The sequence below is a fragment of the Dermacentor silvarum genome, chromosome 1 (assembly GCF_013339745.2).
Source record: "Dermacentor silvarum isolate Dsil-2018 chromosome 1, BIME_Dsil_1.4, whole genome shotgun sequence".
Classification (NCBI taxonomy): Eukaryota; Metazoa; Arthropoda; class Arachnida; order Ixodida; family Ixodidae; genus Dermacentor; species Dermacentor silvarum.
In genome coordinates, this window is record NC_051154.1 from 184,539,172 (window position 1) to 184,683,350 (window position 144,179).

The 144,179-nt window shown below is 47.3% G+C and overlaps 1 protein-coding gene across 1 annotated transcript; it reads left to right on the forward strand.

The window, feature by feature from the left end:
- Positions 1-50,214: 50,214 nt before the first annotated feature.
- LOC119435986 (uncharacterized) lies at positions 50,215-118,612 on the forward strand. Its single transcript, XM_049658340.1, is given in 19 exon segments — positions 50,215-50,683; positions 86,685-86,878; positions 97,044-97,136; positions 98,445-98,579; positions 100,404-100,517; positions 100,609-100,691; positions 100,787-100,886; positions 101,020-101,077; positions 101,201-101,295; positions 102,503-102,655; positions 105,227-105,374; positions 107,801-108,476; positions 110,959-111,254; positions 111,374-111,493; positions 111,710-112,965; positions 112,968-113,259; positions 113,881-113,942; positions 116,277-116,753; positions 116,756-118,612. Coding segments are annotated over 18 exon segments (5,328 nt in total). The 5' UTR covers positions 50,215-50,683; positions 86,685-86,731; the 3' UTR covers positions 117,779-118,612.
- The last annotated feature ends 25,567 nt before the right edge of the window (positions 118,613-144,179 follow it).

Sequence of the window (144,179 nt, forward strand, 5' to 3'; positions counted from 1 at the left end):
CATAATGCCCAGTGGCTCTGAGGAATTACTGGTACGCGTAAACCCTGTCATGCAAAGTCAGAGTACTAAAAAATTGTGTGCGTAAGAGGCGCCACGCATGAAGGGCGCAGGACGACAACTGACGTGAGTCCTTTTCCGCCCTAGGAACATATATATATCTGGGCAGGGCCAAGTTAGGCAAAATAATAATAATAATAATAATAATAATAATAATAATAATAATAATAATAATAATAATAATAATAATAAACTTACTATCCTGTGTACAGGATCAAGCACGAAATGGTATATGTCTGCATCACCGTCTGCCATACGTATTATTTATAATCGTATACCGGGGGGGGGGGGGGGGGGTGTTAGGGAAAACAATAAGGGATTGCTAAACACAGCGGTGCTCAGAGAGTTTCAGGCAACTCGTATTTTGGTGGCGGCAGACGTCAGGATCCATATGTTTACTGCGAATGAATACATTAATTAAATAAAATTGGCTATTCCACTCTTTAAACAACTTTCTGGGACATGTTGTAATTCCAAAACGAGCCAGCCAATGCACAAACAGTAATTACTTACAATAGAAATCATGCGAAGCATTTAGTTGCGATGAATACCGTATACACAAGATATGCGGCGAAGTACATTGGTGTTCCGGTTAACATTTTTCTCAACTCTTTGTCCACCACGGAGATTTTGCATTAATCACTTCTGGCTACACCTCCCACGAACGGACGCACTTCTTTGCGGAAACCGTTAAAACTGTTGCGGCACGTTTGCACGTCTGAGACTATGACTGCCTGACTGAAAAACTTTATTGGACGAAGTATTGATAAGGAGCGATCCTTAAATTAAGGGACGTTCCTTATAAACACTAGGTGGGCTCCTCATTGCAGGAGCCCATTGGCTATAGCCGCGGCTCGGGCACGCACGACCAAGGCCTTCTGGCTCGCCAGGTCGGAGCAGCCGAGCAGGGCCGCCTCCCAGTCCTCCCGGGTATAGGGTTGGGTATAGGGGGAAGGTGCGGGGTGGATTGGCATGCCCACACCATGTGGAAAATGTCCAAAGAGTTTTCCTCACAGTGGGGACACTTCCCTGTGCACGCAGGGTCAATTTTTTTTATTATTGATATGATATGAGGATATGTTGACGCACAAGTAAGACGCCGGCTACTCCTTACCTCTTGAATGGGTCTAACCTACAACATACAGGGTTTAAAATAGCCTTCTCATATAAGCAACGTTTGCACAGCAACACGGTGAGAAAAAAAAAAAAAAACGTGGTACATACAATGTAGAAGTTCAATCACTCCACTGCACTGCAGAAGAAAATCTCAAGAATATAAACAATAATGGCACCTTACAATGCAGTCTCTAATCAGCGGGTGGTGCACACATCGTGTACATGCATTTTCACATATAGTCAGAACAGAATATAAACATAACATAATCCACAAACACATACACAGCTACATTGAAATAAAGGAAACATTATAAGCGTTAATAACGGCCAACAATGCTGCTCTCTTCGAGAAATGGTGTTAACGCTTTTAGAGCGCTCTTTTGCAAGGCCGTTGTTGACCAAGGGCCCAAAAGTTTCCTTAAACTGAAAAGTCTGCGGTCAAATGCCAATAAAGTTGATTTAAGTCGGCGTCTTGGTGTGTCGTGATGTGGACAATCTAAAGGAGGTGATATACATCTTCATCTACAAATCCACAATCACATTCGGGGGTTTCCGCACGGCCAATTCTATGTAAGAAATGTTTTGTGTAGGCAGTGCCTAGTCGTAATCGATGAATAAGGGCTTCCATATTTCTGTCTAATGACAACGGAAATTTGAATTCGATAAGCGGATCAATATGGTATAAATCAGAGCTCTTCGAATTCTGGTCAAACCACGTATTTCTACACATTTTAAAAGATGTTGCCCTTATGATGCAGCGTAATTCATTTTTTGATATTGGGAGCGATATCGCATCATCTTTGAGGTGTGCTTGTCGTGCTGCTTCATCGGCTGCTGTGTTGCCAGGAATGTTACAATGTCCAGGTATCCACTAGAATCTTATTTCATGCTTCTCTTGGCTTGCCTTTGTGAGGTCTCTAAGTGTTTCATATATTATACTATCACTGATTGTTTTTGATTTTGTGCTGCAGGGTCAAAATGTTTTAGGACTGCCGGGCACAGCAGCGTTTTAGTATAGAGGCGAAGTAGTAAACGCCCCTCCGCCTTCGTGAGGCCCTTACAGGGCTTATGAAAGATTGCGTTGCGAATTGGTAATGTTGGGTGATTTCCTTAAAGGTAAAAGCCGGATTGGGGTCGGAGTCCGCATCGAGGGGAGGCAAGGGCCCGGAGAGTAAGCGCGCGGGCAGCGGCGTCAGCTGCTTCGTTGCCCTGGAGACCCGTGTGCGCGGGAGTCCATACTATCGTGCGGGACGCGGGGGCCCCGAGATAATCGCTGTTTGGAAGTATGCGGTACTCAAAATAGGGAACAAAGCCCTTTTCGATTTTCCTGCAGGCCCCTCGCGAGTCGGTGAAGATGACCCGCGAGTCCTGATCTGCGGCGGCGAGCGCGATGGCCACCTCTTCCGCATGTGTTATTTCTTGTGCTTTGAACGTAAGGCCGTTCACCGCGGTATTTTGGTGGACGACTGCGGCCATGTACCAACCCCCATGGTGTGGGCCGGAGGCGTCCACGTAGAATACTCCGTGTTTGTTCCCATAGTGGCGTGCCAAGCTATGGTCGTCTCGTGTCATGTTGGCCGGAAGAGGGCGCACGTGCAGGGCGTATCTCTGGAGAGGAAGAGGAAACGGCTGAACACCTCATACTTTGCTGTAAAGGGCTTAACCCTACAGTGCAAAACAACGGGGCCGATTTTTTGAAAGCATTGAGGTTTAGGGACAGTGGAGGCAAAGTAGACTTTAAGCGGGTAGAAATAACTAAACGGAGGTTATCTGATTGGTGGCAAAAATCAAGGCAGGGGTGAAATTTCACTCTCTACAAAGTACAAAATATGTTAATAGTCAAGGCTAGGCGGCGTGTGCCACCGCCCGATTTACAGGGTTCAGCCTCATCCATCCATCCATCCATCCATCCATCCATCCATCCATCCATCCATCCATCCATCCATCCATCCATCCATCCATCCATCCATCCATCCGTCCATCCACCTCCAGATTTCGGGGATGCGCACGCGCTCTTCCGTTAGTGTTGGATGTGTAATCGAGCAAGAAGGCGGCGACCCGGCGGCGTCTGTGAGAGTGTTGTGTAGCGGTTCATCAAGTGTACTTCTCGGAGCTCCGCGAAGGTGTTGTCCATCCCCAGGCTCAGGAGGCGCTGGTTGGACGTGTTGACCGAGAGGTCGAGAGCACGCTTGTAAATTTTACGGAGAACCACCTCGAGGGCGTTCACGTCAAACCTGCGAAGGTGGAGGTAAGGAGTTGAGTACAAGACTCGACTGGTTACGAATGCGTGCGCCAGCCGCAAGGCGTCTTTGCACCGTAACCCCCCGCGTTTATTGGAGACCCGGCGGACCATGCGGCCCACCTGGTCCCCCACCCTGCGTAGTTTGGCCAGTGTTGTATCGAATAGGCGGTGTTTATGAATAATGAGACCCAGTACACTGATCCCGTCGTGTTCTGGGATAGGTCCGTTTGCTAGGGACAGTTCAATTTTGGTAGTGCACTTTGGCGAGGGGTGAATGTGCACAAATTCCGATTTGGCAAGGGAGCATTGAAGGCCACAGCGGCGGGCGTCGGCGTAAACGATCTCCGCCGCTTGCTGCAGGTTGGCCTCAATATCTTCTATCGATCCGTGTTTAGTATAGATGGTAACGTTGTCGGCTTACAGCGCGTGCTGTATGCCTTCTATACTCTCCAGTTGAGCCGGGAGTTTCATCATTGCCAAATTGAATAGTAGAGGTGAGAGGACCGCGCCCTGCGGGGTACTTCTCGTGCCTAATTGGTAGGGGCTGTGTTCTTCATCTTGTATCCGGCTATACGATTGCCGGTCGGAGAGAAATTGCTTAACGTACTGAAACGTGTTGTGTCCACAGTTGGTTTGGGAGAGGTGCGTCAGAATTATGTCGTGTGTGACATTGTCAGGGGAGGCGGAAAACGCCGCGTCGCTTCTGCGCCGCCAAGCAAGAAACGATAGCGGTGTAATAAGTCGCGATCTTGGGCCAGTCATGCTGTCTCGCGTCGCCAAGAGGGCAACGTTTTGGGGGGTTTTCCCGAGTCGAGGCCTTTGGGCCATTGTGCAAGCTGCCGGATGCTATGTTGTGCGTGAGAGCGCAAAGTAAACAACGGGACATGCTGTGGTCCTCCTCGCTATAACTAATTGCTTTATTCAATGTATCGCTTTACTGGAAGTTTGTCATGGTTCCAACTGTAGCGAATGCGTTTTAGATCGATTATTCGAAGTGAAGTGGCCTCCAACCACGTTTAGTACGATGCGGGAAATTCACATGGATTCGGCGCAGCATAGACGGTAACCCTATGCTTCTCTTTGTATCAACCTGGAAAGTCAAAGAGCGCTGCGAAGATCGTTCCGCCACGTGGCTATGCTTGTACCACGTGATGATAACCGACAAATGAGGCAGCTGCTCACGGGCGCCAGCAGAATTTGGGATGTACTCGATTGCTGGCGAAGATGAGGAGGACATGGACGAAGGACCTCGAAATAGCCTCGACGTCGGAGGCGCGGACCATTCTATGTTTGCTTCGAAGTAAGGTTGAGCCAGAGGGCACTATGACGCGCGTAAGGACTTTATAATACGGACTGCTGGCGCTTGGAAGAAACGCATGTGTAGTGAGTGGTACGAGCGTATTCCTCACTCTAAAAACAGTTGTACCCTTTGGGGCGTATTTTTGCCAAAGAACAATAATCGTCTTCTGACTTGCGTGGCTTTCCTTTCTTTAAGGCTGTGCGCCCGGCACTTCTCGGTCACGAACGCCAAGAGCGTTATCAGCGTGACACAGCGTTCTCGACAGGAAAGTAGCAAGTGCAGAGTTTTCAAGATAAGAAACGCAAGCAAGACAGATGACGATTATTGTTGTGTGGCAAAAATGCACCCCAAAGGGTGCAACTGTTTTTAGAGTGCTTAGCTCCAATAGTAAATGTTGCCATATTGCCTTCTTTCAATATATATTCAAAAGCTTCCGCATTGTTGGTGTGAACTTCCCCATTACTACGACTGCTTTAAGTCACCTTTGATTTTAAAAATGAAAACTCGGCTTCCTGTCACAATGACTTCGTTAAACGAGGGTTTACTGCATCTCGAAACAAGAACCCCGAAAGCAGAGAGCGCGGCATCCAGCATAACTAAGTCCCCCCTACCCCTCGTATCCCGTTGAGTGGTATGCGTGACAGCGACCCTTTGATCATTAAGCAGGGCAAACACTTTTAAAACATTTAAAATTAAATTATGGGGTTTTACGTGCCAAAACCACCATCTGATTATGAGGCACGCCGTAGTGGAATAATTTGGACCACCTTAACGTGCACCTAAATTTAAGTACACGGGTGTTCTTGCATTTCGCCCCCCACGAGGTCGCGGGATCGAATCCCCGCAGTGGCCGGGATTCGATCCCACGACCTCGTGCTTAGCAGCCCAACACCATAGCCACTAAACAAAGACGGCGAGTGGCAAACACATTTGTATCAGAAGAGTGCAGTAGTGGTTTCCCTCTCAACTCGTGGCTCAATTATTTCTTCAATGTTTCCTTCCTCTTTACTGTTTTGTGTTCTGCGGGCTGCATTGCGAAGTCAAGAAATAAAAAATGAAAAAGTTTAGTTTTTTTTTTTTTCAGTTGCTTTCAAAAGCGTACGTCTTTCACAAACGTCCACCGAGGTTACCGGTGCGCAGCCGGCTCGTGCTCGGCGCACGTAAAGCCCCTTCTAGGAGTGTCGCCGAACGACCATCACTGAATTCTCGTGCACGCAGACAACAATAGAGCTGAAGAAACAGAGAGGGAGGCGCGTGTTTCTCGAGAACACGCGTCAGCTCACGGCCTGTCGGCGAAAAGAGAATGGCGCCATTCAGGGCACTCAGGAGAACCCGACCGCCGCCGCCACCGAGTGATTCTAAACATGGCTCCGCATGTGTGTAACCCGGAATCACGTCTCGGGGGGTAGGGAGGGGGGGGGGGGGAGGCAGCTATTGTGCCGCGGTGAGAAGGGATAGGTGCCTGGTCCCACCCTGGAGGCAGGATATGATGTTCTGCTCTCCCTTGAGCCACGAGCGAGTGCCCGTACGGATGGCGACTCTGGTGCTCCGGTAATAACAGTCATGATCTTGTCGCTGGCATCCACGCGCTCCCGCGCTTGGCATTCGAATCCGGCGAACGAATCGGGCTGCGCGAAACGAGAAGAAAGTGGTACATGCATATCAGCAGCGTAACAGGTATAACAGACGTGAAATGCGGAAGGTTTGAGGGGCCCTTACTGCTCAAGGTTGCACGTGAGACAGGTTTTGGTTGAATACTTCTCTGGCGTGTGTATTTCCGGGAGGTGAGCTCCCCGCCACTCGTTCGTAAGCGATGCTCGTGGCCTTCACGATTAACTGTTTTTAAAGAACAGTTAAAAAAAATTTCACCGACGATTACGATATTTCCTAATGCAAAATTTGAGCGCAGCTTTATACGCGTTTTCATTCCGCGCGGGCAGTCTATGTCGTGCGGCACGCTGCAAACGGAGCGAAGTGTGGCGCGACTGCCTCGCTAATCGGGAGATCGCGAGAGGCAGCGCGTCGGTGACGCGTGGCCGCGATTCACAGCACCCGCCGCAGACGGACCTCCGCTCATGCAGCGCTTTGTTTCGATATATGGTATCGGTGGACGCGCTAGCCGCATGCCTTATCGATAGCGTCTTCGGTGAACAGACGACGCGCGCTACTCTGGCGCCATCTCGTAGCGATCGTCGCCGCAGAACACGTCATGCGTAGCACTGCGCTTTTCCTCTCACGCTTTCGCCATACCCACCTCCTCCGCTTTCCTCCTCTCGCTGTCTTTGCTCTCGCCCTCTTGCATCCCCCTTCTCCGCTTTCCGCCTTGTATGTGGTTCCGCTGCACCCTCCTCTTGAATGGTATTCATCCTCAACGGAAAACACACCTTTCAATGCGAAGCATTCTTGTCAAGTGTAGCATGCTTTTTCTTGCTATCTGTCTGACCATTTTCGCGAAGCAGCTAGAGTTACCTCTTGCAAATGGCGTCGAATGACCTCTCCTTGCCAAATGAGTCGAGGATTCCTGCACGGTTAGTAGAATTCGCCTATATATAGATTATCAGTGAGCGCCAGACCGCGGAGAGGAGGGAACCGACCTGGAACGCAGCACGCCTGACACGAAATAAATACAATGCTAATTATTTGAATGAGTGACGTAGATAAGCGCTATCTGTGAGCTTATAATCGCAGTTCAGAAGTGTGATAGAATGCTGTAGGCTTAGGTCGATGTGTCTCCATTCATCTTTACGATCAGACCCTTCCTTTGAGTTGCTGACAGAGTCCCTTCACTGAGAAGTGTGTTCGTTATCATTAAAGGCTTCCCTCAACAAGTTTGCAGAACTTGACACAGAACTCAACCGTCAAGTCTTTTGATCCAGGACTGCGATGAAATGTGTCAGAAAAAAAGGTCTTCGGCGGCAATAAATGGATCATAAATTTCAACAGGCTCAAAAGGTCTTACGGAGAGAAAAACGGCTGAGGTTGGAGGTGACGCGGCGGACAATTTCTGATAGAACTCGCGCGTCAGATCCAGAACATCGTCCACTGCATTGTGCCTGAAGCTCTTTCGTGTCAAGGGTCGCCCGATGTGGAGATCGTGACTGGTGTCGGTGCGTCGCACAAACAAACCATCCTGTCCAGCTGAATTGTCCTCCACTGGTGAAGCTTCCCTGTCACCACGTGCCGCGAACAAAGCTGTACCAAGGTAGCGTCGCAGCAGGTAGTCCTTTACGCGATGGCGAGCGAATGTCAGCGCCGCACACGTAGCAGCCCCGGCAATGGATAGCCCTACGAGCAACGTTCGTCGCTGGTCGCTTTCTCTGAAAAAAAAAAAAAAAAAATCGGCAGGAACCACCTCAGGATGACTGTCGCCATAAGCGGAAAGTTTCCATTTTACCAGCTTTCCAAAACATAGCCATGTATATATATAGTGGTGGAGCTGGCTAACTCTCCCAGGCTTAGTTCTAGTTGTAAAAATATAAATACCCCAGAAAGTGGATGGTAGAACAGCTCCGCGGTAACACAATGGTAAGAGCATCGCATGCGTAATGCGAAGACGTGGGATCGTACCCCACCTGCGGACAGTTGTTTTTTCATTAATTTTCATTCCCATTTATTTATCATTTATTTAATTCAATTAGTAAGTACAAGTAATTTCTCCTATGTTGTCCTTGGTGTCATTGTTTGTTGGCTTCTTACGATATGATTATATATATATATATATATATATATATATATATATATATATATATATATATATACACCCTTTGCTAACAATTTTCTATGTCTCGCTTTATGGCGAAAGCAATTATATCGACACTTCAGGCAAATTTTCGCTGTTGTCGCCGTGATGTTCCGTATTAAATCCAATAGCCATATACATGAGCGACCCATACTATGTGGGTGCGGGAAAACGCACGTAAAAGTGAGCCGAAAAGGATGGCGGCTTGATGGGCATTATCTTCCCACGCGCTCAATATTCTGGTTAGATGTAGGTCACGTAATCAAACTCGAATGGGAAGGAGAGCACGCGTCTTCTCGTCTAGCCCTGCCATATCCGTGAATGACTGTGCGCGACTGACGCTTATGCGGCCCGCGTGCCATATCTAATTGTTGGTAATCATTGGTGGCTGCAATGATAAAAGGCTAGCAGGGACGGCAGCTAACTTCATGCGCACTGTCTTCCTTGCCGAGCTATCTTTCCGCGCCCCTAGTGTTGCAGAGTTAAGAGAGCGAGGTCATTGCAGATCACTGACAGAGGCCATAAGTAGTGGACATAGATAGGTAGATAGATAATGATAATGAATTTAATTTTCGGAGTTGCGGTGAATCGCAAGGCTGTACGAACCGTTCGCCTCCGTTGCCGGCGTTCTTCATAATGCTTCCGTTGTGAAAGCGAGTGCTCGAAGCCATCCAGTGAGGTATTTACAGGTTTACATGATCCGCGCATTACACTATGCTTACTATTTTAATTTTAGGTGAATGTTTACTAGAATTTATGTGGCCATTATAACTAACGTATACCTCGTGTAAGGGCCGCACTTTTCTGTCGCGATTTTGAGGGTTTTGTTTGAAATTTCGTTTTGTGGAAATTCCGCCGCAAAACAAAAATCACCAGTAGGCATTGCGTACGTGCCGCCGCTGCCCTCGTCGTCTGCTCGTTGTCTGCTGCGCGTCGCCGTCTGCCGCCCAGCAGAGGGCGGCTAGTATATGGGGGTATCATTTTTAAGATTTATCGAATTTAAAAAAAAATCGCCTGTAGCAGATATAATTCTAGTCCTTGAGCTGGATTGTTCAGAGGCGGACAATACTTTCACGAGAAATCGAAACGCATACTACAGAACTAACTACCAACAACTGCTAATTAACTTCCTAATTAATTACTTTACGGCGCATATTGCAATTTAAGACTGTAGACACCGAGTTTGAAAGACGCATCCACGTGAAATTAATTTCCAGGATGGCACCAATTTTGAGATATTATTTCCTAAAGTGTGGGACGAAATAGGTGGGCGGTTACTTTTGTGCTTCAATGCATAGATTAGCATTTTGTTAAATAAATCACAGTTTCGCCCAACACAAAGCTTTGGCCACACCTTAAGAGGACATGCAAAATCGCTTTCGAATCTCATTAAGCTTTTTCCAAATGGCGGGAGCAGCGTATATGGTGCTTGTTCTAAAAATAAGGCTAAAAATGTATTCCAAGCTATCCAAGCTTTCCGCTTTGGAATTGAATCAGGAGAAGTGTGCTGAGCCCCCCCCCCCCCGGGATAACTCCTAATACCATTAAAGGGGCAGCACGTCCCGGCCAGGCTAGTGGCGAAGTGGGTGGTAATTGTTAAGAGGAAGGAATTTGGAAGAGGACAGTATATATGCCGCGGGCATTTAACTGCCTCATCTGTAGGTACACACCTGAGCTGTACCGGTCAAGCAAATGAGAAAGAGGAGAAAAATGGACGCTATGAGGATTTTGCTTGATTAAAAACGTCTTTATTAAGTATTTCAACGAACACTCCCGATCCGGACTATTCGTCCTCTGCCGGAAAGGAATGGGAAATGGGATTTCAGGGTGGGGTACCTAAAAAGTAGGATGGTGACGCAGGATGGTAATATATATATATATATATATATATGTGTGTGTGTGTGTGTCTGTAAGAAAGGAAACCAAGGGGCCTGATTTTTATCAGATATACCATAAGAAGCCAACAATGACACCTATAGGACAGCATAGGGACATTATTTGCAGTTCTTAATTGAATTAAATAAATGACATATATATATATATATATATATATATATATATATATATATATATATCATAAGAAGCCAACAAACATTGACACCAAGGACAACATAGGGGAAATTACTTGTACTTACTAATTGAATTAAAGAAATGATAAATTAATGGAAAATGAAAATGGATGAAAAAACAACTGTCCGCAGGTGGGGAACGAACCCACGTCTTCGCATTACGCGTGCGATGCTCTCACCATTGAGCTACCGCGGAACCGTTTTCCTATCCACTTTCTGGGGTATTTTTTTTACAACTACAACTAACCCTGGGAGTGTTAGCCAGCGCCACCACTCACAAACCTTGGGCGGATGTGGAACATCCTTTCTGCCGCAGGCGTCACGAGCCATATATATATATATATATATATATATATATATATATATATATATATATATATATATATATATATATATATATATATATATATATATGGTTTGGGCATGCCTGGTGCAGTAATAGCAGCGTGCAGCGTCAGTTGCTTCAGAGCCAGGGACGGATGACTGATCTTCTTTATAATTCCGGGATATAATAGCTATAGGTTCACTTGAGAATGTCGTAGGCACCGCAGGGAAGATTAAAATTTCGCCGCAGGAGTATACGTTGTTGGTATACACACTTGATGAGCGCCAATCCCTCCTGAAAAGGCCACTTGAGGCCTTTCTGCGGGCAGAGAAGCTAAAGTGAAGGTTGGTGATCCTTGACAGATGTGGAATGTGCACTCTGAGAGTGTCGACAGATACGTGCGTCTTGATCATATTGTCTCTCGCGAAGGCAATTGTTCCTGGTGTTGAAGTGCATTAAGGTAGCCCTAAATACGTGCATATGGGTTGATCTTGTATACTCTCCAGAGCGCGAATGGTGGTATTGCATTTGTTTGACAAGACTGGTAGACTGTAACGTATACGAGTCCCAGGAACAGCCCCCTGTACAGCTGCAGCATAGAGTGCACTAGTGTAGCCCTAGTTTTCCAGCAGAGGAATTTGAATATACCTGAGCGCAATGGCATGCAGATACCTTCTTGCCATATGGAAGGGTATTCGAGCGATTCACGATGCGTACAGATGTACCATACACTGCTACAAACGATCGTGGCGGATACCGCTTATACAGCTCAATTCTTCTTGAACCGTCGGCCCTTGCATAGTTTGCTGTCGCAACGAATGCCTGACGAATGCAGATACGCGTTTACAATCCGTTCTGTTATAAACACAGGAACGCACCAACGCCTTCTCACTCAGGCGTCAGTAAGGGCTAGACAGCATCCGCGAACGATATGCTGTCCTGGAGAGGCCATTAATCCAGCAAGCGCACAACCGACGCACTCAACAAGGGCACACGTACACATTATCACCAAGCGAAAGCCCCGGCACCCTTCCAAAATGTTTCCAGTGCTGTGCGGCAATGGGAAGCACAGCAAAATGAAAAGGACGGGTTACACTGGCGAAAAGTCCACTCAGAGATGACGAAAGACGGGCGTATAGACCCGAAGTTCCCGCCGTTCAGCCCGCCGTGACGTTTGATAGCGGCTATGAAACTCTAACCTGGCTCCTCTAGATTTAAAAGTCTCAGTTAAATGCTCTTTTCAAACATGTAGAAGACAGTAGTGAGCGGAAAGTACTATAAATGTATCTTTCGCTTTGTTTAGCTGAATTTAACTTTAGCCAGCGTGTGTGCCACCTCGTATACTTATATGAAAGACTTCGCCGTATAGCTTCGGCCCCGTTTCAACCAAAATGGGTGCGGTGACGCTCAGCCAACGAAAAACAATCGCGTATCTGGCTTCCAACGGCGTTCTTAGCGGTCTGCGCTGTTTTCACACCGCTATTAGCGCATCTCGGTTCGCGCATCGACACGGCGCCTGCAGATGCGGCGTGTTAGAGCAGCTGCGAGTCGGTGACCTTCTCGAACGTGGCGCGTGAGTTTTTACTCACGAGTCCCACTCATCTCTTTGCCCCGCCATGTACTTCATGAGCACGCACAGAAGAGGAAGAATACATATTAAAAAAAAAAACAATAAGACGGGGAAAGAAAACAAGGCGAAGACACGTTCGTCCCGCTGGTAGAAACACGCGGCAGGTGCGTGCATAATACGCCGTCCTCGGCCCCTGCGCGTCTCCTCCACTCTCTCGCGCGAACTCAGAGGCGCACCGACGAGAGTGAAAGAGAAAAGGACGGGCTCCGCGGCAGCCCGGGGTGGCGACCCCGCGGCCGTCAGCCAGCGCGCCCATCAGCGCTGACCCGTGGAGACTCGCCGCGGCGTCGGGCGCCGTCGACGACGCAGACGCTGTCGCTTGGAGCTAGAGCAGAGCAATGACTGTCTCGTGCCTCGGCCGGGTCAGCTTTAGGAGACTCGCCAGAGAGCAAACGCTGCCACTACGGCGTGCACCTGTGCGTGCGCGGGTCGCCGCGCTTACAAACGCACATCGTCTTGTTCCCAGTCAGCCCTTCAGTGGCGGTATCCCAACGTCGGTGACCGCCGACGACGACGCTTTCCTTCGCAGAGGCTGCCGGTTGTGCGTCCCGCTTGTCCAGAGTGCACAGCTCGCGCGTCACTGCCACTTGCGAGATCTCAATGAGTGTGCCATCGCTGACTCCATGGCGGGCTCGGTTATCAACGGCAGTGCGCGGGGCCGGTCAACCGAATGTGACGATGACGCGGTAATTTCAGAGATGCCGGTGCTTTCCAGTGCTTTATGTGATGTATTGTAATCAAGGTCCATCGTCTCAAACGTTATTGCTTGCACTTGTCCCAAGTCAGCCTATAGAGGCAATTTTTTTAATCAACTTTCATAAAACCGATCGACATCCCTACCCGAGCATGCTTAGGAACCACAGCATAAAAAAAATAACGAATATTAAAGAGTATGCGAAACGACGCAATGGGTAAGTCATACGTTTTCACATTGCATAGTAATTTGGCCTCTAACTCGTGCCCGACCGAGAGAGCGCGCTTCCAATATAACTGCGGCGGGCGAGTCACTAGAATGCTGGGAAAAGCGATTCCTGGAAACAAAACCCGTAGATAGCCCCGAGCGTAATTTCCCTTTAATAATTGCCCCCACTTATGCCTCCGGCGAGCACGCCATGCACGCCGCCCCCACGCGACCGCGGCCGAGTCAGCCGTGCAGAAGAGGGAGAGTGTGAGCCCCCGTGGTCTCTGTCCAGCTCTAGGGAGGGGGGGGAGGCTTTCCTCTGATGCTCAGAGTTCACGGCCGAGCCTGGAGAAAACAAAAGCGTCGGTCGTCGAGGCTATTGTTGCCTCCGAAGGTCCACGGCCGCGGTTTAAATGGCTGCGCGCGGTGGCGCTGCCGAACTGCGCCAGTCCACGTGCGTGCGTTTGCGGCCGACGAGCGCCCACGTCGGCGACCGAAGAAACTGCGCGCGTTCTCCGCGCCCCCCTCACCACGCCGTCGCCGCCGCTTTACTTCTCCGTCAGCCATTCCCGTTTGCCATCCATAATTTAAGTACCGTCTTCTTTAACAGCGCCTATGTAAAAGTCAGGAATCTCCTGGATTAAAGGGACACCACATAGGAATAACAAGCTAGACTGTTACTAAAGTAAAATATGTTTCTATGGAGTACCGAAAAGACCACTCTTACTCTCAGTGCAGGCTTAATGCGGGAAACTTACGAAAGACAGGTGGCGATGTCTCCTTGGCTTTCTCACTTCCCGCTACGTCATGGATATTCACAGCGTCTCAAGAAAGACTACACTGCATTCTAATGAAACCTAAGACTCAACTTAACGCACCGTGGTGGCGTAGTAGCTTTGACGTTGCGCTGCTAAACCCGAGGGCGCGGGATCGAATCCCGGCTTAGGTGGCCGCATTTCGATGCACGAACACCCGTGTATTGTGCATTGGGTTCATGTTGAAGAAACCCAGGTGGTAAAAATTAATCCGGAGTCCCCTACCCCAACGTGCCTCATAATCATATCGTGGTATTAGCACGTAAAACCCCATAATTCATTTAAAATTTAAGTGAACTTAGTACGTTTTTCTTCGCTAAAGCAGCTAAATGCAAGAAACTTTGGAATTCGTGACGTCTAAGTGAAGTGCAGTTTTCGTGGAAAGGAGGAATAAACTTTATTTAGAGAAATGAGCAGACGCTAAAATCTTCCGAGGTGGGCGGCGTCCCTAGTCCAGGATGCCGTGGGCCTGAGCCGATAGCTTGGCCCTGCTCACCAGGCGATGCTGGTCTTCAGGGCTCGGGCTTGTCAGCTGGGCCTCCCACTGCTCGACGGTTGGTCCGGTGATGGGTGGTGTCGATGGGTTTTGGTGACATTCCCATACCATGTGGTAGAGGGTATTGGGCGCAGAGCGGAAGGCGCATTTGTGAGTATAGCTCGTAGGATACATGGCGTGTAGCAGGGTGCCGTGCGGGAATGTGCCGGTCTGTAGTTTGCGGAAGATCACTGCCTCTTCTCTTGTTAGCTTGGGATGCGGGGGTGGGTAGATCCTCCTGCCCAGTCTGTAATGACTCAGGATATCGGCGTATCTTTTCGGGACGCTATCATGTTGGTCTGCCAGTGCTCGTGAACCCGGTGGGATATCGCGGAGAATGTGATCTCGGGCAGCGGCGTTAGCCGCTATATTACCCGCCAGGGACTCGTGTCCCGGGGCCCAGACAATGTACAGTTCGTGAAAATTGTCTAGTTTTTCGAGGATGCTCAGGGCTTGTTTGGAAATGCGGCCCTTTTGGTAATTTCTGCATGCTGTTTGTGAGTCCGTGATGACTGTGATGTAATCTTCCTCTCGCTTGCCCGTTGTGGCTGCCCTTATCACCGTTTCTTCCGCGCAGTCGATGTCTGGAGTGCTTACCGAGGCCGCTGCTACCTCTTGTCCTTGGCCGTTGATCACGCTGATAGCGTGGGCCGCTCTGTTCTTGTACTTTGCCGAGTCGGTGTATCTGACTTCTCCTTGTTTTGGTCCTTCGTAGGCCTTACGTAGAGCTTGCTCTCTCGCTCGCCTCCTTTCTCTGTTGTATTCAGGGTGCATGTTTCTCGGTATGCTGGCCACCGTGATCTTCTCCCTCAGGGGTAGAGGAACCCGCTGTTTTCTGGGCTCATATTCGACTGAGTAGCCCAGTCTTATTAGGGTGTCCCTGCCCGTGCTGGTGAGCTTGAGTCGCTCTATCTGGCTCATCTTGTGGGCCTCTGCTAGTTCCTCCCAAGTATTGTGGATGCCCAGGCTGAGTAGCTTCTCCGTCGACGTCGTCGGTGGAAGCCTCAGTGCCAGCTTGTAGGTCTTTCGTATTAGGGTGTTCACTTTGTCTCTCTCGCTGTTCTTGAAACCCAGGTACGGGGTGCCGTAAGTGACTCTGCTGATTATCAGGGCTTGTATTAATCTGATTGTGTCCTGCTCTTTCAGGCCGTGCTTTTTGTTAGTCACTCTTCGCACCAAGTGCGCGACTTGGGTAACTGTCGCTTGCAGCTTTTTAATGGCGGCGAGACCGGCACCGTCCTTCTGGAAAACAAGGCCCAGAATACGGAGTACGTCCACCTTGGGTATGTTGACTCCATGTAGGGTCAACGTTGGGTCCGGTGTCTCCTGCGAAGGCCGCCATCTTGTCCTCCTTTTGAGGATCAGGAGCTACGTGGAAAGATCTACTTTTTTAGAAATTAAATTCACTGACTTGTTAAGCTTTTAATCTTTGATTCACGCATGTAGTTACTGATTTGCCAGTCCTTCTGAGAAGCGCGGAATTTTATTTATATTCCGCCAGAATGTTATAGATAGCTTCACTGTCACCTGGCGAAGACGTCCAGAGCCTTGCTCAGCAGTAACGGATCACCACGTTAGTTCGGCCTGGCTGCCGGGTCTTTCCTTGCAAAGCGGCACACGAAATTTAGCTTCAGTTCAACTACCTTCAGATCAGCTACCGCGTATCACAAGTCTTGCTTTTAAAGCGGAGCTTTCCTTGCCTACCTTCCCGGGTTTAGCGTGGCTTCTGCATGCTGCTGGTGGGTCGGTGGTTCCCTATCTCAGCGGCTATATTTGTGGACATATCTACCGGGAGCTTACTGAGAGCTTACCACTTGCGCTGAAAAGAAAAGTGTACAATCATTGCATTCTACCGGTGCTAACATCATCATCATCATCATTATCATCTTCATCTTCATAATCAGCCTATATTTATGTCCACTGCAGGACGAAGGCCTCTCCCTGTGATCTCCAATTACCGCTGTCTTGCGCTAGCTGATTCCAACTTGCGCCTGCAAATTTCCTAACTTCATCACCCCACCTAGTTTTCTGCCGTCCTCGACTGCGCTTCCCTTCTCTTGGTATCCATTCTGTAACTCTAATGGTCCACCGCTTATCCATCCTACGCATTACATATAGCCTGGCCAGCTGAATTTTTTTCTTCTTAATGTCAACTAGAATATCGGCAATCCCCGTGTTCTCTCTGATCCACACCCGCTCTCTTCCTGTCTCTTAACGTTAGGCCTAACATGTTTCGTTCCATCGCTCTTTGTGTGGTCCTTACCTTTTTCTCGAGATTCTTTGTTAACCTACAAGTTTCTGCCCCATATGTTAGCACCGGTAGACTGCACCGGTGCTAACATATGGGGCAGTAACTTGGACGTTATAACAAAGAAGCTCGAAAACAAGTTAAGGACAGCGCAAAAAGTTATGAGACGAAAAATGTTATGTGTAACGTTCAAAGACAGGAAGAGAGTGGTGCGGATCAGAGAGCAAACGGGGACAGCTGATATTCGAATTGACATTAAGGAAAAAAACTTCACCGACGATTACGATTTTCCCTAATGCGAAATTTGAGCGTAGCTCGATACGTGTTTTCATTTCGTGATATATTGGCTGGCGTGGACAACCTGGTTGGGGCGGCACGTTGCAAACGCAGCGAAGTGTGGCACGACTGCCTCGCTAATCGGGAGATCGCGACAGGAAGTGAGTGGGGTACTAGTGGGCGCGATTCACAGCAGCCGTCGTAGACAGACCTCCGCTCAAGCAGCGCTTTGTTTTCATATATGGTATCGGTGGGTGGTGGCGTGGAGCAGAGGTAGAACACCCTGCTTCTAATCTGAAGGTCGTAAGTTCGAATCCTCCCTCAGTGCACCAAATTTTCAGGCATGGAGTGGCGCCTGACACCGGAAAAAAAAATATTGCCGAGAGCTAGTGGGGCTATACTAGCCCAGGTGCAACGAAATTAGGAAGGCCCACTAAGCTTCAACAAAGTCACTCCCTCCCCAGAACAGGAATTGGCCTCCCTGGTGCAGTATTTTGCCACTACCTACCTAATGACTCCTGCAATTAACCCAGGGCCTTCAGTCCCCAGCGGCTGCGGAGCACCTGACCAAGGCGGCAGTCAGACCTGCGAGACGGCAGAGGGTGCTAAGAATCTCTGGGTCCGGACAGGTCGCCACTGGAAACTGGACCCTGACAACGTTCAACACGCGCACCCTCTCGAGTGAGGCTAGCTTAGCAGGGCTATTTGAGGAATTATCAGGCATTGCCTGGGATATTATTGGCCTTAGTGAGATTAGAGAGCTGGTGAGGCTTATACAGTGCTCACTAATGGCCACGTCCTCTGCTACAGAGGTCTTCCAGATAAGAGAGAATTCAGGGTAGGATTTCAAATGCATAAGGACATAGCGGGCAACATTGGTGAATTCTACAGCGTTAATGCGAGGGTAGCAGTCGTCGTAATAAAGCTAAATAGGAGGTATAGAATGAAGGTAGTACAAGCCTACACCCCAACCTCCAGTCACGATGATGAATAAATTAGTCAAGAAGAAACAGGTCAACCTAGACGCAGTAAGGGTAAAAGCAGACCAGTTCAGGCTGGTGCTCGCAAACAAATACGTAGCTTTAGAACATGAATATAACATAGAGGTAATGAATGAAACCGTAACTAGGCTGATCTCAGAGGCAGCGATTGAAGTGGGAGGTAAGGCACCAAGGCAACCAGTAGGTACGTCCTCTTAAGTAACAAAGGGCCTAATAAAGAAAGGACAAAACATGAAAGTGTCAAACTCGAGAGATCAGAAAGAATTCGCTGAACTGTCAAAACTGATCAACAAAAAGAAAGTAAGGGATATTCGAAATTATAACGTGGAAAAGATTGAGGAAGCAGTAGAATATGGACGCAGCATGAAATCAATGAGAAGAAAACTTGGCATAGGACAGGGCAAGATGTATGCACTGAAAGATAAGCAGACTAATATCATCAGCAGTTTCGATGACATAGTAAAAGCAGCGGAAGAATTCTGTACTGGCCTGTACAGTGACCAGCCAAGCTACTTTCATTCGAAGCAGTGATGAACAGGATGCACAGGCTCCTTCTATAAATAGCGATGAAGTTAGAAGGGTCTGGCAAGACATGACTAGGGGAAAAGCTGCTGGAGAAGATGGAATAACAGTCGGTTTAATCAAAGATGGAGGAGATATCATGCTTGAAAAGTTTACGGCCCTTTATACGCAATGCCTCAAGACTTCAAGTGTACCAGAGAGCTGGAAGAACGCCAACATTATACTAATCCATAAAGGAGACGTGAAAGAACTGAAGAATTATAGATGATGATGAAATAAACTTTAATTTTGAGACGGTGTTCCCGAGCGTTTGAGCTGTGGATCACTCTAGGTGGGAGGGTCCCTCATTCCAGGAATCCTCTGGCCGCGATAGCATCCCGGGCTCTGGCGACAAGACGTCGTTGTTCGTCCAGGGCCGGGGTGGAGATCTTGGCCTCCCACGTCTCGGCGAGGAGGTTCACGTCTTCGGACGTTGTATGTTTGGTAACGGCATCTTCGGGGCGCCACGGGCACTCGAGTAGCAAATGAGCCAGAGTGTCTGGCACTGCGCAGATCGGGCAGTTGTAGGTGTGTAGTGTCGGGTGGATGCGATGCATGAGGATCCCATGGGTGTACGTATTGCTCTGCAGTCTTCGGAATGCGGTACTTTCCTCTTTCGTCAGTTTTGGATGAGGTAGCGGGTAAACCCTGCGTCCCAGTCGGTAGTGTTGGAGGATGGCGTTATACGTGGGGGGTATTGTCTCCGCTTCCGCTGCGCCACCAGGTGGTCGAGGGTCTCGCGAGGCGGCGAGAGAGGCCCGGTTGACGTGATCGCGGGCCGCGGCGTGTGCCGCTTCGTTTCCCTCGAGCACCTCATGCCCTGGTACCCACGTGACGCAGGTGTAAGGGAGCGGAGTGCTTCTTTTCTGCAGAATTTTGACTGCTTCCACCGATATTCGGCCTCTCGTGTAATTGCGTACTGCGGATTGGGAGTCCGTGAAGACTGCGACCGCGTTCGTGCTCGTGGTGGTGGCGAGGGCGATCGCCGCTTCTTCCGCTGTCTCCGATTTCCGCACCCTGACTGTGGCGGATGCCAGTTCTTTGCCTCTCGAGTCAACCACACTCAGGGCGTAAGCGGTTCTTCCGGGTTTTGGACGCATCTACGTAGCGAGCATCTGGATCGTGTTTGTGGCGTCTTCGGATGGCGTCGACTCGAGCGAGCCGGCGTCCCCGATGATGCTCGGGATGCATGTTGCGCGGTAGTTTGTCGATGCTCAAGGATTCTCTTAAAGGGACTGACAACCGATATTTATGGACCCAGTTTTTTATGGCGCAACGAAAAGCTCACCCTCGGTAGTGTTTACACCTGCAGCGGTTACTTCCAAAAGTGCGTAGATATTTTGTAAGCAGAATTTTTCGATCTGAGCAGCCTTAAAAAAAATAAGAGTCCCTCCTCCAGCAACGCTGAGAAGTGATAGCGATGCCGATAGCCCGCCTCGCAAATTGTGAAAGCCGCCCATCGTCCTGCTTTCACTGGAGGACGTGCAACTGTGGTTAACCACCTATATTGTCACCTTTCCAGCCACTTTTAAAGGTAAATAGACTTGCACAATAAGTTTGCGTTGCTGTACAGACCTTTCTTACAGCTGCACCACGTTCTTTTCCCAAGTACACGCCTACGTCATGGCTGGCTGGCCCCCGTCGGTGTTATTCAGTCGATAGACGAGCCAAGCCAAGTAATCGAAAACGAAGGCGAAGGCAGCGCCACTTTTCTACTCACTACAAACGAAGGCTTATCTGCACATTGTAAGTTCGAAAAAACTTATAATAGAAAGAATGTTACTGCATTTCAATACAATAAAAAGACCAGGAAGAGCATACACTGGTAGAAGGTCACGTGGTAGACCTCTTAAATAGGTTCATGTTTTTGCCGCATGGGGCGCCAAAGGTCATTTTTCACGACTTTTAGTGAAGAATTAAAAATATAAATCCACGTTTAATGAGAAAAACGGGGCCCGTTCTATCCAATACGATGGACCATCTTTCCATCCGCGGAGTTATCTCAATTCATGTTCTGAGCGGTTGTCTGTCCCTTTAAGCATGGCGGTATCTTGACCTTGCGGTCCGCGTCGGAGATGTAGCGTTCTCCGTAGCCGAGGCACGCAAGGACTGATCTGCCCGTCGGCGTGAGCTTCAGCCTCTCGAGTTGGTTGATTTTCTGGGCTTCCACCAGCTCTTGCCAGGTGTTATGAGCACCCATTTTGAGAAGTCGGGTGGTAGATGCCACGGGTGGTAGACCCATGGCGAGCTTCGTAGCTTTGCGGATGATGACATTGAGCTTGTCGACTTCGCAATTCTTGAGAGCCAGGTACGGGGTTGCGTACGTTATTCTGCTGGTCAGTAGAGCTTGAACGACTCTCAGGGTGTCTTGCTCCTTGAGGCCACTGCGTCGATTGGCTACTCTCCTTACGAGGTGTGTGAGTTGGGAGATTGTGCGTTGGAGCCGTGGGAGCGTGGAGACTCCCGATCCATCTCTGTGCAGGTGCAAGCCTAGTACTCGAAGCGAGGCGACCTTCGGTATTTGGATCCCGTTGAGCGTGACGCATGGGTCTGGAGCTTCGCAGGTGGGAGGTCTACCCCTCGTGCGTGCCTTGAGTACGAGTAGCTCCGATTTCTCAGGTGCGCAGTGGAGGCCGCAGCTATCAAGGTAGTGCTCGATAACATCAACCGCTTCTTGAAGGCAACGTTCTTGCTCTCCGGTGCTCGTTCCTCGCGTCCAGAGCGTGATGTCGTCCGCGTAGAAGGCGTGACGCAGGCCTGGGATGTTTTCGAGAAGTCGGGGGAGCTTGAGGAGTGCCACGTTAAATAGGAGGGGCGACACGACGGTGCCTTGCGGCGTTCCCCTGTTCGGCAGCTTGAATTCCTTACTGCGTAAGTTGGATATCCCCACCGCGGCCGTCCGGCCGGTGAGGAAGTTACGGACATAGCCGTAGGTCTTTGAACCGCAGGCGGTCTCCTCGAGGTTTTGTAGTATCGCTTTGTGGCTGACATTGTCAAATGCGCCCTTCACGTCGATGGCAAGGACGCACGACTTGGTATTCTTGCTGAGGTGGTCAATGAGGTCATCCTTTAGGAGAAGAAAGACGTCTTGCGTAGAAAGAAGCTGGCGGAAGCCGAACATGGTGTCTGGATAGTGCCCATTGTCTTCGAGGTGCGATGAAGCCGGTCGTGGACCATATGCTCAAACAGCTTACCGACGCACGAAGTGAGAGAGATTGGTCTCAGGTTCTCGAGAGCTGTGGGCTTGTTGGGCTTTGGTATCATGAGCACTTCCGAGCGCTTCCACGCGGCCGGCAGCTCTCCTTTGTCCCAGCACTCGTTGTAATACCGGAGGAGAGCCGTCAAGGCCTGTTGGGGCAGCTGTCGTAGGTGCTTGTTCACTATCCTGTCCTTGCCTGGGCTCGTGTTTCTCGTGAGCTTGGAGATGGCTGCTTGGAGCTCTGCTGGTGTGAAGGGCCGGTCCAAGTCAGCGTTGGGTCTGCCTTCATATTCTTTGAGTGGCGGGGTTGTCGCTCGTTCGGAGGGACCGCGGAGCTTGTTGCATAGTTCGCGGAGTAGGTCTTCCTCCGAGCCGTCGTAGTTGTGTGCTAATCGACGGATGTGTTGCCGTTGCTGCGTCTTGGTGGGGCCTTCGTCGAGGAGAGCGCGCAGCAGGTGCCACGTTTTCTTGGTACTGAGCGTGCCCTGAAGCTTATCGCAGAAGGCGCGCCAGTTGTTTCTGGCTAACTGTTCAGCATATTCCTACGACTGTTCTGTCAATAGGGCGATTCTTTTCCTGAGTTGTGTGTTGAGTTTCTGCCTCTTCCATCTCTTGAGTAGGGCCCTTCTGGCCTCCCAGAGGTGGAGTAGGTGGGTGTCTATGGCGGGGTGATCGTCATCAAGTTGGATGATTTTTGTGAACCGTTCGGCGGTATCCAGGATCTGTTTGATCCAGGCGTCGATGTCCGATATGGTAGTTTGATCGTCGAGCTCGGTTCTGAAGGCATTCCATTCCGTTATTCTTGCCCTGCCAGTCCTGGCCGGTCGACGTGCATGCTCGATGTCGAGTTGAACGATGTGGTGGTCACTACCAAGAGTGTCTGGGAGACAGGTCCAGATCGCGTTCTTCACGTCCGGCGTAAAGGTAAGGTCGGGGTTGGTGTCTCTTGAGACGCTGTTTCCGACTCTCGTAGGCTGGAGCGAATCGTTCCACAACGTGAGGCCGTGTTGCTGAGCGGCGTCGTGGACTCTCGCGCCTTTCTTCGTGGTGGTGGCATAGCCCCAGGCCGTGTGCGGGGCGTTAAAGTCCCCTACGACTACGAGCCGGTGGCCTCTTGTGCGTTTTCGGAGTTCGCGGATGAAGTGATCGTAGTCCGCGAGCTGGTCTCGCGGTGGGCTGTATACGTTAGCCACGTAGAGGCTTTGGTGCGACTTGCGGTCGGGTATGATTTCCACTATAGTGTTCTCAATCGTGGTGTCTTCTATCCTGTGTTCTTGGGCCGTAATTGTCTTCTTGAGAAGTATGGCGGTTCTTGTGGTTATGGTGAGGGTGTTGTATCCTGGAAGCCTAACTTTTTTGGTGTTGGTCTCTTGGAGGGCGATGATGTCTGGTTGATTTGTCTTTAGATATTCTTGTAGATTTGCTAAGCGGGGTCTGTAGGATCTACAGTTCCAGTGCCAGATGCGGAAAGTCGATTGCGAAATGGGAGTTTTGCAGTTAGAGTTTGCCATCCACAGGAGTCGCAGGTGCGTTAACGTGCTCCCGTTCAAGAGAGTTCGAGCGGGAAGGCGTCTTGCTGTGTGGCCGTCGTTTCTTCCTTCCGTGCCCTTCCTCAAGTTCCGCGTGGCTCATGTAGTTGTCATGTAATTATAGACCAGTAAAATTTCAGTATTGTATAAAATATTCACCAGGATAATTTCCAATAGAATCAAGACAACACTTGACTCAGTCAACCAAGAGAACAGGCTGGCTTCAGGAAGGGATATTTTACGATGGATCATATTCATGCCACCAATCAGGTAATCGAGAAATCTGCGGAGTACAATCAATCTCTCTATATGGCTTTCATAGATTATAAAAAGGCATTTGATTCAGTAGAGATACCAGCAGTCATAGAGGCATTGCGTAATCAAGGAGTACAGGAGGCATACATGAATATCTTGGCAAATATCTACAAGGATTCCACAGATACCTTGGTTCTACACAAGAAAAGTAGAAAGTTACCTATCGAGAAAGGGGCCAGGCAAGGAGACGCAATCTCTCCAATGCTATTCACTGCATGCTTAGAAGAAGTATTCAAGCTCTTAGACTGGGAAGGCTTAGGAGTCAGGATCAACGGCGAATATCTCAGCAACCTTTGGTTTGCAGATGACATTGTCTTATTCAGCAACAATGGGGACGAATTACAACACGTGATTGAGGACCTTAAGCGAGAAAGTGTAAGAGTGGGAATGAAGATTAATATGCAGAAGACAAAGATAATGTTCAATAGCCTGGCAAGGGAACGAGAATTCAGGATCACCAGTCAGCCTCCGGAGTCTGTAATCTAGGTCAATTACTCACAGGGGACCCTGATCATGAGAAGGAAACTTATAGAAGAATAAAATTGGGCTGGAGTACATACGGCAGGCATTACCAAATGATGACTGGGAGCTTACCACTGTCGTTGAAAAGAAAAACGTAGAATCATTTCATTCTACCGGTGCTAACATATGTGGCAGAAACTTGGAGGTTAGCAAAGAATCTCGAGAACAAGTGAAGGACCGCATAAAGAGCGATGAAACGATAAATATTCGGCCTAACGTTAAGAGACAGGAAGGGAGTGGTGTGGATCAGAGAGAAGACGGGGATAGCCGATATTCTAGTTGACATTAAGAGAAAAAAATGGAGCTGGGCAGGCCATCTAATGCGTATGATAGAAAACCGGTGGACCATTAGAGTTACAGAATGGATACCAAAGGAAGGGAAGCGCCGTCGAGGACGGTAGAAAACTAGGTGGGGCAATGAAGTTAGGAAATTTGCAGGCGCAGTTAGAATCAGCAGGGGTAATTGGAGATCGCAGGGAGAGGCCTTCTTCCTGCAGTGGACATAAATATAGGCTGATAATGATGATGGTATCGGTGGACGCGGTCGCCGCATGCCTTATCGATGGTGTCATTATTCAACAGACGACACGTGCTACTCTGGCGCTATCTCGTAGCGATCGTCGCCGCAGAACATGTCTTGCGCGGCAGTACGCTTTTCTTCTCACGCTTTCGCCATACCCTCCTTCTCCGCTTTTCGTCTTGTAATCGCTCTGCACCCTCCTCCTCCGCTTTCCTCCTCGCGTTATATTCGCTATCGCTGTCTTTCATCCCTCACTGCGCTCCGCGTTGCCTCTTTCATCCTTCGCTGTGATCGTTCGTTCGGTTACGCCGAGAGACGCCGATGGGACGCCGGCGCTCAACACAAGAACGGGTGCCTAAGAGCTGCGCTCTAAGTAATGGAGCTTGGTAGGACATGTAATGCATAAGGCAGATATGTGGTGGACCATTAGAGTTACAGAATGGGTACCAAGGGTAGGGAAGCGCAGTCGAGGATGGCAGAACATTAGGTGGGATGATGATATTAGGAAAGTTGCAGGCGCAAATTGGAATCAGCTAACGCAACACAGGGGTAATTGGAGATCGCTTGGAAAGGCTTTCGTCCCGCAGAGGACATAAAAAATTGGAGGACGCCTAAGCTTCGCCTTTAAGATTGGAACGCGATAGCGTTATCGGGCCCCGTTCGCATCGCATTTTTCTTTGAATAGGGCTTCAATGCAACACAGAACGTGGGAAAGCCAGCTTACAAAGACCAAGCTTACACCGATCCCCTTAAAGTCGGCTTCACTTTTAAACATAAGTGCATTGCTGGGAAGACGTTTTTGCAGGGGCAATATAAGTCGTCTTATATTCAAATGTGAAGGCCCTAGCACCTTTTTTCATTATTTTATTAATTGTTTGCTGTTGTCCCGACGCGCGCTCGTGTCCAAAACGCATTAGGCAAGGCAAGTCCCAATTTGACCTGCCGTAGGGTGCCTCGATGCCCAGCGCCGCTATCAGGGTGGGGACACCCACGCTTTTAGGCGCCATCTTGGTTCTTTCCAATACGGAGGCGCTGGGCGTGTGGCGGCTGCAGATTAACCATTGGGCAGAAAGAATGGGCAAAGAAGGGCAAATAGCGGGCGTGCTAAGGGCGATGCCGACGCGATTTAAATGCAGATTTTCTGTTTTACAATCTGATAAACAGTTTGCTTGCATAGAGTGCTCGTTTCAAAAGAGGTTGTCCGACATTTCTCACGTGTATCGCAACCTGAAGGTAGCACGATTTGTTTGCGAGGTTACCCCCTTTCTTATTTACTAATTTCACTGGTAGCGACCCACAAATGTTACTGGAATTGCACACTTGATGAAATGTTAAGTTTGAAGCTCTTTTAATAGTAATCTTGCTTCTTAGGGTTTTCCCGTCATATTTATGAAACTGGGAGAAAAATTAGGAGACGTCGCGTGAGTAGGCCTGCAGCAGTTCAGGTGCCTGCTGAAGAAAAATGCATTGAGAACAGTTTTCAACACTCAAACACAATTTATTTACAAAAGTAAGCACTATGTAATCCACTTTATAAGCTCTCAGCGAGGTTATCTGGTTAAAATGTGGTTGCCCTACTGCACGCTCGTACCTGGTACAGTCTTGCTAGCATAACACTCAGTTGCCTTTTCAGGCGTGTTAAGCCATCGCAGATAGATGCGGAGATGTGTGGACATAAATCGCTCAAGAAGTTTTCCATTCACATCTTTGTGATGATAACATGGGTTTTCTGGCAAGGTTACGTTCTTTCCAATATTTTCCTTCAGTGCTTTCAATGGTGTTTCTCAGACAGCTCAGATCTTGAGCTTCAGCAAAAGACTTGAGAACACCTTCACATTAAAAACCAAAGTCCAGAATTTGTCTGCTTGCATGAATTAAAATTTGCCGCCTTGGACATATTCATTTAGTTGATCAAGGTGGTGTTCCTGTCCAGGTTCTTCAGCCGCTAGCATGCACACAGAGCAGTGTTCCCCAGTGCGGATAATCGATTTCAACAAAAAGCCTGCCAAGTGGGCGAGCACACCTTCCCCAAGAGAAGAAACTTCCTCTAAGTCGAGAATGAAGTCGCTTCTCTCATCACTCTCTTCCGACTGAGTGATGCTTTGTGCTTGTTTAATTTTTGCTGAAAAAAAAATCGACCAGGTAGGTACTATCATCGATCGCGTATCCAGGATAAACGAGTTTACAAGTGCCCCAATACTTCTAGCTAACAAAAAAAGCTCCATTCACAAACGTCTAGAATAAACCTACGCCGTTGCAACAAGTCAAACACGGCGGTCACACCATACTGCAGCCTTATAATCACTAGAAAAGGCACGCCAACATATACAAGCAACTTCTCTGTGAAAATGAAAAGGATTACAAAGGGCCATTATCCTTAACAAAATCACGATCCTCACTCGCATATCTTCGTTGTGTCCGTCGGTACCCAGCTGTGACGTTTTACTTGCGAGCACCATCTGGATAAGATTTTCGCAAGTAGCCTACCCGAGCACGCCGCTGTTGGTATGGCATAAATGCTGACAAAACGGGTTTGTGTTTGAGTTTCCTCGTAACATAATTATATTTTCTCGTACATTCAAATAAAAGTCCAACGCCACCATGTGCGTCGGTTGTGGTTAAGTCGTACTTTGCCATTTTGCTGACGCATTTCACTGTGAGAAATTCAATTTTTGTTCACTGACACCTTGCGCCATGCGGAGGGCCTGCGCGGTCGGGTTGGTTCGGGATGATTTTCTCCGCTACGGACGCCGACATCCATGCCGACACCGGATTTTCTGCGACATGGGGCCCTTAACGCTATCGCGTTAAAATTGTCTGCTGCTGATGATGATAATATACCGGGGTATCTAAAATTTAAAATAAATTGTGGGGTTTTACGTACCAAAACCACGATTTGACTATGAGGCACACCGTAATGCGGGACTCCGGAATAATTTGGACCACCTGGGGTTCTATAGCGTGCACCTAAATCTAAGTAGACGGGTGTTTTCGTATTTCGCCCCCATCGGGATTTGATCGCACGACCTCGTGCTTAGCAGCCCGACATCATAGCCACCAATTAAGCAACCATGACGGGTCCCGAGGTAGCTATTTTAATGGTAACATTTAAATATGATTTCACCGATGCGATTATGCTTTCTTCACCATTAGTTCTTTCAGCACGGCGGACACTAGATGGTCGAGCAGCCGTTGCAATCCGATCGCTAATTAACCAAGACTGGTTAATTAAAATTTTAATTACTGGATTTAGCGCCAAAGTTGCAGTGGTAGTACTGGAGGTGGACGCCACATCAAGCAAATGCAATTTACGCAATTTTAAGAACACAATCGGCTGGGAATATACTCGTCGACGACAATTAACCTTTTACCGCTTCAATACCGAAACTGGGCGCACGAAGAGTGCCGGGAACAATGCCTACGTAATGCTTCGGGCCTCGTTTTGTTTCTTCACGCCAACGGGTTGACCACCCTGCGCGCGCCTCTTATCAATTTATTTCCCGAAGATCATTTCTCGGCGACCTACCGGCTATACCGTCGCCTGCGGTACAAACACGCGACGAGAAAGTCGACACCTCAGCAGGCCATCGCAGCAAGGTGCTCTGCGTCATGACAGCGTCGACACTAACGCGGGCAGGGCTTCCCGCGCTGTTTGCGCGCCCATTGAAACACTGGCGTTAAAACCAGTAATTAAAAATAATTAACAAATCTATGTTGGTTAGCAAACGGAGTGCGACGCCTAATCGCCTACCTAATGTCCGCCGTTCGTAAAGAACGAATAACGAAGAAATCATCATCACATTGGTTAAATCTATTTTTTTAAATCTGTTTTTTTATTAAAGCAGACCACTCGGTATATGAAGGCCGTGTGTGCACCGCACGCTCGCTCCAGCTAACTGGCTTAAATTAGCCCTGCATGCTGACCGATAAAGCAGTGCCAATGAGCTCATCTTTTCTCTGCGCAATAAAAAAAAAAAAACCTGCATAAAACCTGCATCTATAATGTTGGCTTATAAGAGTAGGTATTTCGTACCGACCGACCTCTCGATAGAATAGCGTGTTATATACCGAGTGTCCCAGTTAACTTGGACCAATATTTAAAAAAGACCAAGAGCTCTAGTATATTCAACGACTTCTTCGAAACATATATTTAGATGTGTGTCGTAGTTCTCTGGGCATACAGCTGTCATCACCATTCTTCCCTCGACAAGCGTCGCACAACGCCTTCGTCCTCGGAACAGCGCTGTGTAGACGTCTCACACATATATATTGCATCCGCCTGACTTCGAGTTTGCATTTCGGCAAAGCTTGTGAACGACGCAGTGCGTAAACATAAAAATTGCATGACAACAAAGTTGCGACCTTTGCGGGGATAAACTATAGATTTCATGAGATTACATTTTGCATCGGATGAAAGAAAACACCATTGTACACATCGCCATTTTGTTGTATAGCCATTTCACTAAACCTTCGTTTCACATAGATTCCAGTATATCGCTAAATACTGGTACATACGGTAAAATCGGCGATCGGCAAATAACGAAGAGCTATCACGAACGAAAATATTTGTGAATTGGGCACCTGGTTCCAATTCCCGCTTTAATAAGGAAGTGTGTGTGTGTGTGTGTGTGTGTGTGTGTGTGTGTGTGTGTGTGTGTGTGTGTGTGTGTGTGTGTGTGTGTGGTGTGTGTGTGTGTGTGTGTGTGTGTGTGTGTGTGCGTGTGTGTGTGCGTGCGTGCGTGTGTGCGTGCGTGCGTGCGTGCGTGCGTGTGCGTGCGTGCGTGCGTGCGTGCGTGCGTGCGTGCGGTGGCGTGCGGCGTGCGTGGTTGGAAAGCCACTTACCATGCATTTCTTCCGTGTTCGGGTCACATTGCACCGTTACATTGTGTGTGTGTTGGAAAGCCACTTACCATGCATTTCTTCCGTGTTCGGGTCACATTGCACCGTTACATTGTGCGTGTGTTGGAAAGCCACTTACCATGCATTTCTTCCGTGTTCGGGTCACATTGCACCGTTACATTAAAATTGTTCTATTGCAGTGTCCCAACTCAAATCGCGTCACGTGCATCGAGTGCCGTCTCTAAAGTGGGTAATCCCGCCTGCACAATGCTCTCGACTTCACCAAGAACGACATTATTTTGTGCATAATGTGTTCAAATATAAGAAGCACACTTTATCGTGCAGCCTCTGCGTTTGAGTGAGTCATTTTTTGTGCATTTTATGCAGAACTGACTTTGTTGCACATTGAATTAGAGCGGCTATTGATGGGGGGCATTCTACGAAAACCCCCATATCATGAATGTATTGAGGACTGCTGTTCTGTTCCGTTATTCAACCGCTAAAATTAACCGGGAATTTAAACTGTTTAGGCCGTAAATCTCCTGATATCTTTGTTTCCAATCCCTCCACCCCACCCCACCCCTCTGTACAGGGTAGCAAACCGGGAATTTTCATCTGGTTAATCTCCCTGCGTTTCCTCTCTATCTCGTTTTGTAATCATGGTCAAGACCAGCGCGACACCATCATCATCATCATCATCATCATCAGCAGCAGCAGCAGCAGCAGCAGCAGCAGCAGCAGCAGCAGCAGCAGCCAATATTTATGTCCGCTGCAGGACAAAGCCCTCTCCCTGCGATCTCCTATTACCCCTGTCTTGCTCTATAGGTGATTACAATTTCCACCTGCAAATTTCCTAATTTCTTCACCCCACCTAGTTTTCTGCCGTCCTCGACTGCCCTTCATTTCTCTTGGCACCCATTCTGTAACTCTAATGGTCCACCGTGTCACATCCATGTCATCAATCGGGTAATCGAGAAATCTGCGGAGTACAATCAACTTCTCTAACTGGTTTTCATAGATTATGAAAAGGCATTTGATTCAGTACCAGCAGTCATAGAGGCATTGCATAATCAAGGAGTATGGGAGGCATACGTGAATATCTTGGCGAATATCTACAAAGATTCCACAGCTACCTTGGTTCTCCACAAGAAAAGTAGAAAGTTATCTATCAAGAAAGGGGTCAGGCAAGGAGACACACTCTCTCCAATGTTATTCACTGCATGCTTAGAAGTATTCAACCCATTAAACTGGGAAGGCTTAGGGGTCAGGATCAACGGCTAATATCTCAGCAACCTTCGGTTTGCAGATGACATTGTCCTATTCAGCAACAATGGGGACGAATTACAACAAATGATTGAGGACATTAAACGACAAAGTGGGGATTAAGATTATTATGCAGAAGACAAAGATACTGTTCAACAGCCTGGCAAGAGAACAAGAATTCAGGATCGTCAGTCAGCCTCTATAGAGCCTGTATACAGAAGAGAGAAAGTATATGTACTTTGGAGAGTCTGTACAGGAGTACGTTTATCTAGGTCGATTACTCACAGGGGACCCTGATCATGGGAAAGAAATTAATAAAAGAATAAAGTTGGGCTGAAGTGCATACGGCAGGCATTACCAAATCCTGACTGGGAGATTACCACTGTCGTTGAAAAGAAAAGTGTATAATCATTGCATTCTACCGGTGCTAACATTTGGGGCAGAAACGTGGAGGCTAACAAAGAAGCTCGAGAACAAGTTAGGGACCGTACAAAGAGCGATGGGACGAAAAATGTTAGGCCTAACGTTAAGAGACAGGAAGAGAGCGGTGTGGATCAGAGAGCAAGCGAACATAGCGGATATTCTAGTTGACACCAAGAGAAAGAAATGGAGCTGGGCAGGCCATGTAATGCGTAGGGTAGATAACCGGTGCGACACCATGTCATCATTTATGTCATATAAAGGTACGGCGCAGCTTACGAAACTGTGCGATCCACTACAGTCAAAGCTTGGGTTCATGTCTAAATGCTATGGAACTGCGTGGCCTTGTGTCCTAATCGGTGGCGTACGATTGATGGATGTCTCCCACAGGAGAAGCCTAAAGCAGGAGATGCCGCTCCGTCCTGTTTCCTGAGGTTGCGAACGAGACAGAACTGCGGAGGCGCTCGTCAGCGCTGTGCGACCAAGGAAGTCTCCCCGCCGTGATCTCCGCTGTAGATGTATGTCGACCGTCACGTGACCGATCCACTTCCTGCTTGAGCTAGGGGGGGGGGGGGGGGGGGGTGAAGCAGAACTCATTTGCGAGAGCTTCAAAGGAGGCTTCGCGGGTGCGCCTGCATTGAACGTCAGACCATCACGCGACTTTTCCTCTGCGCCGACCGACCACGCTTTCACGTGTTTTGGTATCCGTTGGTCGCGCCTTTGCTCTTTGATCAAGCTCGTCCGCAGACGTCAGTGGATCAGATCATGATGGTTTCCCAACTGCATCGTCTCGTTGCACGACGCCTTTGCTCGCGAGAAACCCATCACGGGCACCGATAGCTGCCCACCCGGTGACAACTACAGAGCGCGATGCGCGTGGGAGCCGGGAAGCGAGGCAGAGCAAAATGCTTAGATCCCATTTTGTACAGACTGGTGATTGAAAAAGATCGTCACGCTACATGCTGCAAGATATTTACCGTTTACCGGTGGCGAGTACGTACCGGCCATGAAGGGTAATTACTGGAGGTTGTATTTTCTTTCTTTCTTTCTTTCTTTCTTTCTTTCTTTCTTTCTTTCTTTCTTTCTTTCTTTCTTTCTTTCTTTCTTTCTTTCTTTCTTTCCATCGAGCGTGGCTGACAGACCGCATTACTTGTTTGCTAGTTCTTGAGACTGCTCTCAATTGTGAATGTTCCCATGTCGGTTTTAATGCGAAAACCCATCACGCCCCATGCCCCATGAAGCAGAAGATCCGGCGAGCGCCCGGCGTTAACACCCGATGGTACAAAAACCCACGTGACCAACTGATGATGTCACGTTCCCGGCGCTGGACCTGCTGCGGGCCGAGCTGCGAAATCCCACAGTGAACAGCCACAGCGTCGAACGGACGCCATGGCCCACACTCAAAAAATTGACTGCCCAATAAAAATTGAGTTGACCCACGTTCAAACCCGACCTTGCCCACTCCCAAAATTGACTTGGCCCACCCCCAAAGTTTGGGTGGCCCCCACCCAATAAACTGACTTGGACCAATTCATGCACATGACCAAGTGAAAATTATCGCGCGGAAGAGTCAGAATGTTTTCGCATTCAATGCACGTAAGGACACGTAAGTGTCTCTGTAACTTTCTAGCGACAAGATTTGTTCTTGAAAAAGAAAGAAGACAAAAATATTCGACTCTGCTCCGCCATATGCTCAAGAACTACTACTTTGCGATTCGCTCAACACCCTAAGTATACATATGAGCCTATATATGAGCCTATATATATATGAGCCTCTTATACGTACGTAACGCCATGTGCTCCCTGACAGCTTTCTTGTTTTTTATTGCGATAGCAATTATATGGACACTTCAACCGGATTTCTGCCGTCGGCGTCGCCGTCGCCGTGAGGTTCCCTATAGATAAAATCTTCGCCGCGCGCCGTATGCCCGAGCGGAAGCGTGCGGGGACGCGCGCTATCACGGAGAGCGAACGCACTCATCTCCCACGCGCAAGCAAGGAAGCAGGAAGCCAGCGCCGGAGGGAGCGGGGGGGGGGGGGGGGGGGGCGCACTTCTACTCTGCCAACAACCGCGCTCGTCGCTCGTCCGCACCGTCTCTTATCTCCACACGGCTCTGACCTTTAAGCACAAACCGCATTCACGCGATTTTGTGCGCGACGGCGACGAGCGACGGCTTCGAGCGACGAAACGGGCCGTCGCGCGAACAGATCGCTCGGTCTTTTCGCTCAATCGCTCGGTTCTAGAAATCTAGAATTCGTCGCTCGTCGCCCGGAAGTGCTATGAGCGACTAGCCAATAGCGCGAAGCCGGAACTGGATACACATCAGTCAAGCACTACCGATTGTCGCACGGAACGAGCAAACGACTAGATTTTGATACGTGCAAGGATAATAACGTAGTGCAAGACCTTTAGAAATATTTATGCTGCTCTTTACACTAACACACATCAACTTAAATTAATAAAGCAAGCGTCACGCCAGTTTCGGCGAGTATTTGCTGCCCTCATACCAGCAACACCGGGGAGACGTCGCTCAAAGTTGTCGCTCGCATGCGGTTCGACTTGTAGGCGACGAGCGACCGCGACAGCCATCTCCATCTCCATCGCGTCGCTTGTCGCTGTCGCGCGCAAGATCGCGTGCATGCGGTTTATACTTTATGCGCCGTGCATTCGCCGCTCAGTTTCCGTTGAAGCGATAGACCGCACGTACCTTCGCCCGCTGCGGCGTATGCTTGCTGCCAGCGTTTTGACAGTCGTTGTCTGCAGTCATTCAGTGTGATCTATTCGTGTTTGTGCGCGCTCACACCACGCTTGTTCATTCAGTTAGTAATAGTCGGGCCACATTTTCCAACGCACGCTACACATGCAATGCTGCCCGGATCGGCAGTGCAGCGCTACAGGTGTGTCCCTTCGCACGCGCTGCCCACGGGAAGCGCTTCTCATGAACACCACCGTTTCACACGCGCCTTCTCGTGGTCATCGAGTCTCTCTTCATGTTGGTCTACTTACGCTGCAGCACACCTGCTTACTTAATCAGCTCATGTTTACTATAATTCATATTGCTACCAAAGCCGCTCACCTTACTTCGTATGACATTGCTGTGTTGCTATCGCATTCATTGCTTCGCCCCTATAGGGAGAAACTGTGACATTTTTTTTCTTCCTCCCCACACCTCAGATATTCTCATATTTAAAGAGACACTAAAAAGAAAGAAAGGCTGAGCTGTATTAGTAAATTCGTATTAGTATATAATAGCATCCGACTAAATATTCGTTCCTGATCACTGTACTAGTATTCAATCAACTGATAGTTCTCCTATCCAAGAAATTGTTCATTGGCCCCAGACTTATCAATATAGTCTTTCCGACGCCACGCTCGGCAGAAATCATTGGCTCCTTTATACAGGATCCAATGATTTCTACAGGTCACTAACATTGTTGTCTGCTCCAGCGGACAAAGAGCTTGACGGGATATCCGCCACTGTAGCACCGGCTTACTCCGTTTTCAGAAACAATTAGTGGCTGTCCACAAAATCGTTTGAGCCTGCACCTGGAAGTCGCTGGTACATTAACAATCAACACGAAAGGAGGACGCATCCATGAGGACTCGCCCCTTCGACATCGCCGTAAATGGCGCCTCCACGAAGCGCCCTCGTGAACGCGTCAGTCTAGTCGCCCTCGCAAACACCATGGATGCGAACGTCTTTCCCACGGCCAGGGCCGCTCTGCTCTTGAAGACGAGACACCACGCAGAAGGAATGCGCAAGGAACTGTGCATCGCCAATTGTTTGGCTGTTCTGCGCTGGCACGCTGAGCTGCCGACTCGTGTTGCAGCAGAACCACCGCCGCCGACTCTCCCGCCCTCACACGTGAGCATCCGCTGTCGTACGCTCGTTTTCCAGACCGCCGATCCTGTTTACGCCAGCTCTGACAATATATATGCAGCAGCGAGAACATAAACAACCGGAAGGCTCGTTGTCCTGACGATGCGTTGGGCTTAAACATCGCCCGCTATAGACTATCGCCTGCTGTGTCCTCGGAAATACATGCACAGACACGCCACTGTCCAAGTATGCGTGGCGCACAAAACCACACTGCCAAGCTTCGAAGCTGCGCGATAGTACATTACACGTGGTTAGCTCGTCCTGCTACCAACTGCTCATTGGCGCCCGGGCTCGTGTTCGATCCCCAGTGGCGGTGTTGGGCGAAGTATCGTATTTCTTGGGGACTGACGACGGCAACACGATGACGATGACAGCAAGACGACGACGGTGTAACAGAAAGGGCAGACGGACGCAGTACACCCAAGCTTCGTGCATTAAAGCTAGGCGCGCGGCTTTTTAGCCTATAACAGAGGACAATTTAGCAACCCAGTAACTAAGACAAGGTGATGCGCGAAATTACAACTGCTTTATTTTTCGTCAGAGCATTTGCCTTAAGTATACAGAATTCGAAGAAAAAGATGAAAATTTCAGAGACGGTAACACGCGCGCATATTAAAACGTAAGTGATGCGAATAACTTCAACAGTTGTCCGTGGCGTGCCAACTATTTCTCGAGTGGGAGGGCAAACGGCAAGCGATCTGATCTCACCTCTCTCTCTCTCTCTATACATATATATATATATATATATATATATATATATATATATATATATATATATAGGTGCAAGAGATAAATGCAAATATTTCGGGACTCCATGATTCACCATGTGTGATTCATAAATAGGCCTATGTCGGTTAAATAGAAAAATAGAAAAATCACTGACAGCCGTATTTCCAGGCTCGTTCACCTATTGTTAAAAGTAATTTGTAATATATATATATATATATATATATATATATATATATATATATATATATGATTTTTCTATTTAACCGACATAGGCCTATTTATGAATCACACATGGTGAATCATGCAGTCCCGAAATATTATTTGCATTTATCTCTTGCACCTATATAAAATCTCAAGATGATACAGAGACAAAAGGCAATGAGTGCCTCACAGATATAAACCTGCTGTAATCTACAGCTATGTCGGGACACTGGGAAGCATATAGCTGATAGCTGCCATTTCACACGCTCTAACACTTGAATAAGAACGTTTTTAGAAGGCTCTGTTTGATCCAATCGCATTTAGCTTCGCACAGAGAGTTTCCATAGCACCAATTTTCGCTAAATTTGGTCTTGCTGACTTTTATAGTTCTGCCATGACAGCGGGCTCAATTACTCTCCGCTGGTTAGACACGCTCATAACACTCTAGAGTACGTATGCGTAATTTACTGCGAAAGTCCCAATTACCCATCTATTTCGAACTTCACCTACATATCACCCATTAACTTGTCCTTACAGCCACAAAACATATAAAGAAGCTTCGCAACGCATTCCGCTTAAAAATCTCCCTATTTTCACGGAGTTTCAACAGTAACTCGTGCTGTTGTTTTAGGAGTTTGGGAAACATTTCGATTAGCGGCAGTATGACACCGTTGAAGGCTTCCATGAGTAGTTTATACAAAGGCTGTAATGAACCTACACAGAATAAACATTTCTCTCGTCACTCAGAACATTGCTTCGTACTTCGAATAAATAGAAACAACGTGCCCCGCATAGCGTGTACCGAGGATACCGGTGGAAATCGAGTAAATGCCGTGTATAACGCATAAAAATAGGAGAGAAAGTGCAGTAACTGTGTTCATAGCAAAAAAGAAACCTACACAGAGCAAATTTTCGGAATACGTCACCAAAAAGTGGCCATCACTTTCGCAAAATATGAAATATCTGCTGTTCTTGCTCCTGCATGGTAGCAAGTAATAGTGTAGCTCTTATTTAGAAAACAGCCTGAAAATGAAATCGACAAGGTCAGGAGTAGCACATGCAATGGCATAGTCCCCCCCCCCTGGTAAATACGCTGATGACCCTTGGGTGGGCACCCCTCGTCCACATGTGTGCTAATGACGTTTTTATTTTTCCCGCTTTTTTTTAACATTCAAGAGCTATGGATAGCTATGAATGGATGGCTTGCTTCCGTATCTATCCGTATGGTGCATTTCGAACGCCTCATTTTGATATATCTTTCCATCTGATACCGCGCGGAAGAATACCGTGCTGAACAGCAGGCTCTTGCAGGTCAGGTACAAGAAGGTGTGTTCGTTGAATGCAGCACTAGAATGTCGTTTACAGCATCGCCCTGTCATGTGGTGGCAAGTACATGCGCCAATTAGGAAGATGCATTAGCGAGAAGCTCAGGGGAGCAAACTTACGCATGAAAACAGATCACACGCAGCAAACAGCTCATTATATGCTTACGTCACTAACGTGATGCATGACACTGTAACCTGCTTCGTCTCTTTACTTAAAGATTCAAACGGTCAACTTGAGCCATACATTAGTATGTAACCAATGTAACCGTCTGCATACATGCATCTACAGAATAGATGCATAGATAGTCGTATAAGGATCCTTTTTTTCTGTACTGTTATCACTGTTTTGATCACAGAAATTGTGAGGACTGTCAGAGTTTTGACCATTTGCAAGCTGCCCATTTGCAAATAACTTGCAAATAACACTGGAGGTCATGAACGGGATTTATCTACCGTTTTTCCAGCCACCATCTTTGTTATCTTTAATAAGTTCTCGGGAAATTTTTTCGCATTCGATTCGACGTTTCCTGGTCGCATGCGAATCAATTCGAAAAGTGAAAAACTTCGAATAGTGCTATCTTGTAGCTATATATATTTCATGCAGGTCGCTCCCTGTAATGCACAACGTATCATTTATGCTGTACGCTCAGTATGATAACTCAAAATTGTGATTTAAGCGCAGGAAACTTAACTCATAGCCTAAGCCTATCGTTGCATTTTTGATACGCTGGACCAAATTTTCAGTTAAGGATAGCATAGAAAATCAATGACTCGTTAATTAACTGCTGTGCAAATTAAAGTTTTCCTCAAATAAATTTTATTGTTGATTTTTGTGCAAATGTACTGGTACTTCATGACCAGAAATAAAGCTGAACAAATTATTTTAACTTTCCTTGACGTATTCAGGGAGATCATGCTTTCTTTAGAGTGTGGTTCCTGGCGGAGGATATGAAGAGCTTCCCTGAATACCGTACAACAACGCTCTCAGCTTGAACGGCTCACCCTTACTGAAACGGGACGCTTTATTCTATCTACGCTTGGCTTTACTTACCATCAGCAGCAGGGCCCCAAACAATCGATCCCGACTGACATCCGTAGCTGGATCCACGCAGACCCCATTCCTAGAAATATGCACCCTGAATATAACAGGGCCCGGCGCCAAGCTCGGGCCGCAGCAATCATAAAAGCCTTTGCTCGTGTACCTGGCGTTACATTTGTTGATGCAGCCCAATATTCCCATGGCACACGATTTGTGGCCAGCGCCACACGCGATGGAGTCCTACACCACGCCTCCAGCGTCACTACCCCCCCTGCCGAAACGGCTGAAGAAGTGGCCATCGCCCTGGCCACTCTAGATCCCACCTGTCACACCATCGTGTGTGACTCTCGCTCAGCCGTCACTAACTTCAGCAAAGGCCGTATTTCTCCTCAAGCTCTTCGTATCCTCCGCCAGGTACCACACTCTAAAGAAAGCATGATCTCCCTGACATGGATCCCGGCCCACGCGGGCACTGTCCACCCACACCTCCCCAACCTCAACGAGGTCACCCACTCCATTGCGCGAGGACTTGTCAACCGCGCCGGAGACACTGGAGACGAGTTGGACACCAGGGACAGTCTGACTACTTACAACGATCTCGTTAAGGCATTTTACCTTAGTCGCCGAACCTTCCCCCCACCTCACCCCAATTTCAGCCGGGCACAGGCTACCACCCTGCGTCTGCTACAAACAAATACGTACCCTTCACCCGCCCACCTCCACCTTATATTCCCTGAAGTTTACAATACCCCCAACTGCCGGTGCTGTGGCACTCACCCGGCTACGCTTCCGCGTATGCTGTGGGAGTGCCCAGCACAGTAAACACACATTAACACCACGACCCTCTCGTAGAGGTTGCGTGAGGCTCTGCGGAGCTCCGCCCTCGACGACCAAACCTGGGCGACCCAGCACGCCCGTGAGGCGGCGGCGAGGCAAACCCTCGACGTCCCCTCATGGGAGGCTTAGGCCCGGCCATCTTAAAGTGCTGGTTCCGCAATAAATGTTTATTCCTCCTCCTCCTTGACGTGGAACTATGCTTGGCTATTACAGGGTCAAGGAATTTATGCAACATTGTAGAAATAAAAATCGCATATTCAAGGCGCATGCTTCACCTGGTTTGAACGGAAAGTTCGCCCACATTTCAGATCACGCAACGGCATGCCGCGCTCTGCTAACCATGCAGCGTGTATACGCGCGTAAGAGAAATGTTTCTTTATAGGGGCTCAAACCCGTGATTTGATGTGTATAGAACCGTGAAAAATACGCCGGTCAATGAGATTGCGGAAGACGACCGCCCGCGACCAACAAGAACCTTTATGAAAGCTGGCTTCACACTGGCTGCTACGCTCATATACGTCTCGACAAAGTAACTGCTTCAGAACCTTCGGAGAGACAGTAAATCTATAGTTTTCAGACCATCCAGGCTTTTCTTCAGGAGCACGTGCTTGAACGCGCCAGGTTTTTAAGTCGACCCGCTCGTCATGCATTTCGCCTCTTTCCAGTCTTCTCATCGCCACCTGTCGTGCTCCTGTTTATTTCCCTCTCCTGCAGCTTCGGGAATGCAGCCCAAGCCAGCCTCTTTGCACTTTACTTGATGCGATAAGCAGTTATGCGCTAGCTATCGAGGTATCCCTGTGACATCACTCTCGGTGCCTCAGAAACGGAAATAAAGTAAGAAAATATTCATGACTTCACGCGGCTCCGAACCAAGAACCCTCACGTCTCTGAAGCGAGTGCTCTACCGCTACTCCCCAATCGAATTGCATGTGCGAAGAAGAAAAGCTGCGTTATGGGCTTACCCTCCAAGTTAACAAAACGAGTTTAACGGGTCACATTATATATAGCGCGCCGAAAAAAAAAAAAAAAAGATGCATCATTCCCTCTTTCGCGTTTGAAATTAAGCCCTAAATGTATATAAATGCCCAACTGAGCAAGCAACGCCCCTCCTCGTCGTCGATTCCAGTTTCGATTTTTAAAAAAAGAAAGAAAAAAAAAACATTGCTTTACAGCCTTACTGCGCTCTACAAAATGCTTTCTGTACGTGTCACATTTAAGGTAGCATAAAAATACAAACTTTTTTTATTTCTTTTTTATGTTATATGCCTAAAAGTACGGCATATCGGGTAGATTACGCAATGAACAGCGCGCCTCGTTGTCTTCTCCTATCCAGTCAACGCTGGCCCAAGATCGCGAAACTGCCAGGTCAGTGAAGTATAGATTAAGAAAGGCGCAGAACCCACGAAATTGGATCCTTCTCAAAATTGCTGATTGTACTCTAAATTAATTTTATGCCTCCAAATTTATCTAAGCAATGCTCAAAATAGTTCTTCGGTTCTTTCTTCACTTTAGTTCACCAGGAAATAAACAGCCGCGATACTCCACCACCGCATTGGATTGCCCGCCAAAAAAGAGAAGATTTTCGTTTAAATTTCACTTGTTCTCACCCGAAATTGGGATTAAAATTAAACGTGAAAAGTACTGTCAAGTGAGCAAATGTGTTAGGCCATCAAGCGGATCGAGAGTGAAGAAATGTATTGGCCGACTCCATGACAGATTTACAACATCGCAGTGTTGGCTGCCTCAATGCTCACCTCCGAGCTCCAGCGTATCTGAACGGTACAAACACCGGCTGCGTTCAAACAAAAGTCCCCGCACAAAAATTATCGGCCGTCACAATTTCTCCGGTATGCTCCGTTATTGAGGTGTCCATCTTTGGAGGAGTTGTTCCTGACCATTTGACAGACCGGAGAACTAAAAACCTCATGATGTAACCAATATAAACTGAATCGCCACTTAGGAGGAATCACGATCGCTTGCAGGGGCGCCAAGTCACAACAGTTATTGAGCTTTTTAAAGGATGCCGCGTTCAGGTGAAGACCAATCTTGAGCAGTGCTTATGAAAAACACTCGCTCGGTTGTATGATTGGTGTTACTAGATCAAGCGAACGGGGTGCATTGTAGTAGAGCTGGTTAGCGCAGTTATTTACTCGGGGCTGCTAAATATGACTTTTTTTTTTTTTTAGCAATAAATTTTCTTTCTTTTTCTGTCATTCCTTGTTCACGTTCCGTCGCTGTAAATGAGCGACGAAAGTTAGAAGCCCACAGAAGAGTGGAACGTGGCCAAACTGGTGAATGAGTAACACTTCCAGCCGGAAGAATTTCGGCTTAAAAGATTGTGCGTGCCGCTCCCGTTGAACTGCGCCCAGTGTCCACGACTGGTCAACAGCGTAATATTTCGACGGTGTGTACCCTTGCTTGCTTGCTTGCCTTCGAGAGTGGCTCATACCCACTATGAAGGAGTGGCCAAGAATCGGGTGATTTAGGAAAAAAAATTATCCGAGTCTAAAAAGAATCACTATTGAGAAATTTTGAATGGCTAAAGGAATGAAGTCAGATAAAATATAAGAATTTAGCGAGGAAATCGTCTCAGCGAATCCTTTCAACTTCGTCGCCGGCTTCTAAATTTTGTCCTAGTTTTAGCGGTCCGCATGTGGTACTTGCGCTCGCACTAATGAGATGTGATAACACCTGCTCTATTCCTCCCCCCCCCCCCCCCCCGCCTTTTCCGCCCTCGCCACACACATACACTTCAATGCCGCGGCAGTTTTGTTTCTCCACACCAGTGCGCCAAGATTGCATGGAGCCACTTGCAAAACAATAGAAGCGGACCGCAGATCTGCGGGAAGCTTCTTGCGTTTTGCTTGGCTGCTCGCTTGGCTGCTCGTACTCCTAGCCAGAACGAGGCTCGATCGGAGCGATGGACGCAAACAGTGACCACCAAGCACGCGCTTTTTTCTTTCTGGGGTTGTACGTGCCAGCTGCGGTGTCGCGCCGCCTGTCGCAAAAAAGTCTCATAATAGTCCCAAGTGCGCGGTACGTACGCTTGTTTGTATAGTAGTGTATACTGCACTACACAGACGCTGCGCGCCGACTACTGCAGGCCGTAAACGCACGCGAAGTGCCTCAGGACTAGACCCTGTGTCCCAGCTAACGTTCGTCAAGATCCGTTCAATAAAAAAATAAAAAAGAACGAAAGAAAGAGATATAAAAATTACGGTGCAAAATACAATTATATAAGACCTGTTTAGTCGTCCGAGGTGTGAGGACCTAACACCGTATACGTCTTAAACCTTTAACTGGCAAGATAAGAAAGACTTAACCTAGAATGGTTTTATTGCTTTAAGTTCAACTTTACTTCGCTCAACTACATACCAATTGCAATATTAATCGGTTTCTCTAAAAACTGTACAGTAGGTCAAAATTAGTCAGGTCAGTAGGTCAGTAGGTCAAAAATAGAGTAGGTCAAAATTATTATTATTTTTTTGCCAGGTGGTGAAAGGTAAATGTATGGTCCAAAACCGGTCTCTGGCACTTTCTTTGGCAAAGCCAATGTTTGTTCTTGAGATGTACATTTATGGAGTTAAGAAATAAGAGCTTGCTTAAAAAAAGGAAGAAAAAAACGTTCGCATTATCCCCATGGGCACTAAGGAGATAATGACGAAGCCTTTAGGTTTTGTGGCCAATACATCTGCTGCTGCTGCTCACGCTCGACATTTTAGTGAATACCACTGTTGAGCAGGTACACAAATAAAGGTAAATTGAAACGCACACAACAATTTTTGGATTTGCCTAGTTTTTCAATGCTTTTGTTAGGTCAACAATATTGTTGAGCTACCAGTTAAAGCGTTTAGATAGTAACTTGCACCGTGTTTCTTAAATCATTATTTTCTTTGAATGGCTCGACTAACGTTAGCTGGGACACCCTGTATATAGCTGACGCCAGAAGGCGCGCGTCCCCAGGTAGACGGGAATTTCGGATCACACACTCACCAAACGAGGGTTCTAAAGCTGTGCTAGCTCATTTGCGTTCAACGTGGCGAACAGTGCGCCCGACGAGACACGCATCTGTCCGCGTCTGTCCTGTTCGTTCGCTTGTACCTTCGCCTGCGTTGTATATGCTATATGTTGATACCCACCGAGGTTTTTACGCACCCTTACCTCCGGTATAATGCAAATACATCACCAGTAAATGTTGTTATTTAATATGTTTAGTTCTGAGCAATTTAAAAAGAACAAAAAAAATTTTTTTTTCGACGCAGGAATTCCGCATTGTTGAGCGAGGGCTGCAGCCATGCAGCGTCGACTCATACCAGCGGGCAAACAATCAGCTACAGGACTTCTGCCTACCACTCCGCCACAAGGCTACGCGTTCACTTCAGAAGGAAAGATGGTGCTCGAGGTGGCGAAGAGCTCGCGATTAAAATCTGTCCGGTGCTGTCTGCGCGTGCAAGTGGCGCGGCGCCCCATCGGAGGTCTCCGGGCGCCAGGCTGGGATGGAGGCCGCGTGCCAGACGTGCCTCTCCGACGACGCCGTGGCTGCTGTCACGGGGAACACAAAGCATCCGCATTTCGGTTGGCCTGCCAAAAAAAAAAAAAAAAGGGGGGGGGGGGAGTGTGATTGGCATCGTCCCATCCGTGACCGTGCTTGTTTACTGACCTCCTCCCAAACACTAAAAGGCATCGTATAGTCACGTGGTGGGTCATGTCCGCCAGCAACATTGGTCGACAGGGGGTATCTTCCAAAGCGCTTGCGAAGTGTGCGGCGGGTTGCGTGTGATGTTCGCAATGTGCTGCACGTTAGGACATGATGAAGGGATGCTTAGAAACGTACTGCATGCATGGTTTGTCGATTTGTGTTTCGAAATTAGGCTGGGTTTCAAAACTGGGTTTCCCAATTTATCGAGGAAAGCGAACATCCTCGCTGTTCATAGCTGGTGGAGTCTTGCAGAGTTTCCAGGCGGGGTTTTTGACTTTAGAAACACTCGTGAATCATGACAATTTAAGAATTTGGTAATGTATAGAACTAAACTGATCAACTTTCACAAAGAATTCGCAGCGTCGACGAAAAAGCTCAAAGTTATGTTTGAAGTGTGCGGTATATCTTCTGTAGATTCGCGGCACGGCTCTGAAAAATAATCAGAGTGGACACGCCAACAATGCCAAAGAAATTCAGTTTGGAGTTCTTGTACTTATGCAGTGCTGCATAACATACACAGGACACTGTTTCGGAGAGCTCGGGATGGGAGGGGGGCGGTGAGGGCGTTCGCAGTTTTCTTGTGGCCTGCTTTTGTATGTTTCGTCTGCGTGTTTTTCCGCTTCTCTGTGATTGCTGTGACGCCATAGGTTTAAAATTGTTTTCTCGTATTTTGATCGTATTGGCCGAGAAAAACCTATAGAAACTTGCTAGGTGCGGTATTTGGTTCCGGTTACGATAAACGCATATCTGGGCCTTAGCAGACGCGCTCAAAATCCATGATATCACGGCAAAGCTGGTGCAGTAACTTTGGGAGGGCGTCGCCACTTGCCTTTTGTCGTTGAGTCTTTTCCGGCTTCCCACATAAGAGTGACCGTTTTGCAGTTGCAGAAGCGTCATTTACAGTTCAGTTTAACCTGATATTTCTCTCTTGCGTTCCTTTAAATGTCTTCATCGGCGTCCACGTCTCACATTCCAGGCCACGGCCGGACCGGAGCCACGGCCACAGACCATATAGCACAAAACTGTGCTGCTTACTCGGACGACGAGAAAGGCTGTGCCGGGATAACGCAGGCCAAAAAAGATTTAGCACCATGCTGCAGAGGCCGGTGTAGCCGCATCATATTGAAATAGTGCTAATAACCCTGGACGAATTATGCGTGCCATCCACGCATGACTGGAACTCGTTTATATGGCTATTAAGGCTCTAGTCGAAGGCCGGTCACGAAATATGTCTAAGGGCAAATTATATATATATATATATATATATATATATATATATATATATACACCTATTCTGTGGTATGAAGTGCCCGTTGTCGAGAGCATGCATTGCGAGGCCAAAGAGGGCTTCAGTATGTTTTGGTCTCCTCCACTGGGTCAACCAAGCGCTGCGAAATCCGGGCTGACTTAAAATGCCTCATTGTACTCCCTATCAGATGCGCGGCTTGACGAACTCTTTTCAGTTCTGCAACCTCGCGTCCAATGCGAAGGTTCCAAAAAGGGCTAGCATCACTTTTGTTTCATCCCTAAGAATATGCATACAGGCACACGCGCAATATTATAAATAGAGAGTTTTATCCCGGCTGCGTTTACTTATCAGCCGTTTGATAAAACAAGTATAATCTGCCTTGTACTGCGTGCTTTACATTCTTCCAGACGGAATGAACGGTACGGCGAGGCGCGTTTCTGTGCGGATAATATCTATACACGGCGTGGCTAAAACGCTCTAATACCTGCCGAACCTTTGCATTCCGGTTGTCTGCTGTATACCACCATTAAGTCAGACTCTGTAGCGCAGAAATGAATTCATCCTGCAGTCTCAAAGTCGTTTTGACTGCCTAAATGCGCTACTACGTATTGATGGTGAGATTATTGGCAAAGAGAATAAACTCGATCGAGTCCCGGCCGAGAGCAAAAGCAAGAGCCCTCCACCTCTATAATTTCTAATTCAATTATCCTCCTGAAGATGGAAGCTGTGTTAACTTGCTTGGAGCATACGCAGCTGAAAACAACAGCGAGCCACAACGCGGCATGTCATTCCACTTCTTCGAGTGAAGATATCTCATTTCTGTGCGTAGATGTATGTGTGCCAGCGGGGCCGCAAAAGCATTAAATTGTCTGGAAGAAGAAAAGAATGCTTACAATTGAAAGTAAGGATTTAGGAGGATGTATTCTCCTTAAAAGTCTAGAGTAGTTTTGCACTTAAATGTCCGCGCAACATTCGCGCCCAAGTTAAATCTGATAAAACTCTGCAGTCGAGCTAGAGATGTTATCTTTTTCGGTAGTCTTAGAAACTGTTTAATTAACTAACATTTATTTCAGTTTTAAATAATTTTGTTTGACATGTTGCAACGAAGCGCACATGCCTTGGGCATTACACACCCGCTTCCATTCCGCAAGTGCAGCATGTACCCTAAGGGAAAACATTTTTTTGAACGCCGGTTAATTGCAGAGTAAATGATCGCGCAGTTTATTATGTTCGCCGGCGCCCGAATAACGCATCGCCAGAGTAACACATCACGTCCTCATCTGTACTAGTACGGTTTTATATAGACTGCTTCTTCTTTCTGGTGTTTTGCGTGCCAAAACCAGTTCTGATTATGAGGCACGCCGTAGTGGAGGGCTCCGGGTTAATTTTGACCACCTGGGGTTCTTTAACGTGCACTACAACGCAAGCACACGGGCGTTTTTGCATTTCGCCTGCATCGAAATGCGGCCGCCGCGGCCGGGATTTGATCCCGAGATCTCGTGCTCAGCAGCGCAACGCCTTAGCTGACTGAGCCACCCCGGCGGGTTTATATAGACGTCGCCGAAGCGGTTTGTTGCAAATGCATGAACATGGCGGTGGAAACAGAAAGCCGGTTTGAAACTGTGGCCTTCCTCTTGGCTCACTACCGTTGATGGGTGTGGCCCTTAACCCACTGATATATGTCTATAAGTTGCAACACGACGACGCCCCGAGGAGAAAGCTTGTGCGGAAATCGCGAATTCAGTATAACTCATTTGTATTTACCCTTTTTGCCGTCAAGGTTGCTAAGACTGTGCACAATGTGCACAAAGGTACCAGCAATACTTCCGAGTTGCAAAGCCCCGAGAATAAATTATGCTGCGATGCCTGCTGCGTACAAGTTACTGGCACATTGCACTTGGGAACAAAAAAGAAAAAAAAAAAAAAAAGAAAAGAAGGGAAGGGAAGGGAAGGCAAGGCACTCGACTGTGTTGTTAGAATGTTGTGGGAACCAGGCCCATTCAGGTTCAATTAAATTACTGATTCGTTAGCGCCATGTGTCTCTTCGTTAGCGCGATGAGTCTCCGATTGCGTCTCGGAAAAAAATGGATTCCTCTATTATTATTACGCAGGAGAGAGGTGCACTTAATTGCTGGCGGTCAGCATATACAGCAATTTATAAGTCCGTTCGCTGGTACTAGCATACCGTAAAACCTGAATATATGATGTCGGCTCATGGGTATCACTTAAGGGTGTGCAAATATTAGAAACTAACGAATAACGAATCGAATGGTCACTATTAGTAAGTACGAATATTTTTCGAATACGTTTCGAATATTTCAAAACGTCAACTGTGACCAACTAAACATAAAATTGGAACAAAAGTACAGTAAATTCTCACCCCCGCGAGCATAGTATAGACATAAAACATGCGAACTTGCGTAGGGGAGCAGACTAAGTCGCTTACGTAGCCATACTTTGCAGGCTATACAGCGATCATTCGCGCTCTCTGAGGAGTTCTGTGCATGCGAAGAAACTGGGGCCAGATTCACAAAGCTTGTCTTTCGTAAGTTCGCTTTGCCATTGGCTGGCCGCCTTGGCTAATGATATAACTGCATTGGCTAAAATTCTTTCTTACGAAAAATTCTAACGTAAGAAGTTTTTGTGAATTCGGGCCCTGTTTTTCTCCTAATTCTCCATTTGTGCTTTTAATAAACAACGCTTCATAGCGTACTATGTAATGACAGAAACTCCGTATACCTTTGAGACTACTAGGATGTGTGCATCGTTCTATGTTAATTGTGTTAACGCCTGTTCGTTATTCGAAAGCTATTCGATTCGATTCTGGCACTACTATTTCGTATTCGATTCGGTCTCGATAATCACTATTCGCACGCCCCCTAGTATCTCTGAAGCACACCAACATTTAATGGGATAGCGCATCGTATTTAACGTGTTCTCTGGTTTGCTTGATTTTCTTTCATTTAGCCATTCGGCATGTGCCATTAGGTGTGCGTCCATTCGTGGCCCATTCTTAGCAGAGGCCTTCAGAATGTGTTTGTGCCACTGCGACACAATAGTTGCAGAACACTTACGGTACATACGGCTAGATACGTGTGGTACTTCTCTGCGCATATATACCTAGCTGTCACCGCCATACTTCTCTCAACAGTGAGTGTGATACACCTCCTTCATTCTCGTGCCATCGCTGCGTAGACATCTCACGCCTGATTCGATGTTCGCATTTCGGCATAGCTTGTCAACGGTGTAGTTCATAAACGGGAAGAGTGCATGAAACTATACACGTGTATGCAAGTCCACGCAATTGTACGGATCGCCGCTAGTTGTGTAGCAGTAATTTAATCAACCGTTTTACTGAAGCTTCACTTCACGTAGGTTCCAACATGTGCGTGAGATATGCTTATTTATTATTATTATTATTATTATTATTATTATTATTATTATTATTATTATTATTATTATTATTATTATTATTATTATTATTTTGCTTAAGTACTGTTTTCTCTCAGGTTCCCTCACCGGCCACCTTCAAAAAATTGCTTTTTTTTTTTTGTCAGTTCTTGGCTAGTGTTTGTTGAAACGCGTGATCTTCATACACTCACTTGCAAAAGTTTAGAAACCACGGCATGAGGTCTTTCCAGCACAGCTGTGCAACGTGGAATTGTCTCAATGCATTTTACTGGCCGAAAAAGCCCCACGTAGGAGTGCCACTTGATTTCAGCCTGCATGCCAAGGTTGCAAAAAAAAAATAATAATAATAACAAACAAATTGCGGCCATCTGTGGTCTTTCTTTTTTTTTTCTTTTTTTTTTTTTCTGAGCGTGTGTGCATCGCGACTTGTGGTGCAGCATGGTCTTTGCTGCGTGTGATCGGCAGAGTCACAGGCTTGGCCAAGCTCAGAACAAGCTTGCACTATAGTTGTCGTCTCTAGTGCAAATCAGGAAGGCTGACTTTATCATCGCTGTGCTTGCGTGTCGGGAAAGCGGGTAAACGGCGGTGAGAAGGCAATTGCATTAGTTCTCGTGTTTACTGCCTCATTTGTGCGCTGTCCAACACTGGCACTGTGACATGTTTTATTAAGTTTCTGTTGGTGACACTCCCTTCTCCACCACTGTATTGCGTTCTCTGTGCGTGTCCAAAGGTCAGAACTTTTCTCGGCTTTTTAGAGGCTGTTTTGTTTCCGTTTGCATTCTCCCCTTTCTTTCCGCTTCCATTTCCCCAAGCCCCCGTCCCGTGTTATTCTTTGTGCTTCCAAGAAAGAAACCCCCATGCTCCCAGAAACTTCCTACTCCCCTCCTTCCCGTGCACAGCAGGCTTTCTCCGAGATGCACGGCTGCATCTACAGTCGCCGTCTAGGAGGAGCCAGCGAACAACACAGCGCGCGCGCGAACGTAAAAGCAACTCCAAAACAGCCACGGGCCCAGGGGAGACCAGATCTCTCCTCCTTGGGGGTCAGCCTTCTTCCCTGCGCGCAAAACAACCTGAAACCGGTTTTTCAGGAGCCCGCGGGGGTACCGCGCTGCAAAGACTCGGACAGGTAAGCAGTCCACCCGGGGAGGAGGGAAATAAAAATAACACCTGCGCGGAGGGTCTCGCTCATGGCTTGTCGTGCGCCGCCGAGATTCGAAGGGCGCCGCGCTGTTTTCTACTTCCAAAGCGTCACGCGGCGGGGCGCTGCTTGTCGCTCCCGCCATTTTGACGTCACAAACCACGTGCGAGAAAGAAGGCGAAGCGCTACGACCGAATCCGCGGGCCGGCACGCCGGGGAGAGAGGCACCCCTTGGAAATTTTGAGGAAAGGGAAACAGCGGAGAGGGCGAAAAACGCGGCAACGTGACATCGCGTACGAGCCTTGTACGAGCCACGAGCGCACGGCCGGCACGGCTTCCTCGCGAGTGGTCCCGCTTGTGTCTCGTGCTCCCGTCCGACGGCGCTGCGCCCCTGTACCGCGCTCACGGAACGTTTGTGTGTGCTACGCGTTCTATCGAAGAAGAGCGCGAGGCTGATTCTTCGAACAAGTGCCCGAATTCTGACCGGTGCGCCGGTCGGTTTTATTTCGTCGTGCTGTTTCTAAGAGGATTGTCCGTGTCGTAGTGCCACCTCCCAGGCTACCTGATCGGAACTGCTGCACCTGCTCGGCTGAGCGTCTGCGGAAACTGCTCTTGACGGGACTAGGACGCTCTGCTTGTCAGTTGTGCCGTTGACTCGTTCTGTACTGAAATTACCGCGATGGACCTCCGTGCCTCTGGATACGTGTCTCCTTGGGACACGCCGCACCGCTTTCACTCAGCGACAGCCTCAGGTAAGCTGATCGTGTTGCACGAAATAACTGGCGCAAGGTTGACGATGCCAGCGAGAACTATGGCATAGCAATTTGCTGGCATAGCAATTTGCTAGGCAGACTTGTTTTGTTTTCCGAGTAAAAAACACAAAAGGTGACAACTCTCCCTAATCGTCGTCCCAGCAGGATCTATATTGCACCTCGAAGCAGTAATGCATGAGCACGAGTTCATCCACTTCACTGTAATTGCGCCATCTGGAATCCGCGGGATATCATTTCTGTTATCGCAAACGTGGAGGAACCTTTAACTCGAGACGGAAAAGCCTCATTTCGTCTTGCGGTTGACTTCTTCCGCGTTTTGCGCCTCTGCACCTGCGTACCGCTCATCGTTTTCCGAGTGCGGTCGTTCGTATTGTTTTCGGCGGACAACGATCGAAGTTTCACTGTTCCAATAAGAATGTTGCTTATGCGGAGAGCCAACTCTTGTTTTGGTTAAATGGGTATGGAACGGAGCTTATTTCTCCGTCGGCGCGATTCACTTGCTTGCCACATGGCCGTTCCCATCCTCCTTAATTGTACCTGACATGCGTGGCGCCGCAGTGTTCATATAAATCTTCGTTGTGTTTCGTCTGCAGTTGTACAGCCGACGCCAAACTTTTACAGTGGCAGGTGATAAGTTGATAACCGCATTGCCGTCCGGGGCTAGATGCTTCTCTGAACCCGCGGGCGGCTTCTTGCCGCCGTGATGCCTACCTGTCCGGAAACCGGTTTTTGGCCCCGTGGTGGGGGAAGCCGCGCTCCATCTCAGGTGGCATTTGACGGGCGGCCCGCGCTGTTTTTCGGCGCTTTCTATTTTATTTTCTTTAGCTGTATGTTTGGTCGTTTTCTATGATGCCTTGCCGTCAGGGTGCCAAAGCTGTTTTAAAGGCTAGCCTCTCGGCGTTCATAATTAGCGCGCCGTGGTAACGGCAGTCAGTACCATCCAGTCTCCAGGTACTGAATCCGCAATCATTGTCGAGATGCATGGCACCTCACGTTTGGTGTTCATTGTTTGGTTACCGGAAAATGAAATAAATACAACGCTTGAGCACAAAGAAATGAAAGATTGACCAAAATGCTTGCCATTTCTGCGTTGATTGCACTGTGCATCTATTCGGTTTAATTTACTGATAGCAGTTATCACCTTGCTGGGGCAGCTTTGTCCGAGACCGGCGCTGCCGCAGCGTGTGGTTTTAGCAGCAGCCAGGAAGCAATGTGTCACACAGAGACAACTATCTCTCTACAGATCCAACACTTTATAAATTATAACGTGTCGGTATTACACCCTTTCCGACCTACTCTCATGTGCACGCGCTTCTTTGGCCGTTCTATGACAAATGCTTTCCCGTCAGCAGAGCTTTGATGCACATAGCAGGGAAACAACCGGTGTTTCACGTCACCGAGGAAAGAAAATTAATTGCACTGTAAAAATGGTAGTTGTAAGACTGGGACAGAAAATGCGCATGAAGAGGTGTAAAACTTTCCGGTGTACTCCTTTGCAGGGCACTTCGTTTGGGCATTCCCGAGAATCTCTGCTCGCTACTGCCCTGACGTTCTGTCTCAGACATAGTCCGATGAAGTCGTCCTTTAGGTGAAACGTCTTTATTGAGTTTATATATTTTCGCGCTTAGTCACAAGAATGACAATACGCGAGCGAAATGGTCTGTGAAAATCGTCTGCGAAAGATAGCGCTGTTCCGCCTTTTCAGATGAATTTCTGTCAGACGGGAATTGCCCACCTGAGAAATCGCAGTGTCGGGGTAGCTAATTAGAAAAGGTTCACTAATCAACTTTATTATGCACTGTATACTACACATGTTGAAATTGAAGCCACGCAGTATATAGTGAAGTGGTCTGCTTGTATTCTGAGACTAGCAACAGTTAATTTTCGAGATATGCGTCCTTAAAATGTGCTACAAAGTACATCGGCGTTCCAGTTATTATCGACCCGTACTGCTGTTAGGAAGATGTGCTTCGTAGCACACTTCGAGGTCGGGCATCTCAACCTTAATGCTAGTCTTTCGATTTTTGCTAAGCAGACATGACTTCACCACTGCTCAGTTGCGCAACTCCAACATGTGTCCAACAGTGAATGTTTTACTCTGGACATTGCCATTCCTCGAGCCAGCCCGTAATTTACACCTATTCCAGAAATCCGCCTGTTTAGCAGTGGTGAAGTCATGTCTTGTTACCAGAATGGCGAACCAGCGCTATTCCTTAAAGGCGATTAAACAAACAACGAAAAGAAAAGAAAGTCTATTCGAAAAAAAAAAAAACAGTAAAAGCAGATAATCTGTCTCGTTACTCGTCGTTTGGTCCCGTGTATATTCTGGCGCTGTCTATTACTTGCAGATAATACAGTCAAACCCGGATCTAAAGGGGATCGCAAAACAGTTCGATATATAGGTGATTCGATGTATAAAATAAAACAAAAATCATACAAACATTTCCAAGGGGATTTCACTGCTGTTCGTTGTACACAATAATTCGTTATATGTGAGATCGATATATCCGGGGTCGACTGTATTCGTGGAGCGATAGCCATGTTGCCTTGTATCAGGGAGCGAGAACCCCGGCCTTGTTGCCAACGCTTCTGAGCAGGCGCGTGAAGCCATATATCTGCAGCGCACGCATCGCAGCAGTATTTGTAGTGAGTGACGTCGACGGAGGGATCTGATCTCTCGCCGGTGTCCCCGTCCGGAGCAGCAGGTGGCCGCGCTGCCAGCAGCTGCGTCGCCTGCTGCATTGTGTTTCATTGGCGTCATGGACGAGTAGTCCGCCGGTGACTCACGACCTGCACACACGAGAGCTGCGCGCCCGTATCGTCGATAGCAACGCGCAGATGCTGCCATGGAAACGCGTTGCGGCGCGACGGCGCAACCTTGGCGATGATTTCATTCCCGATTTATTCGGGGCGTTAGGTCACTCTAGCGGCGCAAATTGTTTTTGACGGCCGGCTTCGTCATTTGCAGGAAGCCTCTTCGCGCAAATTACCGCACCTCAATTGTACCGGCCCCGCGTCGGCCTTTTAAGCGGTGTCTATTCTTTCCATTCTTCGCTCGCGCGCTCCTTCCATTCAAGTGTGACGCGCACGGAGAGCTCGGGGGCCTTATTTCTGAAGCTCATATACATTTCATTTTCCTTATCGCCCATGGAGCCGAGGGCTGAAAGCATAGAGACATTCAATTAATCGTTCCGGCCCCAGACTCCGCGACATGTGCCACAAACGATTGCGGGATGAGTTCTCACTACAAATGTGAGTTTCCGCTCTGTTTACTATATGTCCCGTAAACTTTGGTGGCCGACTGTGCCGCCTGTTCAAGGCACGCGCGCCTCGGCGGAAGCAGCATTGGTAGAGAGCATTCCGCTCGTGTGCGTATCGTTTTGTGACCGTCTCAAAGAAAGTTATCGCGCTCTGCGCCGCATTCTTCACTTACAGCCGAATTCTTTCCCTTCAGGCTTTGCGGGGCTCGTTGTTCACGCATCTGCGCTTGCCTGTTAGTTTTATATACCACGGCGAGATTCTCTCAGCTCGCAGAACAACGCCTGTCGCCGGTTGTTTTCTATGCGTCCGGGCATTTCTCTCGGCGCGTTTATCGGAAGCCCGGCCACTCGACGCTGCCCGTGGCACCTGTCTTGTTTGTGTAACCCAGCCTGCAGCGGATGGATATCCAACGTGGGTCGGAACAATGGGCCGATGCTTGCGCTGCTATCTGAGACGTGCCAACGAAGTCGACGCATTCGCAGACGCAACAGTGACGTCGCAGCTATACGCGACGGCTGTCACGTCTCTGACTGTGGCGCGCATCTGCCTTGTGGACTACACCGTGTGCTATTGAACTTTTATCGGTCGCTGTTTGCCTCCCGGCCGTGGTTATACGGGAGTCTGGCGGAGCGCGCGCCAACAATCTCCTATCACGTGATCTCGACTGGTGGAGGACTGGTATATTGCTTCATCTCTGTGGGACGGCGACACGCGCTGCCGAGATCGCGAGGAATCGTTTCACGCTGCCGTTTTTTTTCTTTTTTTTTTAAATGTTATTATTACTTCTTTTTGTCCAATATGACGCCGCGGCTTTTGTTTTCTGGTGCATTGTGGTGGGACTTGGCGTTTCTCAATTCAGAAGCCAAAGTTGTCGCTAATTTGCCACGAAGCTTATCCGTCGTACAGGGAAATGAAAAGACTAAGGCCGTGTTTAGTGCGCCGACGAATGAGAGCCGGAGTTATCGTTGGCTGTATTAGTCACATCCCGTCATATTAGACGGCAATGCATTTATTAGTTACACTGCATTAGCAGAAGGAACCCACGCCGCGTGGTTACTACGGCGCTCGCGGCGTTGCAACATTTCTACTCACCTTAGGACGTTTTTGCAGGACAAAACATAATATACGTGCACGCCATCCCACGAACGCGATTGTAGTAGACAGCAAGTTAAAAAAAATGTTTTCTTATTTTATTTCCCCGCGCACAAAGGAGTTCACAGTATTTTGTGTCTCCTTTATTGCGAGCACAGACTTTTTCCAACCCACTGACACCAATTGTTGGAGCTACACTTTTTGTTATTCGTCGTACTTTTTTTTTTTTTTTTCTCGTCCGTGAAGAGCCGCGAGAGAACGAAAGGCGTTGTCAGAAGCGCGTCTAAATGGAGCCAGGCCGGCAAGAAAGGAATTCCAGTGACTCGTCACTGCTGCACGCTCTGGTAGCACGTCGTCCACGTGTATGCAGTCGTCAACCGGCTAAAAGTCGTGAACTGAGCATGAGAAACGAGAACGGAGGGCTGTGGCCCGCTGACGGCTTTGCTGACGTCTACCCTACTAAACTTGTCGGGACGTCGAGCGGGGACGACTCTTGAAGCCCTCGAATCGCGCGCGGTCAGTGCGGCGGGAGGCCTCGCTTCGCACGACCACGCCTGCATGCTCACGCTCCTTCCTTGGCATATTCAGACAACGCTCACGACATTGTGAAAGCCGACGAATCTAACGGGGAGGAAACGGGTGTGACAGGGCACAAAGTAAAACGCTGTAGCTGCTGACGCGGATTGGTAAATGTGCTAATTGATCGAAAGGTCTCCCGAAGAATACGCATTCGCGTTTTCTGAACGCTCCGTGGCCGTCACTGCATGCGCTCGCGTGCTAACTAGTGTCCCGCCTGCATATCCGCGCACACACAGGGACACTAGCCCGTCGTTTGGAAAGAGGAAATGGGTCATATAATCATTATACATGCATACTGCATGCAGCTGCCTTATTTTATTGCTACTACCTCAATAAAAGAAATTAATAATAATCAGAATAAATGATGGGCGTAATATTTCCGGCACAATAATTGCGCTGCACTGCATATTAGGTGCACATTCCACTCACCCGGACCACGTTGTGAATCGTTAAACTCGAGCGACAGATACTCTCGGTAGGTAAAGCAGGCCTCCGAAGAGGGAAAGCAAGGCGTTGATATCTCAGCGTGAGATTAACATGGAGCAGCAGGCCGGATTTGCTTGTGAGTTTCGCTTATCGACCTACAGGGTAGCGCGTTTCAGCAATAATCACTTGCAGCCCCGAGTGCGCGCGCTTGAACATAGCCTTCACTATTGCATTTTGGGAGCTCTTTTAGTGGAAATACAACTAGTCATTGCTTCTCACGCTATCGTGATAAATCTTCCTCCTCTATAGTGACATGGGCACATCACTGGAAGCTGCTCGCGTCTGACCGTGATAGCAGGCTTCCGTTGTCGCTTCGGATGTCACTCGAGAGGGATCCGCGTTAGTTTGTCACTTCTAAAGGGGCGTTTGCCATGCAAAGCGTATACGTCGGCCCCTCATCCCTTCCCACACTTCTGGTAAATTTGTGAATGTTCGTGATATATTTGTTCCGAGAAGCGAACGCCTCTCAGCCCAGCAAGGACATCGAAAATCTCGAACCTGCGCCGCTTTTCTAGTGTTCCCCCATCTTCCGCGAGGGCATAGACAAGACACGCGCTGTAGTTCGCCCGAAAGCGCTAATTTATGGAAGCGCCTGCGGAGCCGCAAAAAATCAGAAGACGGCGACCACTTCGTGACTTCCCCGGGGCCGCGCTCGTCACCCGTGGGGCCACGAAGGGGGCCACGCCGTCGAGCGATTTCGGAGCATTACGTCCCGCCGCGGGCTGGAATTCGGCCGTAGCAGCGCTCTGGCGGCGGGATAAAGGGAGGGGGGGGGGGGGGGGGCGACACTCACCGTTCCGTTCCATGCACTACGCGCGGCGGAGCATCCTGCGGGCTCAGCAGCGTCCTCCGTAATTCTGATGGACGCGTGTCAAGTTGTAGAGGCTCGCAGCTTACTATATTGAAGGCTCGTGATGGAAGATCAACAGGTGCCGGAGTCACCCGCCTGTGATGAAGCGGCGCCCGAAGCTTGCAGCGGTCACAAGCCGCTCAGGGGCCTCGATATGCGAATGTGGGCTCCATGCGATCGTTTCTGCTTTACTATACGTTCGTCTATAATGCCTATCGTTTCTGCTTTACTATACGTTCGTCTATAATGCCTACCCGCCGTGGTTGTTTAGGCGCTATGGCGTTGGGCTGCTAAGCACGAGGTCGCGGGATCAAATCCCGGCCACGGCGGTCGCATTTCGGTGGGGGTGAAATGCGAAAACACCGGTGTAACTAGATTTAGGTGCACGTTAAAGAACCCCAGGTGGTCTAAATTATTCCGGAGTCCCCCACTACGACGTGTCTCATAATAAGATCGTGATTTTGGCACGTACGTAAAACCCCGTAATTGTTTTTCTATAATTTATTATTATTATAATACCTCAGGCGCATTGGTCCTTATGTAATATGGACACGTCGGGCATTCCAATTCGACATGTGCGACGTTCTTTGTGTCGCATCGTCCTGTATCTATGCGGTTGAGGAGCTCCAGTGGATGGATGTGCAGCTGCGCACGGAGAGCTCTTTGTGTAGAGCCGCCTCTGAAGACGAATTTGACGCCGTCATATACATTATCGCGTAGGACCTCGCTTCGACCCCACGCGCAGAGGTAAGTGTATCTGCACCGGTGTTTCGCGTGTCTTTCCGTAGAAGGCAAGACATTTCTTCGTTCACATGCAAGATTTCTCCTCCGGCAGTTGCTTTATCAGGCCGCCATTGAAAGATTACTCGGGGTTGGAGTGCTCCTTTCGGTCAGCGATTCCGCTACCGGATCACTCCCAAACATCATGCAGAAAGGCCGGATGTTGCATGCGGACTGTCTGATGGTACATTTTGCAAGAAGCTATAGATCAGTCAACATTTATCTCCACGTCAAGGGCGTAGATGTTGATTACCTGTGTGTAAAAAAGACCAACCAACAACCTATACGGCCTGACATAAAAGCAAGCAACAAAAATGGCGATCAGTAAGGTGTGCTAAAAAGAAAGAAAGAAAGAAAGAAAGAAAGAAAGAAAGAAAGAAAGAAAGAAAGAAAAGGCGTCATGAACAGTACGCTATGAGGAGCACAACAAAATATGCAAGCGTGTTGTAAGTTTTCAAAATTGCAAGTACATAAGCATTTGGTTCAAATTGCAGGGAAGAAATAAAAAGTGAGAACCGTATTGTTTCGATCCATTATACTGAATTTGTCTGCGTGTATTATGTCTTGAGTGAGCGAAATGACCCGCGCTGAGAGCTTCGCTCCAATACGGTCTCCGCCGTCGGTGCGTACCTCCATGAGGAAGGAACGGGAAGCAGAGTTAGCGGCCAATGACGCTGCCGTGCATCGGCGACGACGACCTCCTTGTAGGCGGCTCACGGCTCTGTCGGTCGGGACGAGTGCGGGTCACGCGGCAGTCGAGGCTCCATGGCAGAGAGGTGCGCGTGTTCTCTTCTCGGGCTTGTGCCTATTTTTGTCGACATTGTACGACTCACGGGGCTCCCGCCTTGTCGCGTTTCTTTTATTTCTAATGGTTACCACCTTGCTTCCTGCGGTTATCATCGCGCATGAGAAAATTCCCGAGCCACTGCGTTGCCTTTCTTCAAGAGGTACTATATTCTTACTTTTCCACTGATTGCGCTCGGCAGCATTGCCCGATATTTCCTCGGTATTAAACTAAGCTTCGGACCGGCCATATTCTATTTGCCAAAAGAGGAAAAAGAAAAAGAAAAAGCAAGGGAGGACGAAATTTTGAGTCTACGAACAGGAATTTAATGCGCGAGCCAAGTTTATTTCTTCTTTTTTTTTTTTGGAGGGGGGGGGGGGGGGGGATCAGAATGTGCAAGAAACTTAGTACGCAATCCGATGTTGAGTCATCGAAGTCATAGTCGCGGCACGGCCCCGATGCACGACACGCACAAAGGGTCTGAACTCGTGAAGGCGCTCTCTCGCATCAGCGCGCTTTTCAAGGAAGACCCCTCGATTCTTCGGGAAAATAAGGGCGCGTGACAAAAGCGGCGGCATTGTCACCGCCGGGCCTTTCGACCTCTGTCCCGCGTTCCTTTTATAAGTTCGGCTGCTCCGACAGTGGAAGGTACATTCCGTGGCATGCGAAGGGCGCATGAGGATTTTCATATGCTTTTCTTTCGGCTTTTCTTTTTAGTTTTTTTTTTATTATTATTTCTGTCGGAATCAGCCGCAACTCACCCGAAATGTCGCGACGCACCCGTTGTGTCGCGCATGCCACCGACGCATGAACCGCCATGATGAAGCGTCGGGTCTCGATGGTGCGAACTGCGCGAACCAAGGCTGCGCATTCCTTTGGCCGCAAAAGTTGCTATGAGGGGGGGTCCTATAGGAATGCGCACTTCTAATGCGCCCAGGGGCGCCCGCCATGTGCGTGCGCCCGGTCGCGCGACGGCGTGCGGCGGGGCGTTTCCGTCGTCGCGAAAAGGCCTGTTGCGGCATCCGCGCGGCGGCGTGGACGCGCTACGGGACGAATCTTCCTCGTTTTACGGGCAGCGAGAGGAACAAACGACGCGGCGAGGAGAAACGATCGACGAGGCTGGCGATTTCCGCGAAGGGAACCAGTTCCGGAGAACCGTTGCGAAATGACGCGGGCGCCCGGGCGGCCGCACCGAATCGCTCGGGAGGAGGAGGCCAGTCTGGCCACGAGCACCGTCTCCGGCCCGTGCCACCGGTGGGGTCGCCACGGCGACCTCACGCGGCCCCAGAGGGCCTTCCTTCGCGACGCGTCTGCGAAGTCGTGGCGCCCTGGCGATTGCGACCGTTCGGGAAAAATGCTGGACGCACTCGGCTGGACGATGGCCATTTTTTAATCACGTACTGCGTGCGTGGCGTTGAAACGGAGTGCGATAAGGTTATCGTAGCGTTGGGCAAATCAGAATGGTTGAGCAAGGCCAACATCGTCGACGTGCCATCACAGAAACTTCTTTCTCTTCGAATATACAAAAAACGTTATGACTATATGACCTGGCCACAGAAGCGACAGTGCTGTGGCTGCAGTATAGTATAAATAGTAGTAGTAGTAGTATTTTGTGGTCAGTGGAGAAGGGGGGTGAGGGGCAGGACGCACGCCCTCTCCCAGCGATCTCTAATTATGCCTATCTTGCACCAGCTAATCTCCATCACGTGCCTCCAACTTCCCTAATCCTTCCCAACTTCCGTAATCTACCCACCCATTTCTCTGCAGTCCTCGACTGCGCTTCCCTTCCCTTGGTAACCCATTCCGTTACCTATACTATAAATAGACCTCCGCGGTTATCTGTTTGACGCATAACTTGCGCAACTCCACTTCTGCCTTTGGAATATCAGCTACCCCCGTTTGCTCTTCAATATACACCACTATATTCCTGTCCCTTGACGTTACACCATCTACCTTCCTTTCCATCGTTCGGTGTGCATTCCGTATAGTTCCTTCACAAGCTTCTCTATTTTCCTTTAAGTTTCAGCCTCGTAATTAGTACTAGTAGAATGCAATGTTTGTATACTTTTCTCCTAAAGGCTAATGGTAAAATCCCGTTTCTGACTGTCAGTACATGCCATATGCGCTCTAACCCTTTTATTTGTCTGGGCATTTCCTCTTCATGATCGATTTCATCAAGAGATAAACGTACACCATATCATGAAGAAGTAAAGGCCAGCTACCAGCTACCCAATGCCGACAACGGTCGACTGGCCTTTACTTTTTATGCGAAAGGTTGTACTTCTGAAGACCTTGAGGCTGAATACCAATCACGAACTATTGTTCTCTTCTCCAGCGTTGCTGAACAGGACAGTGTAATCTGCATACCGCTGGTTGCTGATACGTTACCTTAACTGAGGCGGAAAAACTTTGAACCGTATTCGTAAAAACGTTCTTACGCTATAACTGTTCGTAAGCAGGGACGGCTCTAAATGCGGGAGGCAGACACCCCAATACTTCCTCCCACCCCCTTGTCGCCCCACTCTAGGAACCCACCATATGGAGTTCCAAGTGAGAGAGTCCCCTCCTGCACCCCCACATCAGAAAAATCCTTGCGCGCCGGCCCTGTCTGCGGTTGGACATTTTAGCGAAGGCGGGCGGCCCATGGCAAAGAGAACTTACGAACAAAACTATTTGTGAATTCGGCCCTGTATCTCTTTTGGCGTATTCAATGTCATCCGAGCTACTTTCTGTGTAAGCGCGACCTCGTGATTGTGTGTGAAATGTGGCTGTGTACCTTGTCTATAACAGCCACGTTGGAATGGAATTTCACAGTCAGGCTGTGTGCGTGTGCTAAGAAGCAGAAAATGTACTCGACGCGATCTCATCTTAAGCAGAGCGCGTTCATTTGAGCACGACACGCACTTGCACGCATTTAGAAGGGACCTCGAGTTCACGGATGTCGATAGCACAGGTAGCGCTTTGATGAGCCACGCTGGTTTCATTGGTCGAATGAAATGGCGCAGACTGCGCGTGGTCTCTCCCCAAGCACTAAGGATACACAGGGGCATTGGATAGTGACCAAGTGCCTTCCCTGTCCGAATGTGTGGTACCCGAGGACGAACGCCTCCTGTAACGCCGGTGCTTTCTCAAGCAGCACATGCACCGCTTTGTAACGGTTTCACAGCGATGTGAAGGCGGAAGACGCGCATAATTGGTGGCCGCCTGCTGCGCTGTCGTACTTCCTTCCGCAGTCATAATTAATGCTTGCGCAGAAAAGTTCACAGCCGTTCTCGTCTTTCACCGATCTCGGCTGACCCCATATCGGCAATTACTGCCGTCTCGAAGATAAACCCGCAATGATAATCTGTCTCTCGGGGGTTTTGCGAAACGAGGCCGGGCGCAGCCACGGGCGGTCGACAATGACGGAAGCATCGGGCGGCGAAAGTAAAGTGGCCGCTCAGGAGGAGGCACCTGTGACCCAGCGAGCCGCACAATGGTTTCTTTCCCCATGGGCGCGAAGTGGAACAGCTAACGGCGGCTTCCCGCCGGCGGCAATACGACACGCTTTGTTTGGGACGTACTTGGACTAATAATGGCAGACAAGACCCAGGTCTCGCGCCCGAGACCAAGGAATGCAAGCTTGCGATTGAAATCCGCGGCTGTAGCGAACAAGACCTCGCGGATGCTCGACAAAACGCAGAGCACTTGGGAAACACGAAAACAAACTGCCAAGCGTTAACAATCGTTGCATATTGCGGGTGTCAGGACGCGCGACTTTCACATTTTGGACGTGGAAAGCTTCTCTGGTTTATACCAGACGCGCCGATGAGCCGCCGCGGACTTGTAAATACCGCGGCTGTCCACCGTCTCGGCGAACAGAGAGGTCTGACGGTGGCGCGTTTGTCAACACGCATGCAACTCCCCTTGGCTCTGTAGAAACAGTACGTATATTGCGCACGCTTCAGGGTCCGCGGGGTCAGCGATTGTTGAGTGCGCGTTGCTCACTGTGCAACACGATCGAGGACGCGCGGCTCTGGCTGCGCGAGCGGACGAATGAATGTGCGCCTTCCCTGGTCACGAGGTGGTCTTGTTCCTGGTGGTCTCCCGCAGAGCGACGCGAGCTCACGCAGCCTTACCATTGCGCGCTCTGAAGAAGAAAGCACAAGACACCCCCCCCCCCCCCCCAAAAAAAAAAAAAAAAGAAAGAACAAGACCATACATAAAGAGACCACGAAGTATAAGGTTTCTCTGTGTCACCCTGTCGCCACTATGGTAATGCTCTAAGTGTTGCGCATAGGAAAATGGGAGTTAACCGGTTCAAAGAACGCATTGTTATAAGGATAAGCCACTAAAACAAGGGAGCTCAAATGGCAAAGATTTCCTCGCTTCTGGTCGCGACGACATCCTAGTAAACCATTTCCTGGACCACTCAGCCCGTAACCAGAGAGCTGACATCGGGCCCTACAGTGGACCTCTTCTTGTCTTCACCGTGCACAGTTGTGGAGCATCAGCAGTGGCAGACGAGCTCCACAGCACAGTCCAGCATCAGCTTTACGCGCGCGGTGGCCATGGAGTGTTTTGAGGAAAGGCTGTACGCTAGGTGGTCTGTGGCCATATTTTGTAACGTTCCATCTTCCATTGTTCTTTTTTTTTTTTTTCATGTGTCGCATTGAGTGGTCGATCCTGCAGCGATAACGGCGGCGCGGCGGCGTTCGAGCCAATGACGGAAGGGCAAAGAAGGATGACCGTTAACTAGCAAATACGACCACTGGAAAGCAAGGCGGACTTGGTTTCTTCAAGTGAAGCCGACCGAGTTTGAGCGTTGCGCTTGCATACAAAGCAGTTGTGCTGTACAACAGTCGTACGCATCACAGCTTCGGTTGTTGAGGTTGTGGAGTTCCTCTCACTTGTCTTTACGTGCGCTTTCATTCGGCGCCTCTCGGGAGACACCGAAAAAAAAAAAGACATCTTGTCACGGGCCTTTTTAAAAGCGTTGCTCGCCGGCGTTCCTCCGAGGGGCGGTTCGCATATGACGCCCTTGGCGTCGAAGGCGCCGTCGCGCCTTGGCGGAAACACCCGAATCCATTATCCAGCCCTGTCGTACGTAAACGCCTGGAACAATGCTAGGCTCTGTGCGGCCGCTGTCGCGAGACGGCGAAAGCGCAGCGTGTGCCGTTTGTCGACTTAATTCGTGCCTTGTCGCGCGCCTCCGTCTCGCGTGTGCGTTGTTGCGTCCACGCTTGTCTCGACGAGGATGACTCAGCCGCAGGGCGTGTGCGCGCTTCTCGTAGAACAGGTCCTTGGAACAAGCGCGCGTGTTTCGAGTCGCGTGCTGGCCGTTTCCTTTCCGCTGCTCGTGCGGCCTCCGCGCAGCCAAACGAACCTATCTCTTCGTGCCGCCTGCGAATGCCCCTGTGGCAAACCGAGCGCGCAGAGGAGGAGCTAGGGAGGCAGTCCTGCGCGTGTTCATCGTCACGGGCTCGAACGTGCGGTTCCGCCGGTCGCGCGGGCTACCGGTTGGCCCCGAAGGACGTCCTGAAACCTGGAAGGGTTCCTTTGCGCGCGAGCTGTCAGACCTGGTGGAAACTCCATAGACACGCCCCAGCACCGGTTCTCTACGAATAGTCGTTTTTTTTTTTTCTTTGTTTGTTTTAGAAGTGCAGCTTTTTCTGCTACCTTGTCCTTGTGATATAGCGCTCGCATTCTGTGTACTGCAGGCTTCTCTCGAGCGATTTCTCTTAGTGAATAATAATAATAATAATAATAATAATAATAATAATAATAATAATAATAATAATAATAACTAAGGGCAGATTTTGTGTTCTTACTTTGTATTCCGACTCATATATCGTCAGAGACGGTTATTCAAAACAGTATTTTTTTTTTTTTTTTAGCAATGACGCGGAGCTCCTGGGGTGGCTGTGAAAACGCCCCATTTTTCCCAGACCATCTAAGAGGCATTCAAGCCAACAATAAATTAAAAAAAGAAAGACGTTTTCATTATCATTATTTATTCGAAGACATTATGGATCATTTACAGGACCAAGGTATGACATAATAGCTAGGCATGATACGAAGAATGTCAGCAAATTACGTATAAGGTATCTAGAAAGAAACAGTCACGACAGGTAGTGTTCTGTATCGGAACGAACACACAGAAGGAAATAAATGAAATTTTCCAGTATACTCACGATAAAAACTCAAGCCGTAAGCGCTGCCTCGTGCTGTTATCGAAAGCTCGTAGGAGAGGAAGGTCGAGGACTGCGTTTGGCTAACTGCGTTTGGCACATGTGTTCGGCAGTTGGTTCCATTTTCGCGCAGTCTGAAGAAAGTGAGTGCTTTAAGCATTCCTTATTATTTTAATCACATGTATTCCATGGTTATTGGCCATTATCTGCAAACGGTGTACCCATATGTAATGATGTCTGTCAAAAAGGACCACGTTACTGATGGCTCGGTTTTCTTTTGGCCCTCTCCTTGAAATTGGTGCAGTGTTATAAGTTGACATTGTAAAAGATTAAAGTTGAATCTCGCCTCATATAGTAATTAAAACGAGCATAACTTAATTGTAATGTTCGACGCTAATTGCATAGTCCAGTGGCATGCGACTCATCCGGGTCCACCGTTCCACAACTGGGAACGCAGCGAAGCGACTGTGCGGAAGCAGCGAAACAGCGCAAGTGAGACTTTGGCATATATCTCGACAAAGCCCGGGCACTCGTTGTTCCCGCTCACTTGCGTCTGCGTGATCAAGGACACCGGCAATTCGTGTGCCGATCACGCAATATCCAGTGTCCCTTTCGCCGAGCATTCGCGCCCACTGACATATATCTTCGACCTCGGAGAGCACGCTGGCGCTGCTCGAAAACAATGGAATGGGACGATTTAATTTGCGCTTCTTTATTCATTTACCCGCACCGTTGCGGGGAGAGGGAACTCGCACGCTTGACGAGCATTTCTAGCCGTGACATGCGCAAGTCGAAAGGGCGCAACCCCTGGACGCTGTACCCCGCTGCAAGGCTTGGTCCGCAAGCGACGCGATGCGCCGGCCGAGCGAGCCGAACCCGGCAGAACACGCATTCTGATCACGACTGAGCTCCGGCCACGGGCTCTCGTGTCCAGCGCGGCAATTAGAGTAAGTGAGAGAGGCAGGCGCCGCCGCTGTGGCCCACCATGCTTAAGTGAAGTCGCCGGTTCGGCCACTGCGTCCGCCCGAGGGGAGCTGCGGTGTTTACCTACGGTGGCACGCTCTTGCGGATTCGCTCAGCGTCGTTCTTTTGTTGCATGGATCGAGTTATAGTTACTGCCGGTTGCCTTTTGGGCTGCGAATGTTGCCGGTCGAATGACGCTGGAAGGCTGCCGTCGGTTGGCGGTTTTCTCTCGGTCTGGCGTTCCCCGTGTCGACAGGCTTGATGCGCGCCGTCTTTAAAGGAGGCTCCGGGTGAACCCTCGGCGCCCCACGTTTTCGCGCTGCCTATTGATTGCGCTTCCGTTCCTCGCTGCGGTTACGGCTGGGAGCTTCCATGAAACGCTGCTCTTCTTCAGAGGGCGGAAGAGAGAGAGAGAAACGAAACAGCAGAAATTGACCAGCGCCTTCTGCACGTATATCGCCGCATCTCGAACCCTGCACGGGTTATACTTCTCGGTGCACATAGTCGTAGCCCATTCATTCATGGTGTCTCTCTTGTTCGTTCCGCGCCTCGACTTACGGTCTGCGGCAGCTCGCGCGCCGTCCACAAAAGAGAGGCAGCTCAATGGCCGAGAGTGCGCACGGCGGGAACAAAGCCGCCGGCGCCACCTGCGGCGCGTCATGCCCCACTGACTTTCACCAAGTGCGCCCGGCGGCGAAGAGTTGCGCTGCCGAAACAAAGCGCCCGCCGCCGCATGCGAATCAGGGGCCACCTCCTCACCCTCCGGCGTCGACCTGGCGTCTTCTGTCCACAATAGCGGCGGCCCCTCCGCGGAAAGGGGTCAGGTGGGAAGCAGGGTTCGCGCAGCATGCCGCCTTCTCTCCCCCTGCGGACGCTAGACCCTCCGATAATGCGCTACGGTGTCAGTGGCGAACATAAAGCGGGGAGGACACGAACAGCAGGAGTTGGCGTTAAGAAACTACAGCCGGCGGATGCAGTTCACTGGCACCGAGATTACGTATTCTTTACTGAATATTTGTCCCCAAGGCAAACCGCATATAAGCGTAAGACCTAGGCCTACTTTAACTGTGTTATGCAATTAAACTAACAGGCTACTAACCCCCCCCCCCCCCCCATTTTTTTTTTGTAAACATTAGTAAACACAGAAATGTCCAACACGTCGGTACTTGCGCTGCGAATTGGTTATGAGCCAGTTGAATTCGCCTCGACGCGAAAGTAGGAGTGCTTACGCCACGAAACAATGCATTTGGCAAGATGGACGCACGGTATCCGTTCTGGCGGAGCACCTGTTGTCCATTATCTGTAATGCTGGACAATATGCGATTCCTGAATTGAGGCGTCCGGGTCGTTCCATCCGCATTCTTCCTAACAGCGAAAAGGAGCGAAGCAACTTGCTCAATGCGAAGACTACAGAGCAGGTTTCGCACGATTGCGCTCGTTGGAAGAGGTTGCAGGAAGCGGTGTGTTTCGTGGCCGCCGCCGCCGCTGCAGAGATTACGCGGCTCGCCTCTATTGACCAGCGGATGTGTTCTGACCGTGAGAGAACGAGTTTGCGGTGTTCTTGGCGGACCCTACAGTCCTGGAGGGTAGCGCTGCCGCGGCAATGTCGTCACCGCTTATTCTTCTTGCACACACGTTAAATGGAAGCCCTGCTGGCCGCGTCGCGAGCACACCTGCCTGCCTGTCTTTGGCTTTCGCGAGCTTATAGCGTTGTGTGTGTACATACACACACAAACGAGGTGGCAATAAGACCATCTTGCTGCAGACTCACGGTTAAAAAGGAAACTTATCCTGGTGTTTCGGTCAAGCACAATGCGCACCCTTTGTGAAGGTGTGCGTGCCGCACACATACACCACTTGTGATCGAGCCTTCCGCCATGCAGTGTAGATTTACTAATACCGCATGCCCAGCGTTCTCAAGTTCTGTAATGTGACAGAGCTCTCTCTCTGGACAGACCTATGAGGTGCTAGTAGTTGTCCGGAGAGCCACTGCAGCTCCGGCGCGTGGCAGTGTAATAGCTGTGCTGGCCACGCGCGCAGTGAATAAGCGGGGAAGGGCCGAACCGCGTCGCCTATATAGTCAGCTAAGCTGGCTGACCTGACTGCCATGCAGAAAGCAGGGAGATGAAGTGAGGAGGAGGGAATCACGGAGTCCCTCGCGCGGGCTGCCTGCCCTACGGCCAAGCCGCGGACATGATGGATGGCCCGGCGGCCCATTACAAGCGTCGCGCTCTCCTTGTGTGCGCGGCGCCCTGAGATGTGCCTGCATGTTGCCATCTTCCAGGCCGTATATTGCCCAAGTGATTTTTCGCGCTATGAGGTATCCCTTGCTTTTCCTCCGTCGCATTCGCGGAAGAGTAAGCCGTCTGGCGAGCTAAATGAAGGACCAGTGCCGTCACAGAAGGTGTTCAACTGTTACTGCGCGAGGAGCAATAGCTGAAGCGATTTGTAGCCATCTCCGCGAACTTGTAGCGGTGCCTTCCGCACGATTCTATACTCTTATCGTCCGTCGTTCACGGTCGACTGATCCCCTTGATAACGCGGGCGAAGCGTCGCTGTGACCGGTGACGAACCGCGAAAAGGAATAGCACCGGAAATGGCATCGCTACAATATCGAGATCCCTGCGCAACATCGGCTGAAGTAATGAAAGCGCTGTGTTATATAGGAGGTCTTTCGAAAGCAAGCCAAGTGCGCCGAAGATGAAGGATACCCGGTTTGGCCGAGGCGTTTTCGAGAGCGGCGCTCACATGGTGTCCATGTATTAGTAAGCAGCTTTGTGCGCCGTCGGAAAACGACCCGAGTGAAGCTCACTCTCCTGATTGGCTGGGTAGCCGGCTTCCACCGGTTGGACGGGCACCGCGCAGAACGGGATCCGCGCCGCCCTGTCGTCCTTCGTGGGAGCCGCTGCACGCTGAAGAAACCGAGGGACCACGCGGCCAATGCGAGCAGCAGAGTACATACTGTCCTTCGCGGCGCTGCCGGAGGCACAATCCTCACGGCCATCTCATTCAAAACGGTCGTCGCAAAGTGAAAGGAGGGCCCTGAAGTACCGTCACCTCGAACCGCGTTTTCTGGCGCCGCTCCGGAACGCCGGAGTGTTTTGGTTGGTGCACTTCGTAGCTGGCTCTCACCAATGTCCCCTGGGAACGTATTGCGGCGCAGACGAGCGAATACGGTGTATGCTCGTTTGTAAGGATGGTTTGCCCTGGGCCGTTGCCGGTTTTCCATTCTTGTGGCAAACATCGCGAAAAACAACGCTACAGATAGACAAGGCGGGCGGAGATGCTGCCATGCTCTGCTGCTATGCTCCACATCAATTAATGTTAGAGGCTCTCGGACCAAACTTTTGCATGTCCATGTGCGGCCCTCGCAACTGGCTATTCGATTACGGCATTACGCGCAACGCAGTGCACTGTCGGGGAAAGCGTTTTCCTGGCATCATGTCGCCACGGCAGCAATACGGAACCTCAAGCTATATGTCAAGACCGATTCGTTCATATATTATAGTTGATGCAGATACTGGCTAACGACGCCGCACGGCCAACCATGAGGCTTAACGTGCTATGTTATTTCTCTCTTCGATGCGCGCGCCATAAAACTAAAATTGCGATCAAGCTCGTCATTGACCGGCTCCTCTATCCAGCTCTTCGTTGCTCCTTTTATGCTAATCTATATTTCCCAGAAATCGACGTGGACGTTTCTTGAAGGAAAAAGGAAGGTCATATATATACGGACGCATACGCGGGGCTCGGTTTTCTTCCCCAGCTGGTATATGCAGACGCAATGTGCACTACCGACTTTCTCGCGTATTCACAGACCGTTCGCAGTGTCGCTAACGGCACGATTAAGGCGGTGTCCTCGTGGCGCATTCGCGCCGCCGTTCAACATATCGCCAACGTCGCCTCCACGCCAACTCGTTAGCGCCGCCCGCAGCGGAGAGAGCGCGCCGCCGCCGCCGTGCTGCCACTGAGAATTGGAACATTCCTCAGAATCTGTGCAGCGTGAAGCCGACACGCATCCGCTATACCTCGCCGGTTGGGCCGCGTGCTTGCCGAAACAAAGGCGAAAACAACGCGGAAAAAGCGAGGACCAAACGAGACAATGCGCTTACGCAGTTATCCCTCTGTGCGCCCGGCAGATTTCCCGTTGTCCGCATTCAGACGTGCGCCTCGCCCACAGGGTGCTCTCGCCTCTTTTATGGAACGTTGCACGGGGCCTCTCAGTTGCTCATACGGGCCCTCCCCCCTCCCGCTCTCCATCTATAGTGCCTTTAAGGGGCTTCACAACGTCGTCGTTTGAGAGCACCAAACGATCTCCATTTCGAGGGAGCCATTAGATGTATCTAGGCGCAGTACCTTCGTGATTAAAAGGACCCATTCAAAAGTGCGTGCTTCCCATGCAAGTGCCGCTGTTGCTCCGCGTATTCGTTGTAGTATCTGTAAGCAGAGAAGTTGGGGTCACCGAAAAAAGTATTGAGCAACTAATGTAAATTTCCGATGTATCCAGTTCCTATATACATCGCGTACAAAAGACGTTATTTGAGTTCAGCAGTTCTGTTTTTTAACTACAGCCTTCGAATAACGCAGTAATCCGTGCACTTTCTGTAGCCCTTGTGGCAGCAGGTAAACTTTTACAAGATTGTCCGGCGCTGTGCCCCAGAAAAGGGCATATATATATATATTACCCGTGAGCAAACCGAGAACGGCCCCGATGTCGCCGCCATGCAGGCCAGGGCAGCGTCGCTTCGCCCTCATCTGTGTATGCTTGTGGACGCGTAAGTACAGTGCGGTGCGGTATAGGCGAAAGCGGAAACGAGAGAGAGGAAATCCGGGGTTTATCCCCCCAGTCGGTGGGTGAACGCGTCAGCGGTTTTGGAACCACCTCGTATATACGCGTTTATATATATGGCAGTTCCCCGCTCGATGGGGCGAAAAGAGGGCGGGCTCGCTACCTGCGCGTTCTTCCTCGGTCCCCTCCCGGGACCTTTAAATCGCACTTCCTGGCGGAGCGCTCCCGTTTGTTCAGCGACTTCCGGGCACGGGAGAGAGTCTACTTCCGCAGCCCTCTCTCCGTTTCGCTGGGCCCTTGTTCGCCCTATAGCGAACGGGCTGCATGCTTGCCGCGGGGCTCTCTGAGGGGCTTCGCTTATCGCCCGATAACCTGTGGCCCATCGGCGGCACACCGCGTCTTATCGGCGGCCTTTGGTCGGGCCTTGTGGTGCGAACGCCTCCGGCCCTGGATGCGTAGCGCGACGTATAAAAGAATGGAAAACCGTTGCCGTTTTGCGCGCAGGCACGTTTTGAAAGCGAGCTCTTCATGTGTATACACGAGGAAGAACGGTATGCGTCCCGTTTGGAGTGATTGCCAACGGTAACAAATATAACTAATGAGAAAGAAAAAAGTGTTATTAGTATACAACAATAGTAAAAGGACGAGGGGAGGTGATTCACGAGTTCACGAGCGGCCGCAGAAAGCTAGACAGGGCCGGTACTTAAGACTTAAATATTGGTTAAACGTGAAGTTTGAGTAATCTGCAATCGCAGACGCAGCTCGCCTATAGTGTCAAGTTGACACTGTCATCTGTGGTTCAGGCAGAGGGCGAGCACGGACTGCTGAGAGAGCGTTCGGACTCGTAGCGGTGGCGTATCCTCAGCACGAAACGGCACTCATTCCGCGTTTTCACAGTGCACGAAAAAGAAAGAAAGAAAAGCCAATTCTGGCATATGTATTTCTGTGTCATCTCGGAACATTTACGGTTGTCATTGTCATTATGACATTGTCATTACATTTTCATTGTCATTATGGTTTCATTGCGGGACATTTTACGGTTGCAAGCGACACGTTTATCATTCCCGAACTGTTAAGAATGAACCTTCCTAAAAGATAGCTACGGCGAGAATATGTGCATGAGTTAGACGAAACAATCGCGCAATGGAGAGTTTGAGGTTGCCCCAACCGATAACGTTAGCTACTTCAAAATTAGTTAACGAAATAATACCATGGCGCGAAACTGGTAAAGTTGCGGGCTGATGCGTTTCAGCAATGTAATTCATCAGCCTGATGGTACTGAAATAACAACAGCAACAACAACAACAGAATTGTAGAAGTCGTCAGGCTAATTATTGAAGAACCGCTAGGTCAGAGCATCGCGTTACAGTTTCGTCACGTGTGGCTCGTGGCATTAGCGTGCGGCGCATCCCAATCTGACGCAACCTCGTGAGCGAAGCCACTGTCATGACGTGCGGCTATTGGATGCGCTCACGGGATGCTTTCGCAAACGGTTGTGGCCACAGCGCTTAACCGTCTATACTCCGCCACCGCGCGCAACTGCTTTGGAGTCCGTTGGCCGCGCGGGAGGCGTTGTTAGGCCGGCGCGTAGGGCGGCCCGTTTGTTTTCTATGAAATTTGCGCTCACGCTATCGCGAACCGCTTTCGCCGGAGCGTCGGCCAGCGGGCGACGCGGAAAAGCGAGCCGGTTTGGCCGCGCCCTGCGAGTGGTGCTTGTAAAACCGGGGAGGGCAGCACGGCCACCCTGTGTCCCCCTCCTTTTACCCCCGCCTTCTGCTGCCGGACAAACCGGACGGGCAGCGCGTGCACGGCTCGTGGACGCCACTGGCAGGGCTGCATCTAGCTATCCCAGTAGGTCGCACTCGAGAAACGCAACTGCCTGGCAGACAATGCGACGTGCGGGCCGCCTGCAACTCTTGGCCCAGTTAACGGAGGTCTGGCGAGTTTGCTTTGTGTCTGAAAGAAGCGGGTTGACCAGAGGAGCCAGTTTGGATGATGAAGCAGAGGCGAAGGGGTGCGAGGAATTGGGCGAATAACTCGAGTATCATGTTTTAAAATTTATTTCTGTTTGCTTTTGCCGCTGGAACGATGTTCCGTGTCGTTTTCTTCCTTGCACTGAAGTTCAGAAACTCGATGAAACGCGAGGCACGTCCACCAAGGCCAGCCTGCCACACGAATTCAGGGATTTCTCAGCCGCTTACTTCGAAGTCGAGTGGCATGCGAGGGACTGCGGGCATCTCGACCCAACGAACTGGCCGAATTGACCCCCTTCGGGGCCCATGCAGCAGTCAAAGCGATGCGAGGCTGGTCCGTCGACCCTTCCGGCAGGAGGCGTCGCCGTCGGTGCCGCGGCGGCCGTCCATTTTTTGCCCCAGGGCAGAAGATCGGTTCGGCCGCGTGGCTTCGGCTTTGAGCCGCCATTACACGGCCCCTCGCGGCTACCATCATAGCCAAATGAGATTGGGCCGGTCGGAGAGTCCCTCGCATCTTCCCCTGCTCTGGAATTCGATAATGGCGTCGCCGACAGGTTGGGGGCCAGCAACGGAGCCCGCGCTGGAGGGCCCCTTGGCGGCTCCGCGAGGCGCTCTCGACGCCGTGTATCCATTAGGGACGCGCGTCGGCTGCATGCCACTTGCGTATGTGTAGTTCGCGTTTGTGCGAGAAATGTCTGCGAGAAATGCCAAAGTACGGAGTTCGAAGCGTGCGGAAGAAAAGCTTATTGCTTAGCTCTCGCGTATCCTATTCTTATGTTGGTCGAAACATGTGTGCGCGGCTTATCGTCTCCACGGCGCCGAGGCACTGATCGGCCATTATATATGAACACGTCTCTGGACGTTTCTGAGCCGATCGGACAGTAAGCCAACGAATTAGCCGCACTCGCGTTGGCGTGTGCAGATGATTCGCGCGGCATATTATCGGCGCATACTGGGCACATATTGCAGCTGGTGCAAGCAGTACCGACATGCATACAGGGCCCGCATATATATATGCGTGCAAACGTGCCGTCTGGTCGCGGACATTTGCGTCGATGCAAGTGCTGGCACTTTCGGGAGAAAGGCGCAACATCACCGGTTGTTCGGAATGTCCGAAGGTGTTGGAGCAGGCAACTTGTAGCGTACATGAATTATTTTTATCCGCGCGTAAGACATTGATATGTTGAACACGATGAGTGATATTGCGCCGCCCATTTACAATAACCTTACTTCAGATGCAGTCTCGCACCGTTCATCTGGCGCGTGTGGCGGTGAAGACGCCGTGAAGGGAAAGTGCGATGTACGAGCTGAGCAGCTTACTTGCTCTTCTTCATCTTTAACATACACCTAAGGCACGCCGAGGAACGTCCGGTGCCGTTCCGAAGAATGCACGAAGCTCGATCAACGGCGCGGAGCTTGGGGATGCAGTCTAGAGTTGCGTGCAGGATGCGCTGTGATTGCTGCAAGTTGGGCAAGAGCGCGCCCCGCAAGAATGCCCGGTTCACCAGCGGCGGTTCCGCGAACTTGTACCGCTGAAGCCGGCCTAATTGCACCGCCCGCCCCGCACAAGGCGGAAGATCGATAGCGGGGCACGGGAAGGGCAATTGTTCTTTGAAATTCTTTGCCCAGCGTGAGCGTATGATCGTGGTGGCTACACGTGCGTTCAGCGTGCTGCAGCCTGCGATATGGCGCTGTTACAACGATGACCGCGGCAGCGCGGTCTTCGTTCACGTGTCGCGGCATTTCGGCCAGCGGGCCACACGTTTCACTTCCTTCGGCTGCACTCTCTTCGTATAGGGCGCAATTCACGACAGGGACGTGCTCGGCATGCGGCGAGGCTTCTCGGATTACGTTTTCGTTGCTGTCCCGGCCCAATAACTGCTTATTGCCAATCTGCGTGCGCCAACATTATTCGTGTAGCGCTCGCAGGGGCCACTCTTGCATGCACCAGTTTCCTCCCGCTGCGTGACTAAATTCACAAAGGCGATATCGCAGAAGGCGCTGTTACTCATGGCGTGATTGTCGCAACGCTGTGTGACCGCTGGGATCCCTTCGTTAGTCATTCCGGCAACCCCGGCTTGTGCCAAAATTCTACTACTACTACTACTACTACTACTACTACTACTACTACTACTACTCCTACTACTACTACTACTACTACTACTACTACTACTACTACTACTACTACTACTACTACTACTGCTACTACTACTACTACTACTACTACTACTACTACTTGTGTGTGTATCCGTGCGTGCGTTTAACAGGAGTGTATCCAAAGATATATCATCACGCCCAATTGATTCCATGTCTTCTCGTTCGTTGCAGTTCCAATACCACTAAGTAGGCGTCTCATTAAAAGATGGTCCAAGATGTACAAAATATGTACGAACTTGCGCCACCCAACAGAGGGATAGAGCAGCTAAGCTTATGTTCTGTGTGACAGACATGTAGCGCAGCCAGTCTTGACAAGGGCAGCGCTCGCGAGGAACCAGACGCCGCGCCTTCGCCGGCAACACTGTTTAGCGCGAGTCTTTGGGCGGCACGCGCGGGCTTGTGCTTGCCGCAGTGGCACCTCAGGGACATGTAGCATTTGCCACTTCTGCAGCAACGGGCTTCGTCAAACAGCAGGCAACGCTCTCCGGGGGTGTCATACGTTATACACGCCCGTCGCTTGCTGGCCGATTATTCCGAGCCCCACTTCCCGGGCCAACTTCCACTCCCAGAGTCTTTCCGCGTGCGTGCGCGCTTACTCCGAGATGCCGTCCGAACGACGCGTTTTCTCTGCGTTTCGTGTTTGGAACTGCCGCGTACGAAAACCCCAGAAACGGCATTCAAAGCTTTCCGCGCCAGTCTATCTCCGTGACCGCTACATTCACTGCTCGCTGACCGACAGTGCTGTACGCGATCACAATGACGCCGTGGCGTCACTGCAGAAGCCGCTCGATGGGTGCACCAAGCATTCAATGGCCGCGCTCGTTCCCACAGAGCCTTTTGGGTGCGTCATGCAGCGAGTTTGCTCGCGAAATTTACTTCGAAGCCCAAGGGTAAATAAACGCGGCCCACGCCCACCTTCTATTGCGTTACACTAAGCCAGCTTTTCCAGAACTCCACAACGAGGAAATGGGTCGCGAACGGCGATTGAAATTCAAAGCAGCGTGGTAGTCGTGAAACGAAGGCGTTCGCGCATATATTTTGCCTTTCCCAGCGCGGCCAATGAGCTTTGTTTGCGACCGCTGCTTTTCTACGTAATCAGTGCGTTCGTGAAAAAAAAATTGCACCGACAATTGTTTTTGTTCGCGCAGGCGCCGGATAACGAAGCGATCCTTCGATTCTCTCTCATTCTGATCTTTTGTCGCGCCGAATGGCAGATACCACCGGCAATAAGGTATATCGCAGCAGTCTGCGAGCCGTTGACGAAGGACACGAGAATGCTATCACACCCCATCGGAGCGCGCGTTCTTGTGTACACGATAAATGCGAAGCGCAACCGCATCCTTTGGCATTTATTACCATTTTCTTCTGGTGCTTTATAACGCAGCTTTATAAACATTGTTCTTTAGCCGCTCGTTTCCTTTGCCTTCCCACATGGCAGGAGAGTGTAAAGTGTGAGAGATTGGGAGGGAGGGGCAGTTGAGCGCTTGGTACCAGCGTTAGGATGTTGTTGCTGACGAATGCGAGTAATCGCACGGAACACACTGGCGTGTTTTTTTTTTTTTTCTTTTTTTTTTTCGGGCACATGGTATTGGCGGCGTGCGATGAAAGCCGCCTCTTGGTGGGCTCACAATGGCTGTCGGTCGGTTGACGTCGTTGCCAGACAATGGGTTCTCATCGGAGCAGTCGGCGGTCACGCTTGTCGCCGCGAGGCAGCAGAGACGGACAGCGGCGACCGTCTGGGAAAGCGGGCTGCCGCAGCCAAAGCAATGGCCGCGCTTGCGTATTCTGGGCCGGCGGACGGGCCCCACTGCGAGCGCCGCGTGACTCGCACGACCGTGAGCTCGATCGAAGAAAGCGCGCGGCCGAGACTTCGCGAAAGCCTGCTACCTAACGAGCCGGCGTGATTGCATTGGCGGTGCGCTTCCTAACGGAAACAAAAGACAATGACGGCGGATTCGGCTAACTGGCGCATGCAGGTAAGACGTATACTCTTCAACATAGCGTCGTATACCTTCTTATGCCTGAAGTCGAAGACTATATAAGGGGAAAACAGGCCAGAACTCTTTCGAGGCGTGGCTACAGTGAATCATCGCGGTCCGAAATGCAACGCGAGTATAAGGTTTGCGTATAGTGGAAAGTGTTCTGTGAGCAAAGGGTGTGCTAGTATACGGTCATTTGCCAGTCGGACCGGATTCACTTAGCTGGGCGCTCTTAGTACGCAATTTCTTATTAGTCGCAAAGAGCTATTGCGGTGATAGTGCAACCGCTGTGGCGGTGAACTTAGCTTACCGGTGAGAGCGAGGAGGAAGCGAGAGCTCGGATCAAACGACAATAAAAGATGGAAGCGCGGTCATCGGAGGGCCGAATTCACGACGCTTTTCGTTCGCAAGTGTTCTTTGCCATTGGCTAGCTGCCTTCAATAATAATACGTCCAGCATCCGGATTGCCTGGAATTTTCTCTTACGAACAATTGTAGCGTAAGAGCTTTCTGTGAATACGGGCCCTGATGTCATAGCAGCGCATGAGGCGTGTATAGCTGATCGAGGTCACGGAGCAAGCTGAGGCTATGCTCTGACAACACATCGCTGCTTTCCGCTCTTTGACGACTTCCCTTTCTGGGCGTGCGCTACAGCGCCGATAATGGCGTCCAACCTCGTTCGCCGCGCCGTAAGAGATTTGTTGTTAAATGGCAGTGAGGACGACGGTTAAGAATTGCTTATTGGTTAGAAACCATGCGATTGGCAGAACCATGAGGTCACACAAGGCGATTGTTTCTATATGCTGTACACAGAACGAAAGAAAAAAGAAGAAAAAGAGTCACAGGGCTGCGCGGCACACGCAGCACAGTCACAGCGTAAGCTGGTGGAGCGGCTCAAGAGTAGCTCCAATTCGCCTCGTTTTGACGAGAACGATCTGAACTGTCCGCCTGGCGTCGACGGCGAGCTGCCGACGGCGAGCAGTCTGCTGAGCCCGATCAAGCCTTACAACTGCAACTTACATGTCGGGCGCGCCGCGTTTGCAGGCACCTTAACTAGATGGCGCCACCATACTGGCGGAGGCTCGGCAGCTCGGGAGTGCGTTGATTGCGCGCCTCGTCTGAATCGCATATCGTCGTCTGCGCCTGCGGAAGCTGCGTTTCCAGGCATCCTAGATGGCGCCACCATACTGGCGGAGGATCGAGTCGTCGCCCCCTGCGTTTGCCTTATAGGGTATTTTCCGCGGCCCGATAGCAAGCGCTTGCGTGGCTCAGTGGTATAGAGTGTCCGGCTTAACGCAGCTGGCACGGGTTCGATCCCGGCGTTAATCGGGTGCTTTTTCGCGTTTCCGGCGATAGCGGTTACGCGGCCGCCGGCGGCGGCATCATCGCGACCCGAAACGGCTATTGGAATGAGCCCATAACAGCTTACGCTGTAAAAAAAAAAAAGAAAAAAAAGAAAAAAGAAAGATGGCTATAGCAAAACAGTGCCATGTAAAAAAAGTGCGCCAGAAAAGAAAGCACAATGACAAGACACCTACCACACATTGCATGACGTTTCCGATTCGTGCTTTTCTAACTAAATGAGGCGGCCTCTGTTGGGAAGCTAGCGCTTGGAACCCACATCGTTATCCTAAGAACACTTTTTAGACATAATTTGGAGACCCAAACATCAACAAAATTCCTAAACAATTCGTAGACAGCACTAATGGTCATATGCTACCGGCTCAAAAATTTCACGGAATGCGGACCTATAGCGAACAAGCCATTTTGAGGCGCGACCCGGGCAAACAGCGTGGTATAATTCGCTCGCGTGACCAATGCATTTCACCACTGATTCCGGACTACCCACATCGCGCAAAGCTTGCCGCGAGAATGAGGTGGACACAGTAAAATGGCGCGTACGTCGTCTGCTACGCCACTTCCGGTTCGAGGCCCGTCCGTAATTCCCGCTTTTCGGTGTAATCGCGGAGGGATGGTTGTGCGACGTGATTATGGTTGGCTGAGAATGTGTTAGGGTGCGCTAGAATACTTCCGTGAAAGCAAAGAAAAATGTTCCGCTTTCCATGCAACGAGACGCGCAAGCGGAAATGGGCAGTCGCTGTCAAAAACGAGCGATGGCGAGCGGCGAGGATTCCGAACGCAGGAGGCAAAGCACGTGAATGTCACTTCCGAGACTTCGTCACATGCGAGTGTTCTGACGGAAAACTTGGCTCTTTGATAATTAGGACAGCACTAACACGCAAAATTGCCGCGCGACTGGCCGCTCGAGGCACTTTGCATGTATTCGCGAGCTTCTTTCACGCTCGGAAAAACACTTTTATGTCGCACGCATTGAGCAACCGAAAGCTGTTTCAGGAGTTTTTCATGTTGCTCTACAATTTTCTCATTGACATTTTGATCATTAGGACAGTAGTTCTCGAGTTAGGTAATTAATTACACTTACCTAATTAAATCTCATAAGCGAAAAAATTACTGGCGGCTACTGCACTGTACTGGAAACAATATGCACTAGGTTTTCTTCGAGAAACGCTATTACTGGTTTTTAAAATCTTGGTGCATGATAGTTGGGACACCCTGCATGTATAAGCTGTAAAGTTGGGCTGGTTCAGTACACTTATTAACTTCTAACGAGACAAAGCGAAGGACACGGACGAGCAAATAAGCAGGGCGGCCGGGCGCGGACCAGCCACCGATTTCTTTGTTAGGGTGGTGCAGTAAATAACAGAGCTCAGTTATGACAGAGCGCTCTTTCGGTTGTGTCGCTAGGAAACAAGGAAAAAAAAAGAGAGAGAGAGAGAGAGAGAGAAAGAGGTTAGTTACCTTCGATGTCAAAGATAGTCGTTTGCCGAATCGCCGCACATCGCGACACCTATATTCTTGTTCTTATTGCCTTCATAGAAGTCTGTTATCTATATTGCTCCGACGCAACAACGGAAACCTGCTGCCTGTCGGCGCTCCGTTGTGTTTGGTTACTCGTCCGTGCCGTTTGCGCTACTCGTTGGAAGTTTGTCACTGAGCATCCAGCGTAGGGATTGCTACACTAATTACTAGAGCGAACTCTGGCGATGCGATGGATCATTCAAAAAGTCCGACGGCACGATTGGAACGCAGGACCCCTAGTACACATAAGCCCGATATTGAAACCATTGCGCCACGGACGCATGATTCGACAATCGGCATATAGAACACCCCCAAGAATTTCTCAAGGGCAAGCCATCGCGTTAAGACGCTTGGTGCGTTTCGATTTGGCAACCTCGTCTGACGGAAACGCTGTAGTAGCGACTATGCATGTCCGCAGAGTCTTCTTGCATTCGGCATTTAGAAAAAAATCCATAGATTGCTTTGAAGTTGAGGTCAATGAAGGCAGTTAGAGTAGTAAGCAAAGCCACAAGAACGTCCGAAGCCACAATCACGAAAATCAGACAAATCCATGTAAAAAATGTGCGTATATATTTTGTAGGAAACTATATATGTATCCAGTGGCTTCCTATGTTGTGCATTTCGGCTGAAACAAACACGCTAACTGTTCAATACGTCTGGCGCACCGGCGCGTCGCCTCTTCGGCGAGACCCCCCCACCCCCCGTCGGGTCGGGCGTCCGTCGTCATCTCGCCGGTCTCGGCGGTGACGCGAGGCACGCCAGCGCTTCCTTCTATGGTCGCCTTGTTTTTTTGCGCCGCGACCTTCGTTGTCCGTTTATTCTCAAGGGCCGCTGTACGGTATATGGACGGCGATGACCGCTTCCGAGAGTCGGCGGCTATGGGAACGTGCACCGCAAATGCGACGTGGCGTCATGCGTCCCGTATATTGAGGTTAGCACCGGACGAGACTGTGAAGCCGTACGGCCATGGAAGCGTCTGTATAGAGAGAGATGCACGCGTTCCGTCGATTACGGAGAGCATCGGGTCGCATTTGCATGACATCATCACTGCACCGCGCGAACGAATGCGCGGGAAAATGCTGCCAATGACTTCAGTACTCTGGGAAATATTTGTATTCGAATCAAACAACAACAACAACAACAACAACAACAACAATAATAATAATAATAATAATAATAATAATAATAATAATAATAATAATAATAATAATAATAATAATAATAATGCGTATTTGTTGTCAGTTTGACTGTTATCGGAAAAGTGAACTTGCGCAACAAGGAATGCAGGCAAGGGATCCACGTATAACATACACCCGCATATGTGTATTTCTTGCTTTACTGCATGAACTATATACTATATAGCTGTCACTGTAGAGGTACGGGAATCGTGACGCGAGCGAAACACTCAGCGTGACCTAGCTTGCACACAGGGTCATGTGCGCGAGAATGTAGGGTTGGCACAAGTGATCTCCATCACTTGTGGCATTGCGCGAACAAAATTTTACGGCAGCGTTCATTCATTGCTCTCCAGAGTGGAACTCAACAAGTTAGCTGTCCTAGCTCGCGTACTTTTTGCTCGCGTGTGTATATAGCTTTTTCGAGTTCCTGCGCCGCGTTCTTTTTTTGCGGAAAACAAATAAAAATAAAACGATATCAGGAGTCTTCTGTTTCAACATGAAAAGCCGTGGCTGATTTGTACTTCATCGAAAATATTTTTATATGTACACGACTACTCTGTTATTTATTTATTTATTTATTTATTTATTTATTTATTTATTTATTTATTTATTTATTTATTTATTTATTTATTTAACATATATTCAACTGCATCCGCAGCCTGTTAATGAGTGAGAGCCGACATGAAAGCTCTGACTTCGACTGACTCCGCGGCCAAGAATCGGCATCTGCTCTTTTACCATCCACTGTCATCGGATCTCACCACTTGGTCGTTTTTATCTCTCTTTGAGGTTATGTCAACTGCAAGTGTATACTTACGGCCTCCACCGTACAAAATTGATGTAAACTGCAAACCATGACTGTACAGGAGGCTATGACTGTACTCGCAGTTATCAATGACCTTCCTGAACGTTTTGTTTGCCGATTAGACCGCCTAGTCGAGCAGTAGTTGTAGGGTAAGATTAAAAGCGAGGCGTTTGGGCTCTTGCCTGTCATTGTTTTTTATTGCGATAACAATTATATGGACAACTCCAAGCAAATTTTTTGTCGTCGCGGCGTCGCCGTGAGGTTCCGCATGTATTTATAGGTATATGTATGCTATATTACATGAGGTATATGCGGGTTATATTGCACCCCATTCTATCAATAAAGTTGCTCATATCAGGTCTTACATTCTTTACAAAATTATTCCTCTGAAATTTGAGAATGGTATCCCACAAACAAATGCCATGAAACAAAACACCGACAGCGCATGCCTTTTATCTTAAGTCTTCTCAGACTTAAATATTAAAAGTGCGAAACAATAACAGAGCTCAAACCTGAAAATTATGTAATTTTATTGGCGCGGCTGTGCACGTGCTACCTCCGGGATCGGCCCAGGAAAGAGTTTTGAAACGTACCCGATACGGAAAAGTGGTGGTACATCGCTAAGAAAGACGTTGGCTTTAATTGTATAAACATAAATGAAATTGTCCGATGGCAGGATTCAAACAGAGGACCCACTATATAGCGCAACAGCTCGTTTTTAGTTGGCTTACGTTTACTTCAGTTCACACTGCCATTACAGCTATACGAGTCTTGAACTTGGTGTAATATTCTAACGTGTTGCTATATATCGCATTAATTGCTTCGCCCCTCGTGCTGAAACTGTGATATCATTTTTTTTAGTATACCTTACGTTTCGTTCCGTCAGCAAGCACATCAGGTGTGTAGAGGTGGGGGTGTACGAAACCGCGGATATTATATTTTCCGATACGATTGATCTCGCCCGTGTCGTATTTCGCAACGTGCACGCTGTGTATTCGCCCGAAGCGAGCAGCTCCTGGAATACCATGTCTCTCGGCGTCGTTCCTCTTTTACGACTACGGGCCGCGTCTGTTTCCCAGCCGAGGCACGAGACCGGACGCCCGTATATGCCCTCGCGGTTCAATGGCGGCTTGCTGCTGCCGCCGTACACTTCCCCGCATCCTGGTCCGGGTGTCGGGAAACTCGTCAGCAAATAGGAATTGGACGAATGCCGTCTTGTTTTCGCTTCGACATCAGCCCGAGAAACTGTGTTTGCTGCACTTACTCCTCTTTTAATTCAGGGAGTGCATCACTTTCTCCCTCACTTATAGACAATGCAGTGCGCGCTGCCTTCACCGCGCTCTTCTATATTTCTTTCGGTTTGGCCGTATTTCTCGTTGCCTGCATTTTATGGCGAAAAAGTCGTGCACGCGGTTACTTGTTACAGTCGGTGTCAGTGCGTAGTATTGTACCTATATGTATATGTGGTGACCATTTCGACAACGAAAATAAGACACCTTTCGCATTTGTATACGTACGCACTTATCGGAAAGGCCGCAACAGACGACAGAGCTCGTCCGCCGCTATACACCGTTCTGCCGGCCCGGACCATGGGCTATTTCGGCTCTATAAAGTTCTGTCTTCCTCCTCGATATGCAATGGCCGGTACGCAGGAGCCGCGTTGCGCTTGCGTGATGATGGGAGCTTGTGCGGCACCGCGCACATTCGTAAAGTGAAGGCACTTCGAAGAGACTTATCGAAGAGCAACGCCTCAACGTCTTGACAAAAAGAACTAAGTCGTGTTTTCCGGATGCGTTCCCGGAAACATTAAACGCCAAGTGCTGCGCCTGCAGTCTCGACTCCACGGCGCGGATATCAAGTTTTGAGGAGCGGCTCGAGACCGTTAAGCCTGGTTACGCACGCTGGGCTGGTCCCGCAGTTTTTTCGGGGGTGCCCCTTGGCCATTCGAGTGTGGCGCGCGTGCGGTGGCCAGAGTCACCGGCTGCGTCGGGCCACTGGACCGTTGGCCGCAGTCAGACGTAGCTCCGGAGAGACATCCGCCTCGGTAGATCTCGGCTGCGCTATTCTGCGGAAGCGCTGAGGCGCATCGGCAGCGCGGCCACTTGGCAGCTCCTGATCCTCAAGCAGTGCCCCGGCTTTGCACGTTTCTTCTGCAGAGTGGACGGGCGTTTCTTGACAGGAGAATGGCTTCCCTGAATGCAGCCACATACCATGGTTTCCCTGAATCCAGCGCTGCAGTTGCAAGATGAGGGCTCTGCATAAACTTGGCGCGCTTTTATCTTTGGCTTTAGTCCGTGTGCAAAACCACCTTATCGTAATTGGACGTATTCGTTGCGTATTTAGCACTCTCATCAGCTATAATCTGCTTGCGTTCCACGTTTATTTTACTGGTGGATGTACGTTGCGCGTATATATGATACCCCCGTTAAACTGCTCGCTGAAGTATTTCCAGGTGAAGTAAGCAAGGACGCCTTGCTTAATATATACGTAAGCTATACGTAAGGAGGACCTTTGGCTGCGTGAACGACCTGCAGGTCGTTCACGCAGCCAAAGTCCTGGCTGCGCAAGTCCTGGCTACACAAGTCCTGGCTATCGCATCATGATGCGATAGCCAGGACTTGTGTAGATTTATAGTGCGTTTTGATAAGTATAGTGCCGGAAACGGCCTTGTCGTATAGATTCCACAAGCAACTGTATATAGCATTGCATGATGCCGTTTTAGATCGCACATTGCGTGTGATACATATGGCGCATCTGGCAGTTATACTTTATGAACTAGCATCGGCTCCATACTATAGGTGGGGGACATGTAGTGCATGTCAAAGTACAGAAGCATTTTCTCTGCACTATCCATAGGAAGAAGCGGTATATATGGGGGAAGAATGAGCGAGTGGGGTGTTGGTGAAATCCGATTCTACATGGCTGAATCCCATTCTCATTTCTCAACGGTGATATTCCATTTGTTTAATGCCGTTAAACACATTTTCAGCTATGTATGAGTGTCGAATTGTGATGTAAGCATTTAAACAGCACGACTGTCAAGTGTGTATGGTTCACCGGTTTCCGGCGGCGACGAAAGCAGCAGCAAGCCTTAACAACGACGACAAGCAGGCTATATTCGGTGCGTTGTTTCAGTATGCGGTGTGATCACAGTGCAAAGGCACAAGGGACAGGCAGAGCAGACGCAACAAGCGCTGGTTTCCAGCCACAGCATTCGTTTCCGCTCGTGTGGCGGTGCATATCTGTGGCAGGCGACCTGCGACGCACGCTCATGGGCGATGCAAGGGCAGTTAGTCGGTCTCTATCGACGCGCCGTGTTTGTGGTGTAACCAGGAACACGGCGACCGTCGCTCCGTAACTCCCGCACGCGTTCATCCGATAACAGGTCTTGCGCTCGAAACCGGTTCAGAGTGCGTTGCTCGTGGCACGCGCGTCTTTCTTTACACGGCCGACCGCGCTTAGCGCGAGGAAACACCAGCCTCAAAAGATGGCGACCAAAACAACTGGCCGCTCGGGTCAAGCGGAGAAAGTTTTGCCCACTGATTCCCTGCCGGCCCTTTGTCTCGTAAATTACGCGCACGCCGCGATGCATGGAGTCGGAAGGCGTCCTCTCGCTGCTCTCTGTGTAGCGTTTTGATGGCATTCGTAGCAGCTCGTCGAAATGCACTGCATGGCGTCTCTTCGACTGAGGGAAAACTATAGTATACATGGAGGCCGCGGCGCAGTGGTCGTCTTGTTACAGTGTACTAGAATACTAGAGTGTATTCTAGTACACTCTAGTCTTGTGGCCTGTCCACGTCCTCGTGCCTGACGCAGGATGAGCCTTGTACCGGCGAGCTTGTGGAGGGTGTTGGGCGCGCCTGCGCATACTTTCGCCGAAGCACTTCCGTCCGTTGTGCGTCAGCCACGGTTCGACCGCTTTTTTTTTTTTTTTTCTCTTTTTTTTTCAGCATCGAGAGCAGTCACGCGTGTCGCGTTCGGAAGCTGCAAAACGCCCATGTTCGCGGGAAGCGGCCGCTATTGTTCTCGCGTTTGCCGCGCGCGGTACCGATTCGCTAATGCGTCGATGCGCGTGCGAATGCCTCCCAATAAAGTCATCAGGGACGACAGCCAGCTAGCGCCGATTTCCTACAGCTCGGCAGTCGTCGTGATGGACGTCACCGGTATGCGGGCAGCGGCCCTGGTTGACACCCGAAGGCGGAAAGCCCCCGCAGGGCGGCGCCCGCATTGTTGCTCTGGCAGTTTACGACTGCTGTTTGTCAGCACGAGCTTCCTCTTCTCACGGCACCAGCGGGAAATATAGTTGGCGCATGCGGGACCCGTGGCCCTGTAACACTGCTGTACCAGTGGCTGCATATTTGGTGCCAGCGCTATACACCTGGGCTGTGCGTAAGCCGTGAAAGTGTTTTCCACACGTCGCAGCTGCTGCAACCAACCGTCATTGACTTACACGTACTATCAGCGGCACAAGTGGCTTTTGTGGATCTCAGCGGCTAGAAGCAGATGTGGAAATATTGACTTCGATGCCCGATTTCTCGCCGATGAATTCGTAACAAGAAGTGCAGCCTTTAACACGATTTGCAAGTCGGCAAAGGCGATGGGACGAGGTATTCCAGTTATCTTCCAAACCGTAAAACTATGGCTTTCTTTTCAAACTTTGTGCTGGGATCGTTAAATGTTGCATGTGCCGATACAAAATGCAACGTTTGTGATGCGCCATACGTAACGAGCCATGACAGTTCACCCTCGCGCGTGGGAATTGCCGACGTTTATATGATCGCGTACTCAACAACCGTAAACCGAGAGAACCGTGCCGTTAACTAGCGACACGCGAACCACCGGAGCGAAGTCGAACTACGGTTGACTGGCGACGGTGGGGCTGCGTATGCTCGCTCGTTGCACCTGGCATTTCTGATTGTCGCCGTGTAATCGAACTGCGTATACCGCCCATGTTGCGTTAGCGTTCGGTCGCTTGAGCGCGGAGGACTTGTAGCTAAAGAGAGTCCGTCCACCGGGTCGTACTAACGTTATAAGTGAAAACTGACTGTCACGTGGGAACACAGGGTATAGAAAAATTAGTGCTTCCTCACTTTTCATACGCGGCTTGCTATAGCGGCTCCACGCATCGTGCTTAGAGCAAGCTGTTGGCAATTGGCGTGCTGGGTATATATGCTTAGTGTTTTGTAAGTTCTGCAAGTTGTGGTGCTGCGGATGCTTGCATGCTTTACCAAAGAACGTTCTCGATCTCCTCGCAGGGCCCGTGAGGAGCTGCGCCCCAGGAGCCTGAGCGTCGCGGGCGGTCATGGCGCCTGCCAAGAGCGGGTCCTCGAGCGCCACCAGCATGGCGCACACCATGATGATGCCCCGCTGCACTATGTCTATCACCCGGACCAAGGGGCTACTCAACATGCCGGGCCAGAACAACTGCTTCCTCAACAGCGCCGTACAGGTGGGCGTTTTCTTATCTCTTCCGGCACGTGTTCCGGCTCCAACATATGCTTTGCTTCGGAGGGAAAGTTGCGCTGATCGGAGGAGACACGTGTTGGAGCAAAGCACGACGAGACAATGAATAATAGAGCAGAATTTCTGGACTCTACTGTGTCCGTGTTTTCGTCTTTTCCCGCCGTGTTGCAATGGCGCGCACCTTACTTCAGGTGGGCCTGGTCAGTTTTTCACACGATTAGTGGAAATTGTGCAGCTCTATATTAGCCTCAGTGATAATAATCAGCCTTAGCGTTAGTTTACTTATTATTTATAAATATATTTCATAGTTTAGTTACTTCCACGCTGTTGATCAGTGTGAACGTGAACGAAGCAGACTGAACTCGAACGCAGAGGGTGGCTGGCCACAAAAGGTGTTTGCCACCTCGCCATAAAAGGTTTCACAAAGGGTCGTACGACTGAAGAGCAGCACGCTCACACGTAATATTCACCAACTGCTCTCCGCGAGACGCTCACGGTTAGCAGCAAGCGAATGATCGGGGCCTCGGAGCATTCGCGTGTTGCACATAACCTGTTTGTTAAGCTGATTAAACGCCCGAGGCGCCATTAGGGTCGCGCTCCCAATACGAAACTCGGTGCTTAATAAAGTAGGGAGATGTGTATCCAGAGAGGGAAAACTGCTTTAAAGAAAGAAAAGCACGTCGGCATCTCCCCTCGCGCGCCAAAGTGGAAGGCGAGGACACGCTTGGAAAATGCTTTTCGTTGGACATCTGATCCGGTGACGTGGGTGAACCTATACGGAAAACCTGTTCTGCGCAGCCAGGCGGCAGCGAGCCGAGCGACAGAAGTGGCCGCGCGCGCGGTTGCTTTGAAGCAGGTAACTTTATTTATAGAGTTTAGCGTTTGTAGCGTACTCATTAGGGAGGAGGTTGAAAGGGGGGGGGGGGGGGGGGGAGCAGCGGGAATTGCGTAAAGACGGGTAGGGGCGAGTTAGGTCATGTGACCGAAGGCTAAGCGCGAAAGAACTGTCGAATGAGATTTTGGAAGCAGAGTTGTGAGGTATCACGGTGATCACCGCGTGTGAGTATAAATTCTCAGTTGACATAAGAAGAAACGAAATCACGGTTGTAGTTCATTTCCAGTCATAAAAGCTCGACTGCCACATGCTTGGCCGAAAAGCTTATTCTCGACCCAATATCGGCGCTGAAATTCTAACGCGAAGGGTAATTGGTGCATGAACGATAACCTGTTGCATAACGTTTACCGAGTACCGTTAAGCTTGCCGCTGAGTAGGTGAAATTTTGTGGAATTTTTCAGACCTGGCAAGTTTTCGAAAGCGGAGATGTAAATTAAATTATGGGGTTTTACGTGCCAAAACCACCATCTCATTATGAGGCACGCCGTAGTGGGGGACTCCGGATTAATTTGGACCACCTGGGGTTCTTTAACGTGCACCTAAATCTCAGTACACGGGTGTCTTCTGCATTTCGCCCCCATCGAAATGCGGCCGCCGTGGCCGGGATTCGATCCCGCGACCTCGTGCTCAGCAGCCCAACACCATAACCACTGAGCAACCACGGTGGGTAAGCGGACATGTAGGAAAATGTGTAAATGCAAAGGCATTACGGAACGACGTACTGTCCAACAGATGCGTACCCTGATGCCTGCATCCTAAAATCAATACCACAGTTTATTTATTTATTTATGAAGTATGAAATGCTTTTACCTCCCGTACGTTGTCGACGACCTTCAAGTGACTTTGAGCCAAAAGCCAGAGCCATTATCCGGGCATCGTTGCGAGAACAGAACGAGATCATCCGGGTAACCAGTCAAAAGTTAAGAAAATGCGGTCTCTGGCCCCCAACTCCTTGTACAGGACCGCGTTACATAAGCTAGTTACTGCCCAAACAAGTTACAAAAAATATTGCTTCCGCGTTCTTCCTAATGTTTGTTCACAATACCACTGAAGCTGTAACTTCTAGTACGATGATGCTTTATTTGTCATTTCCCACATCGGCGTTCAAAAGTCAGATACAGGGCACCATACACTTGATTGTCATCTTTTGGTGCTGAGACAGGGTTGCCTGTGCTCTTTTCAACGCCAGCGGTCCGTGAGTTACGCGGCGCGGGTTTTGTGCCAGCTTGAGAGATATAACTTATTTGTATCAGCTTTAAGAACGGAGCTATCTTTCTGCTCATCGAGACAACGCGCTATAAAACGGTATGAAACAGTTGACAATTAATAGATGACAGACATAGTGCAACTTATCCGCGGACTTTCTTCGCAAAACTGTTGTAGATGTAAGTGTTGTTGGGAATTGTTTGTACGTACCTATAGGTGCTGCACAATTTTGACCAAGTCGCGGTTCTGCCTCGAACGTGAACTGACTCCCTACGCCTTATATCCTCGTAACGTGTCACATATATGTGTATACCCCTGGCGGAAGGAAAAATGAGGTTTCGCCCTGACCTGTTTTGCGAGAGGACGCCGATCGCGGACTAACGTCTAATTAGTATCGGCTCTATCACGCAATTGCGCGGCTATTGCGTACACGCACACACGCTTAATTGTGCGACGGACGTTGCTGCATTACAAACATAAAGCGCGGGAATCACAAGCTTGGCCGCTTTCTCAGTCACTCGAAGCGAGCGAACCATTGAAGGAGCGCGTGAACAGGCTGCCAAGAATGTTTCCGCGTGCACTTCCTCCCCACTACTTGGCCCGCGGTGCAGAGTTGCACGTCTACGCTGCCCATTATCACCGTTTATATATATTTTTTTTTTCTACCTCTTCTTTTCGCCTGCCGTATGCGTCTGTTGTACTATACGCTCCCGTGCTTGCCAGGTATGTAGCAGCCGCCAACGAGACACAGGCTGTAAAAAAAAAAAAAAAAAAAAAAAAAAAAAAAAAAAAAAAAGCGTGTTTTTCATTCAACGCCTGCGATTCCCATTTCTCTGACGCGTGCTACAGGACTACATTGCCAGTTTATTAATTGGTTACCTGAATTTATAGAGAATTAGAACCACAAATAAATAGAGAAGGGCGGCTGTAAGTTTTCAGAATACGCGCGCGCGCGCGCGCGCGTTCAAAAATGGTTCTTTGGGTGCGCGGTTTCGGCATTGGTGTATACAATCATCAGGGGTGTGTTCTTGCGTGGCCGCAGTATAGGAGCGAGCAAAAGTTCGCTGTCTCGCGAGAATCGCGACCGTTTCTCGGGGCTCGATCAGTGTGGCCCGAGTATATGAGACCGAGCGAACCCGCACCGCGGGCCTCCTGTATAAGCTCGTCGCGCATAAATGGCTGCACGGGGAACCACGATCTGACCTGACGCACGCAATGTCGCATCGAACAGCCGCGGCACGAAAACCCCCGCTGCCATGGGTCTCCTCGCTCCCCGCCGACCCACTGCAGCAAGGGCGGCGGTCCCCACCTGTCGCCGCCGCGGTCTCCGCCCCGGCGTCTCCGCACCGCGTGTCGTTTTCCACACTCTCCTCCTTCGAGACGGCCGCCGGAAGCTGGGAGGGCTTTAAAGGGACGGCGAAAGAAACGGTGCGCGTCTACGAGAAAGCGGGCGTCGCCGCTGCGGCTGCTTCCCACGGAGCACGCACTCACTCGCGCAGCTGTTCTCCCCTGCTGGAAGCGAGAGAGTGCGCTGCTTCTTTCTCCCTTTTTTAATCTCTTGCTTGCGCGCGCACATAGTGCCCACCGCGGCTCACGGTCGTGTCTCCTAGAAGGAGAAAAAGCAACCGAAGAAAGCTGGAACATCAATGCGTCGACTATACCTACCGTCGTGGGGCCGGTGCCAACTGCGCGCGATTTGTATGTTGCAGCAGATGTCGTTGGGTTCGCTCTCCTTCAGTGTTCCCATATACGCGAGGAACGCTACTATCTTTCAAGCGGCGCAGGGAGGTGTCATGAAAGGAAGCAGTACTACGTGGTGACCGAGAAGTTTGTCCCTGTTGAATCATTAACTTTTGCAGAACTAACCTTGTTTTAATTGAAACCAATTTTATTTTGCACGTCAAAGGTGGATAGTTATATTATCGTCAGCGTGGTCATCGGCGTTCACCTCGTGGCTGTTTGAACGTTTAGGTGAATCCGCGGATTTACGCAATACCTTGGTGAAGCGTACGTTCCTGAGGACATATATCGGATCATGCCTTCAGTGGATCCATTGTCTGCCGCATGTTTCGGTTGCCTTGTTTTCGAATTAGTGGGCCGCCGACCCGGGTTCCGCAGACCCTAGTGACGCCAGTCCCACCAGGACATTTTATATAGGAAGGCTAGATGAGCGCGTTCACACACAGGAAGCCGTCGCGCCGTTTCTGGAATCTGGGCTCCTATTAATAATCAAAAACTTTCTTACACAATAACTGTTCGTGAGAGCAAACGCTAGCCAGGCGCAATGTTGGAGTTACCATTAGCGAAGGCGGCCGGCTTTAAACAGCGCTTACGAAAGTTCTGAATTCTGCCCCTGCAACTCGCCATTAAGTGTTGTTGTCTCCTTCTGTCGTCTTAATCGCAAAACATTATCTCGGTTCTTGTATAGTCTATATATACGATAAAATTCGCGCTACTGAATGAAATAACCGCATCCTTTTATTTCGAAGAAATTTTCTATAGGCACTAAACTTGTGGACTAAAGCGGCTGTTATCGTTTTTTTTTTAATTTAATTTTATTTATTTTTTCCCCACTGTGATTGTCGATAGAACCTGCGCGCTTATCTGAGGTAGCCACATCAAGCGTCTGAAAAAGAGCTGTCAAAAAAAAAAAAAAAAAAAAAAAGCTTGCCACCACTTCGCAACTGCGCTTGAACTGCCCAGGCATGAATTTATAAAGGACGCGTGCTCGGCTTTCCGTGGTGCGAGCTCCCACAGGCGACGGCCGCCTCGCTAGCCTGCGGTCGCAGTCATCCTACGGCCGTCCACTGAGGACGCCGTGTAGGAGGCCATCCATCACTCTCAGGGCCGCACGGCCAGCGTCCCACCGCCAAATGCGCGCAGGCTGGCCAACCGGGGCCGGCAGCGTAAATTCGCGCGCTTCGAAAGGACGACGCAAGCTGAAGCAGGCGTTAGCAGTACCACATATATGTGGCTCATTGGACGACAGGGCATTCCATTATTACCTCACGTCTCTCGCGTTCTGGGGCTGCTTTAATTTTTAATGAGAATCGATAGCATTGGTGGAAAGCTGAATGTTTTAGCTTTTATCGGCAGTATACATTGCGATTACCGTGTTACGCATTGGAAGCTAATTAGTTTTTAGTTGTTGTTGAGGGATAAACTTTGGTTCCCGATATGCAAAAAGTTCTTAATTACGCCAACAAGCGTTCGCAAGAGCAGATGCCAGCCAGTCGTGATAATGAACATATTATTAGCGATGACGGGCGGCCAATAGCGAACAGAACTTACGTACGAAAAGCTTTGTGAATTCGGCCCCAGGGCCCTGTATCACACAAAAATGTTCTTAGGCTAAATCTATGTAGCTCGTAAGCGGACATGCTAGCGAATCGGGATGTCAGACATAGTATATAGAAGGTGACCATCCATCGGCAAAGGGCACTTACGAACAAAACAGCTTATTGAAGTCGGCCCCAGAGCTTGGATTCACACAAAAAAAGTTCCCTACGCAAGAACAGTTCATTAGAGGAGATGGCAGCTGATCATGATGCTGGACATAATATTAGCGAAGAGAACTTACGAACGAAAAGCTTTGTGAATTCGACCCAGATGCTTAAGTCATCTGCGACCTTGGGTCATCGCTTCAGTACCCCCCCCCCCCCCTCGCCTAGAGTTACCATTACAATAACAGTCATATTTTTCGCATACACGTAGTAAATAAAACGCAGTGCTAACGAATAGCTAACAAGCTTATTGATCAGTAGATACCTTTCGAACTATACAGTGTCAGGACAGTTGAAAACAGCCTGTGTGGGCACCCTACTCCCTGATTTAAGATAATATATCCATCTTCTATGCGCTTCGCGCATTGTTTATTATCAAACCGAGTCGCTCAGTAGCTGCTTTTTTTTTTTTTTTTTTTTTTTCACGCCATGTCTTCCAAGCTAGTCTTCCTCGCCTACGTAAGAACGGTGCCGGGCACTCTATCAGCGTGCCCAGATGGCTGCGTGATGTCAGCCGAAGTTAGGCGTCTTGAGCGCGGTAGGATATCCCGCTTCATTCGCGGACATATGGACGGCCGGCCGGTGGCTTGAGGGTCGGCGCCAAGAGGGCACGCTTCAAGATGGCGGCCGAGACGCGGCTTCTAGCGTGGCCATTCTTCCCCAGCCGCCGACTGCAAAGTGGAAAGTAGAGGAGGAGGGCAGAAAACAGGTCCGCCGCCAGCAGGTTGCTTTTTTGTCTATTTTGTGATGGCCGCACGGTTGGAGGAAAGAAGGCACCGTTCCTCCCTCCCCGGCATCCTCAGCTTTCTTGGAGCCGAGGTGAGGAGGAGCTCCGCCGACTGCCGCGGCACGGAGCAGGCCTCAGGTGACTGACGACGGGTTACCGCAGCGAGGGACCATCCAACAAATGCGCCGCTGTTCGATGCTCAGACGAGGCCCGGCAGTTAGAGCGCGCAACTATGGACATCGTGGCCGGCTTATGAACTTTGCTGATGTCGTCTCTCGTGGAATCAGTTTTGACAGCGTAGCTGACGTTGGCGTTGGATCTTACGTGTGAAGCGCGAACGTTTGACAAATCCTCGGTGTTTTCCTGTTTATGTGTTTTCGGCTAACGTTCGTGCGTTTATCGGTTTTGAGTAGCAATGTCCACTCTTCAGTGCAATATTCGAATAATTTCCCGCAGGGCCTTAAACACGCACGCACGCACGCACGCACGCACGCACACACACACACACACACACACAAATCATGATTGTCCCCCGGTGTATATATATGCTATTTGCCCTTCTTGAACCTGCCCGGACGCACACTGTGACAATAATTATCCCCCGAAGGAAACTATTTTCTGTAGGTATTCTTCGCTTTTTCGCAACATAATACCGCGTATTATGTTATTTATTACGTTTTGAATGCGTTGGTAGAATTACCAAGGAAATGCTGTTAGCTTTGCGTGCTGCTCGTTTCTAAGCCGCGCGAATCCAGCTGATAGCACCTGTGGGCCAGAGCTCCGTTTTTGTCCCGGCGAGAGTGACCATGGGGACGCACCAGGCGTGACCGCAGAGGCTAGGTTAGGTGGTCTTGGACCCACCTGCGCGCACGCAGCGTGAAACGCGCGCGGCCATGCGCCTCCCGCGCCGCTCTCGCTCTCTCTCTCTCTCTGGCCGGCACAGGAAAGGGGAGGATCACGAAGAGCCATTGCGAGCACGGCGCGCTGGAATCGGACTACAGCCGGGCAAAAAGTGGCCGCCCTGTGCCTCATGGCCGAACCGGGGCCGATGACGGTCGCCGTCGGATGGGTGGAAACAGGCGCGCTTCCTCCCTGGGCCTGGCTAGATTGAGACATCAGCCGCCAGCGACCCCCACCTCCTTCTCTCTCGCCGTGTCTCGTCCCTGGTGGTCTCTACGCTCTCTACGTATACGCGGCGCGTCTGTCTAGCACTGGTGGTCTTATTACCAGACGACGATGATTAAGCAGAACAGCGGAGGGAAATAACGCCACTGCCTCGAAAAAACTTTGTGTGGCCGCCGATCCATTCGACCCGCGGACAGATTAGAAGCGCCACGGTGGACAGCAGCTAGCAGTCCCCCATACACTTTCATGGGGCTTTTTTTTTTTTTTCTTCTTGTTTTCTTTCTTCTAGGCAGGGAAGTTCTTTACTGGCGCTGTCATGACGACGTCATGTTTGTAGCAAAAGAAAAAAGAAAGAAAAAAAAAACCTGGCCGCCCATTATCCAACGTCCATAAAGGTGATCGTAAGCTTTTCCGCGAATGCAATTCAGTATATCACTCACTTTCTCTCGATTCCTCTCTTTCTTCTCACGTTTCAACAGAAACTCTGCACGGCCACCCTGCGAAAATGCTAGTTGCTGGTGTCGGAAAGTATGGGCGGAACCGACAAACTTTACTGTTTCCTTCTGGCGGATGCGGTATAAATACACAACCAGAGCGCTTTAGGTCAAAGTGAGACTATTTGCAGCACTACAGTAGGATACAACTTTAAAGAAAAAACAGCAGTTGGCAACAGAGGCACACTGACCGCGCGGGATTGTGTTACTCCGCCAGCCAATCACAGAAGGAAACAAAACGTCGTTATGCGACCTTTTCAAAATGGCGCCGTACTCGATACGACTGTATTTGTCTATTTGTACGTTCCACTATAATAGACGAGCGAAAACGAATAAAATTCCGCGCTTCTAATTTTATTTTTGTGGTTACCCCCTTATTTAGGTAACAGGGAAAGATTGAAGTACGAACTATTTGCAGCCTCGCGGGAGGAACAGTGGCTGGCGGTTATGAGGGCGTGGGCGGGGCTTCACTGCAGACTTGCAGACTGAAGTTGTATCCGACTATAGCTCTTGGAAACTGAAATGTATAGAAAATTAGCGCCAAGAATTATTTCTCCCGAAAGCCCATCGTATTTAGGGCCTCTTGCCTGGGCGCATTCTCTTATTAGGGTTGCTGTTTTGTATCAAATACCGCCATATTGTCGAATTCTCCATCTTGCGACTCACAGGGCTGATACTGGCGCCAAATGCCAGGGGAGGTCACGTGGGTCGACGACCTATTTCGTTACTGTTTCAGTGTTGTGTGTCGACTCATGTAATCACTTCGCTAGTCGCGGCGTCTGTGTATATCCTGCGCAGCTCGTGCTACTGCGGAGCCGTCATTGCATTTGCAGCCGGTGCGGCGGCGCCCGGACGCGTATTTCTATTTGCGCCCAAGCCCAGTGCTCGCCGCCCGCGCGTACCATGTTTCTAGCCGCCGCCGTTGGAACGGAGAACACGCTGGGCTGGTGGTGACAAGGCACGACTGTGGCTGCTGTTAAGGGATTGATGGTATTCCTAAATAGACGCATCACGGTTTTGAAGACCCAAATATAATCTATCAGGGAGGGAGCAGTCTACCTGACTGGAGCAGTATTTTTTTATTTGGGGTGTTGCTACGCTGCGCTCCGCAACACCCCAACGACCGCCGCTTCGCGTCGGCGCCCGGCACTGCGGCGGTACAACCGACCGCACCGCCAAACAGAGAAAAAAAGAAAAAGAAAATGGTGATACCAAGAATAAAGTAAACCTTATAGCCAAGGCGGAATTCGAACCCGCGTAAACCAATCTCAAAGCGAGCGTCGTATCCACTACGCCATACAGATACACTTCCACACCAAGCATTCCCGCAAACCATATGATTGCGTTCGAGTGCCCTCGGCGAAAAAAACACCTAAAACATGATACGCGCGAGCGGCGCATGGCGGCGCCAGCGGTCGAGCACTGGGCGTGGGCGCAAATAGAAAGACGACGCTGGCTCCGAGTTCAGCTTACCTCGTATCGCAGTTCACATAGAGTTAATATACTGACTCTATCAGTCTATGGCAGTTCCCGTTCATGTTAGAGGCTTGACTTTGGTCGTTGCATGTCTTCACGTTTGAATGCGTTAGCAGTTGCACTTCGCTCCTCGAAGAGGCAGGACGTCATTGCAGTGCAGGACGTATGTCGAGTCAATGCCTCCTTTAGAAAAGGAGGCATTGGTCGAGTGAGCTCCTGAACAACACTTTGCAATGTGGCAAACGCGGTTTAAATCATGGATCTGGCACCTCAAACAGGTGCAACGTAATGCTAACGCATTTCTCTCGCATTTAACGCTAAATCGCCGCCAAATTTTTTTCTAGCTGCAGTTATTTTGTCTCGCCGCCAGCGGCTACTTACTGGGACCGGCTGGCAAACAGTGGACGAGGAGGCACCGTGCCACTAGTGTTCTTGCCATTCGGCGTGCAACTTGTCGTCAAGCGCATCCAACAAGTTTCCATCAGCAGCCATCCTTCAGTCCCGTCGTCGCATGCAGCATGTACTCCTTTACGTACGCCTTCTGGAGTATATATAAGTAACACTTTACTCCCCCTTCCAATTTGCTCATTTTAGAGCGTACACCCGACTCCGTTCACGGCGATTTCCTCCGTGCCTCTTCACGTGCTCTTACTTGAACGCTTCCTCGCGTTGTTGCAGCTGTCCTTCAGGTATTTTTTTTTTTTTTTCTCTCTTCACTTTCGCAGGTCTTGTGGCACTTGGATATATTTCGAAGAAGCTTCAGAGACTTGAGCGGGCACATCTGCATGTCAGACTCGTGCATCTTCTGTGCACTGAAGGTAAGCATGTTCGGTAAATTGTCAAATGAAGCTTGAGACTTGTACCATGGGCCTCGGAGATGGTTCCGATTTTGCTCGAAAACAAGCCAGCGCGCGCAAATCTCGGAGGCCATGTCTGTACTATCAGTTCACTATCGTACTAGTTTACATGAAACTGGGTACCAGGTAGCTGAGTCACAATATATGCTTATGAAGGATAGGTGTATTTAATTTTATTTATTTATACAATACTGCAAGCAATTCTATTATGGCTCAAGCAGGAGTGAAAAAATGGTTTGCATAATATATAGCTTTATATACATAGAATGGACTTTCTCCTAAGTCCATTCTTTGTTGTAGATACTATATTCAAGTGTTGCCTGGTTAAGGCAGCTTTAGTAAACTCTACATTTAAATAATCGGTCAAAAGAGTTTCACTCAGATTGAATAAGTATGTGGTAAAATTTGAGCATGCTACAGCAGTGACTTCTCTAACCCACAGTTATGTATGCACAATTATGTCACTTATTCACCAATGCGTTGTGTTATTGAAGCTATAACAGTAGAGCCATCACTGACATGTTGTCCTGCACTCACTGTGTGCTCGTTTTGTGTGCTTTCCTGCATGCGTCAGTGTTTACAGATTAGAATACAACCTTTCAGCATGGATGGCCTGTCTGCCTAGCTTGTCATGCTTTGAAGCCCACACAACTAAAATTTTTCAATAGGCGTTTTTAGGTTTTGGTTTTTAATATGGAGGAAATTTCTTCCATCTTCAATGCATTCTTGAAGCAATCGAATGATTTGCATTGCAGTCACAGAGGCCACAGAGAAAAGCTCTGCTTATCCTATGCTCCCCATTATTGTTGCACTTGCATATTCTGAAAAACTGTGATGACACCTAATTTGCAAAAATAAATACACAGAGTGATAACATGAACATTCTGCCATTTTTTTATTGTTTGTTTACTTCGACGAGGCACTGTAAACTGATTGCAGCTCAAGTTATTATCTTAAAGTTGTTCTGTTTGCATTGCATGAGCCTTTGAAAATATGCAGACTCAGTTTTTCAGTTCAGATTTGTGGCTTTAAATTCTACATAGTTCTACTTCAAAGAAAAATCTTGCTAATTTTGGCTCTCCGTTCAGCTGGAATTTGGGTTGAAATGTAGATGGGTCAAATATGGATCAAATGAGTTGTGTAGTACATATAACACCATTAATTTTGTTTCATTTACTTCAGCAAGTGGCATATTGCAGCTGCTGCTAGCTTAGGATGAGGTCTACACATGAACTTTTATAAAATATATATGCATGCCATGCTTTGCAGGAACTATTTGCCCAGTTCCAGTACAGCCAGGAATCTGCTCTCCCACCTGATGCTTTACGGCGGGCATTGGCAGAAACCTTCTTTGACCAAAGGAGATTTCAACTGGGATTTATGGATGATGCTGCTGAATGTTTTGTAAGTTTCTGACTTGAGCCCAGTAGCGCACCCAGGATCTCTGCCAGGGGGGTGTTGACAGTTTGCCAATACCATCTAAACAGCACTAATTTCAATTTCTTCACGGTAAATTGTCAAAAAAATGCGCTTTTTGCGAGTGTGCAGACGACTGCGCGTCTTACATCTTAGTTGCAGTACTCAAATGCGTAAGGAAAGAAAAGGGGTTGAACAAAAGGGGGGGTTAAGTCAGCCTCAGGGGGGGGGGGTTCTAACCCCCGAATCCCCCCCCCCCCGTCGGTGCGCCACTGCTTGAGCCACTAAAAATATTTAGCATTGATAATGGCAGACTGCAAATAAATTTTGTTCTCTATCCCATACTCAAAAGCAAGCACAGATATGAGAGTAAGCATAAATGTAGCCATTGCATAGTCACTTGTATCCTAAACACCACGATGAATCCTATTCCATTTTTATCTATTTGCCGTGAAAAAGCTACCAGTGTCTGCACTGGGACAGTAGCTCAGTGGTTAGTGCACTGCTGTCATGGTCAGCATTGGTCACTGAAACACTGACTTTCAGTGCTAAATGTTTATCCAAATCAATTACCTGCCATTCATTTATATGAAAGAGACAGCACATTGACCAGACACAGAAAGAACCACCAGAGCATGGCACTCAGTGCTGAACAAATGCTTGTTCTAGTGTGGCATATAAAGCCATGTAGAAAACACACACAGAAACAAAAGGATGCATGTACTAGTCATGTTTGGTGTGACAGATAATCTTTCTTTGCCTCTTCGTTCAACTTTTCCGCTGCTGCTGCTGTCGCTGTCTTGCACGCTGTGCGGCATTGATAGGTGGTTGAGAACACACGATAGGAGTGCAGGAGAAAAGGTAGACGATGTCAACAAGGGCATGCCTCATTTGGGGGGAGCGTGGCCACAATGCCCTCTGGAGCTCCCTGAGAGTCGCCATAATGCCCTCTCCCCGCAGAAGCATTGCAGAAGCTGCAGCGCTTGCCTTTGCACTCACGCGGAACAGTCCGAGCAGAGAGAGGAGGCAGAGCATGGGTAGACCCCGATGCCCTACCCATTCAGTCAATGACGTAGTCGCCAAATGAGTCAACAACTTTACTACTCTTCGCTCGTGGCAGTACATGGTGCAGGAGAGGGACAATGCAACATCAAAAAGCATGCATAATTTGGGGTCTTAATCTTCAAGGTGCGGTACGATGCGTTCCTGATATTTCTGAAAAAATAAACATTGGGCAAATTTGTCCTGTGGGAAACTGACGCAGGGTGTGCAGACGCAAAGCTACAACACTAAGCAAGCGGCCATCCTGCAAATAAACACTTCTATACCTGACGTGCTATTTTAGTAGATATGGCGTTGCTCAAGGTTGTGGGTTTGATCCTGACTGCAGCAGCCGCATTTCGACGGAGGCAAAATACAAAAATACTCGCATACTTAGATTTAGGTGCACGGTATAGAACTACAGGTGCTCAAATTTCATCCAGAGTCCCCCACTACGGTGTGCCTGATAATCAGATTGGGGTTTTGGCACGTAAAGCACCATAATTTAATTAATGCGAATAATCACTGAAAAAGAAAGAAAGGCAGATTTCCATGTTACAAAAATATGGGGGAAAAAAAAAGCCATCAAGCTTTCACATGAACATAGTCAGTGAAAGAGAAATTTCTACCTTCGAATAAATACAGCCAAAAACATGTAGAATTTTCATAAAATAAAAACTAAAAATCCTGGATCTTACTCATGGTTGATGCACAGCTGAGCACTTGCATGTTGCAGTGTCTAATAATGATTATGGGGCTTCCATTTTCTAGGAGAACATTCTTCAACGCATCCATTTTCACATTGCCAGTCAGGAGGTTGAAGATATGTGTAATGTTGCACACTGCATTCCTCACCAGAAGTTTGCTATGACACTTGTCGAGCAGGTAAGTACACTGCAATCTCCTTTTTTAGTGGTGCGTACTTGTTTGTTCTATGAAGTCAACACTGCATGTGTACTTTTGGTTTTCATTTCAGACTGTATGTCATGTCTGTGGAGCATCATCAGAGCCTCTACCATTTACTCAGATGGTTCACTACGTCTCTGCCTCTGCTTTATGGTAGGGCTTTAATAGAGAATTTGTGCATATATTTTCTATTCGTACTGGCATTCAAGATTTTGTTGCTTAAATTTTTGTTGCGTCTACTATTTCAGCTTGCAGGCATCAATTGTACATAGTAAGGAGCAAAAGCCAGTGTCCTTCGGCGAGCTTCTGCGAAGAGCAGGAGGAATGGGTGATATCAGAGACTGCCCAGTAAGAAACATATTTTTTAGTGACATTGCTGTCACAGTCATCACATGTGAAAATGCCCCATGTGTATAAATGCTTACATGCAGGGTGCATGTTCCACTAACTTCTTGTACTTTCATTTTTTTTTTTACTACAGAGCTCATGTGGTGCCAAAATCCAGATATGCAAGACTCTTATGAACAGACCAGACATAGGTAAGAACCATATAGGGTATTGCAGCTAGGCGTTTGGTTTCACTGCCATGAATTGTACCTTTATCTCAATGCTAAACTATACTGAAACCTTTATTGACACATGCCTTTCCTTTTCTGTTACAGTGAGTCTTGGTCTGGTTTGGGATTCTGAGAGACCAAGCGTAGACCACATTGTAGATGTTCTCGACAGCATTGGGATGACTGTAAATATGGATGAGGTAATGTGCCACATGACCTTTGTTTGCATGTGTCTGTGTATATTGCCGCAACTGCCCATCATCATGCAGAGTTTCTCCTTTTTAATAAATTTGCAATGAATTATGGAAACTATCATACAATGTGAGGAACATTTTTGCCTGCCCTGTGTGTTTACTTAGCTTTAGGAGATGAGTGAGAAACATTTTGACCCGCTGTGGCAACATACAACTTCAGCATTCCCAGAAATGGATTTTAATTAAATGAGTTGCACTTGCAGAAAACATGCTTATCATCACTTGATGACATTTAATAAATATATGAGGGTGCAAAGTTTCAAAGATTTTGGATTTCACTGTGTTAGTTATTGATTTTATTATCCTCAACAGTAAACAGAAACTGGAAACTTGCATTTATTTACTAAATGCCTGTGTGCAGCTTATTATTTCAGACTCCTTTTACAGGCTGTACACAAGGGGTTGAAACTATTGAATTTTAGTATTTCCTTTTCAAGGCCCTTGCTAGTCGTGCATTTTTAGCCCTCTATGAAAATTCTTACTTTTCTTGTGTAGCAGATGCGAATAGTTATTTACAATAGTAAACACGATTATAGTTTTGACACTTTCATTAGATGTTTGTTTCTACATCTTAAAGGAAAAAATCGTTAGACCACCAGCTCCGAAGTGGCTGAAGCACCAGCCACTTTGGAGCTGGTGCTTCAGGGAATAGCTGTGCCAGCATCCAAGCAATTGGAGTTCTCAACATTCTGATCACAAAAGGGTACAAAGCAGCTGTATCACCTGGAGGGCAACTGTACAGTGCAATAACAGTACTTCGTGTAATAAAAATGATGATGAGCAATCCTTTTACAATGTTGTTTTGTTAAAAACTGCCACATGCAGCATCAGGTTTAAGACCCTTGAAAGTTCTTACTTGTCATTCAATATATATATATATATATATATATATATATATATATATATATATATATATATATATATTTATTTATAGCTGCATGAACCATGTTTTAACTATACACATTTAGTCATTCATTTCTTTAGCTATGGTTTGGTTCCATGTACAAAACTTTTGTTGAAATGTGTATGGGTTTGGTTTTCTAGGTGGTGAAAGAGGAGTACTTCTAAAATGTTGTGATTATGATTAAAGAGCAGTAGTCAGGTTTTCTCTCTAGTTGCATTGCTAAAGCTAACCTTTTAATTTCTTTTTCAGATGTTTCATAAAGTTGTGGACACCAGGTGGGCCAGCACAGTGACTCATCACCTCGTGGGCATTGTGACCTACTATGGCAAACATTACTCTACATTCTTCTTCCACACAAAGCTATGTGTATGGATATACTTTGATGATGCTACCGTGAGAGAGGCAAGTGTATAGGCCCATACTGTATATCCAGTTTTGTTTCATACACGCTAAACTATTGAAAGCATAGCTAAAAATACTGCCTGCTTTACCTGTCAGAATTTTAAACTGGTAAATATACATGTATATATATTAAATGAAAGTGCATGTTAAGATAGTTTATTCTACTTTTGAAAGCCCTGATAAGGAAAGGAGGCCTAGGTGCTATGAGGCACTGTAATTACTGTCTGGTAGTTAATTTTAGGGACTAATATTTACCAAACCAATACGGTTGTTATTATTGATATTTCTAAGTAGACATTTGCACCAATTTTTTTTAGGTATCATACACGTCCATTCATTGGAGCACAATGTCCTCCTGTAAAAATTTTTAAAAAATTTTTTATTCTGATAATTTATTTAATGTGCTTAGCTTGTTTTGGTGACTTGGGTCCTTTTATTTTGATTGGGTCTTGGCTTAACTTTAGCTTGAGTGCAGAATTTAAAGTGCTGTGTGAGAAGCCATGCAAAGCTCAGTATCTCAAACTGCAGTCAAGCTACTTTTTGGAGATGCCTGTGTGGTAGGTGTCAGCAGGGGCATCAGAAGTGCGAAATAGAATGGAAACAGGGCAATTGGGCGGGGCACTGGTAATTTGCTTGCCACTGCGCTGTCTGGCCATATCACTTGTAGGGGTGGTGATACTGAAATTCTGTGACTCGGAACTGCACCTCTGCCCCCCACCTATCCCCTCTCATGCCATTTGGCATCAACTAACTAGTTTTGTCATTTGTGACTGATAGAATATCCTCATTATGAATCTTTAGTAAATCTGACTTCTTTTTGGGAATGATGTTATATATCAACAGAATCATTAGGAACAAAGTTTTTAGGGGTTAACTTTACTTCCACAAAAGGGAAAAATTGTCATCCACCCAAGAGTAGTCCGAAGCTACAAAGGAAACCTATACGGGTCTCATAAAGGGAGCTTCACAGTTGAAGAAAAAGTGGTCCTGATCTGGGGATTGAACTCGGGACTGATGCCTTTCCAGGCTGGTCGATCTACCATCTGAGCTAACCGGGAGGCTAGCTTCGTGCTGCTCTCAGCTGGATGAAAATGTTTCCCTTTCACAACACGTCTTCCACCTTGTGGATTTCCGCAGAACTCATTTGCTATATTTATGTCCATCACTGGCAAACAGCAGCCTGTTGTATAATGAAAGTAGGTTCTGTATCTTTACTCGATTATTTTTGTCTTCTATTCCTTTCTATTCTCAGTAGACCTGCAGGCAAGGCAAATAAGGGCAAAACAAATTAACTGAGAGTATATATGGCTTGCCTTTTGTTCTCAAGTGTGTGTTGCTTCATGTTGTTCCACTTGTTAAGTGGGGGCCACTCATGGCCACCTTGCCATATAACTTGTTTCACAGGTATCAAAGTAACAGCAATATTTCCAGGCTGTGTGTTTTGAGATGATCTATTTTGCATCTGCATTTACATCACTTTATTCAAACATAGTATTAATGTATGTGAAGGAAGTGACATTGAGCATTTTAAGCATTGGAATTGACACTGTTTGCATTACACTTTCCCGTGCACAAGGTTTCTGCCTTACTTCTTATAAAGCTGTAAAGTTTACTGCTGTATTTTCTGTGTATACACCCTGAGATTCATTTGTAGGGGTGTACGAGTAACAAATTTGAAGACCAAATAAAATACAACTATAATAGTGCCGGAAGCAAATCGAACCAAATATCAAATACTTCTCAAATAATTTGTGAATGATGAACAGCCTTCTTCATAATGAATATAAAGCAGTGTTCACCTCCCAGTATTCACAACGTTAGCAAGTTAATCTCACTGAACTGCACACAGCATGGTTTATCAAAAGCACGAATGGAGCACTAGGAATAAATGTAAGCAATTTTTTCACACAGCATTTAGCAAATTAACAGAATGAAGTTTAAAAGGCAGTCTTCTTCACCAGTTTGCTTTTGTGTACACTGTCAAGACTAAATCGGAAATGCACATTGTCTATGACGATGACAAGACTGAAAAAAGCAGACGTCTTCTTTAGGTTGGATTGGTTACGGCAGATAGTTCCACTGTTAAATCAAATAATGCTGCAACAAAGCGCACTTAAGTTTAGTCTGAAGGGAACACACAGCAGCAGCATTCATAAATAATACCAAACATTACCCACTGTCGAATGTCCTTTCTGAGCTGAATGTAAGTGCGAATGATCGCGGTTTAGCTGTCTGCCTCCCTGTGAGACACAATGTGTTCTATCGTGTAACTTCTTGTGCTTTATGTCCTCTAGGGCTGGGGTGAAAGTTATCGCATGTTTGCTTCAATTTCATGTCTGTTCATGTGCAGTTGATGATGTGAAGTATTTGAAAGCTATTAGAAAAATATTTAAATTTGCTAATAACGACTGTTCAATACGAGGAATATTCTAATCTTTCGAATAATGAATAGAATATTCACGCACTCGTACTCATTTGCATTTTAGGCATCTGAATAAAAAGTTTAGGTTAGACCATATCTTGCTTGCATGCCGAGCGGCTTTGAGCTTATAGGTATGTGATTTCTTTCAGATTGGCCCCCACTGGCAGCAGGTGGTGGACAAATGTCACAGAGGGCACTTTCAGCCACTACTCCTGCTTTATGCAAACCCTAATGGAACTCCCGTGTCTACAGCCACTGCACCAACTTCTGTGATACACTACATATCTGAACACAAAAGTGAGCTCCAGATTCTTTTCATTAGTCCATATTTGGTTTATAAATATATATTCTAGGCAAAACTAGAATAGTAACTGTTCAAGCATAGCCTCCACAGATTTGAAATATACATGGCTTGGAAAAATAGAGGGCTAATAACTTGCAATAAATCTATAACTTCCAAAATTTAGGGTTTGCTTCCTTTCATTTCTCAGACACTTGATATTAGTGCTCAGTGTTTGGGACAAGGAAAGAAACAAAAAAGAAGAGCCATGAGAACAGCCTATTACTTGCAAAAATAGGTTGCTGCGGACCTTGCCGCTAGTACTGTTTTATGCCACATATAGTGGCATTAAAATTCAAAGCTCCAGGTCAGTGGGAGTGTCACCCAGCTTCAAAAAAAGAAAAAAGAAAGGAACAACATTTGTGCAGAACAGTGTGTTTAGTATTGACACATTAACCTCGAATTGTGCATGTCACATGCTGTATTCCTTACTTTTTCTTCCTGTGTCAATTTCTTTTTTTGTCACTTTGTAAATTGTCAAGATGTGATGACAACTCAGTGAGCATAAATACTTAAGCCAATGGAAGATACGAACACACTTCAATTGAGCACAATCTGTTTTTCACTACCTTAGGTTTAATATTTGTTCTGTGTGCCATTTGTATATGTTCCATAGTCTGCCAAGAGATTTGCTTTCTTAGACATTAAAGATTAACAATTTTGGGAGATCTTTCCCTGCAGATGTTTAACAGAGACATGCACCATTCTTTGCTTACTTTTTGCAGCTAGATTATGTTCTCAGTTACTTTCTGATAGCCTGTGCTTATGCAGGCCCTGCTGTTGATGTCTACAATCAAGAAATAGTTTTAAAAATATATTTTGTGTATAGCATAGGACCATCAATGTGAACACATTTTATTGTCCATTTTGTAAAATAAGTAATTTGGTACCCATGTTGTCATTTATGTTCCTTGGTGCATATTCGATTCTATAGCGGTAAATATATATATATTTTTAGTAAACAAACTAATCCAATAACAAGTTCTTGTGGCAAGTTCCTCGATTAATTGTAAGAGTAAATAACCAGTGTTTGTGCACAGCAATTGGTAGATAGAGTTCATCAACATCAGTGGGCTGGTGTTGCCATATGCCAGCAGTGCACCCTGCAGCTGTTTGGCAAGTTGCAAAACCAGTCAACTTGTACATAGACTTGTAGGTAGAAATACAGTGGGTACTTGCCGCTTTAAACATTGTTGGCAAAGCCTCAAAGATCCACTTTAATTTAAAGTCATAACAACCAGAAATTACACTGTTTTTCTTATAACATCATTAAGCAATTTTTTTCATTCACCCTACAATTCCTAAAATGCTCAGCCATTTCACAAAAAGATCGCATTTCTGCTTTTATTCAAATGTAGATAGAAATTTTTCTGGAAAAAGGAAGATTCTCTCCATAGAACATTGTTGTCCACATGTGCTACTAGGCTACTATACGCCAGTGGTTCTCACCATCATGCTAACATGTCATATTGTAACAAATTAAAATCAAGCATGTGCTCCTAGATTGTTATTTTTGATTTGTAGTGATGTGGTTTGCAACTTGGTGATACGTAAATTCAAAGAAAGTGCTTGTACTACATGGCTTTACCACAGACGGTTCAGTGAGCCAGTTACTGCAACATACCGGATATATGCAGGAGGTGATTGTGCAGAAAAACATTTGAGAATATATTCCTAGGAAGAATGAGCAAGCATTTACATGCAGAGTGTCATTTCTGACATTCAATCTAGGTTCTTTATAAGTCCCTGTCAAATTTGGAGGTCTGCATGCTGATTGCAATGTTTGATGTAGCACGATTTTGCTTAAAATAATATTTGCAGGCATTCTTCAAAGCTCTGCTTAATTTCAAGCTACTATATGCTTGTACGTTTACATGCCTGTACACTCACATTTGCTTGAAGAATAGGGAATGTTGCCTTAGGTTCCAACTTTTAGACTGTGAGTGTAGGTTGTGCATCATAAGGCAAAGGATGAGAGGACCTGCTTAATGCAGTAAACATTAGCTGCATTTGCTGTAACTTAGTTCCACAATAAGTCATTAGTTTGGCTTTTGTCACACAGATCAAAATGGATTTCTGGAAATACAGATGAGTCATTAGTTTGCCTTGTGTCACACATATTAAAATGGAAGTCTCGAAATACAGATGAAGATAGGGAAAACCTGAATAGATAGGGGCATCTGAGAAATTCATTATGGCAGACACCGTTTTTCATAAAACTATCTCTGTTTTTCATAAAAATATACATCAGTATGATAGTGGCATAGTTATTATATAAAGCATATTTCATCATCGTTCTGCCTTGAAGTTGTTACATGAGAGATTCAGTTGTTCATCATGTACACCATTAAAAAAGTTATCTCGAATTTCTTTGCATCCACAGAAAAACAAATGGACCTGAAGCGATCAACGAGTGAAAAGCACAGGTATGGGCAGCAAAATGGAAAAAAGAATGAACAGCTGTCTGCAGGCATGCATATTGCTGGTGATGTGCCATGGAGCCGTGGCAGCTACCTGAGCAGCAAGAAAGGCATCAGCATGGGAGGCCGCTCAGCAATGCAGGAGCCGTTGCCCGTCTTGGACATGGCTTTTGCTCACTGTGCAAAACCAAGGGCAAGGACTTACTCAGACACGTCCATCATGTCAGAACGCCCCTATGAGCCACATGGCAGCGGGTCAGACCTAGAAGCTCAGCACACAATGGAGGGCGTACGTCATATGGCCAAGCAGGCAGGAAGGGATAACACCTTGGATGCAGACATCAACAGCACATATATCAGCAGGCAGGCAGTGGAGAGTGTACTGAGCCTTCAACACTTGCAGAGGCAACGAGCCCTCCATGGGGCAAGCACATCAGTTGTACCTGGCAGCCGAAATAGCAGCAGTAGTCTTGAATCATTTGAAAACTCGCTGCATATGAGGGAGAAGGCATCTGACTGCATTGATGGCACATGCCGTAGAAGAGATTCTGGAAACTGGAGTGGAGATCGAAACAGTGCCAGCTCAGCTAGCAGCACTTCTCTGGATGGGCCTTACTACTGTGCTTCAGGTGTGAGGAGGTGAGTAGTGATGGAAGCTGTGGCACTGCAAATAAATTGAATAAAATAGTGCTTGTTAAGGGAAAATCTACTCGTTTGCTTGGCTGCCATCCAAATGAAACTTGGAAAAGGTAGAAGCAGCAGGGCTGTATTTTTGCTGAGGAGTTTTATTAGTGTACGGATACTTTCCTTACTTTCCTTGTGCAGTAAAACATTCTCATATACTTTGCTAATTAAGTTTTGTATGATTACAGAGCTCTACTAAGGCGCAACACAATCAACAAAAAAATACACTTTTTTGTGCAGGCGCAAAATTACTTTGTGTAGAGATTATACCAGTGCAGAAAGAATAGCAAAATGTTGCCTTTTCTTTACTTTTATTTAACAAATCTGCATAACATGAGGCACGCCTACTGGGGGACTCCGAGTTAAATTTTGACCACCTTGAGTTCTTTAACGTGCACCCAATGCACAATACAGAGGCATTTTTTCATTTCGCCCCCATAGAAATGCATACGCCGCAGCCGGGATTTGATCCCATGACTTCGAGCTTAGCAGCGTGATGCCAAAGCCACTACATCACCACGGCGAGTTTGTGCATAACATAAGGCAGTGTGGATAGTTAAGAAATGTGATTTATTGATTGGGTTGTTTGTCATAGCTAGCTAGGTTGGGCAGATCATTTATTTATTTATTTATTTATTTATTTATTTATTTATTTATTTATTTATTTATTTATTTATTTATTTATTTAGTTAGTTAGTTAGTTAGTTTACCCTCAAGTGCACAGAGCTTTGCAGAGGGGAGTGGGGTACATAAATAATAAACAAAATTCCAAATGTAATAACATGTAGAATACTAATAACATCTACAATACATAGGAGGAAGCAATGTTAGGCTAATACAACGGAAAGTTCGAATGAAGGTACAATGGGAAGAACCGCGTATAACAGGGGAAAAAAACAATCACTTAATGCATCATCAAATAAGTAATTGTTTATGGTTGCATAAAATAGATCGTAATCTGAAATGGAAACGATGTCGAAGGGTAGGTGGTTCCAGTTATTGGACGTGTGTGGGACGAAAGAATAAAAAAAGTGTTAGTGCGGCACGTAGTAACATGAACCTTTTGGTGGTGATCTAAGCGGACTGAATGATAAGATAGGGTCTTAACGAACTGGGTTTTCAAAACTGGATGATGGTATATCTTATGGAAAAGTGTAAGACGGCATGCTTTGCGATGTGAAACAAGTGACTGCAAGGAAAGGGTGCGTTTCATCTACGTGATACTGCTAGTGCAATTGTAGTTGGATAATATAAAATGTGCTGCGTTATTCTTTATCATTTCAAGAGAATGAGTTAAGTGCAATTGAAAGGGATCCCAAATAGAGCATGCGTATTGAAGTTTTGGGCGCACTAGTGTTTTATACATTGTTAGTTTCACACTTACAGGAGCTCCACTAAGGTTACGTCGTAGGTACCCTAGCATACGGTTACCATTGTTAATAACGTAGTTAATGTGATGTTTCCAGCTTAGATCAGATGTTATATGAATTCCCAAGTATTTATAAGAAGTAACAGATTCTAGAGCAGCGTTATTTAGGGTATAGGTAGCAGAGGGTCTGTTAGTATATGCAACATGTAAAACTTTGCATTTGATAGTGTTAAGTTCCATGGTGCCAAGTTCTGCACCAATGAGCAATATTAGAGGTATCGTTTTGCAGAGAACTAATGTCTAGGTTACTTGAAATTTCACGGTAAACAGCACAGTCATCTACGAAGAGGTGAATTGAGGAGCTTACACAATTGGGTAAATCATTAATATAGATGAGGGAAAGTAAAGGGCCCAATACAAAGCCTTGGGGCACGCCAGAGGTAACAGTAGATGACGGTGAGGTAGAATTATTGGCAACAACGTACTGTGAGCGATTGCTTAAAAAAAATTCCATCCAAGTAAGAATTCTGCTGTCAATGTTTAGGCTGCTAAGCTTGTAGAGTAATAGGTGGTGGTTAATCTTGTCAAAAGCCTTGGGATACTCCAAAAAAGATACAATCGACCGAGGAACCACGTTCTAGAATGGCGTGTAAGGATCATTGTCAATGATTAGGTTATATGTATGGAAAGTGCATTTTTTAAGGTATTGTTAGTAAGCATTATGCCAGTCATATGTGAATTTCTTCATTAGCGGCATTTAATGTACATGCACGTAAGGTTTTTGCTCTAACTTTACTAAATTTGGTTGCACAAAAGCATATCACTGTGTTCAAAAATTAAGGAAGCGGCTGAAATTAATTGTCAGTATTACCCTTCCTTTTTCTTGTGTGTGTTTGTGTGTGTGTGGAACACAAGCTTCACTGAGAGTAAATGACTAGATGCCTTCAGAACAATTAACAATGTCTGCTAACAGTTGTTTTTAGTCTTGATAGTTTGTTTGTAAGTATCCGAAGTGCAGTGTTTGTTTATATTGCAAACGAGTCTCCATTCCCCTTTCCTTTTGCACAGAGCTTGCGGAAGCCCTGGCAGGACAGTGAACAACTTTTCGAAGCACGAGTATTCCAACATTGGGATGCTTGTGGACAAAGGCTACGATTCTTACTCCCTGTCAAGCACAGACAGCTACCCATCTGCAGGAATGCCTGGGTCTCCAGCCAAGGCAGACCCACGCCTGCAACAAATACCAGAAGCTGTACACATTTCCAACAGGCTCGAGCGGGCCATTCACCACTCTCTGCTGCAAGGAAGCGACTCAGCCTCAGACTCTGTTTTTGATGATGTCTTCACGAGTGGGAAAGGAGAGGGTGAGTATTATGTCTTGACACACTTCTGATATGCAGTTTAACTGTCTACATGTACAGTGCAAACACATTTAAAAATGTTGCCTTAAGTGTATCCATTATTTCTTCACTTCTTTGTGCAGAAGAATTGCAAGACTGTGAGAAGCTGTGCTCACAAGCTGAGGTTTGCTTGAAGATGTCATATGAAAAGGAGCAAGCAGGGGACCTTAAAATGGCCATTTTCTTCAGTGATTCAGCAGCAGGTGAGTGCAAAAGAAGTCAAACTATAGAAAAAAGCATTGTGCCCAGTGAAGCACAGCACATGGACTGTTATGGTTCTCATATTGTTTTTTTAGCCAATTTTATTTTTTCTTTGTGAAATGTGATTTATATAGGCATCTGGCTGTTGATATTTTTTTTTTGTGACAGTGTTGCATTCACAAATTAGCACTAAGATTATGCTGATCTTTCTTCCACAGCTAAAGCGAGAGCTGCCATGGATGCTCCTTATGGCAATGCACAGTCACTGATTGCAGCAAAGATGAAGCACAGCATGAGTGTGATGCGCTCATCCAACCTGTCTAAGCGATTGAAAGAAGCAGAAGAACGCCGCCGGGGGAAGGAGTCCAATGGCTATGATGCTCACCACAGTCGTCAAGGGAGCAGAGACAGCACACACAGCCGTCACACTCGCCAGGGCAGCAGAGACAGTGCATGCACTGTCATCGATCTGTCAGAGCCAGTGAAAAGCATAGAAATATATGCAACTCTGCCCAAAAAGAGCTCCAAAAAGAAAAGTGGTGCAGTGTTTGCCCACTCTTCTCTTCGTCTAAAAGATGATGTGGAAGTCTACAAGGATTTTCTTGCAGACCAGTGGCATACCAGCAGTCAGGATGATTCAGCCATTAAAATAATGTCTGATGGAGAGTACACACTCAATCCTAAGACTAAGATGAGAAATGGAGTGGGAAGCCTTAGTGAGACCAATGGTGCAAAGATGAAAGACACTGAATTCAGTGATTATTCTAGTGAATGGGAGCAGTCCAAGAAGCCTTCCTTACAGCGAACGCTCTCCAACCCAACAGGCATGAAGAACCATGATGCTGATGATGCCAACAATGTCTCAGCTTCAATGAAGAAGCAGCACAGGATTCGGAGAAAGTTGATGGGTGGTTTCATGCGTCGCAAAAACAGGAGTCTTCCTGACCTGCGGGAAGGCAAAGATGCACCGCAGACTGAATCAAGGGCACTTGATGACAATGTCATTTTTGATGCTAAAAATGAACGTGGCATGAAACAAGAGTCCTCTAATGAAGATGAGGCTCGGGAAGATCATTCTGCCACAATCAAACGCCGTGGCTTCCACCAGCCTCATAGGGCCTTTGTTAACAGAAATTATGCACAGCGACCACTTTTAACTAAGGTTGACCCTCCCCAAGTTGATGGGGTGACCTCTTCTACCTCGCTACATCAGAGGAACACTGCTTGTGAGCAGCAAGAAGAGTCAACTAAACCGGCACCATGTTGGCCACAGCCACGACAGCAGCCATCTGAAGGGGCGATCTCTTCTACCACGCTGCACCAGAGGAATGCTGCTTTGAGCAACAGGACAGTTCAGCTAAACCGGCACCTTGTTGGCCACAGATACGACAGCAACCATCCGAAATGCTTGGAAACAAAACTATGGGAGTTGACGTGGGAAGTTTCAGTGATCCCCTTATGCCAAGTTCGGCTCTAAGCCTTTCCAAGAGCTTAAACCAAGGCACGGTATTGGAACCAAACAGTTTCTTAAAAGAGCTACACAACAAGAGAACACAAATCTTGAAATCCCTGCCGAAGTCACCTGACAATGTTCGAAACCAGGGCAGTGAGACAGCAATGCAAGTGAAGCTGGAGCAGCATTGCAGTCCTGCATCAAGTGGAAATAGCTGGTTGTGTGAACTTCAGTCAAAACAGATGGCGATGCTCAAGAAAGGGGACCGTGTGGATGATGTGAAGACTTCATGTGACAAAGATTTGATACTTTCTGGTAAGCATATTTTTGCATCGTTACTCAAATAGATTCTGACTCTAAAAAAATGATGCAATACTTAGCATCAGCACTTTTTTTTTTAATTTTAGTCTTAGGTTATGATAAGGTTTGCCACAGAAGAAAAGGAAATAGGTGCTAATGGATTTTATGGTTATGTAATTGTCTATCATTTAAGTGAAGCTTCATAGTAGGAAGTTGCATTTGATTTCACATTTACTTGGGTCATGCCAAGGCACCTTAGTACTTTACTCAGCCAAAGTGTTCATGTTGCTGACTTGCGATATGAACACTTTCTGTCCTTCTCTTCATCTTTTTCTCCCCTTCCACCTTTCCCCAGTGCAGGGTAGCCGACCAGGCTCAGTCCTGGTTAACCTCCCTGGCTTTCATTTATCCTTCTCTCTCTCAACCAATTGAACTTTCGGTTATGCCATGTTTAACCTTTACTTTCAATATGAATCTAAGGAATTTTCTGTGACATGCATTGCTTCTAGACTTTGTGGCAGCATATGCTTACGAAAGATAAGATGCATGATGCTTGCACTGTAAAAATTTTAAATTGTTTATTTATAATTTGTGATGTTCTTGTTTAATTTGTCTTTCATTCTTTCATTTTAATAGGAAAAGAGGAAGCTCTTCGACAGCCACTGATGCTTTCTGCTCCCCAAGTTGCCAACAAACATGTGAGTGTTTATATATATGTATATATATATACATGTTTGCTAATAGCATGTTAAGACATGTAATGGATGAAAACAGTGCAACACCAGTTAAGAAACTGCAATGTAATAACCTGTGACAGTCAAAATTCTAGAAATAGTTGCAACAAATTTTACGTACAGGTGGTCCGTGTTGCTAGCCATTAGTATTTTACCCTGCATGTAAGTTTTTTAGGACATTTCATTGGCCCAACAAGGTATAATAAAGTAGCAGAAGAATGATCCTCCATTGTAAACTGATTGGATTTGATATGAAACAAGATTGCTGAAATTTGGCATTCGTTGATTTGTATTGCAGTCATGTTTTATCATGGGGTACAGCAAATAATTGGTTATGGAGGTGCATGAAGACACAAAGTAGCATTAACTTAATTTACATGAACTCGACATAAGTGGGTCAAGTCAGAGGTTGGGCTCACTGCTCATCCACACAGATTTGATAGAGTTGACATGTACTTTGCTAAGCGAGTTGAGTGAGTCCACTTGATACAGTGATTGACTTGATTGATAAGTGTACTACTTGGAAGCACTTGTGCTACAACTTTTTTATTCTTGCATATTTAGAGCATCGCAGATACAAATATGGCTTTAGTATGCTTCTGTAAAAATGGAACACAACTGTACTTAATTTTGGCATGTTCAACAAAAATTTGATGGTTTCAATTAATGACATGCGTGTTGTTTCTTGTGGCTTGTAGCAGTTCATGCCAGCAACGATGATTTCGCCAGCTATCTTTTCCCATTCTACATTTTATAAATAAATTAGATCTCTGGAACTCGGCACAATGGTAAATTCATTACCTAGATAACATCCCTCTGAGGCATTGTCAGAATTCATTACATCAAGTGAGATGCAGTGCCGAAAATTCACTGCTGTAGTAGAAAAATCAAACAAACTGTGTAACATTGTTACTGCATTATTTTTAACCAGTGATATTTTTTGCTTGTGAAAGTAGTATACTATCTTATCAAGTGCTCTTTCCTGTTACTGCTCAGTCTCCCATGAATTGAGCAGTGCATTTAAAGGGCACTAAGAGGAAAGAAAGGTTGAGCTGTATTAGTAAATTATGCTTCTATGTTACCGAAAGAGCCACTCCTGTCATGAGAGGAAGCTTGTTAAGCCAGAACAGACTCAAGAATGAAAGACTGGTGGTGATGCCATTTTGGAATTCTCGAACCAGCTTGTCGCAATGTGATGGGTTTCGAAGGCGTCTGGTCAGGTCTAGTTCATTTTTTATTGGTAAAGATGTACTACATTGTATTCCAAAAGAGGCAACAACTGAACTTGCCAATGCTTGAGAACTTTTACTGCACCATAATGACCCAAGTTCAAGAAAATACATTGAAATTCATGACATCACACTGGCACACCAGTGCTGGGGTTTGGGTGTGAAATATAAAAAATGGAAGTTTTGGCCCTTCATTTTCTATTTAGGAATAAACCTCTACCATAAAAGTTTGACAGAATATGTGATTAGTCTAAACTGATGTAGTGTTTCTCTTTTCAGTGTCCCTTTAAGACAGCTGAAATTTTCACTGAAATTCAATGTTCATATTATATAGCTGTATTATACACAAGAGGTTGAAGTCTGCAAGAAGCACTTTTACGTGCAAGCGTAGATGCTCCGTCTGTCAAATCGACGAGATTATGTTTGTCGCCGCGAGGGAAGCGAGCGCCGGAGGAGGAAGGCACCTGGAGGTGGAGAAGAGAATCCCCGTGTTCGCGCCTTTTTCGTTTGTGCTTCAACGCCGTGGTGCTCACTGTGCATGTTCACGGTGTCTCTTCTTTGCATGTGTAGCAATATGCGCTTTCCCTGTGGCACACCAGGAGGGCTATTCTGAAGTGTCCAGCTAAAGGACATGTCCATTTCGTCTGCTGCTGAAGTTCTGATTGGCTGGGCTGAGGTACGTGTTAGAAGGAGACAGGTGCTCCCAGCCAATCAGCACTTCAACAGCAGACGAACTGGACATGTCCACTAGGTGGACATATCGAAAATACCCCCCCCCCTCCAGCGTTGCTCTGTCGAGATCAATGTAGCCTCCACGACCACGTTCACGCCCTTTCCATTTGTGGTTCGAGGTCGTGCTGCTCACTGTGCATATTTGCACCGTCTATACATTTGCGCGTAACCCGTGTTCACGAAGCGAGACGTCACAGTAACTTTTTTTTTTTCCCCGACAGGATCAATTAGCCTTTTGCTAAAAGGAATTTTGATGCTGTTGTACTGTTACATAGCTATGACAACCACTTGGTTTCTCTCTCATCATGAACGTGGCCTCTTCTTTTTTTTATCACAGGCATATCCCGCTGACAGCCAAGCCACACAGCTTTTAATGGATCTATCCAAAATTCCAGCGAAGCAGTATAATGAAAGTGCAGAAGAGCAGGAGGATATAAAGCCCAAGTCTGTCAAAGACCTTGCATTGAAATTTGAAAAGATTCTACGTCCTGCTATACCAGATCAAGAAGTGTCAACTGTGCGTGAAGAGTCACAGCTGGCTGCTGCCAAGGAGCCTCCCATGATTGTCAACAAGAGTGCTCCAGCTCCAGCAGGAAACTTGGTTATGCCTAGAGATTCTGCTTGTGAATCACAAACAATGAGCACCCATCTTTGGCAATGCGCAATGAAAGAACAAGCACTTCAAGTCTACAGGCAGGCTCAGAGAACACGTCTCAGGGTCGACCTTTTGGTGCCGCACACTTCCCACAGCCAGCCGCAGTTCCATGCCATAGAACAGCCAATCCTGCAAGCCATTCACAAACAATGGTTCCAGCTGGGCAGACCTGCCAGCCACATAACCTTGCTGCACCATCTTGCCTGAGTGGTAGCTTTCCACCAGCATACCAAGCTCCAACATCACCTCCCACACCCTGTACCATAAACTCTGCTCGCCACCATGCTTCATACACTCGACCATTTGTTGCACAGTCGTCATTCCAGAACACGTCACCTGTCATGGGCGCAATGCATGGGTCAGGCAACCATCTGGCACCCAGCCATGGAGAAGCCAGTCTTGTGGCATCCAGCCTTGGGGTATCCAATCATGGGGCATCCAGCAATGGAGGAGCCAATTATGTAACAGCGAGCTATGAACAGAAACCAAGTCATATCAAGCCTCCATCAGCACAGCAGCAGTATGGGAAGACTTTCCAGTATGCAAAGTCTGATCCTGCAGAGACAAGATCATTTACTGCTGCCAGGGGACCTCCAGCAGTCGCAGTAGTCAGTGAAACGATGCTGCATACCACATCACCTTCCAACTGCGACTCATCGAAACGACCAACAAGACCTCCTGATTATGAGACTGCATTGCAGCGACTCGAAATGATAAAGGAGCAACAACGCACAACATCTCCTGACAGCTTTCAGTTTCCTGCCAAAACACTACCAGATGTGCTTCAAGGTCAGCAGCTACCTCAAACAGAAGTGGAGCTTGGCAAGAAGCGCAAGACTGCCCTGAAAAAGTGTGTTACTTTTTCCGATGAAGTGGTTTTAGTAGCTTGTGCAGAAGAAGAGGAAGATGACTATGTACCCAACCCACTTCTTGAAAGGGTTTATCGGCAGCATGCAGCGAAGCAGGACTCCAGAGAGTGCCATGAGCCTTCACAGTTTGAGGACATAAGCTCTGTTCACTCATCTGACTCATGTGATAGTGTTTGCCATGTGGACTCTGTTGTCAAGCCTCATGATAGCTCTCAAGTTCCTTGCAACCTGTGTCACAAGAAGTTTGTGTCTCCACCGACAGTGTACTGCCCTGACTGTGCCTTTTACATGTCAAGGTTTCAAAAACGGACATAGCCTTTTTTTCCTGAACATTCTCTTCCGGACTTCCGTCCAGTCTGTGATATTTGTCAGGGTTAACTTGGTGAAATGCCACTTGCTTAAGCATGTTGTACTTTTGCACTGTTAGTTCTACAAAACAAATTGAAGTTCTATCTTAGCCAACATCTGGCAAGTGGCTTTACCTTCCACAAAATTAAGGTTGTGTACAGATGCCAAGTAAATAATGGCATCTTGAGTATTATATCTCCTGTTATGTTTTTCATTTCTCAAAATGTGTGCCCAGTATTGACTATACTGTATAACAGTCAGATAAAAGTAGCAGAAGTTTATGTGATGATTAATTGCATGACTGTACTTGTTCATATGCTGTGTACATTTGTTTATAAGGTATAACAAATGTTATTTCACAACAAAGGCAGAATCACTGTTTACCTGTTGTGTACCTTGTGTTCAGAAACATAGCTATTTATACAATTGAATCAGCAGTACCTTGAACAATTTGTGATAATTCGAACGTTTTTATGTATCAAATGTTTCTGTATTGTACAGTATTAGTTACATGAAAGACACCTATGCCTCATGATCTCAATTCTCTTCATTTGTCTTACTAATATAATATTAGTGTTGTAGCATACAGATGTTGAGTAGAACAGGTAGTGCTTGTAAAAAGAGCCTTACTGAAACTTTTAAAACTTTGTTGTGTAGCCTATCTATTGAGTGAAATGTGCATGCATTCTTGACATCAAGTAACAGAAAAGCTGCACTTCACAAATACAAAAAGACTTTTTTTGGAGCTTTTATGTGCCAAAGTTGAAAGCAATTTGTAAATAAACATTACTCTTCATTGCATCAATTGTTGGTCTCCCTAATTGCTTTATGGCTGAATGATCGCAGTGGGCCTGTGATTTATTGTACAGTAGAACCCCGCTGTTACGTTTTTCACGGGACCGTAAAAAAAAAACGTAAGAGCCGGGAAACGCAAGAGCCAGGAAACAGGAAAAATTGAGAAATGGGAGTAGTGTTGAACTGCACACAATATTATTTTAATTCTTACGTGCGACAAAAAGTAGTTTTGCCCGACAGCCGAAGTATCGATTGCGGTGAGCTATACAAAGTAAGAATAGTAGTTTTATCGTCTGTATAAACTTGTAAACATTCGGTTATTAACTAATTAACAAACATAGTGTCAGCGCCCACAGGCAAACCTGAACACATCACACTCGATGAGCGCGGACACGCGCAGTTAAGCGCCGCTGCAGAAGCGAGCGAAGTGAACTTCGTGCTGCTGTCTATCGCTTCAACCCTAACTGAGCGCCGAGAACACGCAGCACACACAAAGCCACGAGCCGCCGATGCACCTACACTGCGTAGAATCTACCCCCACGCAGATCGCTTTCAAGATAGGGACCGCGCGCGCGCCGCCGCGCAGTATGATGCCAGAGCACAACGCTGCCCGCACTCGCACATACTCGCACATACAGCATACGGCGCGTGGCGACGTATGCTGTATGTGCGAGTGAAAGCGTGCGAGGGGAGCCGACGACTGCGTCTCGCGCGCGAAAGAAAGCATACGGCGCGCGGCGACGGCGTTATCGCCCTTGGACTTTATACGGAACATCTATGAGCCAAAACCAATTTTTTGGCCGCAACGCGTCATAGACATCATCTTTAGATAGCAAAAGCGGATATCAAAGGCCATACTTTTGCTGGCGGAAACCGAAAATACGTAATAAATGTCGCCCCCAGCACTTTGGGCGGCCAATGCCATCGTCAAGCAACCAAGCCAAGCGACATGAAAAGTCAAAATGGCCGCTCGGGCCGGCGCGGTGTGGCAGTTCGCAACGTATGATGCGGGAACGGTCCCACAGTTGCGACGTAACAGCGGGGTTACCAATGCATTGGGTTCTATGGGAGCTGTGCCGGGACCGGCCGAAAACGACGTAACAGCCGGGAAAACGCAGCACCCGGGAACGTAACAGCGGGGTTCTACTGTAGTAGTATCGTCCAGCAGGCCAGGGCCATTGCCGAGGATCTCGAAAGATTTTTCTCCGGCGATGGACCCCTGGCAGCCTAGCCCCGGGCACCAACAGCCTTAACCGCTGGACAAATAAAGTTTATTCCTATCCTATCCACCAAGCTAAAGTCATTGCATACATACCTGATATACAGAAGTGCTTTCCAAAGAAACAAACAAGGCAGTATAAGCCACTGCTACAATGCTTACATGACCAGGCAGGGCCCACATGCTTCCATTTAGATGCCCTCATATCCACAGGGCAAGCCGTTTGAAATAAAGAAAAAGAAAAGAAACACGGCAGAATGGTGTACATATTGTCTGCGGTCGCTGCTTGGACCACGACGGCGTGGCTCTCTGGTGTGCACGCGCTCTCCTGAACCATTGCTGTAGCATTGTGTGCCTTACCTTGTAAATATATCCATTGTATATATATTCTCCCCATAGCATCTTTGGTGGAGGTGCGGGGTATCGATCCCCGTAGAAAAAGTAGTTGGAATGGGATGGCCATAATCGGTTCATCGTTGGGTCAGTGATAATACTGCCAACACTGTAAATGTAGTTCTGTGTTTGAAGGAGCGCAATTACTTCCTAATCAACCCTGTTCAAGTCGACTTGGGAGGTATTGTTCAACTAAGCAATCATTTAAAGCTGTCTTCAAGTTCGGGTCCCAACGAAATTAACCCAAACTTTCTGAAAAACTCTTCATTGTACTATTCGTCTGTTCTTTTTTCATGTACCTCTTCACACATTCATTAGAATGCTCCGAACTTTCATGTGACTGGTGAGTGGGAACAATTGTTCTGCTATTTAATTCGGGTAGTTCTCATTGTACCCTATACTACAGGCAAATATCTCTAACCAGTGAACCATGCAAGCTTCAAGAGCATGTAATTTGTACAAGCCTTGCTGCATTCCTAGAATCTAGCTTTTTTTTACAGTGCTGAACATGTTTGTCGAAAACGTTACTACTGTGACACACAGCTGATTTCCTTCACTAATACCATACTTTCAGCATTCGATGACAGATTTATTATCAATTGTGTTTTTCTTGATTTTGCCAAAGCCTTTGATAAAATGCCACATCATTTACTACTTTTCAAGATAAGCAAATGAAATGTTGATCCTTGTATTCTAAAATGTGTAGTGTGTTTTCTTAACTGTATGCAACATGTCACCGCCAACAACTGTTATTCAGCCTCCTGCGATGTAACATCTGGTGTCCCTCAGGGCAGCCGTGTTGGGGCCTTTATTACTTCTCGTTTACACTAACGACCTTCCCGATGGCATTACATCACCCGTAAAACTGCTTGCTGGTAATTGAGTTATTTATCATGTGAAGCATGGTCAATCTGTCAGCTTACACCTTCAGTCTGACCTCGATCAAGTTTCCAACTGGTGCATGAAATGGCAAATGTATAACTATGTTTCTCGTCGACCTGATCCACTTGTAGCAAACTACATGATTAACGAAACTACTCAAGAACAAGTGTGTTGTTACAAATATCTTGGGGTACACATAACAGAAGACTTATCTTAGAACACACAATAATTACATCATTAACAACGCTAATCGCACTCTTGGCTACATACGGCGAAACTTTTCTCAAGACCCTTCGAGCCTAAAACTGACACTTTCCCAGACATTAGTGCGACCAAAGCTATAATATGCATCATCAGTGTGGGATCCTTTTCATCGTAACCTAATTGACCCCATTGAATCTGTCCAAAACCAAGCAGTGTGCTTTATTTTGTCAAATTACTCCTGTGCCTCTAGCATTACACTTATGAAATCTACCCGGCCGCGGCGGCCGCATTTCGATGGAGGCAAAATGCAAAAACGCCCGTGTGCTTGCGTTGTAGTGCACGTTAAAGAACCCCAAGTGGTCAAAATTAATCCGGAGCCCTCCACTATGGCGTGCCTCATAATCAGAACTGGTTTGGCAAGTAAAACCCCAGAAAGAAGAAGTACCCTCCACCTACCAGAGTTACAAAAACACAGAAAAATAGCTTGAATTTCTGTTTTCCACAAGATTTCCCTCCAAAACTCAATCCACGGACAATAATTATTCTTGCATCCCTCATACTTACCGCTGTGCATCGATCATGCGCACAAGGTTGGTGTTCCCCATTGCTGTACAAATTTGCTTTTTCATTCCCGTCTACCTAAAACCAGCTCTGACTGAAATAGCCTCCCTTCAGCCATCGCCACCATTGTAGATGTGCCATTGTTTAACGAATCTCTTACTAATTACTTATTTTCATAATCCATGTGATCTGCGAACCTGTATAATGCATATATAATGATTGCTAGTTGATTTTTGTAACTTTTGTGCATATTTTCGTCTTAATTGTTGTCTTGTTATTGTACCAACCTGCTCTCTAACGCCCTTCCAGGCCCTGAGAGTACTGCAATAAATAAATGAATAGCTCTAGAGTAAAACGTAATGTACTCACACTTTACTATCAGCACCTAGATATAGGGGCACGTGGTCCGCAAATCACTAAACTTTTGTGCAGCATGGGTGTGGGGCCTGAAAAAGTGGAGTAGTGCGTTGGTCCTACATACCAGCGCAGACGTCAACTCTGGCTGCGCTTCATGTATATTCAGCTTTTTCTCCAATTCTACACAGCATGAATTTCTACATGCATGGCCCATCCACACAGCACTGAGCACAGATGTAAGTATCCCATAAAGCATTGTAATTACTTTGCACTTTCTTAATTGACACTGCACCAAGGTGCAGATACACTCAAATATGGTCACAACCTGTACTGTGCCAGTGGTGGTGGTCCTTAGTTGTGACCAATTTACGCGTATTACAATGGCTATCTTGGCAGTGCCAAAGGAAAGTTCTAAGAACGCTATTTCATGTTCAATGAAAAGTAGGTGGTAACTTTGTATTCTGCTTCATTTAACGTTTCACTAAAAAGGGAAGGGTATGTAGGTGTGCAAAAGTTTTCACATAGCTCCTACACAGATGGAAGAAACGGGGGAAAAAAAGCTTATTAGAAAAAAAAATTTTTATTAAATCGAGGTTTCTGTGTCTTAGCAGTAAAAATAACTGCACAGGTTCCTAGAATAGTCCTCGGCTTAACCCTCAAGATGATGACGAGGCAGGGAATAGAGAATAAGAAGATTCTGCGATAGCAGCAGGATTTTGTGATACACCGAAGACCTCACCTTATACTTTGCTGGAAAAATCTACAATGACCTTCTTCTTTGCATTATCAATATTGCCATGAAACTCAAGTACAGCAGGAAAGCAGCAAGGACTATTGGCATCATGGCACGGACATGGCTGGCACCTATGCCCTCTAAATGTGGCAAGATCAGTGTATGGTAGGTATCAAGAAATGGCCTCAAGATCCAAATTACTTATAAACATAATCAAATTAGAAACATGCTGCTTTATCAAGACACTTGTGATTGTACTTATGCCGCAAAATTGATTACAATGTGCAATTTGCACTAGAGAAAAGAGTTGGAATGCACACTTCTTAGTGTCGATCCATGGTGCCAATGTGTTGCTTGGTTGGTTGTTCCTCAGCGAAATGGTGCAACCCACTCTGGGAAATTGGCCATGAATCAGTATGCGGTAACATATTTTACAGTAATTATTTTACAGTGGTGGTCGAACAGGAAAGTGTGCATTTGTAGCAGACATTGGTTTTCTTAGGACATATACTTTTGGATTGTTACATGAGGTGCCAAGACAAAAGGGCCCCACAACTTTCTAGTGGAATTTTAAATGCTATAAAAAGGAAAATAATGCAGTCGAACAGCTGGCAGAACATATACAAATTTATTTACAGACGTGTCCTGATAGCTTTCAAAAGTGGCACATAAATGGGCAATAACTGTTGATGAATTTATAAACTTAATGTAGTCTCCAATTTTTTCTTTCTTTAAGTGCCTCCTGGTTTGAGACTCTGACAGCTTCTTCTGTCCCACCTACAAGACAGCTTAACCACTCTAAGTGTCAGAAATGCATTTTGGACCCACATCCCCCCTTAAAAGACCCTTACCAGGTCCCATTGCAAATTTTAGTTGTACACTGGAAGTTCTAAAATGCCACCTGAAAATCGTTTTACCGAAATAATTTTTCAAATAGGTTTATTATTGAAGGAGATAGAAGAAATTGAATGCCCTGTGTAACAACCGATATGGATGCAGTAGCAGCTTTTGCAAGATTGCTTTATTGCACAGAAAACAAGGGTTTATGAAGGTACGGTGCATCGCTTATCAGCACACGTGCGATGGGTTTCAACACGGCAGACATGCGCACAAGATAGCGAATTCAGTCACGTCACTGTTATCACATCCCTTCCCAACTAGTAGTCAATGCCATAACGAAGCACTGGTCGACGTACACGAGTAGACCTACGGCATGCTTGCGGAACTTCTGGCATAGGCGATCTTTGAACTGCAGTTTGTGTCGCTGGAAGGATAGGCGATCTCTGCACTGCAGTTTGTGTCGCTGGAAGGATAGGCGATCTCTGCACTGCAGTTTGTGTCGCTGGAAGCTTGAAGCTGGGGTTAGCGTGATAACCTATCGGTACAGCATCCCATGCTCTCCGCACGTGGTTGCGATAACGTCGGTGTACTGAACCATCTGAAGTCTGTACTTTGTACATGACGTGGCCCAAGCGACGCAGTATCCGTGCGGCCAGCCACTTCGGGCCACGAGAGAAGTTCCGCACATACACGGGGTCACCGTGTAGTAACTCCCTCGAGGATGGCGGTTTGGTGCATCCAGGACTTTTCACGTCAGGGTGCAGTCTCGACAAGACAGAGCGGAAGTTCCTGCCCAGCATGAGTTCTGCTGGCGTCCTCCCAGTTTCGGAGTGAGGCGTGGAATGCTGCTTGAATAAAAAACGAGAAAATTTACACGCCACTGTGCCCTGGCTCTGCTTTCGGAGCGCACACTTTAGCTCGCGTACCATGCGCTCAGCCCTTCCGTTGCTTGCGGGATGGTATGGCGCTGTGTACATGTAGCGCACGCCATTTTTGTTCAAGAAAGATTGCATTTCATTGCTCGAGAAGGCTGTGCCGTTATCAGAAACAACCAACTCCGGCAATCCATATGAAGCAAACATTCTTCGCAGTTTTTCGATCACAGCTGACGCGTGAAGTGATGGCATTATCTCGATCTCGGCCCAGTTTGATAGCGCGTCCACGACAACAAGAAATAAAACGCCCTTAACCGGCCCTGCAAAATCTATGTGAATTCTGCTCCATGGGCTTTCGGGTTTTGTCCAGAAATGCACAGGCGTTTTAGGTTCGCTTTGCCTGTTCTCTTGACAGGGTTTGCAATGACGCACAAACTCTTCAATCTGGGCATCGATCTTCGGCCACCACACATATGACCTTGCCAGAGCTTTCATGGCCGTTATGCCAGGGTGATTTGCATGCAGTATGGTGAGGACATCTTCTCGCAGTTCTTCTGGCAGTATGACCCTAGTTACCCCACAGAAGGCAGTCACGATGAAGAGACAACTCTTCGCGCCTCACTTGATAGGCGGCATATTCTGGGGGCACACCTTGTTCTGGCCAGCCAGTTGTGACCCATTTCGTCACACGCGACAGGCAAGGATCACGCAGAGTGGCTGATGCGACGTCTGCTGCGCTCACAGGAGGGTACTCCACTGCTTCCAACAAAAGGACGTCGCTAGGAGGCTCGATGTTCCTCCGGTCACCGGGTATCGGTAGCCTGCTTAGACAGTCAGCGTTTGCGTGATCTTGCGTTCTTCTATACTCGAGTTTGTATTCATAAGCAGATAACAACAAAGACCACCGCAACATGCGCGGTGACAAAACAACGGGAATCTGCTTGTCTCGTTGAAGGATACCGAGTAGTGGCTTATGATCTGTCAAGATGCAAAATACTCGCCCACAAAGATACTGGTGAAATTGACGGACGCCATAGACAATAGCTAGAGCCTTGCGGTCAATCTGGGCGTAGTTACGTTCCGCCTTAGTGAGTGTTCTTGACGCATAAGCTACAGGTTGCTCGCGACCTTGAGCATCGCTGTGAGCTAATACAGCTCCCACACCCACGGGTGATGCGTCACAAGACAGAATTAAGGGTGCATCAGGATTGAAATGCACTAAAAGTGACTCGGACGTCAGCAACGTCTTTAGTCTTTCGAAAGCAAGTTGCTGCTCTTCACCCCACTTCCACGTACTGTCGCTGTCTAGTAGGCGGTAGAGCACTTCGGCAACTTCGGACCGACCCTTTAGGAAGCAATTGTAGAAATTCACCATACCTAGAAAAGCTTGGAGCTCCTTCTTGTTCTTTGGTGCAGGTGCTTTGTGAATTGCCTCGATTTTAGCCTTTGACGGGTAGATGCCATTTGCGTCTATCCGGTGTCCCAAGTACTCCAGGCTGTCTTTGAAGAACCGACACTTGGCGCCTTGTACACGCAGTCCCGCTTTTGACAGTCGGTTGAAAACTTCCATGAGAACTTCGTGGTGCTCCTCTGCCTTTTCGCTGGCCACAAGGATGTCGTCGAGGTATGCCACCACCTGGCATAGGCCTGCAAGCACTGTATCAATTGCTCTTTGAAATAATCCGGGTGCCACCGACACACCAAATGGCAAACGTCGCACTTTGTACAGGCCCTTTACTGTATTTATCGTGAGCACTTCTGCTGAAGCGTCATCAACTGCAAGTTGTTGGTAGGCTCGCGTCAAATCAATTTTAGAAAAAATACGGCCTTTCCCCAACTTTGCGAAAAGTTACTTGCTAGTAGGTAAAGGATAAACGTTGTTCCTTACCGCTTGGTGGACGGTACTTCGATAGTCGCCGCATATTCTTAATGACCCATCCTTTTTACGGACGATGACCACAGGGGTGGCCCATTCGGAGTACTGCGTCGGTTGCAGAACACCTTGACGTTCCAGTTTTTCCAGTTCTGTGATGACGTCATTCTTGAGTGCGAACGGAATGCTGCGGCATTTTAGAAACTTGGGCCGGGCATCCTGCTTCAGCTCGATGTGTAGTGGTGGCAGCGCGGCGCCTGGAAATGTTTCACCAAAAACATCCGGAAACTTTTTGATAAGGACTTCTGCATTTTGTTCGATGCTATGAAGCCCAGTGACATTAATGTTCAATACCTTGAACCAATCACGGCCCAAAAGCGTGCTACCTTTGTTTCTTACAACTAGTATCGGCAGCTTGAAGTCTTGTTCTTTGAATCTGACCGGAATTGTGGCTTTAGCTCCAAGTTACGAGCTTGGTGTCCGCTTCTTCAAACTTAATGTGCCTTGCCACTTTCAGTTTGCTGAACGTATTTTGACTGATAATCGATCTAGCTGCTCCTGAGTCGACTTCCATGGGCACTATTTCACTGCCTATGCTTACGGCCACCATAAACTTCGGGCAACCGCTAGTCACTTGGCTAATATTTAGCATGTCATCATACTCAGTTTGCACCGAGTTTGGCATATTTTCCAACTGGTGGTTAACCTGACCTCTTTGTTTCTTTCGGCACGCTTTGGCTAAGTGTCCCTTCACGGAACAGTTGAAGCATACTGCGGTTTTAAACTTGCAACGGTATGCAGCGTGGTTGCCCAAGCACCGTAAACACTGCCGTTTCACATGCTCGCTTGAAGTTTTTTTATCTTGCCCATTCTTATGTTGCTTCATGCGTTGCCTGTCCACTTTGGCTGTCAAATCTGGGACATCCTGACGCAGGCCGCCCATAACCCTTTGATGTTTTGCAGCAGCCTCTGCCGTGACTGCTAGATCGTAGGCAGTCTTAAAAGTCAGGTCTTTCTCGGCCAACAAACGTTGCTGCACAATGCTGTCAGTAATTCCAAAAACCAATCGGTCCCTCAGCATTACGTCAAGAGGAAGCTGGCTGTCGTTGAACCCGCAGTTATCGGCTAGCTTGCGTAAAGCTGTAACGTAGTCTGCGACAGATTCGCCGTCGTGCTGATCTCGCTTTGAGGACACGTACCTTGAATACAGCTCAGATGGCTTCGGGTTGATGTGGTTCTTCACGGCTTTTACGATGGACTGGTAGTCAGCGTTCGGTGGTCGGAGAGGCTTTACGAGGGTAGCTATCAGGGAGTAGGTATCCTCCCCACAGCAGCTCAGCAATACTGCCCTCTTGTCGGTGTCTTCCATGACCTTGTTAGCAGCGCAGCATAGCTCTATATGCTCGACGTAATCCTCCCATGAAGAGTTACGATTTAGGTGAAATTCGCCGATACGAACACCGAAGGCCATCTTGCCGGCAACGCCCTTCCCGCACGGGCACAACCGTGCCTCGTCGCCACTGTAACAACCGATGTGGACGCAGTAGCAGCTTTTGCAAGATTGCTTTATTGCACAGAAAACAAGGGTTTATGAAGGTACGGTGCATCGCTTATCAGCACATGTGCGATGGGTTTCAACACGGCAGACATGCGCACAAGATAGCGAATTCAGTCACGTCACTGTTATCACACCCTGTTACCGTACTGCCAGGAGGTGATCAAGTGCTACTGCCAACAGAGACACTCTCTCCATCTGCCTTGAGCAGCGTCTGCAAGCGACGTTCTTTCCCCGCCTTCTCCCATACCGGAGACGAGGGACTGCCATGGGTTCATGTAATGAGCCCCACCTCCTTTTTTTTTCGTCACTTCCATTTTTGCTGAGTGGCGCACTTCCGGTGGCAGCGTTGCACATTCCACATTGGACGATTTACCAAAGTAGCGTGTCATGGTGAGTGACATTGCTAAGACTGCGATTTATGTCATGGTGTTTGTGCATGTTACCTCAACTCTCTGGCTTGGAGCAGCGCTTCCATGAGAGGGAGGACACGTGGCGTTTGCTTTAAAATTGAGATGTTTTCGCGGTGTGCAGTGCTGTAATACTTTGCAGACATGATCATCAGTGCATGAAGTATGCACTGTGCTATTCTGTTTAAAATGGCCAAATCTGGTAAGGGTCACTTTAAAATATTTGTTAGAGTTAATTTGGGGAGTCCACATTTGTGAATGCAACAAACAAACTCAATGAAAAATCCGAATTCATTATTTGACGAGCTCAGTACGACCCAGGATATCTGCCAGTGGGGGGGGGGGGGGGGGGGGTTGACAGTTTCCCTTAGTTTGCCAATACCATCTAAACAGCACTAATTTCAATTTCTTCACGGGAAATTGGCAAAAAAAATGCCTTTTTGCGCAAGTTTGTGAGTGTGCAGACGATTGCGCGTCTTATATCTTAGTTGCAGTACTCAAAGGCGAAAGGAAAGAAAAGGGGTTAAACAAAAGGGGTGGTTAAGTTGGCCTCAGGAGGGGGGTTACAACCCCCAAACCCCCCCCCCGTCAGTGCGCCACTGGGCAAGCTGCTGTATGTTTTTAATGACACTTGAAATATAATTTTAACAAACAGCATTAATTAACACCTGAAGGGGATAAGCAAGGTGTTTTACAACACACCTGCAACCTCGCTTCCATGGCTGCTGTATCCATTATGCTTGTAAGCAACTGAACGAAGCCATCAAAGAAGTTGATGGTGGTAGTAAAAGAAGAGTGGTATAAGGTCAGAATAAAACTGCGTTGCCCTATGAGTGTTACTGTATTTGTTTGAACATCACATTCGGCACAGCAGTCAAAGAACTATGTGGGTGAAGCTGACCATTGCAAACACAGACAGCCACAGAGAGAGAGAGAGAGAGATACAAATTTTAATGAAATGCTGGATATGTTAACCTGGATGATCAACCAGCATGCTACTCCAGGTGCTGGTTGATAATTACGGTATACGCAGTGATCACATAAGCACACAAATAGCACCCACAGCCACAGACACACACATACACCACACAGTTATTCATAAAGTTTCATTGAGGCCTGTGGACCTCAAAAACACCAGCAGAGATTTTGTGGTGTGTAACACACAGGTGGCACTTTGCCCCGAGCCGAGAATGTGCAGCAGCTCCAAGCTCGAGTTACGCTATAACTTTTAAGCCTTCAAAGACTGTCTTTCTGACAAGTAGCGGTAGCAGTCTCACAGAACATATGTTGCAAGTCTTCAGGAGTGTTACACACAGAGCACATTTATGAGTTTGTTTATTGAATTTTACACTAGAAGTAGTTTGTGTAGGCTACGCTAAGACTTATGGAGTGAAGGCTGCTTGATCCTGCCTATTGAGACCTCACGGCATATAAAAGTCGCATGATGGATTGATTTTATAGAGGTGTCTGTACTGATGGCTTGTGTTGCACCAGAGGGATCATTGTAAACATTAAGCAAATGCATGCATATATTAGAATCGCCACGTCTTTTCTTGAGGATTATTTGAGTATCCTTGAGTATCTGGATTATTTCTAAAGAAGTGCGTGTACAGTTCTGGCAGCACAGTCAGCCTGGATGTTGCCTTGTATACCACAGTGGGCAAGTAATCACGGCAACACAACGTTGCGATGCAGTTCGCAGGCTTTGATACACAGAGATCTGATGTCCATGGCAAGTTATTCCTACATGGTTGGTGACTTTATGGACTCAGCTCTCTGGTCTATAATGTAAACAAACTAGTTTAGTGGCTGTAGCTGAAGTGCAGTGACTAAGAGTGGCAGAGAAGGTATTATTATCATTATTATTTGCTGTGAAATGTGCATATTTGCTTGTAACAATATATACACACGAAAGAGAGGAAAGGGAGAGAGCAAGGAGCAGGCTGGCAACACCCATATTAAGGGGTACAACACTTGCCTACTCTTCAGAAAGGAGGGGACAGAAACACATAAATAGAAGATAGGAAAGAGGAAAAAGAGGTGGTAACACTTGCAGACAGAATCCACATACCAATGGCAGATGACGTAGGTGTAACAGAGTCATCAGTGCAAATATGATAGTGAGCCCTGTAGCTGGTGTACAAAGAGCACAAAATGGCAGCGCTGGCCCAGGAGTATTTCTCTTGCTCTTGAACCCAGGCACTGATGTGACAATTGACCACGAAGGAAGTTTCTGTGGCAGCTCCATCAGCATAGCAGGGCTTTGATAATTCACTGGGAGCAAGCTCACGACCTCAGGACTACAGCATGAAGCTAGCGGATGACCTGGTATTCTGGTGACAAAGCACACATGAACTTGAAGAAACTCCTGCTGCAGAAGCACTGGAATCAAAAAGCGTCTGCTTTCTGTTAGGGCTTCTACACTTGAGCTGTTTTTCGGTAGGCCTAGGCACACCTTCAAAGCTTTTGCTTGTGTACCAGTGAGGGCTTTTATATTGGATTAAGAATGGCTCTGTAGTACTGGAAGGCTGTATCACAGGAGACCTTCACAGAGAGCTGTATACATGCATAGTAGAGCATTCACGGAACAGCCACTGCAGTGTTGCTTGAAAGCATATGGAAGATGCTCACATATGATCAGATTTTTTCCTTTAATATTCGAACATCAGGTGTGCACGTCATTCCTCTGTGGAATGTCACACCCAGAAACTTGTGACCTGACACGTATTGAATAGGACGGTGCGCAACCTTCATCATGTAGTGCTAGATATCACGATTAGTGACTGGCAGTCAGGCACAAGTGCAGAGCTACCAGCTTGAAGATGATGAACCGGTGAACCTCAAAAGCCATTCCAACAGATCAGAGATACTGGACTTCATCACATTGTAAACACAAATGATTCCAATGAAACTTACTGCCAAGTGCATGGTGAGAGTTAGTATGACACTGGAAGTCTTCAACAGTTTGTTTCACAAGGATGCTGCTCCACCAGCTCTACCAATCCAGCTCATTGCAGAAACATCAATGACAACCTTGATGGCTCAACCTTGATGGCTTGATGATTTTGAGCAATGTAGTCGGAGACAAGTCAAGGAATCAGGGACTTGTCATTTAACCTGACATGTTTGATGGAGCTTAATTCAGCCTCTGCACTCACATGTATCAAATTCTACAAGTATGCCTGTGACTGGAACAGCTGGAATCGCAACAAAGACCAAGTGCAGAAATTAAGATTATATTTGGCAGGTAACACATGCAAATGGTACAAACTGCTGAGTCAGAGAATATGCAAATTATACTTGGAGCTCTTGGAGAACAAGTTTTGCATCAGTGTTTGACATTAATCCTGTCAAATGCTGAGACAAGGTGTTACTTTATAAGCATATTGCTAGAAGTTTGCAAGACCTTTTATGAAAAACGAAGACTGCTGCGACTTACTGATCCTGCTCTTTCAGAATCATCAATCATGCCTTTCATCATTCATGGTATGATAAAAGAGGAACAAAAACAAGTGGAAGCAAGATCTCCAGAAACTATCAAGAACACTCAACATATGCCACGAAAGGCACACAATCGAATCCACTTATAATGGTACCAGTTTTAACAATATATCAGATAAAACAATGAGCAGCCAATGCACTGTCAACTTTTGCATGTGTTCAATGGTAAAATAAACCGCTTACTACAATGATCACATGCAGCATTATCAGTTATAACAATCAAATCTGGCTACTGGATGTGTGCACTGAAAGGAAAAAAAAAAGAAAAGATCAATCTCCGGGGAAAAAAAAATGTGAGCCGCTTTGTCCCATCTGGCATGTCTTTGTGCCGTGCTCACCCCGCACAGCATGTCTTTGTCGCATCGCCACCTTTGTTGCATCTCCCTTCCACCCTTCTCGCTGACATTAGAGGGGTGGATTGGAGACGGGAGAGGAATGACGAAGGCATGCCATGTGGGGTTTGTGGCTCAAATGCGAGTGTGACGAAGCGGCTTGCAGTTTTTTATTTCCTGGATTTCGCGTTTGTCTTCTTTTCGGCAGACAGCCAGTAGCCAGATTTAATTGTTATAGCCAATAATGCGGCATGGGAACATTGTAGTAAGCGGCTTATTTTACCATAAAACTCGCACAACAGCTAGTTCACAGTGTAGCAGCTGTTCATTGTTATATCTGAGTATTGTTAAAACTAGTAATGCTATAGTGAGTTCGACTGTACTTCTTTGTCTAATTAAAATGTTTGAATGTTTGTCCCCTCTGCTTTTTTCATGCAACCCGGTTACAACAATTATTGGTTATAACAATGGACTTTTCTTGGAACTTGAATATTGTTATAGGTGGGTTCAACTGTATCTGATGACAACCCACAGCCACCTATGCGATCGATGTCAGAGCATTCACACTCAACCATTGGTCAGAGCCAACCGTCTCCGAGAACAAGGATTCACTGAAAGTTCAATGGTACTGTGAAAAAAAAAACAAAGAAGTGGAGGTGAGCAATCTCATCTTTCAACACCAAATGAGGCTATATATTTGACAAAAACTAATGTAGTTCAAGCCTAAGTCATTATAAATAGCCAAAACGTAGACACACTTATTGATACTGATGCAATTATGAGCATTGTGAACGGGTGCCTCATGAAGAACAGTGATAGTTGCTCTGGGCAGATAGTGCAAGGTAACGGTTATGACAGCAGCATAAAATGTAAGCAGAACTGGACAACAGTAAGCATATAATTTCAGAAGGGAAAATTTGACGCGGATGCCTTGTAATACAGGAAGTAAAATTCGTTATTTTAACCCAGCTCATCAGAAAGCACTTCCAGGTGAAGATTTCGTGAAACGGTGAAATAACAGAAGTACTAAGAAGTGCAGAGTACTCACAAGGTAGTTGGCGATGCTGCCTAAGTACCATCTCTGTATTCAGAACCCGTCAGCTTCAACTACCATAGAGGTACCATTTTTACTTCATGACACGACAACAGTCAGAAGGAAACCATACAGCATGACTCGTGAGAAAAAGATATTTGGCTTAAGAATGAATTACAAAAATGTTAGAAGTCCAAATAATCCGACCGTCAACATAAGCTATTGTTTCTTTGATAACCACACTGTTTCCAAAGTGGTTGGAACATTTCGTCCTGGTAATGATTATCGCCTGTAAACTGAAAATACAATTTACAGTATAGACCACTTATAACATAACCGCTTATAGTGCAGGACCGGATAAAGTACGGTCTTTTCAGACTCCCGTTAATTTTCCCATAGCACTCCATGTATACGTATACCGCTTACAGTGCAGCCGCGTGAGACGAAATACCGGTTATAATGTGGCTTCCGTGGGAAAATCTCGTCGACAAGGGCGGTAGCGAGCACGCTTGTCAACGAGGTGTGCCCACTGATGGCGAGGGCGATGCGGAGGAGGAGCATGAGACGTAGAGCATGAGTCCAAGGGCGATAAAATCGTCGCCGCGCGCCGTATGTGCGAGTGAAAGCGAGCAGGGGACGCACGCCTTCACGGAGAGCGAACGCACAGCGGAGAGCAAACGTGACTTCCATCGTGCGAAAGGCCGTGGGAGTATGGGAGGGAGGGAGGGGGGTGACGCTGTGCTGCGGCACCAAATGCGTATCTTGCAACTGGGCACAAGGGGAACTGGCGACGCAATCTCCCACGCGAAAGGAGCAAAGCGGGAAGGCAGCACGGGAGGGAGGGAGGGGGGGGGGGGGCTTTTACTTTGCCAACAAATGCGTTGGCGCCTGTGCCGGCTGTCGGTGTTGTCGCGCGCACGGTATCTTGAAAGCAATCTCCACATGGCTCTGACCTTTGTATGCGCTGTGCTTACGCCGCTCAGTTTCCGTTGAAGCAAACGGCCGCACGAACCTTCGCTTGCTGCGGCGGCCGCATTTCCCCACGCCCGCATTTTTACAGTGGTTGTCTGTGGTCATCGAGTCTATTCATGTTTGCTTGTGCACGTTGACACCACGCTTGTTAATTCAGTTAGTAAGAGAATGTGTCAAGTTTATGCAGCCGGTAAAACTACTATCTCTACTCCTTATAGCTCTACTAATTTGCTATCGCAATTGATGCTTTGCCTTTCGGGCGAAACTTAGATTTTTTTGAAATTATTACTTTGTCTGCTTCATGCGAAGATCGTGGGTACTTGGACATTAACCTTTCAACGTTCGTAAATTTAAACGGATGCAAAACTCCCAGTCGCACCCTTCGATTCTCGGATATGCGCGGCTGCTTGGTCTACATGTTTTGCATATGTGCAGGGCTTGAAAATCGTTGTTTTGGTTATAGTGTGGTACCGCTTATAGTGCAGATATTCACGACTCCGGCGACTTACGTTATAAGCGGTCTACACTGTATTTGCTTCTGCAATGCCTCGTGTTGATGACAGTAAAGATCAGACAGGAGGATGTACTCGGTTCTCCAGGTTTTGTTTATGCGAAGTTTATTATTGGCAGGTAACAGAAGAAATAAAATATTTCACTGCTTTCGCTATGCCATTTGACATCTATGAATACAACAGGCTTCCATTAGAGTGAAAAACCTCTGGCACCTGGTTTTATAAAATGATCAATGGAGTTCTGGAAGGCTTTCTAGGCTATTTTTGCAGTATTTAAATAGATAGCAGCCTAATATACTAACGAACAAAACAAGATCATGACGAGCACTTCGCAAAAGTTCTTGGGACTTTCAGCAAGATGAATTTGAGGATAATAATCTAGAAAAGTGAATTCTACAAAAGAAGCTTTGTTTTTCTGGGAAGTATGTTTTATGGATGAACAAAAAGCATGAAAGAAGAATCAGTACAATGGATATCTCAGTGAACCCACATGATGTGCACTTGCTTCGAGTTTTTCTCGGACTGACCAAACATTTTCGAAGTTTTATTCTTGGATACGCCATGAAAACAACATGCTCGAGTTGACAAAATTATTGAAGAAAGCCTTTTGTTCAACCTTTTGTTTGGTCAGATCTGGTTTGAATTATTTCATCCGATCCTATGCTTGTTCTTCTGGACTTTACATTACCATTTGAACTATATATACGGGTGCCTCATATTATGGCACCGGGGCTGTACTGTATCAGAGAGACTCCATAGAACCTGCAATCCATGCACTGGCGAAAAGTCATTGAGTATTATTTGTATACATCCTCCAAGGCACAGGAAAATTACCCAACTACAGAGAAAGAGGCCTTAGCAGTTGCGAAAGCTTTATGCTACTTCCGCACATACTTGGAAAAACGTGAATTCAAATTTTTCACTGGCAATCAAGCACGGAGCCTTTTCTTAAACTTGGCCCAGCTGAAAGGCTGGCTTGGCGAGATGGATTACAGAAATCCAGTAGCTCACACACACAATCGACCCCGAGAGAAGCTTCCTGATGCAGATGCACTGTCCAGACTACATAAAGTCAAGCGCCCCTACAATGAAATGACCTGTATAATGAAGGAATAATTCTATCCTGGTTCTATTGCTGTGCGGTGCGCGACCTTTACAATTAAGTGAGCTCAATAACGAATTATTTCGGAGGCCGCAAGCACTTCGTTATAAAGGTGTTCAACTGTATATGAGTGTACTAGAACTGTAGCAGTGAAAGTTTGAGAAGAAGACGCCAACACCATTATCGAATTTCTGAAGCAAGAAATGCTTGAAAAAACAAAGGTTTTGGTAGCCGATAATGATGCCACTTTTCACTATAAGAAGCTTGCAGAGTGGACTACTACAGTGAATGGAATTAAGCTCTATTTTCCTGCTCTATACCAGCTGGAGGCCAAAGCGCTTGCCAAAAGAGTCATCATGAGACATTACACGTACAATTCATTTCAATATACTCCAATTTTAAGGAGGGGGGGGGGGGTGGAAATGTGTGCCGGAAGCAGCAGGAGCCCATCACAATGCCTTGCACATAAGAGCTCTAGGCTGTAGTCCACACTTTGTAGCCCATGGATCAAGCCCTCGGCTCCCAGCGAACATAGTACTTGGTCTTCCCTGCAAAAGAACTCTGGAACTTAAGGAAAAGCCAGTGGAACAGTGACAAAAGTACTGAAATGCTGTCAAGAAAGGTTTTGAAAGTCATCATCCGAGCCATATTCCTGATATTCAGTCGGGACACAAAAATGCTCACACAGAAAGGTTTACGGGGCTTGAAGGCACCCTTTTTTAAGGTCCTTTTATGGTGCTTAAAATGAGCAAGCAACAGGGAATACTTCAGACCATACATTGAGGCACCATCTGAAATAGGTGAGATGAGGACTACTGGAAACGTCATTCCATATTGTACCACCAGAGATGAAGAAACAAAGGTGGGGAAGGTGTAAGCAACCAATAGAAGGCAAACAAGTTGGCGGTGGAAGTTGGTGGTGAGGTTCAATATTTGAAGTGGTGGTAGAAATACAAGTTGTCGGTAGATCTATGAAAGAGTAGTGTAAATCAGCATGGCATGCTTCTCAAGGAGCATGAAGTACTGATACCAAACTACAACTAGGTACTATAGTCAGTAAAAAGGCTGTCATAAAGAAAAATCATCAGCAGTTAATTTTAATGGTGATTACCGACAGCATAGCAACTACTCGATGTCAATTGTGAATCTGCAAGTGTGGTTGCTTTTGATGCTTCAATAAAATGCCTGTGCATGAGAATATTGGTGAATGACAACTTTAGTTAGATGTTGAGTAGATGTATTCTCTGATCCCTGACTGCACATGACATAGTTCTTGTGTCTGAATGGGCCAGAATGCCTCTGTGATTATAGCTATGAATGTGACATTCTTTTTTTTTTATAAACTTTGGGAAATGCCCACCAATGTTGGAACTGAGCTTAGGCTTGGAAAAGAAGCTCTCCTTAGTAGAAATTCACCCATAAGAGAACTTGGCTCAGAGATGGCTATAGTTTAGTCAGTTCTTTGCAAATCACAATTTTGTTTGTGTGGAATGTAATATAAATAAGGTTTTGGAAGCCGGATTTATTTGTGTATCAATGACAGAATTTCCAATGGCAATCTCGTAGTCCCAAAGAAGATAGAAATTCAAAGCATCTCTAGATTGGTCAATGCAAGCATCTCTATGTTGCTTCTCTGTTTCTTTAATCAATACTGTAGACTTTAAAAATATATCGACATAGTACGTGCCTGTGTAATACCTTAGAACTAAATATAAATTTCGTTCCTGATTTGCTTGCTTTTCTGTTTCTAGCACCTCCAGATCCATGGAGTTACACGAGATGATGCACGCATTACTGACTGCTGTCTTCAGTCCTACAGTAATATGAATTCACCGCTACTTGCTAGTGGTGACCTATGATCAATTTTTGTGCAAGATATCATGGACACAACCCAAGCCTCAGTGTTTTTTTTTTATCACACAAAAAGTTCTAAAAATTTATTCCGGGGTTTTACGTGCCAAAACCACAATTTGATTATTAGGCACTAACTTTATGAGGAACTCTGGATTAAGTGTGACCACATGGGATTTATAATGTGCACCCAATGCACGGTACATGGGTGTTTTTGCACTTCACCCTCATTGAAATGCAGCCACTGCAGTTGTGATTCAATCCCATGCCCAGGGCTCAGTAGCGCAATGCCATAGCCACTATGCCACCACGGTGGGTAACGCGCAAAAATTGATTATGGATTACCACCAACTATTATGAACCCACAGGTGGCTAGTGTTGTCCTGCATAAAGAGAGTACATTAAAACATTTTTCAACAGCTATTAGTTTTCTTTCACATAAATAGTAGTGCTGGCTACTCGAGAGCTCCATGCATCAGACATGTTGAGGATTTACACTACAGAGGAATCTATTGACTTGCACTTCTGCCTAGTGTTTCAGCTTGTAAAAAAAAGATATGTTCAGTCAAGTTAACTTTCGTTCATGAAACTTGTGCACAGCAGGCACCTTGATGATATATGACTTCAAGGGTATATCCACAGTAATGTGCACTGCATGTCACTAGTGGCATGACATGCGCTACTAAAGATAGTGAGCAGCAAAATTTTCCTGCCACGCAGTGAATGCGTCTCAGACTTGCTTTTCACAACTTGTCACACATTGCAAAAAAAGACCAGAAAAAAGCAGCATTTGCCATGTAGAATTCTCACTCCGAAGATTCCATTTGAAATCAGTGCCAATACCAGTACAGAGAGCATGCCAACATCAAAGCTGTCTTGCAAGCACCATGGCAGGAAATGTACGGGTAGTGTGGTCATATTGACATTTGCTGCCTGGTGTATACTGCATGCTTTCATGCTAGTGTGAGGTTACCTTTTCAACACATGAACAGAGCACCAGCTGTCTCCAACATGATAAACATGTTAGAAGAATGTATATTTGAAAGGTAGATAAAACATGCTGGAAGAAAGTGTCTGGACATCATGTTTAGCTACCAAGATAGCACAGACAGCTAGTCATGAGGTAACTTACAATAAATCTAGCTTTTCTGCTAATTACATGTAGATTAGTCTGCTGAGCAACAGTCAAGAATTAGGTCAAATGACCTGGGCACTACTGTTGTTTGCAAGTACGTACAGGACAATCTCCTGAGGAGGAACCTTAAAAGACCAGAAAAATTTGCTTATCGGTAATTTTATAGGTGAGAGAATATGCCAGCTGGCATACTTTGGTGTCTAGTATGCCCAATAAATAAATGACACACTAGAGATACTACTGAAGAGTGCATTTGTTGTGTATGTGGTATTGGTTTTGAAACAGTGTCATCTCTTTTTTGTTGGCGTGTGTGAACAGCCGAGAATCTTGAATAATGAATTGCATAGTTGGTAGTTTACAAATAGTTAATATCCTCTAGAGTGCTCGATCAAATATAAAATTGGAGCAAAAGTGCAATAAATTTTATGCCGGCGGCCATAGTAGTAGACATAAAACACAATAAGTTACATAGTGGAGCACGCTATACATATTGCTCAGGGAGCCAGCCTTTTCCTTCTAAGCCGCGATCATTCACACTTTCCAAATTGCTGGGTATGTGAACAAACTATTTGTTTCGAATGCTCCATTAGGACTTGTAATAAACAATGTTTCATAATGCACAATGTTATGTCTAGAGACCGGATGTCGACGCATAAAAAATGCTGTTTTAGGCACCTATAACAGGTATGCTAAAGGTGTCACTTAAGGTATATAGGTCATTTAGGCATGTATAGGCACAAACAATAAGAACTTTCACTGTGCATTTGAGGATGAATTGTAATTTTCTAAGGAACGCAACCCACTAAACCCCTGTGTTGTGAAATTAATTTTATTTTCTCAACAAAACAGAGAGAAGCAAGTTGCGTACGCTACAAGATTTATTTGAAATCTAGTGTGGCAAACAAGCATCATCCCAAGATTTTTGGGTGCCCTGTTTTGCCTTTGCTGAATATTAGTTTGTATGAAGAAAGACGCTCAACATCCACCGAAGTTAGCGGCAGATACTTGTACTTCTGAACGTTCGATGGTTAAATAATGCCCTCTTGAATTGCAAAGTGTTTGCCAGTGAGAACATTTGACAGTTATTTCAGTGCCGAGAATCTGGAATTTTTGTCCGAGATGTATTAATTCTTTCACTACTGCGCCATAGAAATCAACCAATTTGAAAGTTTTTTTACGTGCTGTTAAACATTTCGGTTGAAATTCTTCTACTAGCAACACCATGCTCTGTCTGAAATGACGACTGAACTTTAACTATTTGTCAGATTTTACCATTATTGGAAGATTGGGGAGCCTGGAAAAATAAAACTGACTGGAAGTATTGTCGAAGTTAGCCTCCAGTGCTCCTAGAACTTCCTCAATAAAACGATGCAAAATTTGTGCTTTGGCCGACTTGTCAACATAATGTTTAAACGACAGCAGCAGTGAAGACACAGAAGCTTCTCTATGGTTGTTTAATTTTCCAATGCGACATCTAGGCTGTTTTAATGATGCCTTGATCAACATTAGACACTCATGAGTGCATGAGTGCGGAGATCAAGTTCCAGCGTCGCATCGTGGGCTCTCTGGACAGCCCAAAATTGGCGTGACTGGTCGGAGCTCTGAAGAGCAGAGCTCCACTCCTCTGCAGTGCATCAATACGGGCCCCTCTGTAACGAGGGGCATCCCCAGAGCATGTGGTCTAAAGTACTACGTTGTCCACAGCTAGGGCAGTCTGGACTAAAGCAGTCTGGATTGATGTAGTGAAATAAATTCAGGTTGGGATATGATCCCGTCTGAAGCATGCGTAGTGTGACAGCTGTGAGGTCTGGTTAGTGTGCCGTGTGGGGGAGGGTATAGTCTCCTACCAAGGTATTAGTGTTTGGTAACCTCGTTGAAGGTGGAGAGAGTGTCACGAAACTCGAGCCTAGAATCGACGGAGCCTCGACTCGCAGTGGCGTCAGCGCGGAGGGTTAGTTCACGCGCTTGGACAGCGAATGTACAAACTATTACAAGCAATCATTCCTGCAATGTGGGGTTTTCATTCATACAGCGCGCACAGTCAGTCCCAGACCAAATTTCAACCAAAGCTTGACTAGCAGTCTAATCTAGCAGTGCTCTTATTCGTTACTGTACAATATTGTGCAACATTTCACATTACTGTACAGCACTGTACACGAACTGAACAAAGCTTGTGGAGGCTCCAGCATCAGTTGAATGCACACTAGACCACTTGCTTGCACAGAAAAACCGCTACGAACGCAACAATCAAGCGTGAGGAGGCTTCTGCATGCTCCCCGACCTGACAGTCATTGCTTTGCGAGCCGAAAGAAAGCACTAAAAAACGAATCAGGTGCCTGTTCTTCTTTCTGGGGTTTTACGTGCCAAAACCAGTTCTGATTATGAGGCATGCCGTAGTGGAGGGCTCCGGATTAATTTTGACCACCTGGGGTTCTTTAACGTACATTACAACGCAAGCACACGGGCGTTCTTACATTTTGCCTCCATCGAAATGCAACCGCCGCAGCCCGGATTCAATCCCGCAATCTCAGAACCAGGTGCCTGCTGCAATTAGTAAAAACAAATGTTCCCTGTACAATAGGAACTTACCCGCTTTCACATTTGTGAAGCTACCGCTTTCCGGCTTAGCATGGGCCTCACTGTGGCTAGTATATTGATGCCAACAAGTCATTAGAATTTTCATTCCTGATCTGACTTACAAAGTTAGGAACTAGGAGCCAGGTGCATATTTTATATATTTCAGACCTTTCTCACTCTCTGTAGTGTACTAAAAATAGGAAATTATTACTTTCATTTGTGTTCCTCGAGGTGCTCCACATAAGAATTCTCAAAAACTGTCTGAATAATTACTACTGCTTGACATCCATTTAAAACACCAGTGATCCGGCTACAATTTTATGTATTGTGGTATATGTTGCGACTATTACGTCATGATATAAAACATTAAATCATAAAAGCACTGAAAATGAGCACATTTCTAGTGGTACGTAACGATAGAGTCAAGTTTTGAGCTAACTCTATCAGCAATAGGTCTACTGGGGATGGTCACAAACCTTTCCTGAATGTCCAAAATAAGCCCCACATTCTGGGTCAGAGTTGCGTCAGTGCATTCATGTTTCTCGATGATGTTGGCTGAAAGTGTGAAGTGAGTGCATATGTACACTAAGTCACCATGAAGTGTATCATTGCATAGTGCAGTTTGAGGCCTCCTCAAAGCGATGCTCTGGTCTGCTGCAAAGCTGTTAATAACACTCTTCACACCAGAAAAGTTCTAGTGGAAATAATCGGCTGCATTCAGCCGAGCTCCCAGCGGGTTATAGCATTATAAACAAAATGATGGTAAAAAAAAAAACATGGAAAAAGGCATTTTCAGGCCCTGAAAATCCAATTTAGGCCCCAACATAGAAATAGGCACTTATAGACATGATAAAGGTGCCACTAATGTTTCTATAACCGCTGTTTATGCTCGTATGTTAAATAGGCACAATAAGGACATAAGGAAAAAATAAGCATTTTACCTAAAGTTCCAGTCTCTAGTTATGACTGAAGCTTGCTAACGTTATGAATACTAGTACTATTATTATATGAAAAGTTTTATATTCATGGAGAAAATGAGCGTTTTGTTGGAAAGCTATTAGAAAACTATTCAACATCTACTTTGATTCGATTCACGTTTTGGCGCTATTCTATTTGTGTTTGATTTGGTCTCAAAAATTATTATTCGCACACCCATACTTTTTTATATGTACAGCTATCATCATTGTTTCATGCCCTGACATCACCAGTGCCAATTTGCTTCCTCCTTCGTACTCGGTGTACCAGTGCCATACTGTCTTTTGTCTTGGCGTCTCTCAATTCGGCTGCTTCATCAGGTGTCCTTGGGATACAAAAGAATGAACTTTAAAGGGACACTAAAGTGAAAAGTTGCACTGTATTAGTAAATTATCCTCGTACAACACCAGGAAAGTCACTCTACTGTGAGAGGAAATTTGATGTCAGAAAAAAAAAATTAAATTATGGGGTTTTACGTGCCAAAACCATGATTTGATTACGAGACACGCCGTAGTGGGGGACTCCGGAAAATTTCGACCACCTGGGGTTCTTTACCGTGTACCTAAATTTAAGTACACGGGTGTTTTTGCATTTCGCCCCCATTGAAATGTGGCCGCCGTGGCCGGGATTTGATCCTGTGACCTCGTGCTCAGCAGCCCAACACCATAGCCACAGAGCAACCACGGTGGGTGATAAGTCAGAAAAGACGCAATAACGAAAGACAGAGGGTGCCGTCACCTTGAAGTTCCTACACGAGCTTGCTGTGACATCATGGACTTTGACGGCATCTGCTCAGGCCTAGTAAATGTGTTATCAGTAAAAATGGACTACATTGCAATATAAAAGAGCCAAAGACTGAAAGTAGCATGTTCCAAGGACCTTACTGAGCCAAATAGCCCAAATACTGAAAAATATTCTGTAATCAATGACATTACACTGACGTGACAGCACTGCATTTCGGCATAAAATTTTGAAAACTTCCCTTTGACCGTCATTTTCTCTTCTGATAATCAACTTATTACAGTGAAATTAACAAAAATATAGCTTTCAAAAATAGTTTAACAGTTTAAACTGATCTAGCATTTCTCTTCATACGTGTCCCTTTGACATAAACACATCCCAGGAAGTACGGAGATAGCTAGTAGACCTTTCAGCTTGATCTACCTGAGGCCACGGCTAGTAGCAGTTTTTTGTAAGCTGTACTCTAGCCCTTGACCTCTAGAAGCCAGATGGTAGCTCAGCAAATGCTCCCTCCACTTACAGCTAGTAGCCACCTTGGGAAGCACTGCTGTAGCTGGGGTGCAGACATTCAAGGTACCGGCTTGTTTTAGCTTCAAACGTGCTATGGTTAGCTCTACTTACCGTGTTTACCATCCTGTAAAGTTGAATTCTTATTTTAGATGTCACTACAAAAGCACAAGAAAGACAACGACCACAGCACAATTTTCACTTTGACTGCGGTCAGTGTCTTTCTTGTACCAAGTTAATTTCCAAACAGGTGAGCTGTTGTCAAGCCCTTGATTTCATGCCGCTGTAATATTGCACAAATACCAAATTGATGATCACTTAAAGAAGTAATAAACACAGTGCAACAAAATATTTTTTGGCAATGCACTGCAGCAGTACCGAAATATTTATCCCAACATTCACATACAAATGTATTGGTGCTCTATATTGTTCT